Here is a 141,948-nt window from a genome sequence, read left to right as displayed (position 1 = left end):
TATACCTGACAATGCTTCAACAGTTGGTTTTGTGTTGTGTGTGTGTGTGAGTGTGTGCACATGGAGGCCAGGGGTAAACCTCAGCTGTCAATCTCAGGGGTTTTTGAGACAGAGTCTCTCTATATAGACCTGGCTGTCTTGGAACTCACTCTGTAGACCAGACTGGCCTTGAACTCACAGAGACCTGCCTGCCTCTACCTCCCGAGTGCTGAGATTAAAGGCGTGAGTTATCATGCTTGGGTCCCCGGGTTTTTGTTTGTTTGTTTGTTTTTTGAGATAGGATAGCTCACTGAGATCGGAAGCTCATGGATTAGGTTAGACTGCCACCCACAGGGATCCCTGTCTCGGTCTCCTCAATGCCACTGGGATTATCAGCACAATCTACACGCCCAGCTTTTATGTGGATGCTGGGGGTTTACCTCAGGCTGTCATGCTTGCATGGAGAACATTTTACTAACGGGACTGTCTTCTCAGCCCCCACTTTCCAGTTTCCTTTTCATTTCTTGTTACTAACCCTGAGGGTTGTATTACTGGATTGAACTCAGGGCACTGCAATAAGCTATACAAGTATGTTCTTGCTGAGCCACACCCCCAGCCCCTCACTGGGTGAATTCTAGGCAGGGGCTCTACCTCTGAGCCACGCCCCAGCCCCTCACTGGGGTATTCTAGGCAGGAGCTCTACCATTGAGCCACGCCCCCAGCCCCTCACTAGGGTATTCTAGGCAGGGGCTCCACCACTGAGCCACGCCCCCAGCCCCTCACTGGGGAATTCTAGGCAGGGGCTCTACCACTGAGCCACGCCCCAGCCCCTCACTGGGGTATTCTAGGCAGGAGCTCTACCATGAGCCACGCCCCCAGCCCCTCACTGGGGTATTCTAGGCAGGGGCTCTACCACTGAGCCACGCCCCCAGCCCCTCACTGGGGAATTCTAGGCAGGGGCTCTACCACTGAGCCACGCCCCAGCCCCTCACTGGGGTATTCTAGGCAGGAGCTCTACCATTGAGCCACGCCCCCAGCCCCTCACTGGGGTATTCTAGGCAGGGGCTCTACCACTGAGTCACACCCCAGCCCATCACTGGGGGATTCTAGGCAGGAGCTCTACCACTGAGCCACACCCCTCAGATCCTCACTGGGGGATTCTAGGCAGGAGCTCTACCACTGAGCTACATCCACTACCCTCGTTTTATTTTGATTTTGAGACAGGCTCTCACTAAGTTGCCCAGGCAGGCATTGAACTTGAATCCTGCCTCAGCCTTCTGAGTAGATGGGATAACAGACCTAAGCTACCAGGCAGGGTTCTCTTTGCTGATGGTTGTGCTCCTAGACAGCTGTGTGGGTAGAAGAATGGATGGCTGCGCCCAGGTCCTCAATCTCCCAATTCAATGGCTGTGTGGTAGAGGGTGTTTCAGGAGCACTTTAGTGCTAACATTTATTTCTTCCGAGATTTTTTTATTCAGGTGTAAATCCTTCCTCAGGACCTGCCTCAGCCCCAGGTACGCTTAACCGTTTGGTCACTGGTCTCCCACGGATGTCTCCCTCCCCACCAGCTCCCCCTCCCCCTCCCCGAGGACACCTGCCAGCCTCTCCGCACCTCCAGACATCGCTGCTTTTGGAGAAGAGGGAGAGGCGGATGACCTCGGGAGCCATCCAGGCGTAGGTCCCCGCGGCACTCATTTTGGTGGTCTTGTGCCACTCTCGGGCAAGGCCGAAGTCTGTGATCTTGAGCACCGTATCAGCGAGGTTATGGTTCTCAATGGCCTCCAAGATTAAGACTGTGGGTTGGAAGAAGGGTAAGTCACCAAGACCTGCCAGGCGGTGGGTGTCCCAGTCCCCTGCCTTCCTCTTTCCCTTCAATAGCTTATGGGTCCCCACTCCACCCAGTCCCTTCCTGCCCTGGACACCAGAAGCGACTCCTTGTTTCTAATCCCCAGGGGGCCTCTTGCAGCCACAGTCAGTGCTAGTCCCAGACGGTCACATGCCTGCTTTCTTTACTAACCAGGCAGACTGTATCACCCTATGCTTTAACTCTGACATGTTCATACTACTTATGCTGGCCAAGAAAAAGAGGGGATGGAGTGGGGGCTCAGCCATTGTGAGTGTGCACTGCTTTTGCAGAGCCCTGAACTGGATTCCCATCACTTTCACCAGTTTACAAGCACACACACACGCTCGCGCATGAAGGAAAAGGAAGACACAGTGACACAGTTGGGCATGGTGGCACATGCCTATAGATCCTGAGGCAGGAGGATAATATGTTGGAGGATAACCTGGACTATACAGCAAGACTTTGTTTTAAAATACCAAAAGAGCCGGGTGGTGGTGTGTTGGTGGTAGCCCGTGCTTTTAATCCCAGCACCCGGGAGGCAGAGGCAGGCGGATCTCTGAGTGTTCGAGACCAGCCTGGTCTACAAGAGCTAGTTCCAGGACAGCCTCCAAAGCCACAGAGAAACCCTGTCTCGAAAAACAAAACCAAACAGAAACCCCAAAAGAATGAAAAGAACATGACAGGCCAGTTCCAAGCCTGCAAGAAACCTCTGGTACAACCCTGGCCTTCTACCACCACCAGGATAACATGCTGTAAGTAGCCTACTGGTCCAAAGGAGATGGGAAACACTTGGGAGTAGAATCCTTCAACCCAAGGCCTGCTAAATCATTTTGTTCCCCGTCTAGTTATAAGAACACAGACAGTAACAAGCAGCTGTTTTTACGCACTTGAATTTTGGGGGTGGTTTGTTATGCAGCATCACTGTGATCAAGACTGACTGATACAAAAAACCAAGCATTATATACTATACAGAATACTGGAGCTGACTGGAGGCAGTGGGTCATCTAACAATGATGATAGCTATGGTTAGTGTCTCCACTGGGGCTAAATCCTTTCTAAGAATGGACTCGTAGCTCTTTATGTGCAATGGTCTTTTGCCTGCACGAGGGTGTTGGGTACCCTGGAACTGGAGTTACAGTTGTGAGCCTCCAAGTGGGTGCTGGGAATTGAACCTGGGTCCCCCAAAAGAACAGCCAGTGCTCTTAACTGCTGAGTCATCTCTCCAGCCCCTCATAACTCATTTTTATTGCCTAGCATACGAAATCTTAGAAAAGTACTTGGCCAAAAGCAAATGGCTGTTTAGACACCACTGCAAAGACTTGAACTTAGTGTTGCCATCCGTGCCCCATGTCTTAATGCTGGGATAGTTTTTGCTTTCCATGTTTGTGCATGTGTGAGGGATAAGTTCTAAACCCAAGGCCTCTTGCATCTGAGGCAAGCACTATAAGACCATGCTACAGTATCAGCTTCATATATTTTTAAGTTTTTTTTATGTATACATTTGTGTGGATGTTTATATGTCCAACGCGTGCGTGCCCTCCAGTGCCTGAAGAGACCCCAAGAGTACTGAAGCCCCTGGACCTGGAGACACTCATGTTTGTGAGGCACCATGTGGGTGCTGGGAACTGAAGCCCTGGAATCCAGATGCTCTGCAAGAAAAGCCTCTGCTTTAAACTTAACGACTGAGCCGTCTCTCCAGCCTCCAGCCTGGGTTTTGCTGTTTTGAGAGGTCCCACTGTAGCACAGTCTAGCCCCAAATCTACAGCAGTCCCCACGCTGCAGCCTCCCAAGTACTGGGGCTCTAGGCCAGTTTTACTATTTCTCCACAGAGTCGCTCTCTTCCCACCTCCTATTTGCCCTACTTTCCCCATCTTTCTTTGTAAGGTTGAGTCCTTTTTGCTCAGTTCTCCCCCAGACATTTGTCTTTCCTGACCATCAAATCTGGAGATCACCTGTCTCACCCTGAATTCACTGCAATTCTCTCGGAGACGCTGTAACTTTCTGAAAATCTGGTATCAATCTCCCTTTTTTCCCTCTCTTTCTATCCTTCTATCCTTCTATCTATGGACTGTATGTATGCATGCATGTATGTATGTATCTATCATCCCCATATCTATAGGTGGACTGATCAATCAATTAATTTTCTTGTTTACTAGAATATAAATTTCATATTGAGAAGGAGCAGGATTTTCCTCCTCTTTTTTTTTTTTTTTTTTTTTTTTTGTTGAGACAGTATCATTAGGTAGTCCTGGCTGTCCTGGAACTCACTCTGAAGACCAGGCTGGCCTTGAATAAAAAGAGATCTGCCTTCCTGTGTCTCCTGAGAACTGGGATTAAAGGCTTGGGATAGCATACTTGACTTTTCTTTTCCTTTAAAAAAAAAATATCTTTACCTATCTATGTGTATAAACTGTTCCACCCATGTGTGTCCCAGGGATTAAACTCTAGTTGCCAGGTTTGATACCAAGTGTCTTTGCCTGGCTAGTCATTATGCTGACCCCTGATGGATCGATGGATCTATCTATCTATCTATCTATCTATCTATCTATCTATCTATCTATCTATCCAAGGTCTTACACTGTAGTCCAAATTAGCCTGGAACTCACTATATAGCTCAGACTGGTCTCACACTTACGGCAATCCTCTTGCCCCAGCCTCCTAATACTAGGATTGCAGGCATGTGCCACTCACTATACCCAGCTGTCCCTAGTCTCTTCCATAAGCCTAGAGCCAAGGATAAAGCACAGTGGATGCTTAAGAATACCTAAACTAAGTTAGGCTAGGTGGTACACATTTGTAACTCCAGTACTTAGAAGATGGAGGTAGTGGGTTTGCAAGTTCAAAGCCTGGGCTACAAAGACCCTATCTCAAAAACCAAACCAAACACCAAAACCGAAACAACCGTCCAATCAAGATGGCTGAGCAGGTAAAGGTAGTTGCCACCAAGATTGATGATCTGAGTCCCATCCCCAGAGCCCTCACTGATGGAAGGAGAGAAGTGACTCTGGCAAGATGTCATCTGACTTCCACACATGCCTGGTGATGTGTATACCTGTCCCCCAATAATAAACAAATAAAGCGATTCAAACAAACAAACGAATGAATTATGGAAGCAAAGGACAAATGACATCAGATGAGGAACTTCTTGGGGAAGGCTGCAGGGACACTGTTGCAGGAGCCCATGTCCTTTACTGCCCAGAAGAAGCCCTGGCCTCCAGAGCCCAGCCACCTTGCCCAGGTTGTATTAGAGGTGGACTGTGGATTCTCTGACTGAGGAAGGGTCAAGGATCCCAGCTTGTACAAAGAGCATGCCAGTGGCCCTATCACCAGTCACCCCGCATTTTAGAAGCACTAGAATATGAGCATCCATGCAGGCAGAGACCGCCTGCATCTATTTTGCTGAGTCTCCCAGACTGGTACATGGTACATGGTCACTCTCTCTGTGGAATGTACGAATGCCAGGCATAGAAGATGGAGACCGCTCAGCCCTCTCTTCTAGGGCCTTAAGGTTGTAGTTGGTAACGTGGCAACAAGCAGTTGAGTGGATTCAAAGAAATATGAAAACATAAACCAACAGGTCAAAAGGAATTGCCCAGGAGTGAGGGTTAAAGGCAAAGGGAGGACTGTCACATTCCAGGTGTAAGTGTGACCCACTTGAGGGCAGGGGACATACTGGCCTCACTTGCAGTGGAAACCTCCTGCACATGCTCTGGCCTTGCAAATACCAAATGCATTAACAAGGCCATTGACTTATAAAATAAAAATGAAGGGGTGTGGAACAGGGCTCAGCAAGAGCGGGAGAGCTAGGGAGGAGCATCTAGCATCCAGCACACCAGAATGATCTAGAATGAATGAAAGTAATGTCTCATCTATGGGGACTTTCTGGGAAAGAAACCATAATGTTTTGGTGCTTGGAGTGAGTCTAACCTACTAGAGGCTCCATTAATATTTGCTGATGCCTTGTGATGCTTTTTTTTGGTCTAGATATGACTTCTAGGGACCCTTCCTCTCTACTTGGCCCACTGTCATTCAACCAACCAATCAGCTTTGAAGACCTCTTTGATTGGCAGGGCAGCCTGGTAGCATTTATATCAGCCACACTCTTCATCGTGGCCAGTTTGTCTCGGAGAACCAGTAGCATTTCAACAGTGGTTTTTCAGTTGGGGTGACTTGCCCCACTCCATCCCATCTCCAGGGGACATAAGGCAGTGTTTGGAGACAGTTTGGGTTTTGATAGCTGGGAGCAGGTCCCAATGAGCTCTTGTGGATAGAGGCCTAAGACGTGACTAAACAATGTAAAATGCACAGGGCAGTCCTCCCACCAGTGACATACCACAAATGCTAACAGTGACAGGCTTGCGAAACCCTGGCCCCAACTAAGCTAGGTTCTGCTTATTTCTGTCTGGTAGACTCTGGGGCCATGATCGGGTGGTGGGTATCGTGAAGACAGGCTGTGCACAGGGGTGTGAGCACAGGGACTGCCATAGTGTCATGGATACACAATCATTGGTGCACTGCGACTATAGCCCGAGAGACAGTCTACCTTTCAACCTTTCTAAGCATCCTTTTTTCTTCTTAATAGAGCCAAAGCCCCCCACCACCAGGCAGTTTACCGCTGTCCCTCCTTGCCCCATGCACAATGCCATCTGGTGTCCTTTGCGGTTTCCAGCCACCTGGTCTTGGCTTCACAAGCCTCAGCGGAAGAGAGTTTTGGGGAGAGAGGATACCACTTACTGTTGATGGACTTGAGGTCCCGGTGAATGATGGGGACAGGGGCATCGTTGTGTAGATAGTTCATGCCCCGAGCCACCTGCACGGCCCAGTTGACCAGCACGTGAGGGGGCACTCGGCGACCGGCCAGGACCCTGCTCAAGGCACCTCCCCGAGCGTACTCCATCACCAGGCAGAGGTTTGGGGGGCTGAGGCAGGCGCCCCTCAGGGCGATGATGTTGGGGTGCTGAAGGGCTCCGAAGAGCCGGGCCTCCTGGCGCACCTGCTCGGCTGTCACCGCGGGGTCCCGCTCAGGGTCCAGCCTGGCGGCCTTGACGGCCACCTCCTCGCCGCGCCACAGGGCCCGGTAGACCTTGCCGAAGCCCCCGACCCCGATGATCTCCTCCAGCTGCAGCTCATGGAAGGCGATCTCCCGGGGCAGCCGGAGGCCCGTCGGGGCGGCGGGGGCGGCGGGGGCCACGTAGTTGCTGGGGAAGACGCCCACGCGGCCGCCGGGCAGCTGCCCCGTCCACCAGCCCTCATCGCCGGACACGGCCCAGTCCTGGGACAGCACCCGGACGCGGTCGCCTCTCCGCAGGGTCAGCTCCTCGTCTCCCACCGCCTCGTAGTCGAACACGGCGGTCCACACGGGCCCCGCGGGGGTGGCGCCCCACTCTCTGGCCGCCCCCTCCTCCTCCTCCTCCTCCATGGGGCAGGGGCGAGCGCTGCGGGCGGCCGCTTCTCACGCAGGCTGCCCGGGGGATGCTGCTGAGCGCGGGCCGGGGAGGCCGGGGTGGGAGGCAGCCCCTGCAGACCCCGGGGGGCTCCTGGGGACCATGGCTGGGGTGTGTGTGTGGATGGGGGGGGTGGGATCTCCGCTGGAACCAGGGGGAGGGGAAATAAAAATAATTAAAAAAAAATAATAATAGCAAAACAACAAGAACCTTTTTCCAAAGCACGGGACCGTCTCCTCGGAGGTCAGGGCCGGGGTGATCGGGGCCCGCCGGCGGAGGCCGAGGCCGAGGGCAGCGAGCGGCCGCCCCTCCCCGCGCCTCTCACCCCGTGCAGCTCCACCGGCGGCCCCCGGCTCCGCATCCCCAGCCACGACCGCAGGGCCGGCCGGGCGGGGATGGCGAGCGCCCCGGGGCGGCCGCCCCGGGATGGGGTGGCTCGCCCCTCGCCTCTTCACGCGAGGACCCGCCGGGCGGCCCCCATCCTCTTTAGCCGGCTCGCGGTCGAGCCACCCCAGCCCCCCCCACCCCCAGGCTCCCGCTTCCCCCCTCCTCCCCCGGGGCTCTTGGCGGTGGTGCCAGGGACGCCGCAATGCCTCCTGGGAGATGTAGTCCGCAGCTGCGAGGCCTCGGGGTCGTCCCGAGCCGCACGGTCCCGAGGCTTTAGGCTCTGTCTCAGGCACCGACGCTTCCCACAGACCCTCCAGGAGCCCCGGCTCGGGTTGTGGTTGACGGTAACTGACACGTTTAGCCAATATAGGAGCTGAATGAATGGGGATTACGGCCCGGAACTCGTGAAGCGGTTCCGACGAGGTTCGCGGGACGCATAATCTCCTGGGGCCCTCACTGGCAGAGGATGCTGGGAAATGTAGTCCGTGTTTGGACCATTACGCGGCATGAAACCACATTATGCTGCATGAAACCACAGGGAGCTGGAGGTGACTGATGCAGTCAGGGTGCCTGGCGTGTCCGGTTCCTCTGTGGGCAAAGAGAGGCTGGCCGGTGAAGGATTTCACAGCCGCATCCGCTTGCCTCACTGGCTCTTGGATCACCTGCCTCTGCTGTCAGAACTTGTCCAGACTCCCCTGTCTCCTATAAAGGAGCTTCAGTATGGGGGGTTGCGCCAAAGGTTTTGCTCAAATGATTTCGTGAAATCTTCACGAAGAGCCTCGTTTACGGGCGACCCAGAGAAACGAAGTCACTTGTCCGAGATTGTTAAATTATGAATGGCAAAGCAAGTAAAAAAAAAAAACTATAAAAAAAAGCAATCCAAATTGCCACTGATATTTTTAATTTGTGTGTGTGTGTGTGTGTGTGTGTGTGGTATTTTTGTGTGTGTGTCTGTGTGTGTGTGTGGTATTTTTGTGTGTGTGGTATTTGTGTGGTGTGTGTGTGTGTGTGTGTGTGTGTCTCTGTGTGTGTATTTGTGTGTGTGTGGTATTTGTGTGTGTGTGTATGGTATCTGTGTGTGTGTGTGTGTGTGTGTGTGGTATTTGTGTGTGTGTGTGTGATGTGTGTGTGGTATTTGTGTGTGTGGGGGGTGTGTATTTTTGTGTGTGTGTGTCTGTGTGTGTGTGGTATTTGTGTGTGTGTGTGTATGGTATCTGTGTGTGTGTGTGTCTCTCTGTGTGTGTATTTGTGTGTGTGTGATGTGTATGTGTGTGGTATTTGTGTGTGGTGTGTGCGGTGTGTGTGGTATTTGTGTGTGTGTCTGTGTGTGTGTCTGTGTGTGTGTGGTATTTCTGTGTGTGTGATGTGTGTGTGGTATTTGTGTGTGTGTGTATGGTATCTGTGTGTGTGTGTGTGATATGTGTGTGGTATTTGTGTGTGTGTGGTGTGTGTATTTGTGTGTGTGTGTGGTATTTGTGTGTGTGTGATGTGTGTGTGGTATTTGTGTGTGTGTGGTGTGTGTATTTGTGTGTGTGTCTGTGTGTGTGTCTGTGTGTGTGGTATTTGTGTGTGTGATGTGTGTGTGTGGTGTGTGTGTGTGGTGTGTGTATTTGTGTGTGTGTCTGTGTGTGTGTCTGTGTGTGTGTGGTATTTCTGTGTGTGTGATGTGTGTGTGGTATTTGTGTGTGTGTGTGTATGGTATCTGTGTGTGTGTGTGTGTGTGTGTGTGATGTGTGTGTGGTATTTGTGTGTGTGATGTGTGTGTGGTATTTGTGTGTGTGTGGTGTGTGTATTTGTGTGTGTGTGATGTGTGTGTGGTATTTGTGTGTGTGTGATGTGTGTGTGGTATTTGTGTGTGTGTGTGGTGTGTATTTGTGTGTGTGTGTGTGTGTGTGTGGTATTTGTGTGTGTGTGATGTGTGTGTGGTATTTGTGTGTATACTTGTACGTGCTCAAAGAGGGCATGGGCTCTCCCAGACCTTCAGTCCCAGTCAGCTGTGAATCGCCTCCTGTGGGTGCTGGGAACCCAAATTCAGGTTATCTGCAAAAGCAGTACTCGTTCTTCAGCGCCGATCCATCTTTGCAGCCCCTGCATTAGTACCTGAGATTCTGGTGTTAGCCGAGTTTGTTTGTTGAACAGGCAAAGAATTGACTGTCTGAGGGAGACGTGTGGGGAGGGGCTTCACTGAGGCAGGCTGGCATATCTCTGAGTTGGGAGTCTGGCAAAGCTTTTTATGAGGCCGCTGGGTCCACCTGTCTTATCATCTTGCCTAGTTATTTGTCCCTGAGCGGGTCATTTCCTTCTAGCCTTCCTCACAAGAAAGGAAGCAACCCTGGCAAGAAGCCCATCTCAGCTTTCTCTACCTGCCTGTATATTTTTTCTAACTTTCCCTTTGCACCACTTTTCTACGTATAGAATGTACAGAGTTGTGTGAAATGTCAATGGCTTGTTCAACAACCATGAACATTACAGGGCAGAATTTTGGTTCTTTCCAGTTTGCTATTCCTAAAAGGTCTGGGGCTCTGGAGAGAGGAGGGAAGGTAAGAATTTTAATGAGTTAATTAATTAATTAATTAACTTTAATTAGCCCCGAGGCTGGATTCTGAGATACTGCTGCTGAATGATCACTGAACATGATCCAACTCCTGTAGTTGGCTGACAAGTCTCCTAGTTGTCACTTATTGCCTGGTGAGATGGCCAAGCCAGAGTTTGACCCCAGAACTCACATGGTGGAAGGAGAGAACTACAACTTCTCCATTTGTATCTTGGTTGGCATTGAGTGCATAGGCACATGTGTGCAGGCTCGCACGCGTGCGCGCGCGTGCACACACACACACACACACACACACACACACTTGTGCCCATGTGTGCACATACACACAGATTTTTTTTTTTTTTTGAGACAGGGTCTCTCTGTAGCCCTGGCTGTCCTGGAAATTTCTGTGTAGACCAGGCTGCCCTCAGACTCAATAGATATGCCTGTTTCTGTCTTCTGAGTGCCGGAATTGAAGGCTTGGCCACCATGCCCAGTTACAAATCTTTTATTACTAAGACTTTCCCTTTAACTAAGAGCTCCTTGTCCACGATGCCTTAAGATATTAACTTTACACTGAAAATTGTGCAATAACCAGCATGCTTGGGTTAGGCTGACGTCGTTAGTCTGCTTACTAACCCCTTAGGGGTGATTCAATGTCAATGAAACGTGGGTGGTTGGAACAGGCAGTCTCCAAGCAGGGGCCTATCCTTGAGTGAGGAAAGGAAACTTGCTGGGTTTTAGGTCTTAGTGGATTCTTTCATGGTTAGGGATGGAATTTGTCAATTCCCTAGCTCTCCTTTGCTCTATCACTGACCCAACTCTTAGCCCCTCTCTGGTGGGTTCTACACAAGTGTTTTATTGCTTATCCACACCCCCAGGTCCTCTGGGGGATTCTAGGCAGGGGCTCTACAGCTGAGCCACGCCCCCCAGCCCCTCACTGGGGAATTCTAGGCAGGGGCTCTACAGCTGAGCCACGCCCCCCAACCCCTCACGGGGGGGGGGATTCTAGGCAGGGGCTCTACAGCTGAGCCACGCCCCCCAGCCCCTCACTGGGATATTCTAGGCAGGGACTCTACTGCTGAGCCACGCCCCCCAACCCCTCACGGGGGGGATTCTAGGCAGGGGCTCTACCGCTGAGCCACGTTACCAGCCACTCCCTCCCTTTTTTCTTTTTCTTTTTCTCTTCCTTTCTTCCTTTCCTTTCTTCCTTTCTTCCTTTCTTCCTTTCTTCCTTTCTTCCTTCCTTCCTTCCTTCCTTCCTTCCTTTCTTTTTTTCTTTCTTTCTGGAGTCAGGCTTCTCTGTGTAGCCCTGGCTGTCCTAGAACTCACTCTGTAGACCAAGCTAGCCTCAAACTCAGAGATATGTCTACTTCTGCCTCCTGAGTGTGGAGATTGAAGACATGCACCACCACTGTCAGGCTTACAGTTGGATCTCATGGAAGCATTTTCTCACTTGAGGTTCCCTTCCTGCAGATAAATTTAGCTAATCTAACAACTCTAGGGTCAAGTCGACATAACCCCAGCAGCACAAAGATGTTAAGCTTTGTTACATGCTTTTAGACCCGTTATTTCTGGGTTTGATGGCTTCAGATCTGTTGAGACTGAACCAGCCTCCTCCCCAGCACCACTGGATTAGATGTCATGATATCTTATTCAGTAGTGTTTTGCACGTTTTATTTTTGTTCTATGTGTATGAGTTTTTTCGTGTGTGTGTTTTGCATGTGTGTCTGGTGTCCGTGGAGGTCAGAAGAGGATGTCAGATCTCTTGGAACCGGAGTTACAGGTGGTTGGTAGTTAGTTGCCTGATATGGTGCTGGGAACCAGACCTAGGCCCTCGACAAGAGCAGCAAATGCTCTGACCCATACATACCTTCCAGTAACTGGATTTGGCCCATGATTTTCTCTTCTGAATAGCCTGACTAGGCTTCATGCCTAGTTATGTTTTTATTTAAAAAAAGGAAAAGAGAAAGATTCGGGATAGGGCATATTGACTAGTTTATTATATGGGCCCCGCAGAGTAGAGAGACCAAGAGAGAAGAGGAACAGGGGTAATGGCTGACCGCCATGGCCAGCGCCATAGAGGCAGAGAGAGCGCATAGGTGAGAGAGAGCCAAGAAGAAACAGAGAAGGAGAGTAGAGAGGAAGCAGAGAGAGAAATTGGAGCTGAGGTTTCACGCATGTCCGCATGTCCGGAGTCGGTGACATGGCGATGACATAGCACGTTTTCTTGCACATGCCCTGAGTATTGTCAGGGGGCTGAAACTCTGAGCCCAGGCTTCTGGCCCTCCAGCTCAAGTTGCTGCAGTGAGAGATCAAAAATAAGCAATTTCTCAAACTGGGTATGGGTGCACATGCCGGAGTTTTGACTTGGGAGAGATGGGATCTCAATGTGTTTAAATTTGCATTTCCCACATGGCTAGGAATGTTGAACTTTTTTTTTTTTTCGAGACAGGGTTTCTCTGTATTGCTTTGGAGGTTGTCTTAGCTCTGTAGACCAGGCTGGTCTCCAACTCACAGAGATCCGCCTGTCTCTTCCTCCCAAGTGCTGGGATTAAAGGCATGCACCAACAACGCCCAGTGGGAATGTTGAACATTTAAGAAAACATTTATTGGTCATTTGTGTTTCTTCACTTGACAATTGTCTGTTCATTTTAGCGGCCCATTAATTTATTGGCAGTTTTGTGATTTTGTGGCTGAGTGGTGGCACACGCTTTTAATCCCAGCACTCAGGGGGCAGAGGCAGGCAGATCTCTGTGAACTTGAAGCCAGCCTGCTCTACAGAGTGAGTTCCAGGACAGTCAGGACTACAAAGAGAAACCTTGTTTTGAAGATTAAAAACAAAACCAAAACCAAAAACCAACCAAAAAACCCCCGAAAACAAAAAACATTGCAGTTCTTTATATATCCATACATTTATCTGTGCCTGGTTTACACACACACACATACATGGTACATACACACACACACACACACACACACACACACACACACACACCACACACACACACACATACATGGTACCTGCACATACACCACACACACACCCACAACACACCCCACACCCCATCCCACATACAAATACCTGCACACACCACACACACACACACACACACACACACACACTTTTTTTTTATCCATTATTTGAGACTGGGTTTCACTGTGTAGCCCTGTCTGTCCTGGAATTCACTCTGTAGAAAAGGCTGGTCTCAGAGATTGACCTGCCTCTGCCTCCCAGTGCTAGGATTAAAGGTGAACACCACCATGCCAAGCTATATTTATTTATCATTATATGAATACATTGAACATAGATACTAATATAAATGCAGGTGCTTGTGTAACATCCCCTGAAGGTCTAGTATCTTGTTTGCTTTCCAAAAGAGCAGACCAAAAGCAACTGAGTTCACTTCTGACTGCTTTTTGTGGTACCAAGGATTGAAGTAAGAGCCTTGTGCAAGGTCTTGTGCTCTGTCACTGAGTTACATCTAGAGCCCTTTAAAGCATAAAACAAGGCAGGGTATTGGTGGCCCACGCCTTTAACCCCAGCACTCGGGAGGCAGAGGCAGGCAGATCTCTGTGAGTTCAAGGCCAGCCTGGTCTCCAGAGCGAGTGCCGGGATAGGTTCCAAAGCTACACAGAGAAACCCTGTCTTGAAAAACAAAAAACAAAAAAACATAAAACAATTTGAAATGGTCTTACTAATAGCCAGGGCTAACCTTGAACTCTAGACTACATAGCCAAGGCTTGCCTAGACTCTGGGTTTGACCCAGCATCATTAAAAAAAGAAATAAAAACAGAGACATATGAGAGATGTCAATATACAGGCCAGAGACTGTCCACGGAAATGGTGACAAAGTCATCTGAACCCTCAGGTTAGAAGCTATAGGAGCAGCCACACCTGAGGACCCTTGATGGTGAGAACGCCATCCAGTCTGTGTGGCAGCAGCAGAGCAGAGGGCAGACAAGCACAGCCTCCGAGGCTGTAACTTCAGACACTAATTTAACCTGGAGCTATGGTTTGACTCAGGGACTGTGGGGAGTCTTTCCAACTCTGTCCACCTCACACCGGAATCGCCACCTAGTCTGACAGGGATTTGGGAAGCCCAGGCCTTGGCTGCATCTCAGCGGAGGGTTCCGTCTTTCTCTTTGCACTGTGTTCACTCTGAGGGTGGCTTGCCTTTGGTTTGCAGGTGCCAGGGACGGCTTTGGGCATTCAGGGAAAGTGCCTGTGCCCAAAGCCACACCCCCAGCCTTGGTTTCACCGACTTCCACTTAAGAATGAGTCTGAGGACAGCCAGCAGCCTGTGGAAACTCTAGACTTTCTGAGACACCTCGGCGGCGTAATGTGGTGGGTTAACACCCAGGGGCTGCTGAGGAGGAAGACAGGAAGGGGTGAGAACAGCAGGTGTCAGGGTGGGCAGGAGGGGGAGGGGTATTCTCTGGTGTGAAAGTAGCTTTTCCCAGGTGTCATGGGGGGTCTCAGCACTCCCTGGGGTGGAGGCAGGAGGATCAGAAGTTTGAAGTCATCCTTGGCTACATAGTCAGCTTGGTGCTTGTCTGGGACACATGAGACCTTACCAAAAGAGAGTTAGGGCAGAGAAGGGGGCCTATGGAGAGAGAGAGAGAGAGAGAGAGAGAGAGAGAGAGAGAGAAGAGAGAGAGAGAGAGAGAGAGAGAGACTGCAGATGGCCTAGCAGTTAAATGCCTGGGCAAGTGTGAGGACCTGAGTTCATTTCCCCAGAAACCAATATCAATGCTCTCTCTCTCTCTCTCTCTCTCTCTCTCTCTCTCTCTCTCTCTCTCGCACACACACATGCACAACATATATATACACACATGCATAGCACAGAGGCAACTGTAAAAAGAAAAGAGTAACGGCTGGGCATGGTGGTACATGTCTTCAGAGGCAGGTGGATCTTGGTGAGTCTGAGGCCAGCCTGGTCTACACAGCGGGTTCCAAGACACCCAGGGTCAGTGTACATAGGGAGACCATGTCTCAAAAAAAAAAAAAAAAGGAAGAAGGAAGGAAGGGAGGAAGGAAGAGAGAGCAACAAATGCTGAAATTAGAACTACCATATACTCCATAACACACCCAGGTACATTACAGGGGCAAGAGGGGGCACACATGTACAGTACTATTCCTGAAACTAAATTATGGAGTCAGCTGGCATGCCTGTCATAGGTGGAATAAGGAAACTGTGAAATATATACATCGCAGCATTTTATTCAGGCACAAAGAAGAAAAGAAATCATGCCATTTGGGGGAAAGGCAATGTCAGAAGGCAACCAAGAGGAAACGTGGCTTCATTCAGACCCACATTGCAGCCTGGAGAGATGGCTTGCCAGCGAGCAGTAGAAATCCTTCTACTCTATTAGAAACTGGTTTCAAATAGTAAAATCCTTCAGGTAGGTGTGGTGGCTCACACCTGTAATCCCAACACTTGCCATGCTGAGGCAGGAGATTTGCTGCAACTTGGAGGCCAGCCCGGACTACATAGTAAGTTCCAGGTTAGCCCGTGCTGGTGTATGAGATCCTAACTCAGGGGACAAAAACCTTCCTCTTAAAAACAAAAACAAAAACAAAAACAAGTCAATGGACTGGAGAGATGGCTCAGTGGGTAAGAGCACTGGCTGCTCTTCCCAGGGATATGGGTTCAATTCTCAGCACCCCACATGGCAGCTCATACTGTCTGTAACTCTGGTTCCAGAGGACCTGCCACCCTCACACAGACATTCATATAGGGAAAGTACAAATTCACATAGAATAAAATTTAGAATAAATTATAAAAAAGATAAAACTAAAAAGCCAAGTTTTTCTTTGTTAAAGCAAATCCAGCAAGTTCTTAAAATAGGAATTCTTGAAATTCGGCATAAAATCAAATGGTGTTATTTTAAGGTGAACCACTTAGAACCATGACCAAACCAAAAATAGAATTTGCCTGCCACCCAGACATTCTTCCCTGTTAGCTCACTCAGTCTCAACTCTTCTCTCCACAAAAATTAACTAAGGACTGACTTCCCTCATAGTAACCTTCAGACCCCTCTTCTCAAAAGTATTTGTACAGGGGGTGATACTCAGGGCCTTGTTCTTGTCAGGGCTCCAGCTGCTCCCTGTAGGATTCTAGGCAGGGGCTCTACCACTGAGCCACGCCCCCAGCCCCTCACTGGGGGATTCTAGGCAGGGGCTCTACCACTGAGCCACGCCCCCAGCCCCTCACTGGGGGATTCTAGGCAGGGGCTCTACCACTGAGCCACACCCTAGCCCCTCACTGGGGGATTCTAGGCAGGGGCTCTACCACTGAGCCATGCTCATAGTCCTCACTGATAGATTCTAGACTTGTGCTCCACTGCCGAGACCCATACCCCCAACCACAGTGTGACATTTCAATACATATGCACAGCATGTCATGAGTAAATCATGCTAATTGGCACACCCATCACCTCAGGCATATATGGTTTTCTTTAACTCTGTGGAGGCAGAGAGGAAGGGATGCAGAGTCCCTTCCCCATGACTTTGCCAGCAGTGTCATCCAACATTAGAATTTTTGATGGGCTCAGGTGACAAGGCAATTGGAACCTCAGAGAATTTTTTTTTTTTTTTTTTTTTTTTTGGTTTTCCGAGACAGGGTTTCTCTGTAGCTTTGGAGCCTATCCTGGCACTCGCTCTTATAGACCAGGCTGGTCTCGAACTCACAGAGATCCACCTACCTCTGCCTCCCGAGAGCTGGGATTAAAGGCGTGTGCCACCACTGCCCGGCCTGACAAATCTTTACCTTCTTCCCTTCCTTCTCTCTCTGTTTTTAAATTTTAAGATTTATTTATGTATATGAGTGCTCTATTGTCATGGATGAATGTATGACAGAAGAGGGCATCAGATCCCATCGTGAGCCACCATGTGGTTGCTGGGCATTGAACCCAGGTCCTCTGGAAGAGCAGTCAGTGCTCTTAACCACTGAGCCATGTCTCTAGCCACCCCCGTTTTTTTTATTCTTTTGAGACAGGGACTCACTACGTAGCCCTGGCTGGCCTGGAACTCTTTCTGTGGAGTAGATTGACCTTGAACTCACAAAGATCTGCTTAGGATTTAAAGGCTGACACCACCCCGACCCACACCTGCCTCCCTCCTTTAGGAAATCTTTGGTTTCATTTCTTGATTATGCGTATGTGTGTTTATGTGTGTTGGGGGGGTCCCTGCACCTGAGTGCTTACAGATTCCAGAAGATAACACCAGATTTCTAGGAGGCGAAGTGACAAGCAGTTGTGTGTGCTAAGGACCCAAACTGGGGTCCTCTGTAAGAGCAGGTGTGCACTCTTTAATGCTGAGCCATCTCCCTGGCCCCACTCATCTTTCTTCCTTTTTATTTCTTATTTTCCTTTTTGTGACAAGTCTCATCCTGTAGCTCAGGCCGGCCCTGAACTTTTTCGCCTTCTGCCTCCATCTTCCCAGCCCTGGGCTCCTGGGATTGCAGGCATTTCTATACCCAGCTGTATTGTGCTTCTTTCATTAGGCATCAGTATGTATTCACACAGAATGTTACATACCTGTGTGTGAATTCTCATGCATTATGTCCACTTACAAGAGGTTGTTTCATGCTTTTCAATAGTTCTACTTTAAATTTGTTATTATTATTGTTATTATTATTACATGACGTTTTTGGAGACAAGGTGTACTTAGCCCAGGCTTGGCTCAAACTCCTGGTTCTCTTGCCTTATTCCTCTGATTGCTGAGATTACAAGTGGGTGTGTAACACCATGTCTGGCTCCTCTTTTGAGAAGCAGGTATTTCTGCTGCCGTCCCCCACCCCGTGTGTGTGTGTGTGTGTGTGTGTGTGTGTGTGTGTGTGTGTGTGTGTGCATCTGTGTGCCTCATCCCATGTGTGGAGGTCAGGGAACAACTTCCTGGATTGTGCTTTCTCCTCTCCCGTGTGGGTGCCAGGGATGGGGCTCAGGCTGTCAGGCTTGGCTAAAAGCTCCTTTGTCTGCTGAGCCATCTCACTGTATTGAGCCCCATTTGTATTGCTTTTGATATCTGGCAGAGCTACCTTGTTTGTTGCCTTTTACTTTTCTTTCTTTTTTAATATTTTATTTATTTATTATGTATACAACATTCTGCTTCCATGTGTATCTGCACACCAGAAGAGGGCACCAGATTTCATAACGGATGGTTGTAAGCCACCATGTGGTTGCTGGGAACTGAACTCAGGACCTCTGGAAGAGCTGTCGGTGCTCTTAACCTCTGAGCCATCTCTCCAGCCCCGCCTTTTACTTTTCTTCATCCCCCACCCCCCGCCATGATTTGTCATGATTCACCTAAACATGAACTTCCTGGCCATGTTGTCTGGTTGTCGGAAATACAAACCCCTGATCACCGCCATCCCCGCTTTCTTTCTTCTCTCTTGCCGGGGGTGGCGCGACCTTGACCGTCTCCTCCTCTTCCTCCTTCCCTCCTCATTTCCTTTTGTTTTCGTCCATGATACCTGTAATGGCATAGAGATGAGTTTGTGAACAACTGAGGGGCCAGGACCACTTTTCTCATTGCTTTAATCCTTGGACTCCTGTTGCCACCTGGTGACCATTTTATGCAAAAGCAGATTTCTAGAATTCGAGAAATTCCCATGGCTCCAAGCAGTAAACATGTATCACATGCATTTTTTAAAAAGTGGGTCAAGTATTCACAAGTAGCTTACTTGGGTTATTTTGATTGAAAGACACTGTCCAGATCTCCAGGCATTAGATAGCTTGACTGGTTCTAAAAGATCCCCACGTGAGGGTCTCAGTCCCACCCCTGGATGACAGTACTGGCTCTCCTCTGCCAGAGACCAATGTAAGATGGTTGGTTATTTGTTTCCACGGCCTCAATTCGTGAGCCTTAGTTGAGTTCGTATTGCTGTGAAGAGACACCATGGCCATGGCAACTCTCATAAAGAAAAGCATTTAATTGGGGCTGGCGTGCAGTTTCAGAGGAGTGGTCCATGGTCATTACGGCAGGAGGCACAGTGGCATGCAGGCAGACATGGTGCTGGAGCAGGAACTTAGAGCTCTGCATCTGGTTTCCCAGCAACAGGAAGAGACCATGCATGAGCCACTGGCCAGGCCTGAGCATCAGAGACCTCAAAGCCTACCTTCAGTGACACCCTCTCTCCAACAGCAAGGCCATAGCTCCTAATGGTGCCACCCCCTATGGGCCTATGGGAGTATTTTCTTCTAAACCATAATACCATGTCTTCTAAGAAGAGAGAATACGTGAGGATGAGGGGCAGGTTCCCAGGATTGGTACTGCAGTCTGAGAGAGGATGGCTACACCCATTACCTCAGCCAATGACACTATCCCTCAGGGACTGGTGACCGTGCCTGCCTCCAGCATCTGGAGACAAAGAGAGGGACATGTAAGTTTCTCTGGATCATAAGAAATAGAATTGTTGCCGGGTGTTGGTGGCGCACGCCTTTAATCCCAGCACTCGGGAGGCAGAGGCAGGCGGATCTCTGTGAGTTCGAGACCAGCCTGGTCTCCAGAGTGAGTTTCAGGATAGGCTCCAAAGCTACACAGAGAAACCCTGTCTCAAAAAAAACCAAAAAATAAATAAATAAAATAAAATAGTTGTATGTGTATGGGTGTTTTGCCTGCATGTATGTCTGTGGGCCACCAGCATGCCTTGTGCCTATGGAGGCCAGAAGAAGCTTTGGATTTCCTGAACTGGAGTTACAGTTGGTTGTGAGCCATCATGTGGGTTCTGGGAATTGAACTCGGCTCCTCTGGAAGAGCAGTCAGTATTCTCAACTGTTGATGTATCTCTCCAACACACACACACACACACACACACACACACACACACACACACACACACACACCCCACACACACTCACACACATACAAATATAATAAAAAAGATACAAATATTCTGTGCACCAGCCCTACAATTCTTCCTACTTTGTGTTGAGTTAGTCTTGGTTAGATGACTTAAGAGTGTCTAAGAACAAATCAAAGAATTCAGAGGCAACTAAAGCAGGGAAGGAATCAAGGAGACACCGCAGGTGACTCGCTAAGAGACTCTGCCATGACGGAGAACTTCCCGAAGCATCAGGGCCAGGCGCCACTGGGAATCCCTCAGAGCCTTGTGAGATGCACTGTGGTCAGCACACTGTGCGGACGCTCATCTCTAGGTGCCCGTCCATTCCCTTTCCAGACTGTTCCTCTGTCAGGGTGTATACGGTTTTTTGTTTGGTTAGTTTCTTTTTGAGACAGGGTTTCTCTGTGTGGCTTTGGAGCCTATCCTGGCACTCACTCTGTAGACCAGGCTGGCCTCGAACCTCACTCTGCCTTTGTTCCAGCAGCAGCAGCAACAGAGCCCCGAGGGGCCTAAAGTCTAGAAGAAATGTCCTGGATGCCTACAATTCAAACGACTCCTTTTTTTTTCTTTTTGAGACAGGGTTTCTCTGTGGCTTTTTGAGACAGGCTGTCCTGGCACTCGCTCTTGTACCAGGCTGGTCTCGAACTCACAGAGAGATCAGCCTGCCTCTGCCTCCCCAGTGCTAGGATTAAAAGCATGCGCCACCACTGCCCGGCCGACTCCTTTCTTCTAAGGTTTGAATCTAGGCATGGTGGCTTTTGTCTATAATTCCAGAATTCGAGAGGTTGAGGCAGGAGAATTGCCTCCTGCGTTACACATAAGGACTTCTAGGCTAGGCTGGGAAAGAAAACTAAGCAGATAAAACCACAAGACACCCTCCAGGCTCAGGGAGCTATGCAGGAGAGGAGGCAGAAAGACTGTAAGAGCCAGGAGGGATGCGTAACAAGGAAACTCTCTTCCAGACACAACAGGACTGAGGCACAAATGAACTTCAGAGTCCATTGCGGCATGACAGGGCCTTCACAGGTTCAAGCAAGACATGCCTCCACATGGAGAAGGGAAGTGAACTAGCCAATGAACTGTCTGTCATTGATACCTGCTGCCAAAGGAAAAGTCAGTCTTCTCCAATGGCGTCTCACTGGGTATACCCATCGTACCCGAGGGCGGGCCACACGCCCAGCTGAGCTGGCCAAAGCAAAGTGAATTCAGTGGTATTTTTTGTGAACTTTAGTTTTATTTTGCAATGTTCTGGGATATATTTTTTTTGTCTGGTTCACATCATGTGCACATTGACCACTCCCCACACACATGCAAACACGTGCACTACACACACATGAAAATGAAAAAAAAAAAGGGGGGGGGTGAACCGCACTTACTCTTTTTTTGCTTTTTTTTTTAAAAGATTTTATTTATTTATTATGTATACAACATTCTGCTTCCATGTCTATCTGCACACCAGAAGAGGGCGCCAGATCTCATAACGGATGGTCGTGAGCCACCATGTGGTTTCTGGGAATTGAACTCAGGACCTCTGAAAGAGCAGTCAGTGCTCTTAACCTCTGAGCCATCTCTCCAGCCCCCAAACTGTACTCACTCAATAAATGCCATTGTCACAGGTCACTCAGAACTTCATGGGATCCAAAGAGAGTTCAGCATTGACGGTGAGCAACAGGATCCTCTCAGGCTCATTAATTACAGTAGATATACTTAATATTCGTTAGATTGATGTCTGACATTATTTAAAACATCAATCCAGCCAGGCGGTGGTGGCGCAGGTCTTTAGTCCCAGAACTCGGGAGGCAGAGGCAGGCGGATCCCTGTGAGTTCGGAGACCAGCCTGGTCTACAGAGAGAGTGCCAGGATAGACTCCAAAGACACAGAGAAACCCTGTCTTGAAAAACCAACCAACCAAACAAACAAACAAAAAACCATAAATCTAAATGAGTGGTGATGGTGGACGCCTTTAATCCCAGTACTGACGAGGCAAAGGCAGCAGATGTTTGAATTTTGGGCCCCAGTTTCACTATATATAGTGGTAGCCGCACTCCTCCTAACTCAATCTCACAGACACCTGCTTGGCTTTGCCTCTCCTTTGGATGGATTAAAAGGCTTGTGCTACCATGCCCAGCCAAGTTTATTTTCACTTGAGAAATTGCCCTCTTTCTCACCATGGGCAATGTTCTTGGTCTCCGATGACCTACCTCTGTTTTAAAATCGACATGAGTCTTCTTTTGACCATTGTGAAGAGGGTCACTTTGAATCTGCTAGAGTACTTATCTTTAACGCGTTTTCTGTAATTAACACATAGTTTGGTCTGACTTATTTTCAAATCTGGCAATCTATACTTTAGGCATTTAGTCCATTTATAATTCATTATAATTCAAGACTAGTGGTCCTGTTAGGAAACGTGTATTGAAATTTGTTTCCTATCACGTTTGAGGATGGAAAAAAAAATTGTGTAAATACGAAACAACAAAAAGTGACTCTGAGGAGCTGGAGAGATGGCTCAGAGGTTAAGAGCACCGGCTGCTCTTCCAGAGGTCCTGAGTTCAATTCCCAGCAACCACATGGTGGCTCACAGCCATCCGTTATGAGATCTGGTGCCCTCTTCTGGTGTGCAGATATACATGGAGGCAGAATGTTGTATACAGAATAAATAAATAAATAAAATCGTTAAAAAAAAGTGACTTTGAGGTGTTACCACAAAAGTAGGTTTTTCCTTCAAAAAGGAAGCCTTCTTTTGTATTTGTTTTTGGTGCCTTCGTGTGCTAATCATTAGATAAGGGCTCTGTGAAATCTCTGATGTTACTACACTAGTTTAAAACCAACCGAGTCTGTGGTTCAGTGTTTTCGGGTGCATCGCAGTCGCTCCCATGCTCGCACAGCGAGGAGGAACCTGCTGCAGGGGTCTCGGGCAAAGCGTGAGCAGAGCAGCGATGTCCCCATCTGATGTCACCCCGGTTCTGCACCCTGAACTAAAGCTCGCCTGCGCGCTCCACGGGGGAGACGACAAACCGCCCGCAGGGCCCGGGAGAGCCTTTGCATCCCCCAGGGAGCCTCCGGTTTCAGCTCGCGCCCCTGCGGGGGCTCCCACAAGCCCCTGGGGCAGATCCCGGACGGGCTGGCCCGCGTTGCATGCTGGGATCTCGCTGACCCGTCTCCACTCCTCGAGTGCTCGCCTTCCTCGGGTTCCGGGCACCGGGACTACATTTCCCAGGAGCCACCGCGCAGGCCGTAAACTATCAACTTCCGGTGTCCTGGCGGCGCCACTGAAGACGGTCAGAGCTCTCTGGTAGGAGGAAGTCTGTGCTCCGGTTCTTCACGGAGTAAGGCTGGAGCCTGCGGGCCGGGCGTGGACGGTGGGGTGGGGTGTGTGGGTGGTGGTGTAATGCGAGTGTGTGTGTGAGTGTGTGTGTGTGAGTGTGAGTGTGCGTGAGAGTGTGTGAGTGTGTGTGAGTGTGTGTGTGTGTGAGTGTGTGTGTGTGTGTGAGTGTGTGTGTGTGTGTGCGTGTGTGTGTGCGCGTGTGTGTGTGTGTGTGAGTGTGTGTGAGTGTGTGTGTGCACGTGTATGACTGAGTGTGCACTGTGTGAGTGTGTGCGCACTGTGTGACTGAGTGCACTGTGTGAGTGTGCAATGTGTGACTGTGAGTGTGCACGTGTGTGAGTGTGAGTGTGCACGTGTGTGACTGAGTGTGCACGTGTGTGACTGAGTGTGAGTGTGCACTGTGTGAGTGTGAGTGTGCACTGTGTGACTGAGTGTGCACGTGTGTGACTGAGTGTGAGTGTGCACTGTGTGAGTGTGACTGTGTGTGACTGTGAGTGTGCACTGTGTGACTGGCTTTGAGTGTGCATGTGTGTGATTGAGTGTGACTGTGAGTGCACTGTGTGACTGTGAGTGTGCACTGTGTGAGTGTGACTGTGTGTGACTGTGAGTGTGCACTGTGTGAGTGTGACTGTGTGTGACTGTGAGTGTGCACTGTGTGAGTGTGTGTGCACACCTGATCTCTCTGTGGGCGTCGCTGTGCCAGCCGCCGTCCACCCCGCTGTCTGTCTCTCTCTCTCTCTCTGTCTCTCTCTCTCTCTCTGTCTCTCTCTCTCTGTCTCTGTCTCTCTGTCTCTGTCTCTGTCTGTCTCTCTCTCTCTCCCTCTCTCTGTCTCTGTCTCTCTGTCTCTCTCTGTCTCTCTCTCTCTGTCTCTGTCTGTCTCTCTCTCTCTGTCTCTCTCTCTCTCTCTCTGTCCCTCTGTCTCTCTCTCTCTCTCTCTCTCTCTGTCTCTCTGTCTCTGTCTCTCTGTCTCTCTCTCTGTCTCTCTCTCTGTCTCTCTGTCTCTCTCTCTGTCTCTCTCTCTGTCTCTCTGTCTCTGTCTCTGTCTCTCTGTCTCTCTCTCTGTCTCTCTCTGTCTCTGTCTGTCTCTCTCTGTGTGTCTCTCTGTCTCTCTCCCCCCCATTCCCTCCCCACGACACTAGTGAAGGGGAGGGGAGTGGCGGGGCGCTCACCAGGGCGCGGGGTCTGCGCTCTCAGGTTCACAAGGACAAGGACGGCCTGGAGCCGAGTGCGAGCGTCACCGCCGCGCACCTCAGACTCAAGAGTGAGTTTGCTCTTCCCTCCTGTCTGAGAGACGAGGCTGTGGTGCTGAGTAGAGAGTCGTCAGGAAGTGAGGACGGAGTGTGCAGTTGGCGCCTCCACCACTGTGGCCTCACATCGTCCCCTCCTTTCCACTCAGTGTCCCCGCGATCGTTGCAGAGACCCTGACGTCTCTCTCTGCAGTCACTCCCTGTCCCAGGACGTTACAGACGGGGAGGACCAGAGGTTAGAGTTATGATAAAGCGTGAGGGGCCTGAGGAGCCTTGGTGGATTCCACGGCGGGGGTCACATTTTTGTAGCGCGTGCACTCGGTATCTCCCGAGTCTTTTCAAAGCCGTTAGTCTTCGTCACCGTGTTGCTTGATGTATCCGGAAGTGGTGTTGTGTGGCTGGAATTTTGTAGCCCTAGATGAGCGTCCTCCCAAGTCCCTTAGGATCCACATCCCCCACTCTCAACCACCGTGCTGCTGACCCAGCGCCAGCCACTGACTGTCACCCCCACCACCCACCGTGTCACTTGTTCCTGTGAGGTAACATTTTCAGGTTCAGCATGGAGATCGTGGGTGTTTGTCTTTTGGTTTAAAGACTGATTGTTTTTATCCTAAATTCTGTGGGTGTGGTTCTGTGAACAAGAGCACTGGAGCCCTCAGAGACCAGATGCAGAGGATCTGCTGGAATTACAGGCACTGTGAGCTGTCGGGGAACTGAACTCTTTTTTTTTTTTAATTTATTTATTTATTGTGTATACAACATTCTGCTTCCGTGTCTATCTGCACACCAGAAGAGGGCACCGGATTTCATAATGGATGGTTGTGAGCCACCATGTGGTTGCTGGGAATTGAACTCAGGACCCGTGGAAGAGCAGCCAGTGCTCTTTACCTCTGAGCCATCTCTCCAGCCCCAACATTTGTCTTTTTAGCTTATTTTACTTGTTTTCCTCCATTGGATATCGTTGCACTGTGTCTATGAATCTCAATCTAGATTTGCTTTGTCTAGTTATCTCTTGGTAGAGTTTCATGTCACAGTTATGTAAATAATGCTGGAAGAAATGCAGGTGTGTAAACGTCTTTTTGAGGTACTGATTTTATTTCCTGTGCGTGTCTGCTCAGTAGTGTCATTCACGGACCATTTGTAAGTTTTATTTGTAATTCTTTTAGCCTGCAGCATGCTGTTTTCTACAATGACTGTATTAATTTACATTTCCTCCAGTAATGTGCTTTTTCTTCCTCGTTGTACTCATTATGCTTTCTTGCTGATACTGGTCACTTTAAATGTGGGCCATGTTCATGCCAGGGTGTTCAAGTCTCTGAAATTGGAGTTAGGGATGGTTGTGAGCCACCATGTGGGTGCTGGGAATTGAACCCACATCCTCTGCAGGACTGTGAAATACTCTAAACCACTGGGCCATCTGTCTCCAGCCCCCTGGTAATTGACACTCTTATCAGGCAGTAGGAGGCCTCTCATTGTGGTTTTATTTATTTATTCATCTTTTTGGTATTTTCGAGACAGGGTTTCTCTGGCTTTGGAGGCTGTCCTGGCACTCCCTCTTGTAGATCAGGCTGGCCTCAAACTCACAGAGATCCCCCTGCCTCTGCCTCCCGAGTGCTGGGATTAAAGGCATGTGCCGTCACAGCCCGGCTTCATTGTGATTTTAATATGTATCTATCTGATGCTTATTTTTTATGTACCTCTAATAGTTCACCTTGCTGTTCCCTGTGTGGAATGTCTGTTTCTTTGTTTGCCTGTCTCCTAATTAGCATGTGTCCTTGTCACTGAATTGTCTACATTCCTTGCTGTGCTGGAGTTCAGATGTTAGCTCTGTGTCAGATGTGTAGTTTGCAAATATTCTCTCCCATTCTCCAGACTCTCCCTCTACGCTTGTTTCCTCTGCTGTGTAAAGGTTGTAGTTTGATGTGAATCCCATTTGTCCACTGTGGCTTGTGTTTTTAATATCCCAAGCCTCCAGTGTCATGGAGGCTTTCCTGGATATTTTTTTTCTAGTAGTATCAGTTGCAGTCCTTAATTTTTAATCTGTTTTGAGTTGACTTTCGCATGAGGTGTGACTGAGGGTCCAGTGTCATTCTACTGCATGTTAAAATTGAGTTTTCCCAGCACCATTGACAAGAGAGGCTGTCCTGGAACCCAGGGTGGCCTGGGGCTTTGGACAAGCCTCATGCCTCTGCGTCTCCAGCACTGGCAATGGAGAGCTGTGGTGATATCTTTTTTTTTTTTTTTAAGGTTTATTTATTATGTCTACAGTGTTCTGCCTACATGTATGCCTGCACATCAGAAGAGGGCACCAGATCTCATTGCAGATGGTTGTGAGCCACCATGTGGTTGCTGGGAATTGAACTCAGGACCTCTGGAAGAGCAGCCAGTGCACTTCACCTCTGAGCCATCTCTCCAGCCCGAGCCGTGGTGATATCTTGTTTGTACAAATAATGCGTGTGTGAAGAGATCAGAGGGTGGAGCTTGCTGCTGGCTAACCTTAGAGGTCTGTACAGACAGATGGGAAGTGAGACTGCTGGGCAGAGAAACGGGAACTCACTCTTTCCCACTGGGAAGCTGGTGAGGTAAAGGTGGCTGTGGCTTACCCCTTCTCCTCTCTGGTCTCTCAGCATTTCCTCTATATCTGACTCCAGGATTTATTATTGAGACCTATTAGAACTCATGCTCTATAGAGCCATGCTACCACATCCAGCAGGACTCCTGCACTTTTGTTTATGGCCTTCATGATCACAGACTTCATGAAAGCCAGTCATACATGTCATGAGGTCACACACTGAACTACCACGGCGATGTAGAAACGTGGGTACAGTGTTTGCCAGCATGAAACTGCAGTGCCAGATGCAGCCGTGCCTGTCTCTAATCCCAGCCCTCCTACTGCAGGATTGGAGATGGGAATCCCTGAAAGGTTAGCTAGCCTGGTGTATGCAGGGGCAGGAGGGAAGGAAGGAATGAAAGAAAGAGAGAAAGAAGGAATATTTGCGTGTGAATTTTGTGGGGAGACAAAATGTGTAATTTTAGAAGATTATGAAATGTGTACTATAGAGTTGGGCATGGTGCTGCATGGCTGTAATCTCAGCATGGGAGTTGGCAGAAAGAGCATTAAGAGTTCAGGATCAGAGCTGGGCGGTGGTGGCATTGCACGCCTTTAATCCCAGCACTCGGGAGGCAGAGGCAGGCGGATCTCTGTGAGTTCGAGACCAGCCTGGTCTACAAGAGCTAGTTCCAGAACAACCTCCAAAGCCACAGAGAAACCCTGTCTCGAAAAACCAAAAAAATAAAAAATAAAAAGAAGAGTTCAGGACCAGTCGAATATTCTACACTCGCCCAAAAATTAAACAAACAATCCCAAAGTGTATGGAACAAGGCTTAGCTTAGACCTGTTGCCTAGAGTGCTGGTCCCCCGTTGGGTGATGGCTGCTCCACAGAATAATGTCTCAGGGAGTCCTGAGATGTGTGTGCTACTCAGATCTTGCGAGTAGAGGTTGGATGCTGCTGGCTGTTGTCCAGAGCACAGGAGAGTCCATCCACACAGCCTAACACAGAGTAATCAGGTCAGTGTCCTGAGGTAGAGAAACCCAGTTCTAGAGTTTCCAGACTTATGACACCTTGAATTTCTTTTGCGTGTGCAAAATATCTCATATTGTTAAAAGTGGGGAACAAATCCCATTCACCTACTCTGACACCATAAAAAAAAAAATCATGGTTTAATTGATACAGTGGAAGCCATGATCATAAATGGGTCAAAGTAGTCAGGGGAGTGTCCCATGGTGTATGATTCCATTTACTAAAAGTGGGTGCAGAACGCTGCACACTGCCTGAGGATTGCAGCTGCAGACCCTGCAGCTTTGCGGTGCCTCACTGATCCCTGAGGGTTCAGAGGGGTTACAGTTCAGTGGCTGTAACCCTGTCATCCCTGAGGGTGGGGTTCCAGTAGGAAGCTCTGCTTACAGTCTAGGCCTAGCTGCATCTCAGGAAGGAAGATGGGATCCCTTCTGCTGGCGTCTTCTGCAGGAACTTCAAGGCAGACATGGTTATGCTCTGCATGTCCTCATTGAGCCCTTGTCAGTGGGTTGTCTGGGGTTAGGACAGGATCGGCTCTCTGTGGACTCCTGTCTGCCTCAATTTGTGTGTGGGAAGCTGTGAGCCGTGGAGAGGAGTGCGTGAGTACGGACGCTGGAGAAATGAAGTAGTCAGTGACGTCAGGCTGACCTAAGTCAGTCTGGGAACCTCACGTGACATCCAATGAAAGGCTTTCTTTTTGTCCCCAGGGGAGGATCCTGAAGAAGAATGGCCAGCTCTGGTTCTCAAGACACGGCCTGTGTAAGTTACGTTCTCTCTTTACATGGGGTGACTTTCAGTTAGGTGCCTCTTTGCTGTCTTTCTCTTGTGAAGCTTCCCCAGGACCCCAAGTCCTCCAGCCCAGGCTGCCCCGTCCATCACAGTGAGGGTTGAAGGTCAGAGCACTTGCTGTCTGTGCCTCTCTCCTGCTGCTTCTGGAGTTTTCTCTGGATGCATCTGCTCTCTGCTTGGTCTGTGGTCAGGGGGAGCTGTCCTTGCAGAGGAGGCCACAGTCCCACAGGGAAGCAGGGCCTTTGGGGGTTTCAGAATGTTGAGGCCATGGTGTCCTTTGAATCCTGATTGACATCTTTGGTGTTTTCAGGCTGGTGACACGGGGTTTGAGAGTGAACGGCCTGGGTGCATGTGTGTGACGAGATGACCTGCCTGAGGGGCTTTAAGAGAGAGTTCAGTGATGAGAGGGACAGGACATCCAGGCTGTGACTGGAGGGGACGTCAGTCTCCAGAGCTCAGGAAGACTTAAGACACACACATCATCTTGAAGGCAGTCAGGCGCCTTGAACATTTCCATGGCTCCTTTCCCATTCTTGAGTCCTTTCCCTTGTTTCTCCATCTTTTTGTTTTGTTTTGTTTTGTTTTCTAGACAGGGTTTCTCTGTGGCTCTGGAGGCTGTCCTGGAACTAGCTCTTGTAGACCAGGCTGGTCTTGAACTCACAGAGATCCACCTGCTTCTGCCTCCCTAGTGCTTGGATTAAAGGCATGTGCCATCACCACCCAGCTGTTTCTCCAACTTGAATGCTTTCCCAATTTCACTCTGCTGTGTCTGTGGTTTCAGGGCGCAGTGACATTTGGGGATGTGGCTGTTGACTTCTCTGAGGAGGAATGGGCCTGCCTGGATTCTGCTCAGAGGGCCTTCTACAGGGACCTGATGTTGGAGACCTACAGCAACCTGGTCACAGTGGGTAAGGCCATCTGTCCCCAGGAGTGGGGGACGTGTCCTCTACACTGTTGGCTTTCCTCACTCTGAGTGTAAAGACAGGGCCATCTTTCCTGTGGTAGCTGAAGCTGGGCTTGGCTCATGCCTGTCATTCTTCACTCGGAAGGCTGAGGCAGGATGATTGCTGTGAACTCAAGGTCACCCTCAGATACATAGTGAGTTCCAGGGTAGCCTTGTCTACAAGGTGAGGCCATGTTTCAAACAAAACAGAGAAATAAAATGAAATAAATAGGTATATAAAGGACAGGTGTTGGCGGCACACACCTTTAATCCTAGCACTTGGGAGGCAGAGGCAGGAGGATCTGTGTGAGTTCGAGGCCAGTCTGGTCTACAGAGCGAGTGCCAGGACAGGCTCCAAAGCTACACAGAGAAACCCTGTCTCGAAAAACCAAAAAAAAAAGTATATAAATCAACAAATATAATTGGTGTTAGAGAGATAGCTTGGCTGTTAAAAGGACTAGTTGCTCTTACAGAAGGACTGGGTTTATTCCCACCAGGATAAGGTGGCTCAAAACCATCTCTAACTCCATGTCCCGTGGATTCGATGCTCTCTTCTGTCCTTCATGGTCTCTGTGCATGTATGTGGTGCTTAAATATACAGTTACGTGTGCATAAAATAAAATGAATTAAAATTGATAGAATTTTAAAGACGTAGCTGAGTTCCTCCTTCTTTAAAGGAATAATATGGGGTTTCCTTGATTGAAAGCAGGAGCTTCATGAAGCACCTACCTTTTGTGTACACCTTGGAGATCCTCTCAGTGAGCTCTGGGTCCAGAGAGAGACCCTGTCTCAAAAACCAAAGTGGAGAGCAATCAAAGATGACACCTCACACTGCTCTCTGGCGTGTATACAACACACACACACACACACACACACACACACACACACACACACACACACGCATGTATGCCTACATACACTTGTTCATAAAAGATACATACACTCTACATGCATGCATACACAACTAAATGAAAGAACCTTTATGTTCCACTTAGTAATGAATCAGTAGAATTGATTCAAAACAGAAGTGGACCCATTCTGTTTCCCTCAAGAAACACTTCCTTTACCTGTTTACCTGCTTGGTTGTGGCCATCTCAGGCTGTGAATTTGTCTTTTTCATTGAGAAAATCTGTAAGAATGAGGTGTAAATGTGAAAGAAATCAACTGAAATAACAGTAATGCTCACACTTTTCATGACTGGGGACCTAAGTCAGCGGTAGAGCACTGTCCAGCATGCTCAAACCCTCCGTCCATCCGTAGCATACTACACACATAAATAGGAATTAAAAAAAAAAATGGTTTTGTGTTACTATAGGTCTGACAGTGTTCAGAGTATTTGAATATAGTATTTCATCTCAGTATCAACCCTATCTAATAGATGCCATCAACTCAATCTAAATTACCATTTCTCATGTAGCCTGTGGGGGCTTTGGACTTGCTAAGAAACTTAGCTGGCCTTTAACTTCTTGTCTGCCACCATGCCCAGGTTTTTGTTTGTTTGTTTGTTTGTTTTTGAGATAGGGTTTCTGTGTGTAACAACCCTGGTTCTCCTGGAACTTTGATTTGTAGGCCAGGTTAGCCTGGAAACCGTAGACGTCTGTCTGCCTGTTAGTCTTGAGTGCTGGGTATAAGACATGTGTCAGCACGTCCAACTCCATACACAGTTTTTAAGGTAGGAAAACTGAACATAGAATCTTATGGGACTTGCCAAAATAAACAACATTATTAGTGAGCTGCAGAGGTGGGGTTTACACTAGACAGTGTAGCCTAAGGGTTCATGTTCTCACCATTATGTGTACATTTCCCTTATGTGACAAGCCCTGATCTATATTTCAGTGAGATTGAAACCCTTTTCTGAAACAGCTGATTTTTTTTTTTTTTTTTTTTTTTATGTATACAACATTCTGCCTCCACATATGCCTGTTGCCAGAAGAGGGCACCAGATCTCATTACAGATGGTTGTGAGACACCATGTGGTTGCTGGGAATTGAACTCAGGACCTCTGGAAGAGCAGCCAGTGCTCTTCACCTCTAAGCCATCTCACCAGAACAACAGCTGATTTCTTACCCAGGTGTCTTCTTCTTATCTGATGTCTCTCCTCAGTATTATGGGGGCTTTTTTTTTTTTTTTTTTTTTTTTTTTGGTCTTTCGAGACAGGGTTTCTCTGTGTCTTTGGAGGCTGTCCTGGAACTAGCTCTTGTAGACCAGGCTGGTCTCGAACTCTCAGAGATTCACCTGCCTCTGCCTCCCGAGTGCTGGGATTAAAGGCGTGCGCTACCAAGGCCCGGCTATGGGGCTTTTTAATATGGGTTTTCATCTGTTACTGCAATGTAAGGGGCTTGCTAGGCATCGCACACTGCCCTGGTTCATTCCCCCAGCTGCTGGGCTTACAGGCATGATCCACCATGCCAAGCTGTGTGTAGACCTTTATAATAAATAAGTCTGTATTTTAAAAATCTGCACAGGCAACACAGGGTGGCACAGACCTTTAAATCCCAGCATTTGGGAGGCAGAGGGCAGAGGCAGGTAGATCAAGTAAGTTCAAAGCCAGCCTCTGGTTACATATCAAGTTCCAGGACATCCAGGGATAACAAGAGAGAGTGGGTCTCAAAAACAAACAAACAAAAAACAAAGCCACCCAGAAATGTCTACATCATGTGTCCCTTTTTTCTTTTAAGTGGGAAGTCCCATTTCCAAACCACATCTGATCACCTTATTAGAGCAGGAGAGAGAGCCCTGGATGGTGGTGAAGGAAGAAACAGACAGGCCCAGCCCAGGTGAGTAGGAGGAAGGCGTGGCTCCAGCATGGGCAGACACAGCATGTGGTCAGAGAGTCACCTCATGCCTGGCACTGGGTTGACACACTTCCTTCAGAGTGCCGAGACCTGTTGAAGAACATGGCTGAGACCTGGGAGGGACGTCACGCTCACAGCAAAAGCTGTCACAGGGCCTTGGAGTTCATGAGTCAGCAAGGTGTTCTCATCTTCCTCCCTCTTACTGGAGCAGTTACCTTCTTTCTATCATTTTAAATGTATTTTATTATTGGTTGTGTGTGTGCACATGTGTGCAGGTTCCCAAAGAGAGTGTTAGCTCCCCTGAGGCTGCATTTACAGGTAGCTTCGGATACTTGAACTCAGGTCCTCTGGGAGAACAGTCATTGCTCTTAACTGCTGATCCAATGATAAGATACTTTGACACCAGTGAATGCAGTAACACATTTTAATTGTAAGTCTTCATAGTCACTCTATGAAAGTGTATAGACTGCAGCACTGGGGAGTTGGAAAAGGCAGATCCCTTGTCTGGCTAACTGCTCAGCCTACTTTACTTGGCAGGCAAATGAGAGACTGTTGCTGCCTCGGGGGCGGACAGGGAAATCCACAGCATCAGCACATAATAAGACTTTTTTACCTGATGGTTTCCTTCTATTCTGTGTTCTTCTCTGTGTTCTTTCTACCGTATACTTTTTTCTTCTAGCTTATCTATCCAAAGCCTTTCAGGCAATATAGGAATTACAATGTGGTTGCATTTTGTTTTTCAAGCGAATGATCACAATGAATTCCAAACAAACAGTAATAACAGTGTGTTTTCCATATCCCTTACATGACTAAACATTTTATGTATTATAAGTGAAAAACAAATTATCCCAAGAATTCATGTACACAGGCAACTTGTAGATGATATGTGTGGGCAAGCAAGCTATTCTTTTACTGGTAGGCTGAACTTTGCAGTTACAAAGAAAGGGCCAATTACTTTATTACTTGTCTTGAAAGGTAATCTTATAAGGAATCCCGAAGGAATCACAAACCTAAACTTTAGGGTGCAAACCCACTCATCAATAGTTTTTCATATCAGGAGATTGAGGGCAGAAATGGTGTAAGGAATTAATCATCACTTTGGTCATCAACCAATCTTAGCAAGACAGGTGCATCAGCCAACGATAATTGCCTGCTTTGTTCCTTTTCCCTGACCTTAATGAGTTCCCAATTGGACTTTGTGCCTTTCTAAAACTTAAGATTATCTTCTTGGGTCTTTTACCTCAAAGCTATTTGACAAAAACATCTTAATCTAACTTTATTTTCAAAGCCCTGTTTCAGCTATGCACCCAGAAATCTGTAAGCACATCTCCCAACGTTAAGACTAAAAGAATTTAAGCTAGCTGGGCTACTGGGACTCCGTTGTTTTTCTTAACCATTAACCTAAGCCACAGTCTACGCAGCTCCTCAATAGAAACTCATGTGTTCTAGCCACGTGACACTTCCTTGTTTGTGTTTCTAATGATCAGAACTCTGTGTAAACTAACATTATTATCATACAGTTCATTTAAGATGAAAACACCTTCATAATAACCCACAGGTAAAGATGCCCAGTAGAACGGGAAGTTTCCATAAGATAAACACTCCACATTTCAGCCAGTGGGGATTGCCCCACACCCATTCACACCGTGCCTTGTCATGCCATGGGTGTTGGGTTCACGAGGGTCTGAGGAAAGAAAACTCAGAGGCACCTTAAGAACGACTGTGGCCTTTCTCAGCTGCAGGGGATCCAACCTCTAAAGTACTGCCTCTCTCCTCACCCAGGGCTTCCTTTATTGTCTTCTGGTTTTATACCTTAGCAAGTTGATTTCCACATCCTCAAAACATCCCGAGGAAGCTTCCAAAGGCACAAGGCAAGTGCAAGCTCTCCATTCAGGAGGGACCCACAGTTTTCTGGGTTTCCTCCCCAGCCAAGTTTTGCATAGGCTTTTTGTATCCTTGGGAAACTCCCAGACAAGATTCACAAAAAGGGCAGCAAGGGAAGCAAAAGGTACCACTAAACAGAGGATGGATTAGGCGTAGGTACTCTGGAGCCAGACAGGTGTAGCCTAGCAGGAATGCTGCCACAGGGCCAGACACCAGAAAAAGATGGCAGCAGCAAACATGTAAAGGCGCAGCAGAAGCAAAAGCCATTCTGGGATCTGTGGTGTTGGGGCCTTGCCTATTCGAGACTCACCAATCAGGGAGTTGCCTCATGGCGGGCTGACATCTTAAACTTCAGTTGCCACCTGTTGTTGCCACTGACAAGAGACCCTGACTCAAAAAGAATAGGTGGACAAGACACCGAAACAACCCGTGAGCACACACAGCACAGCCTAACGCCTGGCGTGGCATGGGGGCTGTGAGGGCTTTTCTTGACTGACATCTTGACTATATCTGGAACTGAATAAAACCCACGCTGCTGGGTACACCTGTGAAAGATTTTTCTTTTTTCTTTTCTTTTTTTTGGTTTTTCGAGACAGGGTTCAGGGTTTCTCTGTGGCTTTGGAGGCTGTCCTGGAACTAGCGCTTGTAGACCAGGCTGGTCTCGAACTCACAGAGACTCTCCTGCCTCTGCCTCCTGAGTGCTGGGACTAAAGGTGTACGCCACCACCGCCTGGGCGAAAGATTTTTCTTAATTAAATCATTTGAATCGAGAAGACCCACCTTAAATCTGGGCCGCGCCTTCTGGTGGCCGCCTGTGCAAAGGGTGTGAGAGAAGGAAGGCCTTGCCTTTTGTCTGCTTCCCTCACTCTGCTGGCAAGTCCATTCCTTCACTGACAGGAGAGCCTGCCTCTTCAGAGTCCAGCATGTACCTCAGGCCTGTGGAGACATCCAGCCTCAAGGCGTGAACAGAGTGAACAACCACTGGATTCTCGCACTTTGTGTTGTTAGTCAGGCAGTGTTGGACTTGCTGGACCACAGCCTGTAAGCCACTCTCATAAGTCCATATATATAGAATGAAGACTTCTGTTCCTCTAGAGAACCCTGACTAACAAGGGCACTTATCTGTAATGCCAGGGTTTGGGAGGTGGAAGCAGGAAGATGAGAACTTCAAAGTTATCCTCAGCTGCGTACTGAGCTTGAGGCCAGCCTAGGTGACACGTATAGCTGAATGTTTTTCTCTGTCACGTTGGTCCTCCTGGACTGGTTTCTCTCCACTCTCTGGTCCCTGTAGCTGTTTATGAAATAATCACTCAGAAGCTAATATTAAATATAATTGTTTGGCCTGAGGCTTATTACTAGCTAGCTCCCTCTTGTAAATTATTAACCCATTTTTAATAATCTGTGTATAACCATGTGGCTGTGGCTTACCGGTAATGTTCTGGCTTCTTACCCCTTCTGCGGCTACATGGTGTCTCCCTGACTCTGCCTTCTTTCTCTATCTCTGTTTGGCTTTCTTGCCTACTTGTGTTCTGCTTGGCCATTGGCCAAATCAGCTTTATTTATCAACCAATAAAAGCAAGACACTTTCGGGGGCTGGAGAGATGGCTCAGAGGTTAAGAGCACCAGCTGTTCTTCCAGAGGTCCTGAGTTCAATTCCCAGCAACCACATGGTGACTCACAACCATCCATTATGAGATCTGTGCCCTCTTCTGGTGTGCAGATGTACATGGAAGCAGAATGTTGTATACATAATAAATAAGTAAAATCTTTAAAAAAAAAAAAAAGCACCACATTTTCACAGCATACAGAAGGACATCCCATATCAGACATGAGACCATCTGCAAACAGAGGGGCTGGGGAGGCAGTCCAGTCATTTAGAGCACTTGCTGCTCTTACAGAGGACCGAGGGTTCACTTCCAATATCCACTTGGTTTCTCACAGCTATATGGAGGCTTGCAACTGCCTATAACTCCAATTTCAAAGGACCTGATGCACTCTTAGTCTCCTTGGCCCTAGGTATGCATGTTGTTGTGTATATATGTGTACAATATATATACACGTTATATAATATACAGATACATGTATACACACACACACACACACACATATATATATATGTATGCAAGCATTCATAGAAACATAAAAAATAAAGGAGTCATTAACAACAAAACCTGAACAAATTACAACAGCAACAATAACCCCCCAAATAAAACAGCTGAGAAAAACAGTTGCTACCTAAATGTACTCATTGTGCTACCTAAATGTACTAATTGGTAACATTTTGCCTCATATGCTGTGTTTATAGCTACACTAGATGTTTAAACACTCTTTGTCAAACTGTTTGATTTTAAGTCACTAATTTGACACTTGTGTGGTTCTGATAGGTCTGCCTTTATATGTTACTTGGCCTTTTTCCTTTGCTGCTCTTAATATTTTCTCTTTATTCTGTAGATTTGGTGTTTTGATTATTATATGTCGGGGGGATTTCTTTTTGTGGTCCAGTCTGTTTGGTGTCCTGTAGGCTTCTTGTACTTTCATAGGCCTATCCTTCTGTAGGTTGGGGAAGTTTTCTTATATGATTTTGTTGAATATGTTTTCTGTACCTTTGAGCAGTGTTTCTTCACCTTCTTCTATACCTATTAGTCTTAGGTTTGGTCTTTTCACGGTGTCCCATATTTCCTGGATATTTTGTGTTAGGGATTTGTTGGACTTAAGATTTTCTTTGGTTGATGAATGTATATCCTCTAGCAAGTCTTCAATAACTGAGATTCTCTTGTCCATCTCTTGAATTCTATTAGTTATACTGACATCTTTAGTTCCTGATCGTTTATCTAGCCTTTCCATTTCCAGCGTCGCCTCATTCTGTGTTTTCTTTATTATTATTATCTTTATTATTATTATTATTTCTTTATTTCTTTATTCTATTTCAGCTTTCATGCTTTGAACTATTTTGAGTGCTTCCTTCACTTGTTTGGTTGTTTTTTTCTTGGGTTTCTTTAGATTCTTTAAGAGATTTGTTTATTTCTTGAATTTTTTGGTTTGTCTTTTCCTCCATTTCATGTAATTTTTTGCTTGCTTTTTCTTCTATTTCTTTAAGGGATTTTCTTGTTTCCTCTTTAAAGGTCTCTATCATCTTCCCGAGATAAATTTTGAGATCCATCTCTTCTTCATCTTTTGTGTCAAGATTTTCAGATCTTGCTGGTGTGGAGTCCCTAGATTCTGGTAGTGTCATATTGGTCTTTGTGTTGTTGAGTGAGTTCTTATTCTGTCTTCTTCCCATATCTTCTTCCAGTGGGTGCAGATGGGGTCTCTGTATCTCCTCTTGTGACCTCAGTATGGGACAGGTCGGCGAAGCAGGACCCAAGAGTTGGGTGTTTCCAGACTCAGGGAGCGCCTCCCTGGCCAGGCAGGTCTACTCTGAGCAGGCGCAGGCCCAGAGAGATCGGGGTGGATGGGGCTTTGGACAGGAGTTGGGCAAGAGCAGAGGGTCACTCACCTTGGTATGGGACAGGTCGGCGGAGCGGGAAAATTGTTGGTATTTCTTCCTGTCATCTCTAATTTTCTTCCTTTGTATCTTCTTTTAGTTACTTTGGTTAAGGGTTTGTCAGTCTTACTGGTTTTCTCAAAGAACCGTTTTATTGATTCCTTTGTAATTTCTTTGTTATTGTCTCTATTTTACTAACTTCAGTCCTTAATTTAATTATTTCTTGCTATCTATCCTTTTGAATGTAATTTTGTTTTAGAGCTTTCAGGTAAGCTGATGGTACGAGATCGCTCTCATTTCTTTGCAGTGGTACGTACTGCCATGAAATTTGTGCTGGAATATTTTTAACTTTGCCATATTCTTTCATGGAGGTACCCACTGCTTCTGTCGTGTCTTCAGTGTCTGAGATTCCCATCTCTTGATTTCTGTTGGTGAGACTTGTCTCTGAGCTTCCTGTTTGAGTTCCTAAATCCTCCCAGATATCCTCAGTTCAGGGTTTCCTTCTTGATTCTATTTCTTCTTTCAGGTCTTTAACTGCTTGGTCCATTTCCTTCCACTGTTTGTGTTTTCATAGATTTCTTTAAGAGATTCATTTATTTCCTACTTAGTGGCCTATACTCTATTTATAAAGGGTATTTTAATGGCTTTTTTCTTGTGCTTTAGCTATGTTGTAGTATTCAGGTCCTGCTGTGGTAGGGTTGCTGGCCTCCATTGTTTTTATGCTGGCATTTAGCTGTCTGCTTTTGGGAAGATTGTAATTCTAGGTGCTGGTATCTGGTCTTGCCTTTGTTGGGTGAGTGTCTTTTATTCTTTGGCTTCTGTTACCCTCTCTGGTTCTTAGGAGAGTGTGGGAGCTGTGTGTTGCCTGGTAGGAAATTCTTCTGGGATCCTGACAGGTGTGGCCATGGGGGCTCCAGGTAAAATGTGTTTCTAGGTATTGGAAGCTGACACAGGAATGGGGTTGGGCTAGGTGGGTGTTGTTGAGGGGGTCCACAGGAGGAAGGAAAATAAGTGTTCCACTAGGATCTGTTTAGTGCCCTGGGAATGGAGGCAGAGGGTCTGCTACTGAGCAGGGGGGGGAGAGGGAATGGGGAATAAGACTGGGGATTGGACGTGGAGGAGAGGAGGGAGAGGCGAGGATCTGCAGGTAGCTCACCCTTTTCCCTGGCTGGAGATCCTTAGTGACTGTAAACATTGTAATCAATCCACTGGAGATCCTTAGTAACTGTAAACATCGTAATCAATTCACTGGAGATCCTTAGTGACTGTAAATATCGGAATCAATTCACTGGCCCTGTCTGTCTTTCTTTCTTCCTTCCTTTCTTTCTTTCTTTCTTTCTTTCTTTCTTTCTTTCTTTCTTTCTTTCTTTCTTTCTTTCTTTCTTTCTTTAAGATTTTATTTATTTATTTATTTACTTGTTTATTTATTGTGTATACAACATTCTGCTTCCATGTATATCTGCACACTAGAAGAGGGCACCAGATCTCATAATGGATGGTTGTGAGCCACCATGTGGTTGCTGGGAATTGAACTCAGGACCTCTGGAAGAGCAGTCAGTGCTCTTAACCTCTGAGCCATCTCTCCAGTCCGCCCTGTTTTTCTTTTAGGTTTTTTTTTTTGTTTGTTTTTGTTTTTCCTCAGACGTCTCACTATCTAGTCCAAGCTGGCCTGGAGTTCATGACCCCGTTACCCATGGCTCCCTGTTGCTGGGATTACCTGTTGTTGTGTATGTACCAGCACCAGCACAGATTATAACCCCCTTTAATTTCTAAGAATCCCAAGCCCAGAGCAGGAGATGGTGGCACATGCCTTTAATCCCAGCTCTCAGGAGGCAGAAGAAGGTGGCTCTCTGAGTTCCAGTACAGCCTGATCTACACAGCAAGTTCCAAGACAGCCCTGGCTACACAGAGAAACCCTGTCTCAAAAAAAAACAAAACAAAAAAAGAATTCCAAGTCCAAACCAGTTTTCTTAAGTCATGAAAGATAATCCGTATTTTTTTTTTTTTTTTGGTGGTATACTTTCCCCCCCTTGATTTGGTTTATTGTGGCAATCAAATCCATTGAGAAAGACCAAAGACTTGAGTCAATTCAAATTTAAATTAAATGAATTTATTCCTACTAGAGCAGAAGGCCAGCAGTGTTGGAGGGCAGCAGCATGCTGTACACAAGGGGTGGTGAGGTGTGTTTTTAAACATCAGAAAAGTGCACATTGCAACTACCCATGAAATGCACAGCTGGGCGGGAAACGTTGATTCCCACGATCAGCCTGCATGGCTGCCTGGCTGGAATTTTAGAGTTAATCGTGCTCGTGCTCGCCAGCCGCTCTGGTGTTCCTGCACCAGAAGAGGCAGTCTCTACCCTTCTGATGGTCTCCGAGACCCAAGCAAGAGTGTGCCACCCTTCCCATTTCTAGCTTCCAGCAGTCCTGTCTGCTCCTGGAACCCCGCCCAAAGGGGTGTGGCCACTAACACAAATTCACTGGCGAGGGGAGATGTTACTGCATTTTTGTTTCCTGCTATATAGTAAAAATAAATCATTTCATCCTATCTCATAGTGATAAGCAAGTCTTTTGTTTCTTTGTTGTTGTTGGTTGTTTGTTTTCTGAGAGGTAAGCAAATTTTACTGAAGCAAAAGCAGGTCCTGGCCCATTTTCCTGTTATTACACATGCAGGTCATTAGGATCTCCCAAGTATTCCAGCGCAAAAGGTCAGTGGTCCTTAAGGGATGCCTGTCTCCATATTAAGTTTCTTTAGCCATCACAGGGAACCTGTGTAAATCATTACTCAGATCTGAGCACTAATGACTGGGATACAACAGTTCGTTTGGGAAGACATTAATAACACAGTGCCATCAGATTAGGCTTGGCTTTTATGTCCTCTCACTTCCAAAAACCTTCACTGAAGGGTGTGAGTTTTGTAAAGAAGCATGTAAAATTATTTCAGTATAGTTAGTTATAATCTTGTTAAAGCAAACACGCCTTCCTATTTCTAACCTGTCCAACTTTCATTACTGCTGCTCTCCTTGCTCCTGTTTAGCTTCTCAGAAACTATGTTATAGTCTGGCCATTCATGTAAGGGATTTGTGTGCGTGTGTGTGTGTGTGTGTGTGTGTGTGTGTGTGTGTGTGTGTGTTACAGAAAAATAATGTATTCTTGCTTTCTCCTTTTCTTTCAGAATCGGAGTCATGTTATGAAGCTGAAAATATATCTCCAGAAAATCATATGTATAGTATAGATTTACCCAAACAGACCATAAAGCAATTAAGTAAAACTTTTTATCTCCATGGCTCCAGTTTTAGTAATGGCCCCAACTCTAGTACATTCAAGGAACTACAGAGTTGTCAAGGAGATGCTGATCAAAAGATTAGTAACAAGGAAAAAATGCCTACTTCCACCTGCAAAGCTCTGACTCACAACACAGAAAAGGTGTATGAATGTAAAGAATGTGGGAAGTGCTTTCGTTGTAGTTCAAACCTTATTCAGCATCAGACTATTCACACTGGTGTGAAGCCCTATGAATGTCAGGAATGTGGGAAAGCCTTCCGACTCCACCAACAACTTACAAGACATCAGAAATCGCACAGTGGTGAGAGACCTTTTGAATGTGAGGAGTGTGGAAAGACCTTTCATCTTCCCAATCTGCTTAAATACCATAAAACCATTCATTCAGGTACCAAGCCATTTGCTTGTGAGGAATGTGGGAAGTCCTTCAACCGAGTCTCTACTCTTTTTCAACATAGGATCATTCATGCTGGTGTGAGACCCTATGAATGTAGCGAGTGTGGGAAAGCCTTTAATCGGCGCTCGAACCTCATGCAGCATCAGAAAATTCATTCTGGAGAGAGACCCTTTCAGTGCAAGCATTGTGGGAAGGCCTTCACTGTTCTGGCACAGCTCACTCGGCACCAGAACATTCATACTGGAGAGAAGTCTTTTGAGTGTGAGCAGTGTGGGAAGATTTTCAGTAGTGGCTCGTACCTTGCACGACACCAGAGTATTCATACTAGTGAGAAACCCTTTGAGTGTAATGTGTGTGGGAAGGCTTTTCGGCTTCACCTGTATCTTTCTGAACACATGAAAACTCACACTGATGAGAAACCTTTCAAGTGTAAGCTGTGTGGGTCAGCCTTCAGACGTAAGTACCAGCTCAGTGAACATCAGAGAATCCATACTGACGTGAAACCCTATCAGTGCAAGGAATGTGGGAAAAACTTCCGTCGACGTTCGAATTTTACTGAACATCAGAGTATCCACACTGGAAAGAAACCGTTTGAATGCAAAGAATGTGGGAAAGTCTTCAGACTCAATATCCATCTCATTCGCCATCAGAGATTTCACAGTGGTGAGAGGCCTTTTGAATGTAAAGAGTGTGGAAAGGCTTTTCATTTTTCCAGCCAGCTTAATTACCATAAAACCATTCATACAGGCCAAACACCTTTTGAATGTGAGGAATGTGGGAAGTCCTTCAAGAGAGCCTCCAGCCTTGTTGAACATAGGATCATTCATGCTGGTGTGAAGCCCTATGAATGTAACGAGTGTGGGAAAGCCTTTAATCGGCGCTCAAACCTCATGCAGCATCAGAAAATTCACTCTGGAGAGAGACCCTTTCAGTGTAAGGAGTGTGGGAAGGCCTTCACTGTTCTGGCACAGCTCACTCGGCACCAGAGCATTCATACTGGGGAGAAGTCTTTTGAGTGTGAGCAGTGTGGGTCAGCTTTCAGACTTCAGTACCAACTTACTCAGCATCAGAGAATTCATACTGATGTTAAACCCTTTCAGTGCAAGGTGTGTGGGAAAGGCTTTATTCGTGGTACAGGCCTTCGAATTCACGAGAGAATCCACACTGGTGAGAAGCCCTTTCAATGTAAGGAATGTGGGGAGGCCTTTCAATATCATTACCAATTTCTTGGGCATTTTAGAATTCACACTGGCAAGAATCCTTATGAATGTACACAATGTGGGGAGTACTTTACTCGAGGTGCAGATCTTAAAGTACATCAAAGAATTCACACTGATGAGAAGAAACCTTACCAATGTTAAGAATGTTCGAAGCCCGTTAGTCGAAAGTCAAGCTTGGTTTGACATGCTTATATTCATATTGATAAGCCTTAGGATGTAAGGATTGTGTAAAGACCTTCAGGAATTCTAAGATAGCCTTATATTACAGAATTCATTACAGTGAGAAACCCTATGAATGTAAGAATTGGAGAAAATGTTTATATTTTTTTTCAGCCTTTATTGCACAGTGGAGAATTCATACTGGTATGGAACTTATCTGTGTGAAGAATGTGGAAAGACCTTCAATTCGAGCTCAGGCCTTCTTCAATCTAAAAGAATCCATGCTGGTGTGAAACCCTACCAATGCAAGGATAAATGTAGGAACATTATGGAATTAGCTCCTAAACCTCTTCAGAGAGGTCTGAAACCCTGTGAATGTAAAGAATGTGGGAAAGCCTTTATTGTAAATGATGAGCCTGTACAACCTCAGAAAATCCTCCTCCTCAGGAGTCCTGTGCATGTAAGGAAGGCAAGCACATCTTTGTGTGGACATTTTACTGAACATCAGAGGATTCCTTGGCACGATTGTGATGGAAAAGCATGTGGGAAGAAGTATAATTTGCCCTAGGATTTGGTCAACATCAGAGCGTTCATATACTCTCGATGCTGAGAGACCCTTAGAGGATGAGAACGTGGGAAAGCTGTTGTTCAGAGGTGACACTCTGTTGAGATGTTTTTGAATGTCAGAAGTGTAAGACGGCCATCATGCTCTTGATTCACTCTCATCTTGTTAATTCTATAAATTTAATTCAAGCAGTGCTCAACCAACATAGGGAGAGCAGTTATTGCAACTAGGGTTATGAATATCCCATGGCTCCTGTGATATTAGGTGCAATGTTTACTTTCTATCTAATTTGTTAATGACAATCACAGTACTAGACAAAGTTGTGGAAACAGTACAACAGATATAAAACCCTTGAAAGAATATTTGGCTTATGCCCATGTTCTGTAAAGTGGCTTTTACAGTGTTCTTGCTTTTATTGCCATTCCTGTAACTGATAGGAAATCGAATTGTATTGCAGGTGGTTTAGAGAAGCCTCATGCATTCCCATCCTATACCATTCAATTTTAAGTATCTTCATTCTGGGAAAAAAGATCTGATGGAAATGTGTATGAAAGGATTTTTATTGAGAATCCATTCCTTAAGTATTTGTGTAGAAAATTAAAAACATAGCTGTTAATGAAAAAGTACTTTCAAAGGGGGTTCAATACTTAAAAATTTCAAAGGGTAAAACTATAATTTATGTTCTCTGTGCATCGTTAAGATAAATATACATTTGTGACATGGCAGGATAGTACAGGGTCTCCTCTATTGCATAGTCTTGCTGAAGCCATTTTAGGGGTGAGTATAATTTGACTTCTGATGGAGAATCTCATGGAAAATTACTGAACTCTGATGTCAGAACTAGAGGTCAAGATTCCCCAGTTAATTTATCTTGGCTTCTGTCAAACTGCCTGCCTGTGCAAACTTCCCTCTGCAGCTAACTGCTTATTTTGGCTTCTGTTAAACTGCCTGCTTGGGCAAAACCTCTCCCTGCATCTGCTGAACAAGATAGCAGGATTTTTTTTTAAGCTCCCTCCTCTAGACACTTGAGGCTACACTTGGGTCCCCACTACCAGACTGTAGTCCCAGCTGGCTGGAATAAAGACTTTCAGTTGGCTGTAGACTCTTGAGTGGTCTTTTCTGGTGACATCCCCATAAAGCATTAACAAAATAGCCAAAACTGGCTTGGTGGTGGTGGTGCAAACCTTAATCCCAGCATTTGGGAGTCAGAGGCAGGTGGAGTTTAAGCCCAGGCTGATTTGATTTTTTGTTTTGTTTGTTTTGTTTTGTTTTTGTGGTCTTTGGTCTATCAAGGGCCCACCACCCAGCTCCCAAATAAATACATGCAGTCTTATTCTTACTTATTAATGTACATTCTTAGCTTGGCTTGTTTCTTGTCAGCTTTTCCTAACTGAAATTATCCCATCTACCTTTTGCCTCTGGGCTTTTACATTTCTCTATTTCTGTTTATCTATACTTCTTACTTCATGGCTTGCTGTGTGGCTGGGTGGATGTACTCCTCTCCTTTATTTATTAATTTATTGTTATTTTGTTCCCTAATCTCAGCTTTCTTCTATTTATCTCTGCGTGCCAGCCCTGCCGACCTAGCTATTTTTCTTGCCTAGCTATTGGCCATTCAGCTCTTTATTAGACCAATAAGGCAAAGGGTCACAGCTTCACAGAGTTAAACAAATTCAGCATAAAATAATGCACACAACTTTGCATCATTAGACAAATATTACACAGCATAAATGAATGTAATTCATCTTAACATTCCACAACAGACTACCAAGTGAGTTCTGGAACTGGCAGGGCTGTTGCATAGAGAAAGCCTGACTTGAAAAACAAAAAACAAACAAAATGTGTGTCTTCCGGCTTGGAGAGATGGCTCAGAGGTTAAGAGCACTGACTGCTCTACCAGAGGTCCCGAGTTCAATTCCCAGCAACCTCATGGTGGCTAACAACCATCCGTTATGAGATCTGGCGCCCTCTTCTGGTGTGCAGATAGACATGGAAGCAGAATGTTGTATACATAATAAATAAAATAAAAAAAATGTGTGTCTTCCTAAGATTTGGACTAGACGTGGATTCACCCACTTCCAGCAGACAATGTGCTCTCTATTTTGGGATTGTCATGGCACTTACAACTTAAGAGAGAATAATTCAGTCAAGGTTCCTGCTTGCTAAGATGGAGCCATTGAATGGCAGGTGCTGTCAGAAAGCTGATATTCCATACAATTCAGAGTAACCGACAGCCAGCCCAGCTGTTCTCCATATGTGCTCATTAGGTTCGGGGTGTGAGGGACCTGTGTTTTTCATTCTCAGGACCACATTCCATACCAGTGACTTTTGTACCAGTTATGGGTGGTCTCTAGGTTTCTGTTGTAGTTAGTTACCATCAATCAAAGTGAAAACATCTCCTTGGTTCCCAGTGAATACTATTATTTTCCCAGGAAGACCCCACCCCCATATTCAATACACTCTGCTTACATAGTTACAGAAACAGTAATATTTATCAATTGGCCATGACTATCTGGAACTGATGAAATTTATCTAATGTTTTGCTGGACACAGCTACCCAGATGGGAAGTATTTTGGCCATTCTGAACCCTTTCTTTAAAATGGCTTAGTATTTCTAAAATTTGTCTTAAAGGTGTTTAAAAAAAAAACTTCAAATTTTTTTTTATAAGTTTAGAGTACTCATTTTGTCATCAGCAGGAAGTTAACACTCCAACTCTGCCAGTAGCCAGAGGAGTCCATTCATCATAGGGACCACCAAATATAGTTGAATTCTTGTTTACACCACAGGTTTTAAGGATGAGCTAGAATAAGGCAAGGTAGTTTATTAAGTTAGGGGCTTGGGCACAATGGCTATATATTTACATTCCTCAAAGGGCACTGTACAACAAAGTTTAGAGTGAAACATTTAAATAAAGGGAGAAATGGAAAACATTAGGTGGTTTACTGATTTAAGATCCATCTTTGTTTTGGTGATGTGTACTTGTGTATCTGTGTGAGGGTATGTGCCTATGATTGCAGGTGCCTTACAGATTAGAAGAGGTTGTTAGACACCTAGGAGCTTGAGTTCCAAGCAGTTGTGAATCATTTGATGTAGGTTCTAAGAAACGAACTCAGGTCTGCCTCAAGAATAGCATGTTCTCTTTATCATGGGGCCACCCCAGCCACTGGTTTCATAATGAACACTGCAGGGTGGCGTTAGTTGCATTGTGTAGATATGGGTTGAAAGGAAGAGGAGAGTTGATAAAGTTAGATGCAAGGCCACAAACATTCTAGCCCTTGATTAGGACACTTGATTTAACAGTCTTGAGTTGTCTTAGGGAGACAAGCACTTTCACTGGAGGCAGCTCAGTTTTACCAACTGTGTTGAATGTGGGGAGTGGAGGAAGCCTTGATTGGGTGTGTAAAGAGTGGATGCAGTCAAGAATGAAGGCCAACTCCCATCAGACTCGAGCATGGGCATGGGTACTTCAAGGAGCCCAGTGCCCTCAGATCTATGGGAGTGCCAGTGCCTTGTCTGGGTCAGGCTGTGGGAAATGCCTTTCCCTGGTCCATGTGTGGATGCTGACAGTGTGTGCAGAAAACCTCAGCTTCCTGGATGTTCACAGCCTGAGCCTGTTCCCCAGCAGAGACCAGTGTCTGAGATTTGCTGAATCTACTCCCTTATTCAGCTGTTTACAACAAGCAAGTCTTCACTAAGATATAGAAAGAACAAAAAGAAAATCAAAACCCAAACTCCCTAGGTTATTGTTGTAAAAGGCCCCCGCAGACTTTAGCACGACCGTCTTCATGATGGAAGTAGATCTATACAAAATGCTTTCAATATACAGCATATAGAAAGCAGTATTAGCCAACGCAAAAAACAAAGACCTGATCCATCGAAGACCATTGTTCTGGGAAAGTCTCTAAATGTTCTAACCTTGCTTTTGGGGTTTTGTAGTTCTACCTGGAGAACTGTTCATGTGAACTCAAGTATCTCAACCCAGGATATTGTTTTGGTGCTTAAAAGCTCACCCGGAAAAAAGGCTTGGGCATGGATACATTGGGATCCAGAATACCTGTGTAGTTACTGGCCAGCTACTAAAGACGTTCTACTGGCTTAAACCCACCTCTGAGTATTCTTCTATGATGGACAGTCACAGCATTTCTGGCAACCCTACTCAGTTCTGTGGACACCAAACCTCAAGGCACTAGGGACCTCAGAGACCTTCAGAGCAGGCCAGAGGTTTAGTACATGGGGGTGTACAATGTGAAGACTTACCAGGTCCCCAGGGCAGTCACTGCGTAAGACTTGGGAAGAGTCTGACACTTCCATCTAAAAGGAAACAAATGAGAAGGTCTCCAGGTCTGTCCCCTCTGGAGGTGAGTCTGGTTAAGTTAGAAGGTCTCCAGGTCTGTCCCCTCTGGAGGTGAGTCTGGTTAAGTTAGAAAGTCTCCAGGTCTGTCCCCTCTGGAGGTAAGTCTGGTTAAGGCGCCTTCTGTTCAAGACACAAAGGAAAGTCTGAATGTGGCTTCTGATCCAGTGTCTGTGAGTCAAGCATTAAAAAACAAAATAAAAAACCAGCTGTTCTGTTCAGATGTATGAATGTGTGGTGGCCACGCCTGGTTGTCTTCACTGTGTGTGTCTCTGTGTGTGTCCCTCTGTGTGCTTCTCTCAGTGATTGGAGAAACAGATCTAAAATGAAAGAGGGGATGATTCTTCCTGGGACGGTACCCAGAAGCTGCCTCCCTGGGATGACGTTCCTCAGTCTCGCATGCAGGGTTGTACCCTGGTCCCCCTTTCACACAGTGACTGGGTGTACCAGTGGCTATTGCTATAGCAATGGTGGCCACTATGGCCCAAATGAGTGTTTTGCAGATGAGGACAGATATGATGTCTTTTGTTTCTTGCACAGAAAAGGTCTGGACATTCTGTGAAATAAATTGGCATCATTTGGAGTCAAGTGGCCCAGTGATTGCTCAGGCCTTCTGAAATATGAAGCCCCATTCATCCCCACCAGGTTCCTTGTCGTGACTAGTGGCTTTCTCTGGAGTGGAAGAGATTCCCCCTCCCAGCTGAATATCTGTGCCCTCTTCTTGAGGACTCAAACTCTTTTGGCTCCACCAGTTCTCACAGAATAACAAAAATCCTATTGTCAGGTCTTTGGCTCCTATAGCACTTGCTTGTTTCATTGTGTGACTCCATCTCTTGGTCCTGATTGGTCCTGTTTTCTGTATGGAGGCAGGGAAGGGCCCCTGCCACCTAACCGGAATGCACACAGAGAGGGAGGAATAGCCTCTCCTTAATGCTGCTCTAAGCAACCTGTTGCACCCAATAGATGGAGAAAGGCAAAAAAAAAAAATTCCCTCTTTCCTTTTTTATGGATTATGCTTTCTTTTCAACCAGTAACTAATATAATTGGAAAACTCAAAACCTACCATTGGTGGTGCACACCTTTAATCCCAGCACTCGGGAGGCAGAGGCAGGCGGATCTCTGAGTTTGAGGCCAGCCTGGTCTCCAGAGCGAGTGCCAGGATAGGCTCCAAAGCTACACAGAGAAACCCTGTCTCAAAAAACCAACCCCCCCTCCAAAAAAAAAAAAAAAACTACCGTTCTCCGAGGAGTAGATAAACCACACCCAGCGGAGTGGAAGGCTCACTGCTGGACAATGCAGCCAGGAGAGAACGGATTTTCCCTTCTATCTAATGCTGACCAAGTAGGCAATTTTCTCTAGACCCTTTAAGAAGATGAGAAACAGCTGCTAAAAAGATTCCTTTTTCACTTAGTCAACCCCAGATATTAGAAAAAAAAAGGTTATAAAAGTAGATGGATGAGAAGGGAGGAAGAGGAGGGATGCAGAGGTCATGAGGGAGCAGAAAGCTTGAGTCAGGGGAAGAATAGAAGAAAGGGTATGGAATAGGTAGGGTTTTAGTTGGGGGGGGTGGTAGGGGAGGACGGGAGTGAGAAGGAACTGGGATTGTCATGTAAAACAATCTTGTTTCTAATTCAAATAAAAAAATGATTTTTAAAAAAGACATAAATAAGTCCCAGCTCATGGAGGTAGCTCAAAAGTTATTTAACAACAAAAACTGATCCAGAAACAAGACCACCATCACTTTCTCTATATATAAGACACAGACTATAGATAGCCAAAAATATTTTCACGTCTTGCCTTCTCTCAGAAGAATGTCTCCCAGCTGAAAGTCTTGCTCCCATCAAAAGATATAGTCTGGACTGTCTTTCAGATCGACAACAATGATTCCTGGAGGTGAGGGCAGAAACCAACTCCCCAGGACAGACCCAACCCCTGGCCAGATTAAACAATACCAATGAACCTGGAAACAAAAAGTGAGATGGCAGTTCATATTTCCTGGCTGACAGAGATGGATTTGGAATATGCCTGTCCTGTCTGTGAAGAAACCTGGGATCTCATCCAACATTGAAGGAAAATGAATAAGAGAGCATAGAAACCACCCACCCCATGGACCCAAACCCACACACACCCATGATTCTGATTCCTCCAGAGAAATAGGTGTTCACTGTCTTGGACCTGAAAGATGCAGTCGAAGCTGAAATAGATCATAAAAGGTCCACCGAGGGACTGTGAGAGTTCTAGAGCAGGGGCTACGATGTCACCACAGAAAGCCCTTTTCATACATCACAGGGTACTGCCTGCCTCTGTCTCCCGAGTGCTGGGATTAAAGGCCCACCAATGCCCGGCAAGATGCAGGGGGTTATTGCTTTTTATTTATTTATTTTATTTTATTTTTTTTGCAGCTGTTGAGATTTTTGATTTTTATAGTTTTTTTTTTTTTTTTTTTTTTTTCGAGACAGGGTTTCTCTGTGGCTTTGGAGGCTGTCCTGGAACTCGCTCTGTAGACCAGGCTGGTTGAGATTGGTTTTGTGATCAAGTATGTGGTCAATTTTAGAGAAGGTTCCATGACGTGCTGAGAAGAAGGTATATTCTTTTGTGTTTGGGTGGAATGTTTTGTAGATGTCTGTTAAGTCTGTTTGTGTCAGAACATCTGTTAGTGCCTGCTGATGTTTTTGGGGATGGTTGGCTAGGGGGAGGATTATAGGTGAAGTTGATTTGGGTGGCAGAGTGGGTCTTGTAGGTTACAGAGTCCAATGGGTGGCAGTGGTGGTGAACTGGCCTGTCCATAGTTCTCACCTGCTCGCAGGCTGCAGGAGCTGAGTTTTTTTTTTTTTAAACCAATTGTATAGCTTTATAGGCACATTCTTATTAATATATAGTAACCACATATAATAATGGATATCATTCTGGCATTTTCTTTTTTTCCCTGCAAACATTTTATCTAAGGCTTTATTCCCATGAAAATTTCTCTAGAAGAAGAAATACTTTCAGTCATCATCAGTTATTTTTCCATAGAGCAAATTAATTTTTCTTTTTTTTCTTTTAAATTCTCTCATATATGACATCGTGGCTGCAGTTTCTGGCCTCCCTCCTCCTGCCAGTCCCCCCCACACACCTTCCCTCTCCCCTAGATCCAACCCATTTGCCTTCCCTGAGCCAAGAGTAAGACTCCTAGGGACATCCATCAAACACAGCATAGGCAGCTACAAAAGAGCAGGCATACACCATCACATCAAAGCTGGATGAGGCAACCCAGGAGGAGAAAAAGGGTCACACAAGTAGACAAAAGAGTCAGCGATTGCCCTCACTCCTACTGTTAGGAATCCCACAAGAACAGCAAGCTACTTAGCTGTAACATATGCAGAGGACCCAAGTCAGACCCTGACAGGCTCCCTGATTTCTGGGAGTCCTCATGACAGTTTATTCTGTGGGCCATGTTCTCATGGTTTTCCTGACCCCTCTGGTTACCCCAACCCCTCCCCTCCCTCCTCTGCAGGACTCCCTGAGTTTGGCTTGGGAGCTCTGCATCTGCTCCTAACAGTCGCTGGATGAAGCCTCTCTGGTCTCTTTGATGAGGATTCCACTGGGCTTGGTCCCAGAGCCCTCTTCTTGCAGTACAAACTGTAGGCTGAAGGTGTTGTGGCTAGGTTGTTGTTCCAATTCTCCACTTGAGGCCTTGCCTGGTTACAGATGATGGCTGGTTCAGGTTCTGTGTCTCCTATTACTAGGAGTCTTTGCTAGGATTAGTCTCATATTGCCACGGAATTTCCAGTGCACTAGGTATCCACCCTGACTTTGAAATGCCCCTCCGATTTCAGTCATTTCTCCCAGTATCCCCCCCCCCCGCCACACACACACCAGATCACTCCTGTTCCCACCCCCATCTACCCCCAGTCTACCAGTGAGGTCTATTCTATTTTCCCCTCCCAGGGAGATTCTTGTTCCCTGCTTAGTCCCTTCTTGTTTCTTATCTTTTACTTTACACCTAATGTCCACTTTGTCTGAGCCCTTACCAGGTCATGACCTGGGAGGAATGACAAACTCAGCGAGTTGGCTTTGAGTATATAAGTTTTACTTCACACTTTACACTTATGTCAAAGCAACACACACAAGCATAAGCAAACAATCCTATGAACCACAGACAATAGGCTCACAGTAGGGGTGTGCCTCTCCTGCAGCGGCCCGCAGGTTCGGGCTCGGGACTTCTGCTCCTCTGGATTCAGGCAGGTGAGTCTCCTGAGGGCCTGGTGTCGAGGAGTCAGGCTCAGAATGGGCGGCGCTCAGCTTGATGGACTGGTTGTCAGGTTAGCAGAGGAGAGCTCCAGGACATAGAGTCATGGTCCACTCTAAAATTCCCAGTTCTGAGCTGGACCTTAAATAGTTCGCTAAATCATGCTAATCACACTTTGCCACACTCCACACATTTTCACCCTTATCTACAACGGCTGGGCTGCGGGCTGCGTAGTGGGCCTATGCTCCCTTTCCTTTAATCTTTCTTCAGCTAGGCCTTTGCCTGCCTGGTTACAAGGCTCCTTACACACTTACAAGAGAGTAATACCGTGTTTGTCTTTCTGGGTCTGGGTTACCTCACTTAGCATGATATTTTTTCTAGTTCCATCCATCTGCCTTCAGATTTCCTGGTGTCATTGCTTTTAACAGCTGAGTAATACTCTATTGTGTAAATGACCAAGTATGTGGTCAATTCTGGAGAATGTTCTATGAGGTGCTGATAAAAAAGCATATATATATATATATTTTTTTCCTTCCAGACAGGGTTTCTCTGTAGTTTTGGAGCCTGTCCTGGAACTCACTCTGCAGACCAGGCTGGCCTCGAACTCACAGAGATCCGCCTGCCTCTGCCTACAGAGTGATTAAAGGCGTGCACCATCAATGCCCGGCTGAAAAAAGTATATTCTTTTAAATGTTCTGTAGATATGTGTTGGGTCCATTCGATCCATAAAGTCTGTTAGCTCCATTATTTGTTTGGTCTTCGTCTGGATTATCTGTCCTTTGATGAGAGCTGAGTACTGCAGTCTCCCACTCTCTGAAATCTCTCCTGTAACCAGACATTTCCACGATCGAAACCAACCGAGTCTGTGGTTCAGTGTTTTCGGGTGCATCGCAGTCGCTCCCATGCTCGCACAGCGAGGAGGAACCTAGTGCAGGGGTCTCGGGCAAAGCGTGAGCAGAGCAGCGATGTCCCCATCTGATGTCACCCCGGTTCTGCACCCTGAACTAAAGCTCAGCCGGGCGTTGGTGGCATTGCACACGCCTTTAATCCCCGGCAGAGGCGGGGGGGGGGGGGGTTGTCTCAGTGAGTTCAAAGCCAGCCTGGTCTCCAGAGAGAGTTCCTGGACAAACAGGGCTACACAGAGAAACCCTGTCTGGAAAAAGCAAAACAACAACAAAGCAAAGCCCCAAACCCTTAGGCTCGCCCACAGGAGAGAAAATACAGGACGAGGAGCCCGGAAGTCCGTTTGCAGCACACCTGGGAGCCTCCCCTTTGAGCGCGCAACCCTTTGGGAACTTGCTCAAGCCTCAGATTCTCTGGCTTGCTTCTGCAGGCGACGACTACATTTCCCGGAGGCCACCGCGCCGGGAGTAAACGATCACTTCCGGTGTCTGGCGCCGCTGCTGCGGAAGGTCAGAGCCGGCTAGTTGGGAGAAGTTGGCATAATTCTCCATTGAGAAAGGCGGGAGCCGCGGGCTGCGTGCGGCGTGGACGGCGGTGCGGGTGAGTGTGTGGGGGCCGCGTGTGGGTGTGCGCGGGGCTGTGTGCGCGCGTGTGTGTGTGCATGTGCGTGCCTGTGTGACTGTGCGAGCGCCTGTGTGACTGTGCGAGCGCCTGTGTGACTGTGTGAGTGCCTGTGTGACTGTGCGAGCGCCTGTGTGACTGTGCGAGCGCCTGTGTGACTGTGTGAGCGCCTGTGTGACTGTGCGAGCGCCTGTGTGACTGTGTGACTGTGCGAGCGCCTGTGTGACTGTGAGCGCCTGTGTGACTGTGCGAGCGCCTGTGTGACTGTGTGCGTGTGTGACTGTGAGCGCCTGTGTGACTGTGCGAGCACCTGTGTGACTGTGAGCGCCTGTGTGACTGTGCGAGCGCCTGTGTGACTGTGCGAGCGCCTGTGTGACTGTGTGACTGTGTGAGCGCCTGTGTGACTGTGTGAGTGCCTGTGTGACTGTGCGAGCGCCTGTGTGACTGTGCGAGCGCCTGTGTGACTGTGTGAGCGCCTGTGTGACTGTGTGAGTGCCTGTGTGACTGTGTGAGCGCCTGTGTGACTGTGTGAGCGCCTGTGTGACTGTGCGAGCGCCTGTGTGACTGTGCGAGCGCCTGTGTGACTGTGTGAGCGCCTGTGTGACTGTGCGAGCGCCTGTGTGACTGTGCGAGCGCCTGTGTGACTGTGTGAGCGCCTGTGTGACTGTGTGAGCGCCTGTGTGACTGTGTGAGCGCCTGTGTGACTGTGTGAGCGCCTGTGTGACTGTGTGAGCGCCTGTGTGACTGTGCGAGCGCCTGTGTGACTGTGTGAGCGCCTGTGTGACTGTGCGAGCGCCTGTGTGACTGTGTGACTGTGCGAGCGCCTGTGTGACTGTGAGCGCCTGTGTGACTGTGCGAGCGCCTGTGTGACTGTGTGCACTCTCGTGTGTGACTGTGAGCGCCTGTGTGACTGTGCGAGCACCTGTGTGACTGTGAGCGCCTGTGTGACTGTGCGAGCGCCTGTGTGACTGTGTGAGCGCCTGTGTGACTGTGTGAGCGCCTGTGTGACTGTGTGAGCGCCTGTGTGACTGTGTGAGCGCCTGTGTGACTGTGTGAGCGCCTGTGTGACTGTGCGAGCGCCTGTGTGACTGTGCGAGCGCCTGTGTGACTGTGTGAGTGCCTGTGTGACTGTGCGAGCGCCTGTGTGACTGTGCGAGCGCCTGTGTGACTGTGTGAGCGCCTGTGTGACTGTGAGTGCCTGTGTGACTGTGTGACTGTGTGACTGTGTGAGCGCCTGTGTGACTGTGCGAGCGCCTGTGTGACTGTGCGAGCGCCTGTGTGACTGTGTGAGCGCCTGTGTGACTGTGCGAGCGCCTGTGTGACTGTGCGAGCGCCTGTGTGACTGTGTGAGCGCCTGTGTGACTGTGCGAGCGCCTGTGTGACTGTGTGACTGTGCGAGCGCCTGTGTGACTGTGTGAGCGCCTGTGTGACTGTGCGAGCGCCTGTGTGACTGTGTGACTGTGCGAGCGCCTGTGTGACTGTGAGCGCCTGTGTGACTGTGCGAGCGCCTGTGTGACTGTGTGCACTCTCGTGTGTGACTGTGAGCGCCTGTGTGACTGTGCGAGCACCTGTGTGACTGTGAGCGCCTGTGTGACTGTGCGAGCGCCTGTGTGACTGTGTGAGCGCCTGTGTGACTGTGTGAGCGCCTGTGTGACTGTGTGCGCGCCTGTGTGACTGTGTGAGCGCCTGTGTGACTGTGTGAGCGCCTGTGTGACTGTGAGCACCTGTGTGACCGTGTGCATGACTATGTGACTGTGCGAGCGCCTGTGTGACTGTGTGAGCGCCCGTGTGACTGTGTGAGCGCCCGTGTGACTGTGTGAGTGTGAGCGCCTGTGTGACTGTGTGAGCGCCTGTGTGACTGTGTGAGCGCCTGTGTGACTGTGTGAGCGCCTGTGTGACTGTGTGAGCGCCTGTGTGACTGTGTGAGCGCCTGTGTGACTGTGTGAGCGCCTGTGTGACTGTGTGAGCGCCTGTGTGACTGTGTGAGCGCCTGTGTGACTGTGTGTGTGACTGTGTGAGCGTGTGACTGTGTGAGCGCCTGTGTGACTGTGTGACTGTGTGAGCGCCTGTGTGACTGTGCGAGCGCCTGTGTGACTGCGAGCGCCTGTGTGACTGTGTGAGCGCCTGTGTGACTGTGTGAGCGCCTGTGTGACTGTGTGAGCGCCTGTGTGACTGTGTGAGCGCCTGTGTGACTGTGTGAGCGCCTGTGTGACTGTGTGAGCGCCTGTGTGACTGTGAGCGCCTGTGTGACTGTGTGCGCGCCTGTGTGACTGTGTGAGCGCCTGTGTGACTGTGCGAGCGCCTGTGTGACTGTGTGCGCTCTCGTGTGTGACTGTGAGCGCCTGTGTGACTGTGTGAGCGCCTGTGTGACTGTGTGAGCGCCTGTGTGACTGTGTGTGCGCCTGTGTGACTGTGTGAGCGCCTGTGTGACTGTGCGAGCGCCTGTGTGACTGTGTGAGCGCCTGTGTGACTGTGTGAGCGCCTGTGTGACTGTGTGAGCGCCTGTGTGACTGTGTGAGCGCCTGTGTGACTGTGTGAGCGCCTGTGTGACTGTGTGAGCGCCTGTGTGACTGTGTGAGCGCCTGTGTGACTGTGTGTGTGACTGTGTGAGCGCCTGTGTGACTGTGTGAGCGCCTGTGTGACTGTGTGAGCGCCTGTGTGACTGTGTGAGCGCCTGTGTGACTGTGCGAGCGCCTGTGTGACTGTGTGAGCGCCTGTGTGACTGTGTGAGCGCCTGTGTGACTGTGTGAGCGCCTGTGTGACTGTGTGAGCGCCTGTGTGACTGTGTGAGCGCCTGTGTGACTGTGTGAGCGCCTGTGTGACTGTGTGAGCGCCTGTGTGACTGTGTGAGCGCCTGTGTGACTGTGTGAGCGCCTGTGTGACTGTGTGAGCGCCTGTGTGACTGTGTGAGCGCCTGTGTGACTGTGTGAGCGCCTGTGTGACTGTGTGAGCGCCTGTGTGACTGTGTGAGCGCCTGTGTGACTGTGTGAGCGCCTGTGTGACTGTGTGAGCGCCTGTGTGACTGTGTGAGCGCCTGTGTGACTGTGTGAGCGCCTGTGTGACTGTGTGAGCGCCTGTGTGACTGTGTGAGCGCCTGTGTGACTGTGTGAGCGCCTGTGTGACTGTGTGAGCGCCTGTGTGACTGTGTGATGTGTGACGCGCCTGTGTGACTGTGTGAGCGCCTGTGTGACTGTGCGAGCCCCTGTGTGACTGTGTGAGCCCCTGTGTGACTGTGTGAGCGCCTGTGTGACTGTGTGAGCGCCTGTGTGACTGTGCGAGCGCCTGTGTGACTGTGCGAGCGCCTGTGTGACTGTGTGACTGTGTGCGCCCCTGTGTGACTGTGTGAGCGCCTGTGTGACTGTGTGACAGTGTGCGCCCCTGTGTGACTGTGTGAGCGCCTGTGTGACTGTGTGAGCGCCTGTGTGACTGTGTGAGCGCCTGTGTGACTGTGTGAGCGCCTGTGTGACTGTGTGAGCGCCTGTGTGACTGTGTGAGCGCCTGTGTGACTGTGTGTGTGACTGTGTGAGCGTGTGACTGTGCGAGCGCCTGTGTGACTGTGCGAGCGCCTGTGTGACTGTGCGAGCGCCTGTGTGACTGTGAGCACCTGTGTGACCGTGTGCATGACTATGTGACTGTGCGAGCGCCTGTGTGACTGTGTGAGCGCCCGTGTGACTGTGTGAGCGCCCGTGTGACTGTGTGAGCGTCTGAGCGCCTGTGTGACTGTGTGAGCGCCTGTGTGACTGTGTGCGCGCCTGTGTGACTGTGTGAGCGCCTGTGTGACTGTGTGAGCGCCTGTGTGACTGTGTGAGCGCCTGTGTGACTGTGTGTGTGTGACTGTGTGAGCGCCTGTGTGACTGTGCGAGCGCCTGTGTGACTGTGTGAGCGCCTGTGTGACTGTGTGAGCGCCTGTGTGACTGTGTGAGCGCCTGTGTGACTGTGTGAGCGCCTGTGTGACTGTGTGAGCGCCTGTGTGACTGTGTGAGCGCCTGTGTGACTGTGCGAGCCCCTGTGTGACTGTGTGAGCCCCTGTGTGACTGTGTGAGCGCCTGTGTGACTGTGCGAGCTCCTGTGTGACTGTGTGAGCGCCTGTGTGACTGTGCGAGCGCCTGTGTGACTGTGCGAGCGCCTGTGTGACTGTGTGACTGTGTGTGTGAGCGCCTGTGTGACTGTGTGACTGTGTGCGCCCCTGTGTGACTGTGTGAGCGCCTGTGTGACTGTGTGCGCCTCTGTGACTGTGTGTGCCCGCGTGTGTGTGGTGGGAAGGAAAGGGAAAGGGGTGGGGCGCTCACCAGGGCGCGGGGTCTGCGCTCTCTCGGGTTCACAAGGACAAGGACGGCCTGGAGCCGAGTGCGAGCGTCACCGCCGCGCACCTCAGACTCAAGAGTGAGTTTGCTCTTCCCTCCTGTCTGAGAGACGAGGCTGTGGTGCTGAGTAGAGAGTCGTCAGGAAGTGAGGACGGAGTGTGCAGTTGGCGCCTCCACCACTGTGTCCTCACATCGTCCCCTCCTTTCCACTCAGTGTCCCTGCGATCGTTTCAGAGACCCTGACGTCTCTCTGCAGTCACTCCCTGTCCCCAGGACGTTACAGACGGGGAGGACCAGAGAGCTCACCCTCAGCGCTTCCAAGCTGTGATTTGCTAAATCGATGACTGTTTCTTTGGCTCCACACAGCCTTTGATCTTTCAGGGCCTCTTCCTGTCAGAGCAGGGGAAGCACGGAGGTGGGAGACGATCTCTGTTCCCGCTCGAGGGTTTCTGGAGCGGGAAAGTCACAGCGCAGAGTTTGGCGCCTTTGAGAGCTACTGCTTTTCAGGTGTCTGCGTGTGGATGGCTCGTGCTGCCCGGATCCGGATGGGCCACGCTGAGGGTGAAGGTGGGGTGTGGCTCTGTGGTGTCTGGTTTGCAGTCTTGGTTCCGTCCCGTCTGGCTCCGCGTAGCCTTTTTCCCCTTGCTCCTCCAGCGGCGCCATGTGAGCCACCGGCAAGAGAGGGTGCCAGCGAAAGGCATCCTCTGTAAGATAAGTCTTATAAAATATATAGACTTATGATAGTTAAGGCTGAGCTAACAGAAGAGAATCCTAGTCATTGGCCAAGCAGCTTGAACCTAGTACAAGTTTCTGTGTATTCATTTGGGCCTAACTTGGGTGGGCGGCTGGCGTAAAGCCCACACTTGGTGGTGGGGCTCAGGCGGCTTTTGGAGGAAAGATTTATCGTAACAGGGTGTAGCAGCCTTCTCATGACTTTGGTCACAAGAAGCCTCTGGCACCTCTGAGACTCTTGGATTATTGTGAACTACAAATGGATAACAAGTAAAGTCATGAGGACATGAGACGCTCTCCTTTAGAGAGACAGGTTAGATTAGGGATCTTGGTAAGAGGAAATACTTTACCCAAAAAGCAACTTTGTGTAACAATCGATAACTATGCCTTTGTACAGATTCAGGGTTCAGCTCATCAGAGGCTGGACCTTCCTGCTGCCACACAGGCCTTAAAATTTCATCTTGGAGTGACCTCCTTTTTGACCAACCCACACAACACAGAGCACTCCTGACAGGTATTCTTTTCTTCAGGATTCCGTGTGTGTGGTTCTGTGAGCACGGGCACTGGTGCCCTCAGAGACCAGGCGTAGAGGATCTACTGGGGCTGCAGTTAGGGGCATTGTGAGCTGTCGGGGAACTGCACCCCTGGCCTCTGGAAAAGCCATCCCGGCCCTCAGCCTCCGAGCCATCTCTCCAGCCCCAGCGTTGGTCTGTTTGTCTTCAGCTTAGTCCCCTTGTTATTCTCCATGTTTACTGTATTTTAGTATATGGCTGGATATCATTGCACTGTGTTCGAGAACCTCAGTCTAGATTTGCTTTGTCCGTTCACCTCACCACAGCTATGTCAACTGTGCTGGACTAATCGTGGGAGTGTAAATGTCCCTTGGAGATACTGACTTTATTTCCTTCTCGTGTCTCTACTCAGCAGTGTGGGATTGCTGCATCTTGTACCAGTTCTTGTTGTAGTAGAGAGCTCTCCGTATTGTTTTCTACAAAGACTGTATTAATTTACATTCCCTCCAGTAATGTACTTTCTCCACGTTAGTTTTCCTTTCTGAAAATGGACACCTTTTAAATATTAACTATTTACGTATATAATATATAACGAAATACACACATTACAGTTGTAATTGTTTTGGCTGCATATCTGTGTGTGTACCATGTGGGGGCCGGGGAATCAAAGCCCATCCTCTCCAAGAGTAGCATGAACTCTAGCCCCTGGCTTATCCCTCCAGCCATCTGGTAATGGGCACTCTCAACAGGCGTGAGGAGGCCTGTCTTTGTGACGCTAACCTCTATCGCACTGTGCTTATTTTTTATGTACCTGTTATCGGCTACACTGACGTTCCATGTGGAGAAATGTGAATTTCCTTGTTTGCCTGTCTCTTCAATAGCCTGTGTCCTTGTCACTGTATTTTCTTCATCCCCTCGCTGTGCAGGAGTTTAGATGTAAACTCCTTGTCAGTTGTGTAATTTGCAAATATTCCTCCCATTCTCCAGGCTATCCCTCTACTCTGTAAATTATTTCCTCCATTCTATAAAGGTTTTTAGTTTGATTATAAATGCCATTTGTCCATTTAGCTTCTGTTGCTTGTTTTTTTAGAGCAATGCCACAAATGTCCAGTGTCATGGAGGCTTTCCTGTATATTTTTTTTTCCTAGTAGTGTCAGTTTCAGTTCTTAAATTTTCATCTGTTCTGAGTTGACTTTTGCATGAGGTGTGACGGAGGGTCCAATGTCATTCTACTGCTTGTTAAAAATGAGTTGGGCCACCACCACGTATTGTAAAAGCTAGCCTGGAACCCACATCGACCAGGAGCAACTGGATTTTGAGCAGGTCTCCTGCCTCTGCCTCCCAGTGTTACAATTGTAGACCCATGCTACCAGAAGCAGCAGGACATCCTGTGCTTTTTTCTATGGTTTTGGAACCACAAACTTCATGAAACCCAGTCATACACGTCATGAGGTCACACACTGAACTATCACAGCGATGTGGAAACGTGGGCTGGGTGATGGCTCAGTGGGTAGAGTGTTTGCCAGCACGAAACTGTGCAGAGCCAGATGCAGCCATGCCTGTCTCTAATCCCAGCCCTCCTATTGCAGGATGGGGGGTGGAGAGGAGAATTTCTGGAGGGCTAGCTAGCCTGGTGTGTGCAGAGGCAGGGGGGAGGAAGGATAAAGAAACAAAGAAATTTTGTATCTGAATTTTGTAGGGAGACAAAAATGTATAATTTTACAAGATGTGCACTTGAGAGTTGGGCCTGGCGGTGCATGGCTGGAATGTCAGCCTGGGCAATGGAAGAAGCAGCATTAGGAGTTCAGGGACATCCTGGTATGCACTAGACTCTGACTCAAAAGCCAATTAACAATTTCAAAGTGTATAGAACCAAGGCTTAGCTTAGACCTGCTGGGTTAGAGCATTGGTTCCTCATTTGGTGATGGCTGCTCCCCAGGACAATGTCACGGAGCTGAGGGTGTGTGTGCTTCCAGAGCTTGAGTACAGGTTGGATGCGGCTGAATGTTGTAGGTAGTCTTCCCACACACCACAACACAGAATGATTCTGTCAGCACACTGAGCTTGAGAAAGCCAGTTCTAACAACAAACGTCTTAGGACACCTGACATCAGTTTACAATTGTTTTGTGAAAAATAGTCCATAAAATGGAAAGAGCGAATCAAATCTCACTCACCTATGGTGACACCATGTTTTACAGCTAATTATCTTCATCAAGACTCATGATTAATTGATACAACCTGATAAATAATCATAAATGCGTCAAAGAGGTCAGGACATGGTGTATGATTCCATTTACTAAAAGTGGGTACGGAACTCGGCACGCTGACTGAGGATTGCAGCTGCAGACCCTCCAGCCTTTCAATGCCTCGCTGAGCCCTGAGGGTTCAGAGGGGTTACAGTTCAGTGGCTGTAACCCTGTCGTCCCTGAGGGTGGGGTTCCAGTAGGAAGCTCTGCTTACAGTCTAGGCCTAGCTGCATCTCAGGAAGGAAGATGGGATCCCTTCTGCTGGCGTCTTCTGCAGGAACTTCAAGGCAGACATGCTTGTGCTCTGCATGTCCTCATTGAGCCCTTGTCAGTGGGTTGTCTGGGGTTAGGACAGGATCGGCTCTCTGTGGACTCCTGTCTGCCTCTATTTGTGTGTAGGAGGCTGTGGCTGTGGAGAGGAGTGTGTGAGTGCAGATGCTGGAGAAATAAAGTGGTCAGTGATGTCATGCTGACCCAAGTCAGTCAGGGAACATCACGTGACATCCAATGAAAGGCTTTCTTTTTGTCCCCAGGGGAGGATCCTGAGGAAGAATGGCCAGCTCTGGTTCTCAAGACATGGCCTGTGTAAGTTACGTTCTCTCTTTACATGGGGTGACTTTCAGTTAGGTGCCTCTTTGCTGTCTTTCTCTTGTGAAGCTTCCCCAGGACCCGAAGTCCTCCAGCCCAGGCTGCCCCATCTGTCACAGTGAGGGTTGAAGGTCAGAGCACTTGCTGTCTGTGCCTCTCTCCTGCTGCTTCTGGAGTTTTCTCTGGATGCCTTCCTGCACATCTGCTGTCTGCTTGGTCTGTGGTCAGGGGGAGCTGTCCTTGCAGAGGAGGCCACAGTCCCACAGGGAAGCAGGGCCTTTGGGGGTTTCAGAATGTTGAGGCCATGGTGTCCTTTGAATCCTGATTGACATCTTTGGTGTTTTCAGGCTGGTGACACGGGGTTTGAGAGTGAACGGCCTGGGTGCATGTGTGTGACGAGATATCCTGCCTGAGGGACTTTAATTCAAGGCAGAGTTCAGTGATGAGAGGGACAGGACATCCAGGCTGTGATAGGAGGGGACGGCGGTCTCCAGAGCTCAGGAAGGCCTGAGACACATGTGCCATCTGGTTTTTTCGGTTTTTGTTTTTGAAGAGGGCAAAGAATAAGGATCTTACATAGTTTACAAAAATCTTTTTGGTGACAACAACTTTACGGTGTCATCTGAGACCATAATAAACTCAAGGAATCACACTATTTCTTAGGTGTTTTACACTGGACCCAGGTGACAGTTCTCTTGTGGGGCTAACTTGAAGGATGAGGATGGAAAGGAAATGCACATTTTTGGATGTGTAGGGTGGGGACCATCGTCCTTTCCTGGGGGAGCTCGTGCAGTCAGGCGCCGTGAGCATTTCCATGGCTCCTTTCCCACTCTGGAGTCCCCTTCTGTCTGTCCATCTTGAACCCTTCCCCATTTCACTCAACTTGTGTCTGTGGTTTCAGGGCGCAGTGACATTTGGGGATGTGGCTGTTGACTTCTCTGAGGAGGAATGGGCCTGCCTGGATGCTGCTCAGAGGGCCTTCTACAGGGACCTGATGCTGGAGACCTACAGCAACCTGGTCACAGTGGGTAAGGCCATCTGTCCCCAGGAGTGGGGGACGTGTCCTCTACACTGTTGGCTTTCCTCACTCTGAGTGTAAAGACAGGGCCATCTTTCCTGTGGTAGCTGAAGCTGGGCTTGGCGGCTCATTCCTGTCATTCCTCACTCAGAAGGCTGAGGCAGAAAGATGATTGTCAGTTCAAAGTCACCTTCAGGTACCTTGTGAGTTCCAAGGTAGCCTTCTGTACAAAACCAAACAAAATACGTAAACAAACTAAATGAAATAAATAAGGAAACAAATCAATAAATAGCATTCAGGTCTACAGAGATGATTGTAGTTTAAGAGAACTGGCTGCTCTTGGAGTGGGAACCGGACTAAGTTAGCTCCCAGCCATCTGTGACTCCAGTTGCAGGATCTGATGGTCTCTTCTCCATGGGAATCAAGCATGCATGTGGTACTCAGATGTACATGTAGACAGACACATGTGCATAAAATAAAACGAATTAAAATCAATAGACTTTTTAAGAGATAGCTGGGTTCCTCCTTCTTCCCAAAGGAATAATGTGGGGTTTCCTTGGGTGAAAGCAGGAGCTTCATGAAGCGCCTGCCTTTTGTCCACACCTTGGAGATCTTCTCAGTGAGCTCTGGGTTCAGAGAGACACCCTGTCACAAAAACCGAAGTGGGAAGCATTGAAAAGGTCAGTTCACACTGCTCCCTGGGCTATACACACATGCAGGCATGCCTACACACACTGTGCATACACCCCCATAGAAACATACATACTCTACATGCATGCATACACACCTAAATAAAAGAGCCTTTTTATCTTTCACTTCATAATGAATCAATAGAATTGAATCAAAAGAGAAAGGAGCATATTCTATTTTCCTCAGTGAACACCTCCTTTACAGGCTTTGCAGGGAAATTTCAGTCTGTGAATTTGTCCTTTTCATTGAGCAAATCTGTAAGAATGGGGTGTAAACGTGAACAAGCCCAGGGAAGTAACTCAACGGTAGAGCAGTTGTCCAGCATGCGCAAACCCTAGTCCCATCCCCAGCATTGCTATGTAGAAAAGTGGAAATTAGGTACTGAGAGACCACTCAGAGGTTAAGAGCACTGGCTGCTCTTCCAGAGGTCCTGAGTTCAATTCCCAGCAACCACATGGTGGCTCACAACCATCCGTTATGAGATCTGTTGCCCTCTTCTGGTGTGCAGATAGACATGGAAGCAGAATGATGTATACACAATAAATAAATAAAATCTTTAAAAAAAAAGAAAAGAGAAGTGGAAATTAAAAAAAAAAAAACTTGTGTTAGTATAGTTCACACAGTGTTCAAAGTATCTGAATATAATATTTGATCTTCGTGTCAACCCTATCTAGTAGATACCATCAACTCAATCTAAATTATTGTTATTATTATTATTATTATTGATTTTTTTTTTGAGGCCAGGTCTCATATAGCTCAGGCTGTCTGTGAACCTGCCATGAAACTAATGCCACCCATGAACTTCTCATCTGCCTGTTTCCATTCCTCAGTTGTTGTGGTTACTTGTGTGTGCCACCATTTCCAGTTTTTAGATGAAAAACATGAGCATAGAATCTTACGGACTTGCCTACATAAATGACATTATCAGTGAGCTACAGAGATGGGGTTTACACTAGACAGTGCAGCCTAAGGGTTCAAGTAAGTGCAAGGCCAGCCTGGTCTACATATCAAGTTCCAGGACATCCCGTGATAATTAGAAGGGTCAAGTCTTACAAAGAAAAGTCTACACATGTGTCCTGGTTTTTTTTTTTTTTTTTCTTTTAAGTGGGAAGCTCCATTTCCAAACCACATCTGATCACCTTATTAGAGCAGGAGAGAGAGCCCTGGATGGTGGTGAAGGAAGAAACAGACAGGCCCAGCATGGGTGAGTAAGAGGAAGGCGGGGCTCCAGCATGGCCGGACACAGCATGTGGTCAGAGAGTCACCTCATGCCTGACAGTGGGTTGACACATTTCCTTCAGAGTGCCAAGACCTGTTGAAGAACACGGCTGAGACCTGGGAAGGACGTCACGGTCATAGCAAAAGCTGTCACAGGGGCTTTGAGTTCATGAGTCAGAAAGTTGTTCTCATCTTCCTCCCTCTTACTGGAGCAGTTACCTCTTTCTGTCATTTTAAATGTGTTTTATCGTTGGTTGTGTGTGCCCACATGTGTGCAGGTTCCCGAAGAGGCCATAAGAGAGTGTCACATCCCCTCGAAGTGCAGTTATATTTATCTGCCGATACTCAAACCCAGTTTCCTCTGGAAGAACAGTCAGTGCTCTTAACCACTGTTCCAGAGATACTTTGAACCCCAGGAATGCAGTAACACAGTGAGACATAGCAAATATTTTAATTCTGTGTCTTCAAAATCACTCTAATCAAGGTGTGATGGTGTAGCCTGTGCTTCTCACTGCAGCCCTGGGGAGGCGGGAGAGGCAGATCTCTTGTGTTGCTAACACTCAGCCTAGTTTACCTGTCAAGCTCCAGGCAAATGAGAGACCCTGACTCAAAAGGAGGAGACGGACAGGCCAATGGGACAGCATGTGAGTGCACTCTCAACCCAGCCTTCTGCCCAGCTTCGCATGGGGCCTGTGGTGATGCCTCCTCTCGGTTGTCAATGAGACTTCATCCGGAACTAAAACCCAAGCAGCTGGCTATACCTGTAGAGATTTTCTTAAGTCATTTGAAGTGGGAAGATCCACCTTTAATCCCTTTCCTTTTGAGGTGGCACGGTCCACCCCAATTCTGAGCCCCGCCTTCTAGTGCCAGCCTGTGCAAAGGGTGTGAGAGAAGGAAGCTCTTGCCTTTTGTCTGCTTCCCTCACTCTGCTGGCAAGTCCATTCCTTCACTGACAGGAGAGCCTGCCTCTTCAGAGTCCAGCATGTACCTCAGGCCTGTGGAGACATCCAGCCTCACGGCGTGAACAGAGTGAACAACCACTGGATTCTCGCACTTTGTGTTGTTAGTCAGGCAGTGTTGGACTTGCTGGACCACAGCCTGTAAGCCACTCTCATAAGTCCATATATATAGAATGATCACTTCTGTTCCTCTAGAGAACCCTGACTAACAAGGGCACTTATCTGTAATGCCAGGGTTGGGGAGGTGGAAGCAGGAAGATGAGAACTTCAACGTTACCTCAGCTGCGTACTGAGTTTGAGGCCAGCCTAGGTGACATGAGACCATCTCAAAACATAGATGGGCTGGAGAGCTGGTACAGTGGTTAAGAGCACTTGCTGCTCTTATCGGGGATCAAGGTTTCACTCCCAATGGTGCCGTAAATTGCAAGTGGAGGCTTGCAATTGCCTACAACTCCCAAGTCCAAAGCATCTGATGGTCTCTTTTGTCTTCCTTTGGCACCAGGCATGCAAATGGTACACACACACACACACACACACACACACACACACACACACACACACACACACACACACACACGTACTCACAGAAACACAGAAAATGAAAATAAATGAATCATTAAAAATAAACCAATAAAAACAACAGCAACAACCAAACCTTCCCAAATAAATAATTAGAAAGAACTACTGTCATCTAAATATACTGATTGGGAACTTCTGGCCACATGAGCTGTGTTTATGCCTACAACTACATTTTAAACATTTTCTGTTGAACTGTTTGATCGTATGTCACTAATATGACACTTGATGCTAAGCATTTCATGAATCTAGATAATAGTAGGATATTATCCACAACAGCCTTCCATCAACCCTAGTTAGTGTCAACAATCTGTTACTATCATACTTAGAAAATTATCAGCTCAGGAAAGTACAGTTTTCTTTATGGGTTTCCCCATTTTGATGGACATTTTTGCTTTCATTTTTGTGGACATTTCAGCCTCAGACTTATTGAATGTATTTATTATTTGGTTTCCTTAGTCATCTTCCCTCCTCCTTTTAATGAGAATAGATTTGTTTTCATCCAGTATTGTATCCTGACTCTGGCTTCCCTTCCTATCCCTTCCCAATTTCTCCTTGATCTCCTTCTGTTGTCTTATTGCTCTAGCTAGAACTTCAAGGACAATATTGAAGAGTTAGGGAGAGAGTGGACAGCCTTGTCTTGTTCCTGATTTTAGAGGAATCTCGTTGACTTTCTCTCTATTTAGTTTGATGTTGGCTGTTGGTTTGCTGTATATTGCTTTTATTATGTTAAGGTAAGATCCTGTTATCCCTGATTTCTCCAAGACCTTTATCATGAAGGGTTGTTGGAGTTTGTCAAAGGATTTTTCAGCATCTAGTGAGATGATCATGTGGTTTTTCTTTCTCAGACTATTTACCTGGTGGATTACATTGATGGATTTTCATATATTGAACCATCCTTGCATCCCTGGGATGAAGCCTACTTGATCATGGTGGATGATTTTTCTGATGTGTTCTTGGATACGATTTGCCAATATTTTATTGAGAATTTTTGCATCAATGTTCATGAGGGATATTGGTCTGTAGTTCTCTTTCTTAGTTGTGTCTTTGTGTGGCTTGGGTATCAAGATTATTGAAGCCTCGTAAAAAGAGTTTGGCAATGACCCTTCTGCTTCTATTGTGTGGAATACTTTGAGGAAAATTCGCATTAGCTGTTCCTTGAATTTCTGGCAGAATTCTGCACTGAAGCCGTCTGGCCCCAGGCTTTTTTCGGTTGGGAGACTTTTGATGACTGCTTGTATTTCATTAGGGGTTATAGGTCGATTTAAGTTGCTTATCTGTTCTTGATTTAATTTTGGTAAGTGATACCTATCCAGAAAATTGTCCATTTCCTTTAGATTTTCGAATTTTGTGTAGTACAGGTTTTCAAAGTATGATCTCATAATTCTCTGGATTTTCTCAGTGTCTGTTGTTATGTCCCCCTTTTCATTTCTGATTTTGTTAATTTGCATGTTCTCTGTCTGCCTTTTGGTTAGTTTGGATAAAGGTTTGTCTATCTTGTTGATTTTCTCAGAGAACCAACTCTTCTTTACATTGATTCTTTGTATTGTTTTCCTAGTTTCTGCTTTATTGATTTCAGCTCTTAATTTGATTATTTCCTGGTGTCTATTCCTCCTGGGTGGTTTTGCTTCTTTTTGTTCTAGAGCTTTCAATTGTGCTGTTAATTCTCTAGTGTGACTTTTCTCCAGTTTCTTCATGTGGGCACTTAGTGCTATGAACATTCCACTTAGCACTGCTTTCAAAGTGTCCCATAAGTTTGGGTATGTTGTGTCTTCATTTTCATTGAATTCTAGCAAGTCTTTAATTTCTTTTTCTATTCCTTTTTTTATTTCTTCCTTGACTCAGGAATTAAACAATTATACATTGTTTAATTTCCATGAGTTTGTAGGTTTTCTGCGGTTTGTGTTGTTGATTTCTAACTTTAAAGCATGGTGGTTTGATAAGATTCGGGGGGGTTGGGGGCTGGAGAGATGGCTCAGAGGTTAAGAGTGCTGACTGCTCTTCCAGAGGTCCTGAGTTCAATTCCCAGCAACCACACGGTGGCTTACAACCATCCGTTATGAGATCTCATGCCCTCTTCTGGTGTGCAGATATACATGGAAGTAGAATGTTGTATACATAATAAATAAATAAATAAATAAATATCTTTAAAAAAAAAGATACAGAGGGTTATTCCAGTTTTTTTGTACCTGTTGAGGTTTGCTATGTTGCCAAGTTGCCAAGTATGTGATCAATTTTAGAGAAGGTTCCATGTGGCACTAAGAAGATATATATATATATATATATATATATATATATATATATATATATATATATTATCCCCTTTTGTATTTGATTGGAATGTTCTATAGATGTCTGTTAATCCCATCTGGGTCATAACTTCTATTCTTTTGTTTCTTTGTTAAGGTTCTGTCTGGTGGTCCTGTCTAGAGGTGAGAGTGGGGTGTTGAAGTCTCCCACTATATGTGTGTGAGGTTTTATGTGTTATTTGAGTTTTAGTAATGCTTCTTTTACGAATGTGGATGTCTTTGTATTTGGGGCATAGATGTTCAGAATTGAGACTTCATCTTGATGGATTTCTCCTGTGATGAATATGAAATCACCTCCTTCATCTCTTTTAATGGATTTTAGTTTGAAGTCTAATTTGTTAGATATTAGGATCTAATATCTACATCTGCTTGTTTCTTTGGTCCATTTTACTGGAAAATCTTTTCCCAATCCTTAACTCTGAAGTAATGACTATCTTTGAAATTGAGATGTGTTTCTTGTATGCAGCAGAAGGATGGATTCTGTCTTCGTATCCATTCTGTTAGCCTGTGTCTTTTTATAGGCAAGTTAAGACCATTAATATTGAGGGATATTAATGACCATTGATTGTTCATTCTTCTTTTGAGTTTGGTGGTGGTGGTGGTGGTGGTGGTGGTATTGTGTGTGGATTTCCACCCTTTTTTCTTTTGGCTGTTGATAAAATGGGAGTATCTATTGCCTATGTTTTGTGGGTGTAGTTAACTTCTTTGGGTTGGAGTTTTCCTTCCAGAACTTTCTGTAGGAACTGGATTAGTGGATATGTATTGTTTAAATCTGGTTTTGTCATGGAACATTTTGTTTTCTTCATCTTTAGTGATTGAAAGCTTTGCTGGTATAGTAGTCTGGGCTGGCATCCATGGTCTCTTAGTGTTCTTAGAATATCTATCCAGAACCTTCTGGCTTTCAAAGTTTCTATGGAGAAGTCAGGTGTAATCCTTATAGGTTTGCCTTTATATGTTACTTGGCCTTTTTCCTTTGTGGCTCTTAATATTCTTTATTCTGTATGTTTGGGGTTTTGATTATTAAGTGGAGAGGGAATTTTTTTGTGGTCCACTCTATTTGGTGTTCTGAAAGCTTCTTGTACTCTCATGGGCATGTCTTTCTTTAGTTTGGGAAAGTTTTCTTCTATGATTTTGTTGAATATGTTTTCTGTACCTTTGATGTAGGTTTCTTCACCTTCTATACCTGTTATTCTTAGGTTTGGCCTTTTCATGGTGTCCCATATTTCCTGGATAGTTTGTGTTAGGGATTTGTTGGACTTTAGATTTTCTTTGATCGATGAATTTATCAAACTGAATCAAACCAAATTAAGAATTAAAAGTCCAGGTTTAATGAGTAAAATGCTCCTGAGTGATTTTTTTGGCCTCCAGAGAGTTAACAGGGATAAGAGGCTGAGAAACCACATGGCAATTCTCTCAAGGCAGTTTAAATATCATGTAAATGTGGCCTTGAGTGTCTATGGAGTAGGAGCCACCTTTTGGTGGGTTTTCTGAGTCTGGGCAGGGTTCTGAGACAGAGAGATGGAGGACAGGCAGCTGAGGTAAAGCTTCCTCCAGAACATTGAGATCTGCCTGCCTCTGCCTCCTGAGTGCTGGGATTAAAGGTGTGCACACCATGCCTGGCCAGGCCGGTTTTTTAAAAGGATGACAGATAGATTATGTATTTGTGTGGAATAGATTTTTTTCTCACGATTTGGTTAAAAACCTTTCACCATAGGGTGTGTATTTCATGTCCTATGTAAAGAAGCACATAAGATTTTTTTCAGTATAGTTTGTGTCAATCTCTTTAAGCAGACATGCCTTTCCATTTCCACCCTGTTCTACTGTAAAGAGTATTGTCTTCCTTAAACTTTCATTATTGCTGCTCTCCTTGCTTCTGTTCAGCTTCTCAGAAAATACTTTAGAATCTGGCCTCTGGCCATGCATTTAATGGAGTGTGTGTGTGTGTGTGTGTGTGTGTGTGTGTGTGTGTGGGTGTGGGTGTGTGGGTGTGTAAAATAAAATAGTCTTGCTTTCTTCTTTTCTTTCAGATTTGGAGTCAGATTATGAAGCTCAAAAAATATCTCCAGACAATCATATTTATAATGTAAATTTACACAAACAGAGCATAAAGCATGTAAGTAAAGCTTGTGACCTCAAGAGCTCCAGTTTTAGTGATGGCCCCAACTCGAGAACATTCAAGAGACTACAGGACTATCAAGATGGAGATGCAGATCAAAAGATTAATAACAAGGGAAAAATGCCTACTTACACCAGCCAGAGTCTGACTCACAACACAGAAAAGGCGTATGAATGTAAAGAATGTGGGAAGCCCTTTAGTTGTAGTTCAACTCTTATTCAGCATCAGAGTGTTCATACTGAAGAGAGACCCAATGAATGTCAGGAATGTGGGAAAACCTTCAGACTCCACCAACAACTTACAAGACATCAGAAATCGCACAGTGGTGAGAGACCTTTTGAATGTGAGGAATGTGGGAAAGCCTTTAGACTGCAACAACAACTTATAAGACATCAGACATCTCATAGTGGTGAGAGACATTTTGAATGTGAGGAGTGTGGAAAGACCTTTCATCGTCCCAGCCTCCTTAAGTACCATAAAACCATTCATTCAGGTACTAAACCATTTGCTTGTGAGGAATGTGGGAAGTCCTTCAGGCGTGTCTTCCAGCTTGTCCAACACAGCAGTGTTCACACTGGTGTGAAACCCCATGAATGTCAGGAATGTGGGAAAGCCTTCCGACTCCACCAACAACTTACAAGACACCAGAAGTCTCACAGTGGTGAGAGACCTTTTGAATGTGATGAGTGTGGGAAAGCCTTTCATCATCCCAATGTGCTTAAATACCATAAAACCATTCATTCAGGCACCAAGCCATTTGCTTGTGAGGAATGTGGGAAGTCCTTCAAGCGTGCCTACTACCTTGTTTTACACAGGAGTATTCATGCCAGTGTGAGACCGTATGAATGCAAGGAGTGTGGGAAAGCCTTTAAACGCCGCTCATATTTTAGGCAGCACCAGAAGATTCATTCTGGAGAGAGACCCTTTCAGTGTAAGGAGTGTGGGAAGGCCTTCACTCTTCTGTTTCAGCTCACTCAGCATCAGAACGTTCACAGCGGAGAGAAATCGCTTGAATGTGAGCAGTGTGGGAAGATTTTCAGTCACAGTTCACTCCTTGTTCGGCACCAGAGTATTCATACCGGGGAGAAACCCTTTGAGTGTAATGTGTGTGGGAAGGCGTTTAGACTTCAGTCATACCTTTCTCTGCATCAGAAAACTCACAGTGAGGAGAAACCTTTCAAGTGCAAGCTGTGTGGGTCAGCCTTCAGACAGATGTACCTACTCAATCAACACCAGAAAATTCATACCAATGGGAAACCCTTTCAGTGCAACGTATGTGGAAAGGGCTTTCTTCGTAGTACATTCCTTAAAATCCACCAGAGAATCCACACTGGTGAGAAGCCCTTTCAATGTAAGGAATGTGGGGAAGCCTTTCAATATCGTTACCAATTTCTTCGACATTTCAGCATTCACACTGGCAAGCATCCTTATGAATGTGAAGACTGCAGGAAGTGTTTTACTTGTGATAGAGACCTTACAGTACATCAAAGAATTCACATTGGTGAGAAACTTTGCCAGCGTTAAGAATGTGGGAAGACCTTCAGTCTAAAGCAAACTTGGTCTGACACACTGAAACTCATACTGGAAAGAAGCCTTATGGAGGTAAGAGATGTACAAAGTTCTTTGTTAATACTGCTAAGCTAGGTGTGTATCAGAGAATTTGTACTGGTGAGAAACCATACTGAATGTAAGAAATGTGGGGGAATTTGTTTAGATTTACCGCAGTCTTCACTGAGTAACAGAGAATTCATTCTGGTATGGCATCCTCTCAGTGTAAAGAACGAGAAAATAACCTTCAGTTTGAGCTCAGGCCTTGTTCAGCATAAAGGAATCCATGCTTGGGTAAAACCCTATGAGTGCAGGGAATTGGGAACACTTTGATAATTACCTCAGCTCTGAAAGCTTTTCAGGGTCCATATGGGTCTGAAACCCTAGGAACGTAAAGAATGTGTGGAAGCCTTTAGTGTAAGTGGTGAGCTAGTACAACATCAGAAAATCCGTCACCATCTGGAGTCCTGTGCATGTAAGGCAAGTGGATCAGCCTTTGCAGAGAACTCATTTTGGGAAGTCTGTGGCTGAAAATAATTATGGAAAAACTTTAATCTGCTCTAGTATTTGGTCATCATCAGAGTAGTCATAATTCATACACTCTTCATGCCAAGAAACCCTTTGTCTTAGTTGGGGCTTCTGTTCCTGCAATTAAACATGAAGACCCCCCCCCCCAAAAAAAAAAAACAAGTTGGGAAGGAAAGGGTTTATTTGGCTCACACTTCCTTATTGCTGTTCATGTCTCAAGGGAGTCATGACAGGAACAGGTCAGGATCCTGAAGCTAGGAGCTGATGCAGAGGCCATGGAGGCATGCTGCTTACTGGATTGCTTCCCATGGCTTGCTCAGCCTGCTTTTTTATAGAACCCCAACCACCCACCATGGGCTAGGCCCTGTATCAGGCTGTCTTTTGCACCACCAGCCAGCTCCCAAATAACACGGAGACTTACTATTTTGAATCCTAGCCCTTAGCTTAGAACTCTTTTCGTTCTATCTCTTATATCTTTGCCCGTTTCTCTTCAACTATGTTTTACCTTGGGGTTTTTTACCTTTTTAACTTTCTTTATATCTTCCTTTCCTCCTGTCTGTGTTTCTGGCTGGCTGGGGGCCACCTGACCTCTAGCTGCAGGCATCTACCTTGTTCTCTCCTCTCTTTCGCTTGTTCCTCTCTTCTCTGGAGCCTTATTTCTCCTCTGTATGCTAGCCCCACCTATCCCTCTCCTGTGTAGCTATTGGCTACTTGGCTTTTTATTAGCCCAATCAGGTGCCTTAAGCAGGCAAGGTGAAACAGATGGGACACACACCATAACACATAACACACACCCTAACATTGTTAAATCAATGCAGCACAAACAAATGTAACACAACTTTACACAGTTAAAAGTAATATTCCCAGTATAAACATACGTAACATGTTTTTGCCTGGTTATAATGATATTCCACAGCAGGGCTGATGGGGGCTGTCCTTCTTTATATATGTTCCTCTTATTGGTTGATGAATAAAACACTGTTTGGCCAATAGAGGCAGGAAGATAGGCAGGACTAGGAGATGAGAGAATTCTGGGAAAAGTAGGCAGAGAGAGAGAGAGAGAGACCTTGAGAAGACACCATGTAGCTAAGGAAGGAGTAAGAGTCTGGACCCTTCTCCGGTAAGATAAGACCACATGGAAATACTTAGATTAATAGAGATGGGTTAATAATTAAGAGAGCTAGCCAAAAAGAAGCCTTAGACTTTGGCCAACAGTTTAATAATATAGTGTCCCTATGTGTTCATTTGGGGACCTGTCGGGACAAGAACTCCAGCAACACAATGGTACCCAACGCACAAATGCCCACAAAAAACCGGATAAAAGCTTAAAAGGGATTCTAAAAACAAAAGAACAGAGACAAGCACAGCTTCTTGGTAGCATCGTTTTCTCGGGTGGGCTCTGTTTGCTAGAGACAAGCAGAGGCTTCCTACCTCACAATTAGCAGCAGGAACTGTACGACTCTTTTAAGAGGCCCTGCTACCAAACAGGTAAACGGTGTGTACTATCAGCTAGTGGCAGCAGTGACTGCATCTCCAAGCTGCACAGCATGCTGCATAGAAGATTTAGCTTTTACTCACACAGACAAAAAAGGTTTAGGAATCAAGGTGGTGATCACAGCTCCCATTTCTGGTGGTAAACCTACCCGCCCATGTTGGAAAGGCAGCAGCTAAAATGCCCTCATTAATCCTAGCAATGCTGTTTAGCAGCTAAAAGTCTCATGGCCAGAAAAGGTGTTATACAGTAAAGACAGGTTCAGATGAAGAAAAACGTCTAAAGGGTTTACAATATGTTTGACAATATAAATAGGCTTGGGAGAGAAAAGAAAAAGGATAATGTGGTTAAAAAGGAAATAGATTGGTGGGTGTGGCACATGCCTTTAGTCCCAGCACTTGGGAGGCAGAGGTAGGCAAATCTCTGTGATTTCAAGGCCAGTGAGGTCTACAGAGTGAATTCCAGGACAGGCAAACATACACAGAGAAACATATATACAGAAGGACATCCCCCATCACAGGGATGATCACTAATGGAGAGCATGCCTTCCAGCTGGATCTCAAGGAGGCATTTCCTCAACTGAGGTTACTTACTCTCTGATGACTCCAGCTTGTGTCAAGTGGACATGCAAAAGCAGGCATTACTATCTTTTGAGAACGAGAATGTGAGAAGTTTTGTTCATGGTGAAACTGTTGAGAATGTGCAAATCATGTTCTTGATTTGGTTCTATAAACCTAATTCTTCCAACATTACTCACTCAGAACAGTCATCTTAGGGAGAGCAGTTACCGGAACCAGAAACCTTCCTTTTACCATTTTCATTCCATGGATCCTGTGACAGTAGACTGTTTACTTTTTCTTTTTGGATAATTTTTTAATCACCAGCACAATACAAGCCAAAGTTGTGGGAACAGGGTTATAATAGATAATAAAGTCCTTGAGAGTATTTGGTCCATCCATGCCTGGTTCTTTAAAATATCTTTGATATTGTTTTCTCTTTTATTAACATTACTGTAACCAATGTGAATAGCAAATTGTATTGCAGATAGTTTGGGGAGGCCTCATGCATCCATCCACTATTAAATTTTAAATAACTTCGTTCTGGATACAATCAGATGAGAAGTACTTGAAAGTATTGTCATTAAAAATCCATTCCTTAAGTTTTTGTGTGATGTTAAAAATTCACATTTATGACAGGGCAAGACAGTACAAACTCCCCTCCATCTTCTTTTTGCTAGAATTTGACTTCTGATAAAGAACCTTGTGGAAAATTACCCAACTCTAATCTAGGAACCTGAGGTCAAGATGTCCCTGATAATTTAACTTGGCTCCAGTTGAACTGGCTTTGTACAAACATCTGCCTCTACCTGACTGCTTATCTTGGCTTCTGTTAAACTGCCTGCTTGAGCAAAAGCTCTCCCTGCAGCTGCTGAGCAAGATAACTGGTTTTTTCTTTTCTTTTTTTTTTTCTCCTTTCAATAGCCCTTTGCTCTAAATGCTTGGCGCTACACTTGGTCCTGAATACTTGACTGTAGTCCCAGCCAACTGGAGTAAGGACTTTAAGTTGGTTATAAAGTGTGTCTAAATGGTATCCTCTGGTGAGTTCAGCATAACACATTAAAAGTAGCCACATTGAAGCCACTGCTAAAAATACATTGGTGAAATTTCTCACGCATATGAAAAAGTTGGAAGAGCCAGCAACACACTTCTGTATCCTCATCTAGCTTCAAGATGATTAACAATTTACAATGTTGATCCACTCTTAATGTATACATGGGTATTTGGAGTATGCCACTAAGAATAGGTTTCAGTGCTGGAAGTGGTACTACATGAATGAATCCCAGTAATTGGAAGGCTGAGACAGGAGGATCAGGAGATGGAGAGAAGCCTGTAAGACCCTTGGAAAGCTCAGGCTTCCAGAATCTTAGCCCAGGACCTCGGCCACCCCAATCACCAGGCAGATTCGAGAGCTTGCTGCAAACTGCACGAGGCTTTATTGTAATTTAACGAGCTAACCCCATGTTAGCTCAGGTCTTTCACCCACCCGCCATGGCAGATGGCTAGAAAAAGACAGCTCCTAGGGCCTCCCAAGAGATCTTATAGGACAGCGTAAGGGGAGTGTCTAGGGGTACGCACAGGCTCAGGATTGGTGTGCCTCCAGGCTTGGAGGGCTTGCCCTGTGTTGATTGGCCAATTGGTTGTTATGGCCCATAGGCCCTCCCAGGGTGGTTGCTATGCTCTGCGCATCATTGCTGTGCGCTTGTCCGTAAAGCACACCCAGGGTCGTTAAAGCATAGCGCCACCAGCTAACTTCTGATTGGTTCCTTGTCACAAGGCAGGCATCTGACCTCTAAGTGACCAAGGCAAGTTTATGGCAAGCACGTGTTCGGCTGTTATGGCTGCCGAAAGGGGAGCTGGTCCCTTCAGCCAATCTACATAGTGACTTTGAAAGACCCCGAAGTGGCACTTTCGTAGAGGGAGACCCACACACCCAGGAATCAGCGAGGCCACAAACTGGATGTAAAAAACAAGAGGCTTTATTGGAGACGCGGGTACCCGGGGCGACTTAGCTTTTCTGAGGCCAAGCGCCCCGAGCCAAGGGAAAGGGGTCCTTATATAGGGAAAAAGGCGCAAGCTAGGAGCAGGGATTCTATTTGATGGTTCAAATGAGGCACAGAGCCATTCCAGATCAGCATATTCTCAAGGTCTGGTGTCTGGTACAACAGACTTGATTCCTCCCTCCGCGCCCAGGTGGCTGACCTTGGGGGCGGAGACCTTGGGACGGAGTGTTTCTCAACGGGGGGGGGGCGTGGGGGCGAGGGGTGCCCTTTCCCTGCTCGGCCCCAGCCCCGGCGCGGTGCCAGGGCAGCCCCGCCTGGGTGAACCGGCTTGGGAGGGAAAACGGCAGCCGGGGGAAGTGGAGGCCGGCGGGGGCAGGGACAGGCAGGATAAAGGGGAAGCAGGGCGGCTCTGCGGCAGCTCGCCCGCGCTGCACTCTCCAGCCCCTGGCGGTATCCTGGCTCTGCCCTGCTCCAGAGAGAACACCCAGCATCAGCATAGGCGGGGGGAGACAGAGAGGCAGCGGGCCTTTCAACTTCAAGTCCAGCTTTGGCTGTGCAGAGACCCTTTATTTCAAAAGCTGTAGATAAGACATTTTATACCTTACTACGTCAGCCAAGGTGGACTCTCATCTATCCACAGTACCATAATTATTCTTGAAGAAATGATGCAGAATTTTATAACTCTGAGAAATTTGTCGTTGGCCTTCAAACTGTCCTTTTTACAAAAGTGTATGTATATCCTAAGGAAGCGCCAATATAGATGACTCAACCTTGCTCTCTCCTTTATTAAATGTTTAGTGCTGGTTGATCCCAGAGTCCTTTGTGTGGTGCTCAAGCACCAAGCTCTTAGGCACTGGATCTTCTAAGAGAAGACAGGTTCAGAGGAAACATTTTGGGTAAGAACACATTGCAGATTGTGTGTCTTGTTGCAACATTTCCAGAAACACTTAGGTGTTAGCTATCATGTTATTGATTTGGTCATTTGGGTAAGATTATGGCTTCCAGAACTTCACTAAATGGTTTAGTTTGTTGTGGATAAGTAGCCTAGTGGAGAAACTGTTGTGGCCCAGCATGTCTCAGCCCCAAACCACGGTAGACATGAGGAGCTTGGACTTGGAAACTGCTAGCAACCCAGTGGTGACAAAGACCAAACACAGGCGCCTTGTCATCTTTAGAGAGCTTTCAGTTCCATGCTGCAAAACTGGAGTCTCTTCTTTATTCAGCATCTTCCTGGCTGTTTCCTAACCGTGCTTCCCTGACCCTGAGGCCATTTCTTTCTCCTCCAGTCGACCCCTTCGCCTGGTCACTCCTAACTCTGTGTGTCCTCACTTGTCCCATACACCTAGCCCTCTGCCCCAGTGCAGGGGTATTCAAATGCTTAGTTCTGTAGAGTTGCAAACTAGGAGGCATTCTCCTCTGAGGCTATGCTATTCAATAGCAGATTAGGTAGCATCTACAATACAATTGTAGACTTGAGCTCCCAGTTACTGGAACCAGAGGTTTGGACCACCAGAAATCCTCTAATGGAAATTTCCTGGCTCCCCGACAAGAAACTATTACTTCTAAATATTTATAGATAAGGATATTTTAATCCTGGGTAAAATATAAGCAAGAATTGAAATCGATCTCTGAGTGAATAACATAATAATAGTAACACAATTCAGGTTGTGTGGTATGACTCCTGCTGGACTCAGTACAAAATTGCTACCATACATTTTAAGCAGGAAGCCAGGATTTGACGGTAACCTTGTTTATGTTGGCACTATAGTCCCAAGTATGTGTGCCTCTCCCTAACACAAAGTTGGAAAAAGATAAGTGTTCAAGTAAAGATCTTACACAAGAAACGAGATAAAACCTAAACCAATATAAAGATGCCATCAAGAGTAAATGGAGATCAATAGGAATTAGATTCATGTTTTTAGACTTTTTACATGTATGTGTGACTTGCATGCATATAGGTAAGTGCACTTCTGTGTCTGCTGCCCAAGGAGCCCAGAAGGTGCTGAAGGGACCAGCTCCCCATTTCGGCAGCCAAAACAGCCTAGCACGTGCTTGCCTGACCTTGTCTTGTTCACTGGGAGGTCAGATGCCTGCCTCGTGGCAAGGAACCAATCAGAAGTTAGCTGGTGGTGCTATGCTTTATGGCTCTGGGTGTGCTTTATGGACAAGTGCACAGAAATGACAAGCAGAGCATAGCAACCACCCTGGGAGGGCCTATGGGCCATAACAACCAGTTGACCAATCAACACAGGGCAAACCCTCCAAGCCTGGAGGCACACCAGTCCTGAGCCTGTGAGTACCTCTAGACACTGTCCCTTATGCTGCCCTATAAGATCTCTATGCAGACGCTTCGGGCCGTCTTTCTAGCCATCCGCCATGGCAGGTGGATGAAAGACCCGAGCTAACATGGGGTTAGCTTGTTAAACAACTACAATAAAGCCTCTTGCAGTTTGCATCAAGCTTTTGACTCCTGCCTGGTGATTGGGGTGACTGTGGTCCTGGGCTGAGATCCTGGGGGGCCTGAGCCTCCAGGGGTCTTTCATTGTCATATCCCCTGGAACTGGAGTTAAGACAGTTGTGAGCCACCCAGATGATCGAGACTGAACATGGGTTCTCTGCAAGAAAATACAGAAAGTGTTCTTACTTCCTGAGCCATCACTGCAGTCCCGGTGATGATAATTAATGTGAAAACAAGTTTTTTCAAGATCATAAATTTATATTGATTTTTCTCCATTTATGTTTCTATTATTGTTTGAATTTGGTATTTTGCCAGATTCTAAAGTACATTGTAAGGGCCTCATCTGGAAAATTCACCTCCTATTTCATAACACCTATCTGGAATGATACTTTCATGTGAATGATCCCTTTGGGACAATTTGCTGTGTTCCAAGTTCATCATAGTGAAGATATTCGTCTAGTACAAAATTCAGTAATGGGTGAATTTCTCTGTTGATGAGACAAAGGTGATAGATACCCAACAATATTTTCATGTCTTGTCCTCTCTCAGAAGAATGTCTCCCAGCTGAAAATCTTGCTCCCATCAAAAGATACAGTCTGGACTGTCTTTCAGATTGACAACAATGATTCCTGGAGGTGCGGTCAGAAACCAACTCCCCAGGACAGACCCAACCCCAGGCCAGATTAAACAATACCAATAAAACTGGAAAAAAAAAAGTGAGATTGCAATTCGTATTTCCTGGCTGACAGAGATGGACTTGGAATATGCCTGTCCTGTCTTGAAGAAATGCAGGATCTCATCCAACATTGGAGGAAAATGAATAAGAGAGCATAGAAACCACCCACCCCATGGACCCAAACCCACACTCCCATGAGTCTGATTCCTCCAGAGAGACAAGTGTTCACTGTCTTGGACCTGAAAGATGCGTTCTTCAGCTGCCCATTGGCAGGGGTGAGTAAACCCATATTTGTTTTTAAATGGAGGGATCCAAGGGAGGTTACAGATGACAACTTACCTGGACTAGGTTGACCCAAGGATTTAAAAATTTTTTTCAATCCTGTTTGTTGAGACACTCTTGCCCCCCATCACAGGTTTCCTGGGACCATACTCCTAGCCTCCTCCTAGCTTCTCAACTAAAATAGATCATAAAAGGTCCACCGAGGGACTAAGAGAGCTCTAGACCAGGAGCTACAATGTCACCACAGAAAGCCCTTTTGTACATCAGAGGGTACCTGATGAAGAGAGGCCAAAGGAGCTTGTCTCAGAGTAGGATTGCTGCCATCCTTCACATCCCGACTCCAGAGACTAATAGACAGGTTCAAGTGTTACCAGGTGTGGCTAGGTATTGGTGCCTCTTGGATTCCAGGGCTTGGGGAAATAGCAAGTCCTCTATACACAAATAAAAAGGGGAAACTGAGCACCTAATATGGACTGAGTGTAAACAAAGAATGTTTGAGAATTTAAAAACAGCTCTGAGTTTGGTTCTAGCCCAAGTGATTCCAGCCAGGTCAAAACCTTTTCATCTGTTTGTGTGTGAAAAGAAAAATATTGCAAAAGGTACTTCAACCCAAACTGAGGGGCCACAAAAATGTCTGGTGACAAAGCTGTCCTGTAGTGACAGGATGACTCACCTATGTGAGACCTGTCGTAGATTCTGTCCGTCTAATAAAAAAACAAAAAACAAAAACCAAATAAGTTAACTCTGGGTCAGGATCTTACACTCACAGTATCCTGAGCAGTGGAGACCCTCCTGAGGAACACCAGAATGCTGGCAATCTAATGCCTGCATGACCAGTTCTAGGCCCTACTCCTGGATCACCCTCATGTCATGTTTGAGAAGCCCATGGCCATAAATCGTGCTACCCTCTTGGCTGAGGTGCTGTAGGTGCTCATCCATGACTGCCTTGAGATGACACACCCTTGAAGATTTCAATGCAGTGCCTTACCCAGATGGGAGCAGTTTCATTAAAGATGAAAACAGTTATGTGGGGCTGCAATAGTTACTTCAGTTGAAATAATTAGGGCCCAAGGCTCTGGGAGAGATACCTCAGCCCAGAGAGCAGAACAGTTCAATCTTATCTAGACTCTCAGATGGGGAAAAGGAAAGCCCACCAACAACTAGACAGACAGCCCCTATACTCTTACTACAATCCATATCCATGGTGCTATCTATAAAGAAAGAGTGTTGTAGGATAATTGATCACACTGAGAACCCTGAGTGAACCCTGAGATCGTGTTATTTCCTGGAACAATCTGTTTGGAGTTATGGTGCAGCTCAGCACTAGCACACACCTTTAACCCAAGAACTTTCTGCTTATTGTAAACAGGATTAAATAAAAAACATTTCCTAGGTCAAGGGGCAGAACAAGCAACCAATTGACAGGAAGTAACCATAGAGAGTAAGAGGGAGTCAAGAGAATGGATAGAGAGATTCAGAAGTAGAAGAGGGGAACATTGGGTTGGAGGAGTTTTGTAGAGATGGTATAGTTTGAGAAAGCCCTTTCTGGGACATTGGCAGAGGAGGAAGGTCAGCCTGGTGCTTTCTTTGCCTCTGTGAGCTAGCAGGTTTTCACCCCAGCATCTGGCTATCATGTCTGTGCTGGTAAAAATCAAATGATTGAGATTTGTTAAAAACAACAAAAAGGGTTTCTCATTGATGGGGGAAAAGGAAAGCAAAGTGGAAATTTAGCCATCCTAGAGGTTATTTGGTGTCCCCTATGAGTTGCGAGCCTCCACTGCCAACAACACCACATTTAGAGAGGGGGTATTTTGGTCCCATGCAGGCTCCCCAGCTGTCAGCCCGCTGGCCATGAGCTCCCTCTAGCTGGGGCCAGCTGTCTCTGTGGTTTTTCCCCATCGTGGTCTTGACCCTCCTTGTTCATATGATCCCTCCTCCCTCTTCAACTCAACTCCAGGGGCTCAGCCCGGTGACTTGGTCTGTTGGGGCCCTGTCAGTGGCACCAGGACCTATCTCAGAGGCATGAACTGGCTTTTTTTGGAGGCCACTCCCTATGGTGGAATACATTGCTCATCCTTGATACAAGAAGCAAGGGCTTGGTCCTGCCTCAACTTGGTATGACTGACTTTATTTTTATTGACTCCCTTTATCCCCTCTGAGGACTGGATGGGAGTAGGAAGGGTTGGAGGTGGGGGCTGGAGAAGGGGAGGGAGGAGGACCTGGGCTTGGTATGTAAAATGAAAAATAATGTTCTTAAATTAAAAAAAAATCTAGTTATTCTCAATAAAACTGTCACAGCCTTGGTCTTACTGTGGCTCCTCCAACTGGCCTAGTTTAATTCCTAATGGCTATCCTAGGTCCAGTAAGTAAGCATGGCACTTACAGTCCTCTAATGTTGATTTGGGCTGTAAAGTCACAATGATTTTTGTCAGCCAAGAGACTGACAGTCCAGTTAGTTGCTATCCCCGTGTGTTATGGGGACTGGGGGGCTGTTTCCGGTTAGGATTTCTATTGCTGTGAAGAGACACGATGGCCACAGCAATTCTTCTAAAGGGAAACATTTAATTGGGGTGGCTCACTACAGTTTCAGAAATTCAGTCCATTAGCAGCATGTCAGGGAGAACGGCGGTGTACAGGCAGACATGGAACTGCAGGAGTAGCTGAGAGTCCTACATTTTTCTGGCAATAGGAAGTCAACTGAGACACTGGGCGGTATCCCGAGCATAGGAAACCTCAAAGCCACCCCACCGTGGCATACTTGCTCCGACAAGGCCATACCCAATCCAACAAAGCCGCACCTCCTAATAGTGTCACTCCTTGTGAGATTATGGGGGACAGTTACATTCAAACTAGCAATAGGGGTCTAAGCATGACAAGCAATCCTGACTGATTTGTGGCTGGGAATAAGTAACGAAATGCCAGATCTTGCCAAGAGTAGAAAACAGGCATGAGGATCCTGCAGATTCCTGGAGAATGGGAATCAGGACTGTGACTTGGAATGTATGAAGTGAGGTAGTTTCTTTTCTTTCTTTTTTTTTTTTCTTTCTTTTTTTGGTTTCTCAAGACAGGGTTTCTCTGTGTAGCTTTGGAGCCTATCCTGACACTCACTCTGGAGAACTCACAGAGATCCTCCTGCCTCTGCCTCCCAAGTGCTGGGATTAAAGGTGTGTGCCAACGCCCGGCTGAGGTAGTTTCTTTAAAGGGGAGAGTTGGTTGGGACTTTAGTATGGTAGGCTGATGGGCATCTAGGTTGTTTCCAGGTTCTGGCTCTTACAAATAATGCTGCTATGAACATAGCTGAGCAAATAAACATCCTTGTGGTATGAGTGTGCACCTTTTAGGTATATGCGGAAGAGCGCTATGCTGGGCCTTGAGGTAGATTGATTCCCAATTTTCTGAGAATCTCCCATACTGATTTCCAAAGTGATTGGACAAGTTTGCACTCCCACCAGAATGGAGAAGTGTCCCTGTAGATGGATTACAAGGACTGGACTTGTCTAATATCCAAAACCTTTAACCTAGGCACCTCCCTTGTTCTGCTGCCTGCTGATCATCTGGACAACAGCAATGTCACTGAGCCCCTGCCACTAATGGCGGGCACATACTAACTAATGGTAGGACTCTTCGGCTACTTTCCAAACTGAGAAACCCCTTTGTGCATCACAGCACAGCTATGCCACACATATTCCTGTGTAATGGGGAAGAAGGGAAAAGATGTTTTAATATGGACCCTGGACCACAAAGGATAAATGTTGCAGCGCTGGTGTTGGGTTCACATGGATCCGTGGAAAGAAAACTCAGAGGCACCTTAAGAATGACTTTGGGGGGGCTGGAGAGATGGCTCAGTGGTTAAGAGCACTGACTGCTCTTCCAGAGATCTTGAGTTCAATTCCCAGCAACCACATGGTGGCTCACAACCATCTATAATGAGATCTGGTGCCCTCTTCTGGTGTGCAGATAGACATGGAAGCAGAATGTTGTATACATGATAAATAAAAATCTTTAAAAAAAAAAAAGAATAGCAGAGGTCTTTTTTTTTTTTTTTTAATGACTTTGGCCAGCTGGGCGTTGATGGTGCACGCCTTTAATCCCAGCACTTGGGAGGCAGAGGCAGGCGGATCTCTGTGAGTTTGAGGCCAGCCTGGTCTCCAGAGCGAGTGCCAGGATAGGCTCCAAAGCTACACAGAGAAACCTTGTCTCGAAGAACCCAAAAGAAGACGAAGACGAAGAAGACGAAGAAGACGAAGAAGACGAAGAAGAAGAAGAAGAAGAAGAAGAAGAAGAAGAAGAAGAAGAAGAAGAAGAAGAAGAAGAAGAAGAAGAAGAAGAAGACGACGACGACGACGACGACGACGACGACGACGACGACGACGACGACGAAGAAGAAGAAGAAGAAGAAGAAGAAGAAGGACTTTAGCCTTATTAGGCCGCAGGGGGATCCAGCCTCTAAGGACGGAACCACTTTCCCTTTGCCCGGGGCTACTTTAATTGTGAGTGGGGGATGGTCTCCCCTCAGGATATAGCAAACTTCTCTCCTAGTGAGAGCAGAGAGACCTGAGCTCTGCCCCCGCCCCGCCCTTTCAGGGTTCCATTCTGCTGGGAAGAAGATGTTACCTCTTCAGCTTCACTCTGCTGAAGAGAAGCCCCCACAGAAGTGCAGCATCCTTTGGCTCTGAGAAATGTTACTTTTTTTTTTTTTAATGGCTCAGCCCCTCTCAGGGAACATCGCTGCCAGGTTTTTTTTTGCTCAGTTCCCTAATGACATCTCAGCAAGATTCTTCTATTCTGCACCGGTGAATGAAGATCTTTACCCACGACCCATTTGGCAGATTTATTTGGGAAGGAGTCCAGGAGAGTGGTTGCCTCTGCCAGGGTGGGAAAGCACTGCCAGCCACTGAACGGGCAAGGGGCTCATGGAGGGCTTCTCAGGGGCGGGGTTTTCCCAGGGAGAAATTTTCTGCTCAGGGATTGGTTATTTTAGTTGGTCATGGGCAGAATTGGCTCTGGTTTCAGGGCCAAACTACTTCCTTTTTAGCTTTTTGGCTCTATTTTCAGGGCCTAGGGATATTTGTTTCACTGACTCTGGTTCTAGAGCCAAAGTGTGTTTCTTTGGCTCTGTTTTCAGAGTCAGGATGTTTTCTTTGGTTCTGTGTCCAGGGATAAAGTGTTTCTTTCACTGGCTCTGATTTCAGAATCAGGTTGCCCAGGGATTGGTTGGTTTTCTGGCTTGGGGATTGGTTGGGTTCCTGCTCAGGGATTGGTTGGTTTTCCTGCTTAGGCATTGGTTGGGTTCCTGTTTTACTTGGTCAGGAGCAGAGTTGGGTCTGGTTTGAGGCTCAAACTGTGTTCCTTTCACTGGCCTAGTTTAGCTTTTTGGCTATAGTTTTGGGGCCAGGGCACATTTCTTTCACTAGTTCTGGTTCAAGGGCCAAAGTGTGTTTCTTTGGCTCTGGTTTCAAAGTCAGGGTGTTTTTCTTGGGTTCTGGGTTCAGAGATAAAATGTTTCTTTCACTGGCCCAGGTTTCAGATCAGGGTGTGTTTCTTTCCCTGGCTCTGGGTTCAGGGCCAGGGTGCTATATTTTGTGCTCAGGGATTGCTTAGTTTCTTTGCCTGGGCCTTTTACCCTACAATCCACCTGGCTGCGCCTCTCCATTGCTGGGAATGAAAGTCTTGTGTAACCATGCCCAGCCAAGTTTGTTTCCACTGGCAACGTTCTTCGTCCCCATCTGCTTCGAATTTTAAGAAGACTTAGGTCAACTGACTGTGGTGAAAATGGTCACTAATCAGCTAGAGTACTTACCTTTTGCATATTTTCTGTATTAACACACACATGGTTGGGTTTGCTTAATTTCGAATCTAACCTGACAATCTATATGCTTCATACTTTAGGTTTAAATCATTTAATACGATTAGTGCTGTTTACCAGGATCGTCTATTATCTTGACATCAGTTTTCTACCCGGTTCTGAATTAAAAAGAAGTCTTGTGTAAATACACGAGACGAAAAAAGTGATTTTGAATTTCAGCCGAACCCTGCTTGCATCAGAACAGAAATCTCTCCTGTAACCAGCCCTTGCTCTCCACGATCGAAACCAACCGAGTCTGTGGTTCAGTGTTTTCGGGTTCATCGCAGTCGCTCCCATGCTCGCACAGCGAGGAGGAACCTGCTGCAGGGGTCTCGGGCAAAGCGTGAGCAGAGCAGCGCTGTCCCCATCTGATGTCACCCCGGTTCTGCACCCTGAACTAAAGCTCGTCTGCGCGCTCCACGGGGGAGTCGACAAACCGCCCGCAGGGCCGGGGAGAGCCTTTGGATCCCCCAGGGAGCCTCCCCTTTCAGCGCGCGCCCCTGCGGGGGCTCCCACAAGCCCCTGGGGCAGATCCCGGACGGGCTGGCCCGCGTTGCATGCTGCGATTTCTTTGACTGGCAGAGCTGTAGGCTACCTGGAGTTTTACACACCGGGACTACATTTCCCAGGGGCCACTGCGCCGAAAGCCAGCAACCAGTTCCGGCAGCCCGGGCCGCTCATGTGGAAGTTCATCTTTCTGGTTGGAAGAAGAAATCTCTGTTTGGCGTAATTCTCCACTGAGGGAGGCTGGAGCCACAGTGCTGAGTGCGGGTGTGGACGGTGGTCGTGTCTGTGCATGCGCGTGCGTGGCTGTGAGTGTGCACGTGTGCGCGCGTGTGTGTGTGCACACCTGATCTCTGTCGGCGTCGCTGGGCCAGCCGCCGTCCGCCCCGCTGTCTCTCTCTGACTCTCTGTGTGTCTCTCTGTCTCTGTCTTTGTCTCTCTGTCTGTCTGTCTCTCCTCTCTTTTCTCTATTTCTCTCTCTGTCTCTATTTCTCTCTGTGTGTCTCTCTCTATTTCTCTGTGTGTCCCTATTTCTCTCTCTATTTCTCTCTCTGTCTCTCTCTGCCTCTCTCTGTGTGTCTCTCTCTATTTCTCTGTCTCTCTGTCTCTCTCTATTTCTCTCTCTGTCTCTCTCTATTTCTCTCTGTCTCTCTGTCTCTGTCTCTGTGTTTCTCTCTCTGTCTCTCTGTCTCTCTGTCTCTCTGTGTGTGTGTCTCTCTCTGTCTCTCTCCTCTCTCTCTGTCTCTCTCTCTCTGTCTCTCTCCTCTCTCTGTCTCTCTCTGTGTGTGTCTCTCTCTGTCTCTCTCCTCTCTCTGTCTCTCTCTCTGTCTCTCTCTCCTCTCTCTCCTCTCTCTGTCTCTCTGTCTCTCTCTGTCTCTCTCTCTCCTCTCTCTCCTCTCTCTGTCTCTCTGTCTCTCTCTCTCTGTCTCTCTGTCTCTCTGTCTCTCTCCTCTCTCTGTCTCTGTCTGTCTCTCCCTCTCTGTCTCTCTCTCTCTCTGTCTCTCTCTGTCTCTGTCTCTCTCTGTCTCTCTCTCTGTCTCTGTTTCTCTGTGTGTTTCTCTGTCTCTGTCTCTCTCCTCTCTCTGTCTCTGTCTCTCTCTGTCTCTCTCTCTGTCTCTCTCCTCTCACTGTCTCTGTCTGTCTCTCTCTGTCTCTCTCCCCCCATTCCCTCCCCACGACACTAGTGAAGGGGAGGGGAGTGGCGGGGCGCTCACCAGGGCGCGGGGTCTGCGCTCTCTCGGGTTCACAAGGACAAGGACGGCCTGGAGCCGAGTGCGAGCGTCACCGCCGCGCACCTCAGACTCAAGAGTGAGTTTGCTCTTCCCTCCTGTCTGAGAGACGAGGCTGTGGTGCTGAGTAGAGAGTCGTCAGGAAGTGAGGACGGAGTGTGCAGTTGGCGCCTCCACCACTGTGTCCTCACATCGTCCCCTCCTTTCCACTCAGTGTCCACGCGATCGTTTCAGAGACCCTGACGTCTCTCTCTGCAGTCACTCCCTGTCCCCAGGACGTTACAGACGGGGAGGACCAGAGAGCTCACCCTCAGCGCTTCCGAGCTGTGATTTGCTAAATCGATGACTGTTTCTTTGGCTCCACACAGCCTTTGATCTTTCAGGGCCTCTTCCTGTCAGAGCAGGGGAAGCACGGAGGTGGGAGACGATCTCTGTTCCCGCTCGAGGGTTTCTGGAGCGGGAAAGTCACAGCGCAGGGTTTGGCGCCTTTGAGAGCTACTGCTTTTCAGGTGTCTGCGTGTGGATGGCTCGTGCTGCCCGGATCCGGATGGGCCACGCTGAGGGTGAAGGTGGGGTGTGGCTCTGTGGTGTCTGGTTTGCAGTCTTGGTTCCGTCCCCGTCTGGCTCTATAGCCTTGTCACGAACCTTAGAACGACGGCTGTAAAGCCTGTCAGTGCAGTGCCAGCCATGTGATAGCGGCCTGATGGGTTTTAGCTGTGGCTTTGTGTGGTCATTTGGGGTGCATTCAGTTTCTCGTAGTACAAGGGAGGGTTAAAAATAATGTTACCGGTTGTGTTTTTAAGACAAGGACTTTAAAAGGGTGGGTTTATCCTGTGCATTTTGATATCAGCACCAGGAGGCAGATAGAGAAAGATTTCTGTATGCTCATGGTGACTTTAGTCCACACGGTGAGTTCCAGGCTATCTCGGCTACACAGTGAGACCCCATCTCAAAAACAGTAACAAGGAAAAGACAATGCGCTAATGTAGAGCGGGGCTGGCTATTTTGTTATTGCTAAGTTTTAGATGAGTTTTTTTTTTTTTGTATTGTTTACAGCATGATAAATTGGAGTCTTTGTGTCCTTTGGGATGACTAAATCTACCTGTCACATTTTTTGTAGTGAGCACTCTTAATTTCTACTCTCCCAGTCTTTTCAAAGCCATAAGTCATCATCACCGAGTTGCTTGATGTATCCGGAAGTGGTGTTGTGTGGCTGGAATTTTGTAGCCCTAGATCTTCGTCCTCCCAAGTCCCTTAGGATCCACATCCCCCACTCTCAACCACCGTGCTGCTGACCCAGCGCCAGCCACTGACTGTCACCCCCACCCACCACCATGTCACTTGTTCCTGTGAGATAACATTTTCAGATTCTGCAAGAGTGAGATGGGAGTGTCGGTCTTTTTCTTTAAAGGCTGATTGTTTTTCTTCAGGATTCCGTGTGTGTGTGTGGGTCTGTGAGCACGGGCACTGGTGCCCTCAGGGACCAGGCGTAGAGGATCTACTGGGGCTGCAGTTAGCGGCATTGTGAGCTGTCGGGGAGAGCCATCTCTCCAGCCCCAGCGTTGGTCTGTCTGTTTGTCTTCAGCTTATCTCCCTTATTTTTCTACACGTTCATCCGTATATTATTAGTACTTGGTTGGATATCATTGCACTGTGTTTCGGACCTCATTCTAGATTTGCTTTGTCCGTTCATCTCTTGTTGGGGTTACATGTCTCAGCTCTGTAAATAATGGAATAAATGTGGAGTTTAAGTGTCCCTGGGAGGCACTGATTTTCTTTCCTTTGTGTCTCTTCCCAGGAGTGGGATCTGTGGATCATGTGACAGTTCTCTTTGCATTGTTTCCAACAATGACTGTGTTAATTTACATTTCCTCCAGCGGTGTTCTTTTTCCTCTATGTTCTCTATGCTATGTTTCCTTTCTGAAAGACACATTTTAAGAAGATTCATTTCAAGCTGGGTGTTAGTGCCGCATGCTTTTAATCCCAGCACTCGGGAGGCAGAGGCAGGCGGATCTCTGTGAGTTCAAGGCTAGCCTGGTCTCCAGAGTGAGTGCCAGGATAGGCTCCAAAGCTGGACAGAGAAACCCTGTCTCGAAAAACCAAAAAAAAAAAAAAAAAAAAAAAGATTCATTTCATTTTATTTATTTATTTTTTTATATTTGCTAGTGTTTGGCTCACATGAATATATTTGTACCTTGTGCATGCCTGGTGCCTGAGGAACCCAGAAGAGGGTGTGAAATTCCCTAATACTGAAGTTAGGAATGCTTGTGAGCCACCCTGTGGGTACTGGGCATCGATCCTGGGTCCTCCACAAGAGCATCAGGTATCTAAAAATACTGGGCTATCTTTCCAGCTCCCCTGCTAACTGACAATCTTATGAGGCATGGGGAGTCCTCCCATTGTGATTTTAATGTGTATCTCTCTCATGCTTATTTTCCATGTACCTCTAATAGGTCCTAGTGATGTTCCATGTGTGGAAACGTCTATTTCTGTCTTTGCCTGCTTCTTAATTACCATGTGTCCTTGTCACTGAATTTTCTTTATTCCTTATAAAGTCACGGTGCTGGAGAATAGATGTTAACTACTTGTCAGACGTGTAGTTTGCAAATATCTGTCCCGTTGTCTAGACTCTCCCTTTACTCCTGTTTCCTCTGCTGTGTAAAGGTTTTAGTTGGATGTAAATCCCATTTGTCCACTGTTGCTTGTGTTTTTACAGAAATGCCCCAAATGCCAGTGTCATGGAGGCTTTCCTGTTTTAGTTTTCTATTAGTATCAGTTTAAGCCTTTAAATTTTCATCTGTTTTGAGCTGACTTTTGCATGTGGTGTGATTGAAGAGCTAGTGTCATTCCTTTGGATGTTAAAATTGAATTTGGCCAGCACCACTGATTGCAGAGGCTAGTGTGGAACCCATGTGGGCCAGGCTGGCCTGGGACTTTGAAGAACCCTCTTGCTGCTGTCTACCCAGTGCTGGCAATGTCAACCTACACTCCCACATCTGGAAGACTTTCTGCATTTTATCCATGATGTCTGGCATCATAAACTTCATGAAGTAAAGGCAGTCATACACGTCATGAGGTCACACACTGAACTATCACAGCGATGTAGAAACGTGGGCTGGGTACAGTGTTTGCCAGCACGAAACTGCAGTGCCAGACGCAGCCGTGCCTGTCTCTAATCCCAGCCCTCCTATGCAGGATGGGAGGTGGAGATGGGAACCCCTGAAAGGCTAGCTAGCCTGGTGTATGCAGAGGTAGGAGGGAAGGAAAGATAAAGAAACAAAAGAAAGTTTATATATAATTTTGTGAGGAGACAAAAATGTATAATTTCATAGGATTATCAGATGTGTACTTGAGAGTTGAGCATGGTGGTGCCTGACTGTAATCTCTGCATGAGAGATGGAGGAAGGACCATTAGGACATCAGGGCCAGTCTAATACATGTAAGACTCTAGCAAAAACCAATTAAACAAACAAACCCAAAGTGTATGGAACAAGGCTTAGCTTAGACCTGTTAGCTCTAGCACTGGTCCCCCGTTTGTGATGACTGCTCCACAGGATACTGTCTCAGGGAGTTCTGAGATGTGTGTGCTACTCAGATCTTTTGAGTAGAGGTTGGATACTGCTGGATGTTGTCCAGAGCACAGGAGAGTCCAGCCACACAGCCCAACACAGAGTAATCACGTCAGTGTCCTGAGGTAGAGAAACCCAGTTCTAGACTCAAAGCTTAGGACACACGGAGTGAAGGTGACATTGTAATATACAAAATATTTGTATATTTTGGAAATCATGGAAAGAGGGAAATAGATTATACCTCCTGTGACAGCATGTTTTGTAACTAATTATAAAGGATCATAATTTAGAGGCAGGGGAAGGCGGATCTCTGAGTTCCAGGCCAGACTGGTCTATGGTGTGCATTCTAGGACAGTCAGGACTACACAGAGAAACCCTGTCTCAATAAACAAAGCAAAATAAAAAATTCATTGTTTAATAAATACAGCATGAGCAATTATCATGCATGAGTCAGGAAATTGTCCCATAGTGTATGATTCCATTTACTAAAAGTGGATACAGAACGCTGAACCCTGACAGCATAGCAGCTGCAGGCCCTCCAGCTGGGCCATGTGTAAACCAAGGCAGACTTTTTTTGTCCTGACCCCCAGGTCCCAAATACACACACAAATTCAGGCAGATGTACACAAAGAAGTTTATGCTGAATACATAACCTTTAGCTTATAGCTCAGGCTTAATATTAAGTAGCTCTTACAACGTGAGTTAACTCATTTCTATTGGATCTGTATTTTGTCACCTGGCTCATGGCTTTTACCTGTCCTCTGGCATCTGTTTCCCTGGTGGCTGGCTCATCTCTGTCCCTCACTCTCTAACTCCACCCTTCTTTCTCTTTGTGTGCTCATTTTGGCTCTCCCATTTAGCCTTATTCTGCCATCCATGTTATTATCATCCAACCAGAGTAAAACATATTCTCAGGGTACAGAAGGATAATCCCACAGCAGGTGTGCATTGCTCAGCCCTGAGTGTTCACAGGTGTTACAGTTGGTGTAATGCCTGTCGTCCCTGAGGGTGGGGTTCCAGTAGGAACCTCTGCTTACAGTATAGGCCTAGCTGCATCTCAGGAAGGAAGATGGGATCCCTTCTGCTGGCATCTTCTGCAGGAACTTCAAGGCAGACATGGTTATGCTCTGCATGTCCTCATTGAGCCCTTGTCGGTGGGTTGTCTGGGGTTAGGACAGGATCGGCTCTCTGTGGACTCCTGTCTGCCTCTATTTGTGTGTGGGAGGCTGTGAGCCATGGAGAGGAGTGCGTGAGAGCGGATGCTGGAGAAACAAAGTAGTCAGTGACGTCACACAGACCCCAGTCAGTCTGGGAACATCAAGTGACATCCAATGAAAGGCTTTCTTTTTGTCCCCAGGGGAGGATCCTGAAGAAGAATGGCCAGCACTGTTTCTCAAGACATGGCCTGTGTAAGTTACACTCTCTCTCTTTCCATGGGGTGACTTTCAGTTAGGTGCCTCTTTGCTGTCTTTCTCTTGTGAAGCTTCCCCAGGACCCCAAGTCCTCCAGCCCAGGCTGCCCCGTCCATCACAGTGAGGGTTGAAGGTCAGAGCACTTGCTGTCTGTGCCTCTCTCCTGCTGCTTCTGGAGTTTTCTCTGGATGCCTTCCTGCACATATGCTGTCTGCTTGGTCTGTGGTCAGGGGGAGCTGTCCTTGCAGAGGAGGCCACAGTCCCACAGGGAAGCAGGGCCTTTGGGGGTTTCAGAATGTTGAGGCCATGGTGTCCTTTGAATCCTGATTGACATCTTTGGTGTTTTCAGGCTGGTGACACGGGGTTTGAGAGTGAACGGCCTGGGTGCATGTGTGTGACGAGATGACCTGCTTGAGGGACTTTAATTCAAGGCAGAGTTCAGTGATGAGAGGGACAGGACATCCAGGCTGTGATTGGAGGGGACGGCGGTCTCCAGAGCTCAGGAAGGCCTGAGACACATGTGCCATCTGGTTTTTTCGGTTTTTGTTTTTGAAGAGGGCAAAGAATAAGGATCTTACATAGTTTAAAAAAATCTTTTTGGTGACAACAACTTTACAGTGTCATCTGAGACCATAATAAACTCAAGGAATCACACTATTTCTTAGGTGTTTTACACTGGACCCAGGTGACAGTTCTCTTGTGGGGCTAACTTGAAGGATGAGGATGGAAAGGAAATGCACATTTTTGGATGTGTAGGGTGGGGACCATCGTCCTTTCCTGGGGGAGCTCGTGCAGTCAGGCGCCGTGAGCATTTCCATGGCTCCTTTCCCACTCTGGAGTCCTCTCCCTTCTGTCTGTCCATCTTGAACCCTTTCCCATTTCACTCAACTTGTGTCTGTGGTTTCAGGGCGCAGTGACATTTGGGGATGTGGCTGTTGACTTCTCTGAGGAGGAATGGGCCTGCCTGGATGCTGCTCAGAGGGCCTTCTACAGGGACCTGATGCTGGAGACCTACAGCAACCTGGTCACAGTGGGTAAGGCCATCTGTCCCCAGGAGTGGGGGACGTGTCCTCTACACTGTTGGCTTTCCTCACTCTGAGTGTAAAGACAGGGCCATCTTTCCTGTGGTAGCTGAAGCTGGGCTTGGCGGCTCATTCCTGTCATTCCTCACTCAGAAGGCTGAGGCAGAAAGATGATTGTCAGTTCAAAGTCACCTTCAGGTACCTTGTGAGTTCCAAGGTAGCCTTCTGTACAAAACCAAACAAAATACATAAACACACTAAATGAAATAAATAAGGAAACAAATCAATAAATAGCATTCAGGTCTACAGAGATGATTGTAGTTTAAGAGAACTGGCTGCTCTTGCAATGGAACTGGACTAAGTTAGTTCACAGCCATCTGTGATTCCAGTTGCAGGGATCTGAAGCTCTCTTCTGGTCTCCATGGGAATCAAGCATGCATGTGGTACTCAGATGTACATGTAGACAGACACATGTGCATAAAATAAAACAAATTAAAATCAATAGACTTTTTATGACGTAGCTGAGTTCTGCCTTCTTCCCAAAGGAATAATGTGGGGTTTCCTTGGGTGAAAGCAGGAGCTTCATGAAGCGCCTGCCTTTTGTCCACACCTTGGAGATCTTCTCATTGAGCTCTGGGTTCAGAGAGACCTTCTCTGTCTCTCTCTCTCTCTCTCTCTCTCTCTCTCTCTCTCTCTCTCTCTCTGCCTCTCTCTCTCTCTCTTTCTCTCTTTGGTTTTTTGAGACAGGGTTTCTCTGTATTGTTTTGGAAGCTGACCTGGAACTCACTCTGTAGACCAGGCTGGTCTCAAACTCACAGAGATCCACCTGCCTCTGCCTCCAGAGTGCTGAGATTAAAGTCGTGCGCCACCAACGCCTGGAAGACCCTGTCTCAAAAACTAAAGTGGAGCCTGGCCTATACACACATGCAGGCATGCCTACACACACTTGTGCATATACCCCCATAGAAACATACATACTCTACATGCATGCATACACACCTAAATAAAAGAGCCTTTATCTTTCACTTCATAATAAATCAATAGAATCGAATCAAAAGAGAAAGGAACACATTCTGTTTTCCTCAGTGAACACTTCCTTTACAGGCTTTGCAGGGAAATTTCAGTCTGTGAATTTGTCCTTTTCACTGAGCAAATCTGTAAGAATGAGGTGTAAACGTGAACAAGCCAAGGGAAGTAACTCAACGGTAGAGCAGTTGTCCAGCATGCGCAAACCCTAGTCCCATCCCCAGCATTGCAACATAGAAAAATAGAAATTAAAAAAAAATAGCAATTGTGTGTTAGCATAGGTCATACAGTATTCTAAGTATCTGAATATAATATTTGATCTTAGTGTGAAACCTATCTAGTAGATGCCATCAAATCAATCTAAATTATTGTTATTATTATTATTATCATTATTATTGATTTTTTTTTTTTTGAGGCCAGGTCTCATGTAGCTCAGGCTGGCTGTGAACCTGCCATGAAACTAATGCCAGCCTTGAACTTCTCATCTGCCTGTTTCCACTCCTCAGGTGTTCTGGTTACGTGTGTGTGCCACCATTTCCAGTTTTTAGATGAAAAAAAAAAATGAGCATAGAACCTTACATACTTGCCTACATAAAAGATATTATCAGTGAGCTACAGAGATGGGGTTTACACTAGACAGTGTAGCCTAAGGGTTCATGTTCTCACCCAGTATGTGTACTTTCCCCTAATGTGACAAACCCTGACCTGTATTTAAATGAGATTAGCACCCTCCCACTTTTTTCTGAGATAAGGGTCTTGCTATGCAGTGCACACTGCCCTGGTTCATTTCCCCACCTGCTGGGCTTACAGGCATGATCCACCATGCCAAGTGTGTGGACATTTATGATAAATAAGTCTGTATTTTAAAAATCTGCACAGGCAGCTCATGGTGACAGACACCTTTAATTCCAGCATTTGGGAGACAGAGGCAGGTAGATCAAGTAAGTGCAAGCCAGCCTGGTCTGCATATCAAGTTCTAGGACATCCCGTGATAATTAGAAGGGTCAAGTCTTACAAAAAAATAGTCAACACATGTGTCCTTTCTTTTTTTTTTTTTCCTTTCTTTTAAGTGGGAAGCTCCATTTCCAAACCACATCTGATCACCTTATTAGAGCAAGAGAGAGAGCCCTGGATGGTGGTGAAGGAAGAAACAGACAGGCCCAGCCCAGGTGAGTAAGAGGAAGGCGGGGCTCCAGCATGGCCGGACACAGCATGTGGTCAGAGAGTCACCTCATGCCTGACACTGGGTTGACACATTTCCTTCAGAGTGCCAAGACCTGTTGAAGAACACGGCTGAGACCTGGGAAGGACGTCACGGTCATAGCAAAAGCTGTCACAGGGGCTTTGAGTTCATGAGTCAGAAACTTGTTCTCATCTTCCTCCCTCTTACTGGAGCAGTTACCTCTTTCTGTCATTTTAAATGTGTTTTATTGTGGTTGTGTGTGCCCACATGTGTGCAGGTACCCAAAGAGTCTATAAGAGAGTGTCAAGATTCCCTCAGTTATATTTAGCTGCTGGTACTCAAACCCAGTTTCCTCTGGGAGAACAGTCAGTGCTCTTAACCACTGATCCAATGATACTTTGAACCCCAGGAATGCAGTAACACAGTGAGACATAGCAAATATTTTAATTCTGTGTCTTCAAAGTCACCCTAATCAAGGTGTGATGGTGTAGCCTGTGCTTCTCACTGCAGATATGTGTCCTGTGTTAGTCTGGGTTCTTAGAGGAACACAGGGCACATATCTATAATGCCAGATTTTGGGAGGTGGAAGCAGGAAGATCAGAACTGCAAAGTTATCCTCAGCTTCGTACTGAGTTTGAGGCCAGCTTAGGCTACATGAGACCATCTCAAAACATAGAGGGGCTGGAGAGATGGTGCAGTGGTTAAGAGCACATCTTGTTCTTACAGAGGATCCAGGTTTCACTCCCAATGGTGCAGTGGTTTTCCAATACCCACAGGGAGACTTGCAGTCGCCTACAACTCCAAAGTCCAATGGATCTGATGGTCTCTTTTGTCTTCCTTTGGCTCTAGGCCTGCAAATGGTAGACACATATACATACATATATACAGGCACTCATAAGAACACAGAAAATGAAAATAAATGAATCATTAAACGTAAGCCAAGGCCTTTAATCCCAGCACTTGGGAGGCAGAGGCAGGTGGATCTCTGTGAGTTCAAGGCCAGTCTGGACTTCAGAGCAAGTGCCAGGATAGGCTCCAAAGCTACACAGAGAAACCCTATCTGGAAAAACCAAAAAAGAAAAAAAAGTAAGCCAAGAAAATGCAGACAAATAACAACAGCAACAACCAAACCTTCCCAAATAGATAATCAGAAAGAACTACAGTCATCTAAATATACTAATTGGAAACTTCTGGCCTCATGAGCTGTGTTTATGCCTGCAACTACATTTTAAACATTTTATGTTGAACTGTTTGATCGTATGTTGCTAATATGACACTTGATGCCAGGCATTTCATGCATCCAATAGCAGGATATTATCCATTAACAACCTTCTATCAACCCTAGTTAGGGTAAACAATCTGTTACTATCATACTACGAAAATTATCACCTCAGGAGGATCCACAGAAGTACAGTTTTCTTTATGGGTTTTCCCATTTTGATGGGCATTTTTGTTTTGAATTTGGTTTTGTGGACATTTTCAGGACCAGACTTTTTGAATGTATTTATTATTAGGTTTCCTTAGTTGTCTTCCCTTCTCCTTTTAATGAGAATAGATTTGTTTTCATTCAATAGTGTATCCTGACTCTGGCTTCCCCTCCTATACCTTCCCAATTTTCTCCATGTCCTCCCTTGTCTAGATCTATTTGCTTTCTTTCTCTTTTAGAAAACAAACAGGCTTCTAAGGGATAATACTAATAGAAAATATACTACAATAAAATAATTTGAAACTAAACTCCCACATTCGAACTGGACAAAACAAACAAGTGAAATTGCCCAAGAAAAAGCACAAGAAATAGAAACCCACTTGGCTGCACTCATGAATCCCATACAAACACTAAACTGGAGGCCATATCAGTGAGTGCACAGAGGACCTGGTTGGGCGGTGCCAGCCCTGGGCATTGCTGTCTCAGGCCCTGTGATATCATAGAGCTTTGATCATGTTGATTTAGAGCCCTTGTTCTCTTGGTGTTTTCCTTCTCTCTGGCTTCTACACTGTTTCTCCCCACCTTCTCTTCCACGGGGTTCCCTGAGTCGTGATGAGAGGGATTTGATGGAAACATCCCTTTAGGGCCGAGTGTCCCAAGATCTCTCATTCTCTGTATACCATTTGGCTGTGGGTCTCTGTATTTGTTCCCAGCTGCTGCAGAAGGAAGCTTCTCTGATGGTGGCTGAGTAAGGTCTATTAAGTATGACAGAATATCATTAGGACCCATTTTATTGCTTAGTTTTTCTTTTTGAGATTTAGAACAATAGTATTTGGTTTTGCCCTAGATCCCTGGGCTGTGTAGTCTCAGGTTCTTGGTCACTCATTCATCATCAGTGATGGCTTTTATCTCATGGAATGACCCTTCAGTCAAAGCTTATGATTACTGCCACAAGCTTTTTGCCGCCATGGCCCTAGCATATCTTGCTGGGGAAGACCAGCAAAGGTTTTTGCTGGCTTAGTTCCAAGGGTTTGTGTGTAGTTTGGTGTTTATGTTTCTCTTTTGGTAGTGTGTAGAGTACCTTCCTTTACTAAAGACACTGGTACATAGGGGTGAAGGCTCAGTGTCAGCCACCGCTTGTCGTCAGTTTTTGGAGAACAAGGTATAGTCCTAGCAACTGCCTTGTTTGTTTTGGGGCTTCCATGACACACTTAGGCCAACAACTTAATTAAATGTAATTCAGTCTCAGGACTGGAAGTTTCATTTGTTGTCAAAAGATACTCAATTAGAGAGCTGTCTCCTCCGTTATTTGGCAATTTGTTAAATCGCCTACATGCATGTCTGTACTTTACAAAGCTTCTACTATATCGGGTTGCCATACTGCCCCTCAAATTCCCCTTAGTTTTAGCTATTTCCATATTTCCTCCCTAGTGTCCCCTTCCCCTCCCCTGCTCAACTTAAATGCCTATTCTAGTCTCCCTATCCAACTATAACTATCCTGTTTCTCTTTCCTAATAAGATCTATGTGTCCCCCTAGTCTCTTACTTTATACCTAAGCTCTGTAGTTCTGCAGATTGTAGGTTGTCGTTGATTAAACAGCTACTATCTTTATATATCTGATTGCATATCATATTTGTCTTTATGAGTCTAACTTTCTAGTTCCATCATTTACCTACAAGTTTCATGACTTCAAATTATTTTTTTAACAGCTGAGTAATACTCCGTTGTAGGGAGAGATCTTATTAGGTACCTGTAGCGCTGACCATGCCCCTTTGGCCGTGGCCACAGATGCTTATGGGGCGTATGGGATATAGGCCTAGGGAGAGGAGCGTGGCTCTCTCTCTTGGGGTTCCGGCCAGGTCTTGGAGAGCAGCTGAGACTGGATGCTTGGAGCGCTGACCCCGGGTTATCGGTTTCTCGAGAAATGTAAGTGATTTCTCTTCAATAAAATTAACCTATGACATCCTATCCTGTGTATGGCAATCTTCCTTTACAAATGGGTGTGGCCAGCACTAGGGGTACCTAGTAAGATCTCTCCCTACACTCCATTGTATAAATGTACCGCGTTTCCGTAATGCATTCTTCTGTTAAGGGACTTCTATGTTGTTTCCAATTCCTGGCTATTATGACTAGAACATCAATGAATATGTTTGAGCAAGTATTACTGGTAGGATGAGACATCCCCTGGTTTTACATTGGGGATGGTAATACCTCCTGAACTTCTAAGAGGCAAATTTATAGCACTAAGCACATATATACACAAAAAAAAAAAAAAAAAGGAGAGAGCTCATGCTAGCAATGCAATGAATGCCACAACTGAAAGCTCTAGAACCAGAAAAAGAAAAACAGAAAAGAAAAAATGTTTCACCAGAAAGGAGCAGATAACGAGAGATAATTAAACTCCGGTCTAAAAATCAATAAAATAGGAACAACAAAGGAAACAAATATTGTTTCTTTGAGAAAAATCAGTAAGATTTACAAGGCCTTAGCCAAAGTAACTTAGGGGCAATGAGGGAAGATCCAAATTAACAAAGTTAGAGATAGAGAGGAGGACATAGCAAAAGACACCCAGGAATCCCAGGGAATTTTCTTTTCCAGGTTTCCCTCAGTTTGGGTTTCTTTATTGATTCTGTTTCTACTTCCAGGTCTTGAACTGTTATATTCATTTCCTTCCATGATTTGTTTGTGTCTTCATAGATTTCTTTAAGGTATTTATTCATTTCCTCTTTAATAGCATGTATCATATACATATAGGCTATTGCAATGGCCTTTCAGCTTTGTGGCAATGCTCTGGACCTGCTGCGGTAGGGTTGCTGAGCTCCTGTGCAGACTGCCCTGGCTGTTACTGTGTTTTCACACTGGCACATAGGCATCTGGGTTTGGGAAGATTGTAATTCTAGGTGCTGATATCTGGTGTTGTCTTAGTTGGGTGAGAGTTTTGTTCCTTGGTTTCTGTTGCCCTCTCTGGCTCTTAGGAGAGTGTGGTGGTTGTGTATTGTTAGTAGTTGGGTTTTGTGATTTTTTTTTTTTTTTTTCATTTTTCAAGACGGGGCTTCTCTGTAGCTTTGGAGGCTGTCCTGGAACTCACTCAGGAGACCAGGTTGGCCTTGAACTCATAGGAAACTGCCTGTCTCTGATTCTGGAGTGCTGGGATTAAAGGCGTGCGCTACCACCACCACCACCACCACCACCACCACCACCACCACCACCTGGCTGTTAGTAGGGAATTCTTGTTGGATCCCGATAGGTGTAGCCACTGGACATCCAGGTTAAATGTGTTTCTAGGTCTTGGGAGCTGACACCTGGGGGGCTTGAGGGGCCCACAGTAAATGAAAAAAAATAAAAATAAAAACGAAAGGAATGTGACTAGTTCCCATATGTGGTAGAGGAGAAAATGTAGATATGTGGGAGAGCATAGCCAGAGGCAGGCACCTGGGAAAGCCCAGAGTGGATACGAACTCGAGCCATGTGAAGAGAGGGGAGAGGCAAAGGGAGACTGGAGGGGTGGGGAAACCAGGTACAGCAGCAAGGAGTCCAAAAAGAGAGTAGGTGAAAGGGGTTGGCAGAGCTAAAATTGCTGGATTATATAGCAAAGGGCCGCAACCTTTGTGGGGAGGGCAACCCAAACCCTGGGCTGGAGAACTTTAGTGTAGCAGGCAGAGCAAGCCAGCCATACCCTGTAACTGGTAGGGACTAAGGGAGGCAGGGGGAACCTGGTGGCCAGAACTGCTTTGATATGTTAAATAGGCATGGCAGCCTTTTGTCTGAAACCTAACACACAGGAGAAAAGAAAGCAGGCCTTCCACTAGGATCTGCTTAGTCCCCTAGGAATGAGGTCAGAGAGCTGAACGATGCCACAGGAAGTTGTGCTGGGGGTGGGACTGGGGATTGGACCTGCAGTCGGCTCCACTGGACCGAGTGGCCTCCAGGTTTCCAGGGATCTCTGTTGGAGTTGTGGGTTAGTGTGAAGCAGTGACTGGGGGGAAGGAGGTCTGGATCTGAGTGACCAGCTGGAGATGGGGACAGGGATGAAGGGCAGGCTGCAGCTTGCAGGTGGTCTGCGCAGACCTGAGACTAGAAGACTGGATTTGGAGGAGATGGGGAATAAGTGATGATCTTCAATTATCATATCTAGTTCCCTGGCCAGAGATCCTTAGTTTTCTTTGAAATTCGAATGTATCATCTCCCCCTTTCTTTCTGTTTCCATTTTTTGCTTGTTCTTGTTTTTTTCTTTTTTCCCCAGACAGAGTCTCACTGACTTGCCGGGACTAGTTGTTACCTCTGGCTCTTTGTTTCTGGGATTACATTTGTGTACCGTTATTACCAAAGATTTTGTGCCCTGTAACAATAGGTCTTTCCGCCAGGCCGCCCAAGTTCTTCTGCCTGCTGTCATGTTATGGTCCCAAGTAATACACAGAGATTTATATTGTTAGACCTCCCGGAAAACTCAAGTACCCGGGGTCCCAGGCCACGTTCTCGGTCACCCCAATCACCAGGTGGATTCAAGAGCTTGCTGCAAACTGCACGAGGCTTTATTGTAATTTAACGAGCTAACCCCATGTTAGCTCGGGTCTTTCACCCACCCGCCATGGCGGATGGCTAGAAAAGACAGCTCCTAGGGGCTCCCGAGAGATCTTATAGGGCAGCGTAAGGGGAGTGTCTAGGGGTACGCACAGGCTCAGGATTGGTGTGCCTCCAGGCTTGGGGGGCTTGCCCTGTGTTGATTGGTCAACTGGTTGTTATGGCCCATAGGCCCTCCCAGGGTGGTTGCTATGCTCTGTGCGTCATTGCTGTGTGTTTGTCCGTAAAGCAAAGTGCCACCAGCTAACTTCTGATTGGTTCCTTGTCATGAGGCAGGCATCTGACTTTCTAGTGACTAAGGTTCCTTGTCACGAGACAGGCATCTGACTTTCTAGTGTCTAGGACAAGGTCATAGAAGCACGTGTTCTGCCGTTATGGCTGCCAAAAGGGAAGCTGGTCCCTTCAATATTAGTTACAAATGCTGCTTGGCCAACTGACTAGGATTTCTTACTTGCTAGCTCAGTCTTAATTATCATCCATAATCATAAGACTTATCTTATAGAGGATGCCTTCCGCTGGCGTCCTCTGCCCGGGTCACATGGCCACTGCAGAGCAGAGAGCAGGAGGAAGAGAGAAAGGGACGACTTCCTTCTTTATGAGTCTGCCTGCTATGTCACTTCCTGCCTGGGTCACAACACTCCTTTACTACATTTCCCAGAATCCTCCTTGACTCCTAGTCCTGCCTAACTTGCTTCTTCATTGGCCAATAGTGCTTTATTCAACAACCAATAAGATAAACATACACAAAAGAACCTCGCTCATCAGTGCCCCTCTCACTTTTTTTTTTTTTTAATCAGAATTCCAAATCCAGGCCAGTTTTCTTTTGTTTTTCTTTTGCAGACAGGATTTCTCAGTGCAACTCTGGCTGTTCTGGAACTCATTCTATAGACCAGGCTTTCCTCAAACTTAGATGAAAGGTTCTGCACCCCGATAATAAGTCTCTCCACTGATGTGCTAATCCAAATCAAACTGAAACAAATCAAATTAAGAATTAAAATGCTCCTGAATGGTTTTTTAGCCCCCAGAGGGGAGACAGGAGAAGAGGCCAAAAAAACCACATGGTCGTTCTCTCGAAGGCAGCTTAAGTATCCTGTAGGTGTGGTTAAGCATCTGTGGGGGAGGAGCCACCTTTTGGTGGGTTTTCTGAGTCTGGGCAGGGTTCCGAGGCAGAGAGATGGGGGACGGGCAGCTGAGGTGAAGCTTCCTCCAGAACATTGAGATCAGCCTGCCTCTGCCTCCCGAGTGCTGGGATTAAAGGCGTGCCCACCAACGCCTGGCCAGGCCGTTTTTTTAAAAGGATGACAGGTAGATTATGTATTTGTGTGGAATAGATTTTTTCTCACAATTTGGTTAAAAACCTTTCACCATAGGGTGTGTATTTCATGTCCTATGTAAAGAAGCACATAAGATTGTTTTCAGTATAGTTTGTGTCAATCTCTTTAAGCAGACATGCCTTTCCATTTCCACCCTGTTCTACTGTAAAGAGTATTGTCTTCCTTAAACTTTCATTATTGCTGCTCTCCTTGCTCCTGTTCAGCTTCTCAGAAAATACTTTAGAATCTGGCCATGCATTTAATGGAGTGTGTGTGTGTGTGTGTGTGTGTGTGTGTGTGTGTGTGTGTAAAATAAAATAGTCTTGCTTTCTCCTTTTCTTTCAGATTTGGAGTCAGATTATGAAGCTCAAAAAATATCTCCAGACAATCATATTTATAATGTAAATTTACACAAACAGAGCATAAAGCATGTAAGTAAAGCTTGTGACCTCAAGAGCTCCAGTTTTAGTAGTGGCCCCAACTCTAGAACATTCAAGAGACTACAGGACTATCAAGATGGAGATGCAGATCAAAAGATTACTAACAAGGGAAAAATGCCTACTTACACCAGCCAGAGTCTGACTCACAACACAGAAAAGGCGTATGAATGTAAAGAATGTGGGAAGCCCTTTAGTTGTAGTTCAAATCTTATTCAGCATCTTACTGTTCATACTGGAGAGAAACCCCATGAATGTCAGGAATGTGGGAAAACCTTCAGACTCCACCAACAACTTACAAGACATCAGAAGTCTCACAGTGGTGAGAGACCTTTTGAATGTGAGGAGTGTGGGAAAACCTTCAGACTCCCCTACCTACTTATAAAACATCAGAAATCTCACAGTGCTGAGAGACCTTTTGAATGTGAGGAATGTGGGAAGTCCTTCAAGCGATTCTCCCATCTTGTTGAACATAGGATCATTCATGCTGGTGTGAAACCGTATGAATGTAACGAGTGTGGGAAAGCCTTTAAACGTCCCTCAAACTTCTTGCAGCATCAGAAAATTCATTCTGGTAAGAGACCCTTTCAGTGTAAGGAGTGTGGGAAGGCCTTCACTGTTCTGGCACAGCTCACTCGGCACCAGAACATTCGTACCGGAGAGAAGTCTTTTGAGTGTGAGCAGTGTGGGAAGATTTTCAGTTGTGGCTCATTCCTTGTGCAACACCAGAGTATTCATACTGGAGAGAAACCCCTTGAGTGTAATGTGTGTGGGAAGGCTTTTCGGCTTCAGGTATACCTTTCTGAGCATCAGAAAACTCACACTGTTGAGAAACCTTTCAAGTGCAAGCTGTGTGGGTCAGCCTTCGGACATAAGGACCAACTTAGTGAACATCAGAGGATCCATACTGACGAGAAAACATATCAGTGCAAGGAGTGTGGGAAATACTTTCGTCGGCGTTCAAATTTAACTGGGCATCAGAGTATCCACACTGGAAAGAAACCCTTTGAGTGTAAGGAATGTGGGAAAGTCTTCAGACTTAATATGTATCTCATCCGACATCAGAGATTTCATAGTGGTGAGAGACCTTATGAATGTAAAGAATGTGGAAAGGCTTTTCATCTTCCCAGCCAGCTTAATTACCATAAAAGCATGCTTCATACAAGTGAAAAAAAGATTTAAACTTGAGCAATGTTGCAAGTCCTTCAAGCGAGTCTCCAGCCTTGTGGAACATAGGATCATTCATGCTGGTGTGAAACCGTATAAATGTAACGAGTGTGGGAAAGCCTTTAATTGTTGCGCAAACCTCATGCAACACCAGAAAATTCATTCTGGTGAGGGCCCCTTTCAGTGTAAGCAGTGTTGGAAGGCCTTCACTGTTCTGGTACAGCTCACTCGGCACCAGGACATTCGTATTGGAGAGAAATCATTTTGGTGTGTGCAGTGTGGGTCAGCTTTCAGACCTCCCTACCAGCTTACTCACCATCAGGGAATTCATACTTGTGAGTGTAGGTCCCAGGGCGACTTGGAACACCCCTGCCGAGTCACTACACTGTTGCCATGCCAAGGCTCAAGGAGGTCCGAGTTTTTGGTTTACCCTAAAGCAACACCTGACTCTAGGAAAAGACACAAACTGAGCCCACCCAGGAATGGACCATCCAAGGGAAAAGTACCAAAGGTAATTGCGAAGGCTCCAACCATTGTAGATAGGCTCACCTGATGTCCCTTAGCCGGGAACACATCCATCCCTTTCACCAAGACACCCCTAGACAAATGACAACCTATCACCTTCTTGAACCCCAAAAGTCACCTCACCCTCAACCTCTGCTGTGATAAAACAAAACAAAACAAAGCCCTACCCTGTCTGGGCTGAGCACTCTGCTCTCAACCATTTGTGTTGGAAAGATGGAGAGTCCAAGTTTGAGCTTAAATAGAGGCTCTTCTTTGCTTTTACATATGTGATTTGGTCTCCTCTTTGGTTTTTGTGGGACTCCACAATCTGTGTGTAACAGTGAGAAGTACTTTTAATACGAGGAATGTGGGGAAGCCTTCTGGTGTTATTACCAATTTCATACTGGCAAAAACCCTTATAAATAAAGAATGTGAAAAGTACCATTCTTGTGTCAGATACCTTAAAGCACATCAAAGAATTTACACTAGTGAGGAGAAACTACCAGTGTTAAGAATTTGATGGAAGCCCTTTAGTCAAAAATCAAACTTCATTTGACATGCTGAAATTCATGTTGGAAATTAGCTTTAGAATTACAATGATCGTGGAAAGGCCTTTAGAATTAACCTTAAGCTACCTGTATATAATTCACACTGGTTAGAAACCCTATGGATGTTATAAATATGGGAAAGTGTTTAGATTTAGTTCAGTCTTCCTGCACAGTGGAGAAGTCACGTGGGCTCGAAACCCTATCACTGTAAAGAATGGAAAGACCTTCAATTTGAGCTCAGGCCTTCTTCAACATAAAGGATTCCGTGCTGGTGTGAAATCCAGTGAATGCAAGGAATGTGGCAACATCCATACAATTAACTGAGCTCATCTTAAAGCTCATCAGAGAGGCCATATAGGGCCTGAAACCCTGTGAAAGCAAAGGATGTGCAAAAACCTGTGTTGTAAAGCTTACACAACAGCAGAAAATCCGTAACCACCGGAACTCCTCAGCATGTAAGGAGGGTGGACAAGCTTTCGTATGGAAATTTTACTGACCATCAGAGGATTCACTGGCAAGACTGTGATTGAAAAGATTGTGTAAAGAACCTTATTCTGCCCTAGGATTAGGTCAACATCAGAGTGTTCATATACTCTTGATACCAAGAATCAAGTGTGGACAGAATTTATAGAATCAAAATGTGGACAGCCTGTTGTTCAGAGGAGGAGTTCTGTTGAGATGTCTTTGAATGTCACAGATGATAGGGAAGCCATCATGTACTTGACTTACTTTCATCTTGTTAGTTTTACAAACCTAATACATCAAATACTTCTCAGCCAACTTAGAGGGAGCAGTTATTGGAACTAGGTTTATCCGTGGCACCTTCCTTGTCCTAGTGAACATGGCCTGGCTCCTGCTAATGGCCAGCCAGCTCAATACCTGCCAAAGTTGTGGGGATAGTGTTTTAATCTATATAAAAATCCTTGAAAAGTGTTTGGTTCATGCTCTCGTTCTGTAAAGTAGCTTTTACAATGTTCTCCCTTTTGTTGGCATTACTATAACTGCTATGAAAGGCAAATTATACTGCAGATAGCTTAGAAAAGCCTCATGGGTCCCTCCACTCTAAATTTTAAATAACTTCACTGTGTATGCATCTAATGCATGAAAAAGTACGTGAAAGGGTTTTCATTGCAAATCCATTGTTTAAGTATTTGTGTAGAGATGTTGAAAACACAGCCGTGGATGAATAAATACTTCTTAAGAGTTTAAACAGAAAAATTTCAAAAGGTAAAACCCTATTTATGTTCTCTGTCCATCATTAAGATAAACTATACATTTGTGAGTGACAGGGCAAGACAGTGTATAGACTCCTCCATCTCATATTCTTGCTGAGGCCACTGAAGGTTTGAACAGAATTGGACTTCTGATGGAGAACCTTGTGGAAAATTCACCAACTCTGGTCTAGGAGCCAGAGGTCATGATACCCCATATTCTGGCTTCTGTTAAACTGCCTGTATGTGCAAACCTCCCCTTGCAGCTAACTGCTTATTTTGGCTTCCGTTAAACTGCCTGCTTGGGCAAAAGCTCCCTCTCCAGCTGCGGAGCAAGATTACAGGATGTGGTTTTTGTTTTTAATAACCCCTTGCTCTGAATGCTTGGGGCTACACTTGGGTCCTAAATACCTGAGTGATGGCTATAAACTGTCTGAGTAGTCTTCTCTGGTGACTTCCCCATAAAACATTAATGAAAAATAGTCAAAATTGAAACCCCTTATAAAAACGTGTTTTAAAAATTTACATATATGGAAAAGTTGGAAGAATCAATACCAGACATCTGTGTCCTCACCTAGATTCAAAATTGTCAACAATGTACTGGGTTATTTTAGTTTTCTGTATGTATTAGTATTATTGGGCTGTACCATTAAGAATACCTTTTAGAGCCTGGTAATAGTGGTACACACCTTTAATCTAACCATCACTCGGAAACAGAGACAGGTGGATCTCTGTAAGTTTGAGGCCAGCCTAGTAACACAACTAGTTTCAAGACCACCAGCATGGGTTCACAGAGAAACTCTGTATCTAAAAAAACAAACAAAAAAATGGAAGAAATAAAACAAAAGAATATGTTTTTGGAGTTGGGTAGGTGTGTGGTAGTGCATTTCTGAATCCCAGTACTTGGAATGCTGAGGCAGAATGATCAAGAGTTGAAGGCAAGTTTAGCTACATAGTGACATCAAGTTCAACTTTGGCTGTCTAGAAACCCTTTCTCAAAAGAAAAAAAGTTGTAGACATGGCATTTCATCCCTTAACCAAAACAGCTAAGATGGAATGCCATCTATACTAAAGAACCACATTAATATTTTTAAAAATATCTTTAGTTTATGTGAATTGGTGTTCTGCCTGCATGCATGTCTGTGTGAGGGTGTCAGATCTTGGAGTTACAGAAGTTAGCTGGTGGTGCCATGCTTTATGGCTCTGGTCTACAAGAGCTAGTTCCAGGACAACCCCCACAGCCACAGAGAAACCCTGTCTCGAAAAACAAACACAAACAAACAAACTAAAAAAGAAAGGCAAGGATTTGTAGGGGTGAAGTGGGAAGGTCAGACTGTTGCTATGAAACACCCTTGGCTACAAGAAGCAATGACAAAATGACAGCAATCTCTAGTTCAAGAGACACGTAACCAACAGATGTTCTCACAGAACTATCTTTTGCGTGTAAGGTCCTAGTGGGACTTTTGTACTTCTCTGGTCTTTAAAGGAGTATAGGAACCATTTCTGCCATAGTTGTGTGTACATGAAAGCCCTCCCTGTTATGTTTTTATTTAAAAAGAGGAAAAGAGATGGATGAGACATATTAACTAGTTTATTATAGGCCCGGCAGAGTAGGGAGACTGAGAGAGAAGAGGAACAGGGGTAATGGCTGACCACCATGGCCGGACACCATAGAGAGGCAGAGAGAGAGCATAGGTGGGAGAAGAGAAGAGCAGAGAAGGAGTGAGCAGAGAGAGAGCGGCGTAACGAGAGGAAGCAGAGACAGAGTGAAGCATGAAAGTTGGAGCTTTTAAAGGGAAGACTACGCATGAGCACTGAGGTTCCACGCATGCCCAGAGTCCTCATGCATGGTGGGTGACGTGGTGATGACGTAGCACGTTTTTCTTGTGCGTGCCCTGACTGTTGTCAGGGGGTAGGGTCTGTCTCTTAAAGAGGTAGAGACAATCAGCATCAAAGCCTGAACCTTTCACTCCCTTCAAGCTCCCTGGTTCCATTACAGTCTAACTGTCTAAGTTGTACTATTTATTCTCTGTGGCTTTTCTGGTTTGTTCTATCAATTATTGAGATCGTGGGTGTGGCTGTCGTCCCTTATTAGTAGAGCAGGTATAAACAGCCCCCCTTCATACTTTGAAGCTGTACTATTAGTATACTATGGGATTATTTTAATGTCTAGACAGGATCTCACTATATAGTCCTAGCTGGCCTCAAACTAGCTGGTCTCCATCTCACAGGCATCCCACTGTCTCTGCCTCGTCATTGCTGGGAATAAAGGCATTTGCTACCACAACCACGCTCCCCCCGGCCCATTAGATGGATTTCCCTGTTTATTTTCACTGGCAATGTTCTTTGTCCCCCATCTGCCTAAATTTTAAAATCGACTTAAGTCTTCTTTTGACTATTGAGAAGATGTTCACTTTAATCTGCCAGAGAACCTATCCTTAAAACATATTTTCTGTAGTTAACACATGGTTGGATCTGCTTGTTTTCAAATCGATCTATGCTTTATACTTTAGGGTTAGATCATTTATAATACAGTTAATATGGTTAGTGCTATCACTAGCATCGTCCAGTACCTTGACATGGGCTTTCTATCGCGTCCGGGAAAAGTTTTGTGTAAATATATGAAACACCAGAAGTGATTTTTTTCAATTTCAAGAGTGTCATGTCACAACAAAAGCAGGCTTTTGCTACAAAAGGGGGAGCAAATGCCTGTGTTTGTTGGGGATCCATCCACGTGTCGTCATTCCTCCGTCAACACGCAGTTCTGTCCACACAGATCCGCGTGGCCTCAGTCACACTCTCCTGTCCAGACGACAGGGGCAGCGAACCCTGGAAGCGTCCAGCACGTCTGCCCTCTGAAATCTCTCCTGTAACCAGACATCTCCACGATCGAAACCAACCGAGTCTGTGGTTCAGTGTTTTCGGGTTCATCGCAGTCGCTCCCATGCTCGCACAGCGAGGAGGAACCTGCTGCAGGGGTCTCGGGCAAAGCGTGAGCAGAGCAGCGCTGTCCCCATCTGATGTCACCCCGGTTCTGCACCCTGAACTAAAGCTCGCCTGCGCGCTCCACGGGGGAGACGACAAACCGCCCGCAGGGCCCGGGAGAGCCTTTGCATCCCCCAGGGAGCCTCCGGTTTAAGCTCGCGCCCCTGCGGGGGCTCCCACAAGCCCCTGGGGCAGATCCGGGACGGGCTGGCCCGCGTTGCATGCTGGGATCTCGCTGGCTCGCAGTTCCTCGGGTTCTGGGCACCGGGACTACATTTCCCGGGAGCCACCGCGCTGGATTAAAACATCAACTTCCGGTGTCCTGGAGGCGCTCCCGCGGACGGTCAGAGCTCTCTGGTGGGAGTAAGAAATCGCTAATTGGCGTAGTTGCTCATCGAGTCGGGCCCGGTGCGGACGGTGCTGCGTCTGGGTGTGTAGCGACGGCCGTGTGCGCGCGTGTGCACATGTGCGTGTGCGTGCGTGTGTGCACACCTCGATCTCTCCGATCATCGGCGTCGCTGTGCCAGCCGCCGTCCGCCCCGCTGTGTGTGTGTGTGTCTGTCTGTCTGTCTCTGTCTCTCGGTGGCCGTCGCCAGTGTCATGGGGAGGGGAGGGGCGGGGCGGGGCGCTCACCAGGGCGCGGGGTCTGCGCTCTCAGGTTCACAAGGACAAGGACGGCCTGGAGCCGAGTGCGAGCGTCACCGCCGCGCACCTCAGACTCAAGAGTGAGTTTGCTCTTCCCTCCTGTCTGAGAGACGAGGCTGTGGTGCTGGATAGAGAGTCGTCAGGAAGTGAGGACGGAGTGTGCAGTTGGCGCCTCCACCACTGTGTCCTCACATCGTCCCCTCCTTTCCACTCAGTGTCCCTGCGATCGTTTCAGAGACCCTGACGTCTCTCTCTGCAGTCACTCCCTGTCCCCAGGACGTTACAGACGGGGAGGACCAGAGAGGTCACCCTCAGCGCTTCCGAGCTGTGATTTGCTAAATCGATGACTGTTTCTTTGGCTCCACACAGCCTTTGATCTTTCAGGGCCTCTTCCTGTCAGAGCAGGGGAAGCACGGAGGTGGGAGACGATCTCTGTTCCCGCTCGAGGGTTTCTGGAGCGGGAAAGTCACAGCGCAGGGTTTGGCGCCTTTGAGAGCTACTGCTTTTCAGGTGTCTGCGTGTGCATGGCTCGTGCTGCCCGGATCCAGATGCGCCACGCTGAGAGTGAAGGTGGGGTGTGGCTCTGTGGTATCTGGTTTGCAGTCTTGGTTCCGTCCCCGTCTGGCTCCGTGGCCTTGTCACGAACCTTAGAACGACGGCTGTAAAGCCTGTCAGTGCAGTGCCAGCCATGTGACAGCGGCCTGATGTGTTTTAGCTGTTGCTTTGTGCGGTCATTTGGGGTGCATTCAGTTTTTGCAGTACAAGTGCGAGCGGGCATGTTAGAGATAACGTGATCACGGGCTGCATTTTTAAGAAAATGACTCAACAAGAAGGTAGGATTTATGGTATACACTTTAATGTCAGCACTTGAGAGACAAAAGCAGGCAGATTTCTGTATGTTCATGGTCAGCTTAGTTCACATAGTTCCAGGCTAGCTGGGGAACACAGTGAGACCCCCATCTCAAAACAACAGAATGAAAATGAATGTAGTAAGGCAGAACAGATTTTCTTTAATGTTGACACGGAACTTCTTGTATTATATACAACATAGTACTTTGGAGTCTTTATGTCCTTTGGGATGACTAAATCTACCTGTCACATTTTTTGTAGTGAGCACACTTAATGTCTACTCTCTGAATCTTTTCAAAACCATTAATCATCGTCACTGAGTTGCTTGATGCATCCGGAAGTGGTGTTGTGTGGCTGGAATTTTGTAGCCCTTGATCTGTGTCCTCCCAAGTCCCTTAGGATCCACATCCCCCACTCTCAACCACCGTGCTGCTGACCCAGTGCCAGCCACTGACTGTCACCCCCACCACCCACCATGTCACTTGTTCCTGTGAGATAACATTTTCAGGTTCAGCATGAATGAAATCATGAGTGTGTATCTTTTGGTTTAAAGATTATTTCATTCAAAATTATGTGTGGGTGTTTATGGCTCCAGTGACTATAGGTAAATGATCTACAGGAGCTGCAGGTACATGCCATGTGAGCTGTCGGGGAACTGCCCCCTGACCGCTGGAAAAGCCATCCCAACTTTCAGCCCCTCAGCCCTCTCTCCAGCCCCAGCATCTGTCTTTTTGTTTTGAGGTTATTTCCCTGGTCCTTCTCCATGCTCATCTATATTGTAATAAATGGTTGCTTAGTTTCTCCACTGTGTCCATGAAGTTCATTCTAGATTTGCTTGGTCCATTTATGTTATGGTGGGGTTACATATCACACCTACGTAAATAATGCCTGGACTAAATGCGGGAGTGTAATTGTCTCTTGGAGATACTGACTTTATTTCCTTTGTGTGTTTCTACTCAGTAGTGGGATTGCTGGATTGTGTGACCATTATATGTTTAATTGTTGAGAGTCCACATGTACCCTCACTTAGATTTGACTCCAGGAGCTTGGCCCAATGCTTAGTTGTGGTTCTCTGCATCTGTTTCCATCTGTTTCTGGAAGAGGGTGCTGTCTTCTCTAGGGTTGTAGATTGTAGGCTTGGAATCTTTTGTTTTATGTCTGGTATCCATTTATTACTGAGTAATACTATATTTGTCTTTCTGGGTCTGGGTTGCCTCACTCAGGATGTTTTTTCTTTTCTTTTCTTTCTTTCTTTTTTTTTTTTTTTTTTTTTTTTTTTTTTTGGTTTTTCGAGACAGGGTTTCTCTGTGGCTTTGGAGGCTGTCCTGGAACTAGCTCTTGTAGTCCAGGCTGGTCTCGAACTCACAGAGATCCCCCTGCCTCTGCCTCCCAAGTGCTGGGATTAAAGGCATGCGCTACCAACACCCGGCTAGGATGTTTTTTCTAGTTACATCCATTTGCCTGCAAATTTCAAGATGTCATTGTTTTTTTACTGCTGAATAGCATTCCATGTGTAAATGTGCCATATTTCCTTTATCCATTCTTTGCTTGAGGGACACCTAGATTGTTTCCAAGTTCTGGCTACTATGAATAAAGGTTGCCATGAACATAGTTGAGCAAATGTCCTTGTGGTGTGAGTGTGTCTTCTTTGGGTACATGCCCAAAATAGGTATTGCAGAGTGTGTGTTCCCCTTACTCCACTTGTTCTCAGTGTTTTTGATCTTGGCCATTCTGATTGGTGTAAGATGGGATCTCTGTTGAGCATTTCCATAAGTGTCTTTGTGCCATTTTCGATTGTTCTTTTGAGAATTCTCTGTACCCCATTTTTAATTGGACTATTTGGTAGTTTGGTGTTTAGTTTCTTGAGTTCATTTTGGAGCTCAGCCCCCTGTCAGATGTGGGGTTGGTGAAGATCTTTTCCCATTCTGTAGGGAGCTTTTTTGTCTTGCTGACCGTGTCCTTTGCTTTACTGAAGCTTGTCAGTTTCAGGAGGTCCCATTTATTAATTGTTGCCCTCAGTGTCTGGGCTACTGGTGTTATATTTAGGAAGTGGTCTCCTGTGCCGATGTGCTTGAGGCTATTTCCCACGTTCTCTTGTGTGAGTTTCAGTGAGGATGGATTTATATTGAGGTCTTTGATCCATTTGGACTTGAGTTTTGTGTATGGAGATAGATATGGATTTATTTGCTTTCTTCTACATGTTGACATCCAGTTATGCCAGTACCATTTGTTGAAGATGCTTTCTTTTTCCCATTTTATATTTTTAGCTTATTTGTCAAAAAGTGTTCATAGGGGTGTGGATTTGTGTCAGGGTCTTCGATTTGATTCCTTCCACCTGTCTGTTTTTTGTGCCAATACCAAGCTGTTTTCATTACTATAGCTCTATAGTAGAGCTTGAAGTCAGAGATGGTGATGCCCCCAGATGATCCTTCATTGTGCAGCGTTGTTTTGGCTATCATGGATTTTTTTATTTTTCCATATAAAGTTGAGTATTGTTTTTCAAGGTCTGTGAAGACCCTGGCATCTCTCTCTGCAGTCACTCCCTGTCCCCAAGACATTATAGACGGGATCTCCAGAGGTTAGAGTTATGATAAAGCTTGAGGGAGAATTTGCGTGAGGAGCCTTGGTGGATTCCATGGCGAGGGTCACATTTTTGTAGCGCGTGCACTCAGTATCTCCCGAGTCTTTTCAAAGCCATTAGTCATCGTCACTGTGTTGCTTGATGTATCTGGAAGTGGTGTTGTGTGGCTGGAATTTTGTAGCCCTAGATCAGCGTCTTCCCAAGTCCCTTGGGGTCCACATCCCCCACTCTCAACCACCGTGCTGCTGACCCAGTGCCAGCCACTGACTGTCACCCCCACCACCCACCATGTCACTTGTTCCTGTGAGGTAACATTTTCAGGTTCAGCATGGAGATCGTGGGTGTTTGTCTACGCATCTCTTCCTCTAACCAGTGTAGGTGGAGCTGGTGCTTCAGGGGGGGCCTCTCTTTCTCCAATTAGTATAGTTGGGGGCTGTGGCTCCGTTGACTGTTCCTTCAGGTGCAAGCGGAGCAGAGCCTCGGGCGATCGCTCCAGATGGAAGTGGGTCCAAGGCTCAGGTAGTCACTCCTTGAGGTGCAGGTGGGGTACAGCTTAGGTGGACGCTCTTCCCATTGGAGTTGGGGCCATGGCTCTGGTGTTGCCCCTCTGGCTATAGATGGCACTGAGGTTCCAGTGGTTGCTGGAGTAGCGGGTTATCTCAGTACCAAGCAATGGCCGTGGATGTTGCCTGGGCACAGGTGCTCTTTGCCAGAGGAACTTCTTGAGATAGGTTCTGGAAGCTGCTGCTGTTGTCGCTCCCGGCAGTTGCTCCCGTTCCTGGGCGAGTGGCTTCGGCCTCCCTCTGACACTGCTCCCCCGGGCCTGAGGTTCAGACCCCCCTCTGATACTGCTCCCAAGCAGATAGCTCGGGTCTCACTCTGATGCCGCTCTGGGGTTTCCTAGTCTACTTTCTAATGATTCTCCCTTTAAGTTCAAGCAGCCAACCAAGGCCCACTGGCAAATGAGCTGATAATGGATACTTAAAAAACAAACAAACAAACAAAAACCTACTTCATTTTTTTATGAGTGTTTTGTCTGTATGCACACCGTTTGCATTCCTGGTGCCTGAGGAGGATAGACGAGCGTGTCAAATCCTCTGAAATTGGAGCTAGAGATGGCTGGGCATCACCATGTTGGTGTTTAGAATTGCCAGCTGCAACCTGACCCTCCAGCCCTGGGCCTCACTCAGCCCTGAGTTTTCAGTTCAGTTGCTGTAACCCTGTCGTCCCTGAGGGTGGGGTTCCAGTAGGAAGCTCTGCTTACAGTCTAGGCCTAGTGGCATCTCAGGAAGGAAGATGGGATCCCTTCTGCTGGCATCTTCTGCAGGAACTTCAAGCCAGACATGCTTGTGCTCTGCATGTCCTCATTGAGCCCTTGTCAGTGGGTTGTCTGGGGTGAGGACAGGATCGGCTCTCTGTGGACTCCTGTCTGCTTCTAATTGTGTGTGGGAGGCTGTGAGCCATGGAGAGGAGTGTGTGAGAGTGGACGATGGAGAAATAAAGTGGTCAGTGACGTCATGCTGACCCAAGTCAGTCTGGGAATATCACGTGACATCCAATGAAAGGCTTTCTTTTTGTCCCCAGGGGAGGATCCTGAAGAAGAATGGCCAGCTCTGGTTCTCAAGACATGGCCTGTGTAAGTTACACGCTCTCTCTTTCCATGGGGTGACTTTCAGTTAGGTGCCTCTTTGCTGTCTTTCTCTTGTGAAGCTTCCCCAGGACCCCAAGTCCTCCAGCCCAGGCTGCCCCGTCCGTCACAGTGAGGGTTGGAGGTCAGAGCACTTGCTGTCTGTGCCTCTCTCCTGCTACTTCTGGAGTTTTCTCTGGATGCCTTCCTGCACATATGCTGTCTGCTTGGTCTGTGGTCAGGGGGAGCTGTCCTTGCAGAGGAGGCCACAGTCCCACAGGGAAGCAGGGCCTTTGGGGGTTTCAGAATGTTGAGGTGATGGTGTCCTTTGAATCCTGATTGACATCTTTGGTGTTTTCAGGCTGGTGACACGGGGTTTGAGAGTGAACGGCCTGGGTGCATGTGTGTGATGAGATGACCTGCCTGAGGGGCTTTAAGAGAGAGTTCAGTGATGAGAGGGACAGGACATCCAGGCTGTGATTGGAGGGGACGGCAGTCTCCAGAGTTTAGAAAGACCTGAGACACACTGACCACCTTGAAAGTTTTTTTTTTTTAGGGCAAAACCTCTTAAACCTAATATGACAGTAATATGGACTCCTACATTTTATGGGCACTACATAGTTTATTAATGACAAAAAATGTTTATGATAACATCTGAGACCATAATAAACTCAAAACCTCACATTATTTCTTGGGTATTTTACACGGAACCCGGGTGACAGTTCTCTTGTGGGGCTAACTTGAAGGATGAGGATGGAAAGGAAATGCACATTTATTGGATGTGTAGGGTGGGGACCATCGTCCTTTCCTGGGGGAGCTCGTGCAGTCAGGCGCCTTGAGCATTTCCATAGCTCCTTTCCCACTCTGGAGTCCTCTCCCTTCTGTCTGTCCATCTTGAACCCTTCCCCATTTCACTCTGCTGTGTCTGTGGTTTCAGGGCGCAGTGACATTTGGGGATGTGGCTGTTGACTTCTCTGAGGAGGAATGGGCCTGCCTGGATTCTGCTCAGAGGGCCTTCTACAGGGACCTGATGTTGGAGACCTACAGCAACCTGGTCACAGTGGGTAAGGCCATCTGTCCCCAGGAGTGGGGGACGTGTCCTCTACACTGTTGGCTTTCCTCACTCTGAATGAACAGACAGGGCCATCTTTCCTGTGGTAGCTGAAGCTGGGCTTGGTGGCTCATTCCTGTCATTCCTTCACTCGGAAGGCTGAGGCAGTATGATTGCTGTGAGCTCAAGCATGAACTTGGTGCCTCTAGTCACACATGCTATGAACTCAGATACATAGTGAGTGCCAGGGTAGCCTTGTCTACAAGCCCTATTTCAAACAAAAGAAAAGAAAGAGAGAAAGAAAGAAAATGAAATAAGTAAGGAGATAACTCACTAAATAGAATTAGTGGCTAGTGAGATCGCTTGTTTGTTAAGGGAACTGACTTCTCTTGCAGAGCACCAGGTGCCATCCCCAGCTCCATAATGTGACCTCCAACCATCTCCTGTAAGTCCGGGTCCAGGGGACTGATGCTCTCTTCCTGCCTCCATGATCATCTTGCGTGCCTGTGGTACTCAGATGTGCATGCGTACAGACACACGTGCATAAAAGAAAGTAGGCTTGAGTCAATAGAATTCATAACGGGAGGTTTCTTCTGTTGAAAACAGGAGCTTCATGAAGCGCCTGCCTTTTGTCCACACCTTGGAGATCCTCTCAGTGAGCTCTGAGTTCAGAGAGACACCCTGTCACAAAAACCAAAGTGGGGAGCCATCAAAGATGACACCTCACACTGCTCTACACCTACACATACACAACAGATTTACTTGGTAATGAATCAGTTGAATCGATTCAAAAGAGAAGCAGACACATTCTGTCTCCTTGTATGAACACTTCCTTCACCGGCTTTAGTTTTAGGGTGTGATGTTTGTCTTTTTCATTGTGCCGATTGTCAGAATGAGGTGTAAATGTGACAGGAAGAGGTATAAGTTAACAATAATGATGACCGTTTTCATGGCCGGGGGATGTAACTCAGTGGTAGAGCCTTTGCCCAGCACGCTCAAGGTTCTGGTTCCCTCTCCAGCATTACTACATCAATAAATGAAATGAAATAAATAATAATCTCGTGTTACCATAGGTTAGACAGTATTCCAGTAGTCTTTAATCTTAGTAGTGTCCATATCCAGTCAATACCATCCACGCAATCTGAATTGTTGTCATTATTACTTTTGAGGTGAGATCAGGTCTCACGTAGGTCAGGCTGGCTTTGGACTTGCTGTGAAACTAAGGCCGACCTTGAGCAACTCATCTCTCCTTCCATTCCTCAAGTGTTGTGATTCCACGTGCGTGCCACCGTGCCCGGGTTTCAGATGGGAACATTGCACATAGAATCGAATGGGACTTGCCTACATAAATGTCCTTATTATTGAGCTGCAGAGGTGGGGTTTACACTAGACAGTGCAGCCTCTGCGTTCTTGTTCTCACCACTATGTATACGTTTCCCTTATGTGACAAGCCCCTATCTGTGTTTAAATAAGATTAAAACCCTTTTCTGAAACAGCTGGATTCTCATCCAGGTTGTTCCTCCCTCTTCTTTGAAGTCTTTCCTCAACATTATTTGGGCTCTTTAATCTGTTTCTTATCCAGTTTTCCAAGGCAGGGGTCTTGCCATGCAGGGAAGACTGGCCTGGCTCATTCCCCCAGCTCTTGGTCTTACCAGCATGATCCATGCCAAGCTGTATAGACCTTCATAATAAATAGGTCTGTATTTTTAGAGATCTGCACAGGCAGCTCATGGTGGCTCCGCCTTTAATGCCAGCATTTGGGAGGCAGAGGGCAGACAGAGGCAGGCAGATCAAGTAAGTTCAAAGCCAGCCTGTTTTACATATCAAGTTCCAGGACATCCAGGGATAACTAGAGGCACCAAGTCTTAAAAAAAAAAAAAAAAAAAAGAAAAAAAAAAAAAAAACCCTCTACAAGTGTCATTTCTTTCTTTTTTTAAGTGGGAAGCTCCATTTCCAAACCTGATCTGATCACCTTATTAGAGGAGGAGAGAGAGCCCTGGATGGTGGTGAAGGAAGAAACAGACAGACCCAGCCAAGGTGAGTAAGAGGAAGGCGGGGCTCCAGCATGGCCGGACACAGCATGTGGTCAGAGAGTCACCTCATGCCTGACACTGGGTTGACACATTTCCTTCAGAGTGCCAAGACCTGTTGAAGAACACGGCTGAGACCTGGGAAGGACGTCACGGTCATAGCAAAAGCTGTCACAGGGGCTTTGAGTTCATGAGTCAGCAACTTGTTCTCATCTTCCTCCCTCTTACTGGAGCAGTTACCCTCTTTCTGTCATTTTAAATGTATTTTATTATTGGTTGTGTGTGTGCACATGTGTGCAGGTTCCCAAAGAGGCCATAAGAGAGTGTTAGATACAAGAGTTGTGATTTCAAGTATGTACCACCATGCCCGGGTTTCAGATGGGAACATTGCACGTAGAATCTTACAGGACTTGCCTAAATAAGTGGCCTTACTAGTGAACTGCAGAGATGGGCTTTACACTAGACAGTGTAGCCTAAGGGTTCATGTTCTCACCCACTATGTGTATTTTTCCTCTTGAGTGACAAGCCCTGATCTGTGTTTACATGAGATTGGAACCCTTTTCTGAAGCACCTGGCTTCTCATCCAGTTTCTTTTCCTTTTTCTCTGAAGTCTCCTCAGCATTATTTGGGCTTCTGTTTTTAAATCTGTCTTACCAAGCTGGGTCTTTGCTGTGTAGCACAGACTGGCTGGCTCATTCCCCCAGCTGTGGGCTTCCAGGCATGATCCACCATGCCAAGTGGTATAGACCTTTATAATAGATACTGTCTGTATCTTTAAAAATCTGCTCAGGCAGCTCATGGTGGCACACACCTTTAATCCCTGCATTGGGGAGGCAGAGATAGGCAAATCAGGTAAGTTCCAGGACATACTGAGTTCCAGGACATCCTGGGATAAAAAGGGAGACTAAGTCTCAAAAAAAAAAAAAAAAAAAGTCTCTACATGTGTCCCTTATTTTCTTTCTTTTAAGTGGGAAGTTCCATTTCCAAACCTGATCTGATCACCTCATTAGAGCAGGAGAGAGAGCCCTGGATGGTGGTGAAGGAAGAAACAGACAGACCCAGCCCAGGTGAGTAAGAGGAAGGCGGAGCTCCAGCATGGCCGGGCACAGCATGTGGTCAGAGAGTCACCTCATGCCTGACACTGGGTTGACACATTTCCTTCAGAGTGTCAAGACCTGTTGAAGAACATGGCTGAGACCTGGGAGGGACGTCACAGGGGCTTCGAGTTCATGAGTCAGCAAGTTGTTCTCATCTTCCTCCCTCTTACTGGAGCAGTTACCCTCTTTCTGTCATTTTAAATGTATTTCATTATTGGTTGTGTGTGTGCACATGTGTGCAGGTACCCTAAGAGGCCATAAGAGAGTGTCAGATCCCCTGGGGCTGGAGTTACAGGTGGCTACTGAGACTCAACTCAGGTCCTCTGGAAGAGCAGTTAGTGCTCTTAACCTCCGATAAGACGATTTGAACACCTGTACAAACATAAGCACAGTGAGGCATAGCCCATAATTTTAATTGTGTGTCTTCATAATCACTCTAAACAAGGCATGATGGGAAAAGACGATCACCTGAGCTTACCGGCAAGTCAGCCTAGGTTACCTGTCAAGCTCCAGGCAAATGAGAGACCCTGACTCAAAAGGAATAGGTGTACAAGCCAATGAAATATCACGTGAGCACTCCATCTCTTTGGGTTCGGGGGCTGTTGCTGATATGCAGCTCCCGTTGGGTTCAGGTGCCAAAGAGGAGGTTAGAGCCAGTGCGGAAGGAGACTGGCATCGGGTCAATCAGGTTGGCTGCCTGTTTATTGAAAAGAGGCTACACCTTACATACTCTATAATTGCATTGCAGTTTAACCACAAGCAGTATTGAAAGCAGACTTAATTCTGGGGTGAAAGTGGCTATCCACATCATTATAACATTTTTCTTAAGCAAAAAGCAGTAAGTTTAGCAAGAATCTAATTGCCTCCTGTCCTCTTAAGGTTCCGTAGCCATGCCGGGTGCCCGCCTACACTTCCTCCCACTCAGCCTCTGTGGTCAGGAGGTGTCAGATGTGAGTCCTGAGAAAGAAACCCATAAGAGCAATTTGCAGTCTTCAACGGCCGTGGCGCAGTGTCTCTACCATGTATCCCAACAAGCATTGAGCTCTCTCTGAATTGCGTTCCTTTGTGCCTTAGTCTTATAATATGGGCCTATTCCCCTTGCAAGCTCTCGAAGGGGAAGGTCTTGATTGTTACACTTTTTCCATGAGACTGTACCATTCTGATTCCTTCAGTATATGTTCCTGTATATGGAGAGGGGGATCCAGCCGGTCTAACTGCTCAACAGGCGCTGGCTGTTGACAGGGTCCAGAGAGGAGGTAAGGGATAGGTGAGGGAAGGAGTGAACCAGGCCATGGCGATGAGGAGAATGCAGTGTGACCGAGTGACAGTCGGGGTGCTTCTTTATTTATACAGCAGTCAGGAAACTGGGAGAGGTCCAGGTGTTCTGAAATGTAGGTCACATCATTTCTGGACATAATGTTTAACGTTTACTCTGCGAATCTGGGGTCGTAAGTTTATTTATCATTGACGAACTGTGACAGAACACGGTTATCTTCTATAATCATTTCCCCTCAGGGTTAGTCATCCTTGCTAAACAGAGTTACCTTTTATAGCCATTTTTACTCATCAACCCCGTATCCCAAGTTTTAAGAATCTAGAGGTATATATATATGACAGCCTTTTCTCAGCTGGTAGTTCTTGTGGCTCCAAGGACACTAGGCAGAAAAAAGTCTTCAAGCCAGCCCAGGCAGATGGCCATGTCCCAAGCAGTATATTATTGTCAGAGTGCTCAAAGAAAATTTCTCAGGCCAGAGCCGCTGTAGTTATTATTCAGTTTCTGGCATAATACAATGTTTACATTTTGTATCTTTTAGAATTTGTTTATATGTCTAATCCTAGTATTTTTCTGTTCCTTGCTCATGTGGCATGAGCTAATTTTCTAAGAAAGGGAGGTCCTGACACGTCCCTCTTTTATCATCTTTCTACATCATTCTTTTTTTTTTGATTTTTATTTATTTATTATGTATACCCCATTCTGCTTCCATGTACATCTGCACACCAGAAGAGGGCACCAGATCTCTTAATGGATGGTTGCAAGCCACCATGTAGTTGCTGGGAATTGAACTCAGGACCTCTGGAGGAGCACTTGGTGATCTTAACCTCTGAGCCATCTCTCCAGCCCTCTACATCATTCTTAACCCATCAGTGGATGTCCCTGTATAGGGCAGAGGTCACTGCAGCTAATCTACCTTTGTTGCTATACATGCCACACAATCGCCCGAGTGCGCGTGGAGGCAAAATCTGTGGCCAAATCTTTTGGCCCTTTAAGTTTATTCATTTATTTGTTTTTGACTATCTTGTTGCTGACTGAGTAAGTGTAGGCGCATATCTTTTAAGAATGTCTCATAGCCTCATAAAGAGACCTCTGGCTTTCTATGTGCAGCACAATCTCCAAGGCAGAAAGAAAGCCCTTCAAGTAGATAAGGATATCTCCCTGAAAGTGGGAGAGTGGTGTGTTCAGGGGAAGCTTAGAAGCAGTACTCCTTCTAGGAGTACTGAAGGAGTACTCCTAGGAGAAGGCGTAAATGAGTCTTAAGAAATTTCCCGTCAACCCACCATCACTAAGTTGTACGATATTAAAAGCTGCCCCCCCCTTGTGCCTCCCAAGCATGCAGCCATCGGAGATCAAAACCAAAAGTGGCACAATGACCGTCGTGTGGCTCGGCTTTGCTGGATCTTTGTCAGCAGCTGTGCCGGCTTTATGACTTTTGCCCTGCCCATCTTAGATACAGCTGTGCCACCGTGGGGCATATCAGATCTTGTCATTTACCCAGTAAGCCACTCAGCGTGAGCATCATTCTATACTTCTTAACTCAACTCTTGCCCTTAATGGCCTCAGGTACTGAGTCTAGACCATTATTTTTCTTTCTTTGTTTGTTTCTTTCTTTTTTTTGGGGGGGGTGGGTTTGAGACAGGGTTTCTCTGTGTAGCTTTTAGCGCCTGTCCTGGAACTCGCTCTGTAGATCAGGCTGGTCTCGAACTCACAGAGATCGCCTGCCTCTGCCTCCCAAGTGCTGGGATTAAAGGCGTGCGCCACCAACGCTTGGCTCATTGTTTTTCTTGATCGATTTTCACCCCTGGGACTAGGTATGCCCACTTAGTAAATCTTTAAATAAAATAAAATCCGCTGGGACATTGGAATTGGACAAAATAAACACAAGGAAAAGAGCCCAAGAGAAGGCGTAAGGGATGGAAACCGACTCGTTTGCACACTCATGAATCCCATACAAACACTAAACTGGAGGCCATATCAGTGAGTGCACAGAGGACCTGGTTGGGCGGTGCCAGCCCTGGGCATTGCTGTCTCAGGCCCTGTGATATCATAAGAGCTTTGATCATGTTGATTTAGAGCCCTTGTTCTCTTGGTGTCTTCCTTCTCTCTGGCTTCTACACTGTTTCTCCCCACCTTCTCTTCTACGGGGTTCCCTGAGTCATGATGGGAGGGATTTGATGGAAACATCCCTTTAGGACTGATTGTCCCAAGAGCTCTCATTCTCTGCATAGCATCTGGCTGTGTCTCTGGATTTGTTCCCAGCTGCTGTAGGAGCAAGCTTCTCTGATGATGGCTGAGCAAGGCCCTTTGTTTGAGTAAAACAGGAGTATTTGCTTCTATTCCAGATTCCTGAGATCTCTAGTCCCAGGTTCTTGTCTACTCAGTCAGCGTCAGGTATGGGCTGTATCTTGTTGAAGGGGACTTAAGCCAAGTTATACATTGATTAGTTTGTGCCACCATTGATGTAGCATTTTTTGCAGGCCGGACACCATTGTGGAGCCAAGGTTTTGTGTCTGGCTTGGTGTTTATGTTTCCGTTTTTTTTTTTTTTTTTTTTTTTTTTTTTTTTTTTTTTTTGCAGAGTTCCTTCATGTACCCAAGGCTCTGAAGCATAGAGATGAAGGCTCTAAGTAGGCTTCAGCTTAATGCCTTCATGGCCAATGAGTTGTACGCCTTGTCTTCAGCAATGTGGCCTTGCTCTGAGTTTGTGGACAACAAAGTTCTTGTCTTGGCAACAGACTGGGTTGTTTGGGGGTTCCCGAGGTTCCCCTTTGGCCCACAACTAAATTAGATGTAATCTAACTCTGGAACTGGAAACTTCATTTGGAGACAAGATATAGTCAGGTGTAGCTTTGATTCCCCCATTATGTGGTAATTTCATATATATATATATATATATATATATATATATATATATATTGTGTGTGTGTGTGTACATATACATCTATTTGGAAAGCTTCCACTGCATTAGGTTTCCATACTAACCTTTATATGAACCCAATTTTAGCTGTCTCTCCCCATATATGTCCCTTGTCCCCCTCTCCTTTCCCTCTGCCCCCTGGATCTTCCCATTCCTGTCCCCACCCACTCATAACTATCTGCTCTGTTTCCCTTTTCTAACGAGAAATATGTCTTCCTCTAGTCCCTTACTCTATACCTACCCTCTGTGGCTCTATAGATTGTACCTTGGTTATCATTGCTTTTTCAGCTAATATTCTTATATAAGTGAATGTGTACCACATTTGTCTTTCCGAGGTATGTGGTGGTATCTTGCTTAAACTAATAAACTTGTCTGGGGAGTCAGAGAATGGAGGTTGCAACCAGCTAACCATAGAGGTCTGGAGGTCTATACAGACAGACAGGAAGTGAGGTAGCTGGGCAGAAACAGGATATAATCAGGGAGAAACAGGAAATCGCTCTCTTGTCTACTGAGACGCTAAGGAGGTAAGGTGTGCTGTGGCTTCTCCTTCTCTCTGATCTCTTAGCATTTCCCTCTATATCTGACTCCAGCTTTTTATTAGACCATTAAAGAACTCCATTTACAGAGATATCATAGGTTACCTCAACTGAGGATTATTTATTTCAGGATTATTCATTTGCCCTCAAATTTAATGGTGTCATTGTTTTTGATAGCTGAATAATAGCCCATCGTATAAATGTATCTCATTTTCATTTTTTATTTTTTTTAAGGGCATGTAGGTTGTTTCCAATTTCTGACTATTATAAATAGAGCAGCAGTGAGCATGTTTGAACAAGTGTCTCTGTGATTGGATGAAGCATCCTTTGGGTATATGCTCAAGTGGTATAGTTGGAGCTTTTTCTTTTTTTAAGTTTTATTTTTTAATTGTACTATATGTTTTTCCCCACTTCCCTTCCCTCCCCTCTTCTTTCCACCCTACCCCTACCCTCATTCTCCCAATTTACTCGGGAGATCTTGTCTTTTCTTTTTCTTAGGTGGATCCATGTATCTCTCTTATAGTCCTCTTTGTTCCCTAGGTTCTCTAGGGTTGTGGCCTGTAGTCTGGTTGTCCTTTGCTTTATGTCTAATATTTACTTATGAGTGAGTACATATTACATTTGTCTTTCTGGATCTGAGTTACCTCACTCAGGATGGTTCCATCCATTTGCTTTCAAATTTAAGATGTCATTGTTTTTTACCACTGAGTAGTAAGTACTCCATTGTATAAATGTACCACATTTTCCTTATCCATTCTTCGGTTGAAGAGCATCTAGGTTAATTCCAGCTCTGGCTATTACAAATAATGTTGCTATGAACAAAGCTGAGCAAATGTCCTTGTGATGTGAGTGTGTGTCCTTTGAGCATATGCTCAAAAGTGGTATTACTGGGTCTTGAGGTAGATTGATCTCTAATTTTCTGAGAAACCAGTATACTGCTTTCCACAATGACTGTAAAAGTTTACACTCCCAACAGAAATAGAGGAGTGTTCCCCTTACTCCACATCCTCTCCAGCATAAGCTGTCATCAGAGTTTTTGATCTTGGCCATTCTGGTAGGTGTAAGATGGTACCTCAGATAGCTGGATCTTGAAGTAGATTGATTCCAACCTTCTGATGACCCACAACACGATTTCCACAGTAGCTATACAATTTTACACTCCTCGGCAGTGGACACCTGTTCCCCTTATTTTATACCCTCGGCAACTCAAGTGGTCACTTGTTTTATTGATCTTAGCCATTCTGATGGGTATAAGAGGAAAGCTCAGAGTAGTTTTGATTTGCATTTCCCTAAAGTCTAAGGATGTTGAACTAAAATTTAAGTGTGTCCATTTTAGTTTTCTCTTTTATAATTCTCTGTTTAGACCTGGACCCCATTATTTATTGGATTATTTGTTTTCTTGATATCTAGTTTTTTGAGTTTATATATTTTGGGTATTAAACCTCAATTGGTAAATTGGAAAAATCTTTTCCCACTCTGTAGGCTGCACTTTGTCTGAATGACAGTATCCTATGATGTTCAGAAGCTTTTAGTTTCATTTATTTCTTGCTTATTACTTTTTGTTCTTCATGCCTGTGCTGATGGTGTTCTTTTCAGAAAGTCTTTTCCTGTGCCAATGGGTTCCAGGCCACAGACACTTTCTTCTCTTCTGTCAGCTTTGGTGTATCTAGTTTCATGTTACGGTGTTTGATTCATTTGGGGTTGAGTTTTGTCCAGTGTGATAAGCATGGGTCTCTTTGTAGTCTTGTTCACACACCATTTGTTGAAGATGCTTTCTTTTTTTCTAGTGTGTATTTCTGGCTTCTTATCAACAGTCCTTAGGTGTGTGGATTTATGTCTGGGTCTTCAGTTTGATCCCCTTGACCAATGTGTCTGTTTTTCTGCCAGTATCATGCTGCTTTATGACTTTATGACTCTGTAGTACAGCTTGGAATTAGGGATGGTGATACCTCCTGCAGTTCTGTTATTTCTCAATATTGTTTTAGTTATTTTTTTTAAATGTGTCTGTGTTTGCATGTGAAGATGAAAATTGGCCTTTTCAAGATCTGTGAAGAATTGTGTTGGAATTTTGATGGAAATTGCAATGAATTAGATTGTTCTTGGTAGGATGGGCATGTTTACTATATGCTCTGTTTGACCTGAGATAGCGTTCCAATCCCTAGGAATTGAATGTTTACCTCCTGAAGAGGCCAATTTGGATGCCAAGATTCTTGAGTTGTAATGGTGATGTCTGCCCCAGTGTTCAGCAAACCTTCAAATGTAACTATTTATCTGTACTCTTAGTTTTGGTCTTTGGTCATTTATAGAAGTCTGCCAAAATATACGTTTTTGTTTTTTGGGTTTTTTTGTTGTTGTTGTTCCCTCCATGAGTGTTTGATTCATCCTCCAAAGCTAATCTACCATGTAGAGCAATCTGATTTGTTTTTACAATAGTCACTGGATTTCCTAATTGTTCTGGGAGGATTGTCCTCCACAGTAACTGGGAATGACTGGACCATGTTCGACATGGGGGACTTCGAGAGGTCCCCCAAGGAGTTTCCCGATGGTTAAGGGTTTCCTTGCTTCTCTATTGCCAATCTACATTCATTGGTCCAGTGTTAGCCTTTGTCACATCTTCTACATAATCCATAAGGTTGAGGTTTTCTGTTTGAATTATTCCTAGAAGAAGCATTATTTCCAGGAATGCCTTGTCTACAGTTTCTTCTCAGATGTCCTATTGTACCACAATTTATACATTTGATATTTTAATGTCTTTTCATACCTTTGGAGATTGCTTCTGCTACCCAAGCCCCAGTGTTATAATCAAATGTCTCAATATTGGCTGTGTGCAGGATCCATTCATCCAGTGGTGCTGATCTGACCTTTAAGGGCCCAAGCACCTTTTTGCATTCTAAATTCACATTTTCAAAAGCCAGAGATTCAATGAGTACTCAGCTAGCTTCTGGATCTGCTACCCTTATTTGTACCTCTTTAGTCAATCTTTGCAAAAATTCACTAAAAGGTTCTTTTGGGGCCTTGTATAATCTTAGTATATGACTCAGTTCTTTTCCCTGGTTCTTGAATATTGTCCCAAGCATTCAAGGCTGCTGTGCAGCATAGGGACAAGATGTGTTCATCATATGTAGCTTGAGTATCAGCATCAGCGTGAAGGCCCTCACTGGCCAGCTGTTGGTGGCTGACACCCTTAATCCCAGCACTCGGGAGGCAGAGGCAGGAAGAGCTCTGTGAGTTCGAGACCAGCCTGGTCTACAGAGCAAGTTCCAGAACAGGCTCCAAAGCAATACAGAGCAACCCTGTCTCGAAAAACAACAACCACAAAAAAATGAAATAAAAAAAATAAAGTCCCTCACCAAGAATTTTATCTTGGGGAGTCGTATAACCTTTCTTTTTGCTGTGATGTTCAAGGGCTTTGGCCTCTTCTCTGCATAATGATTGCCGCTTCATCTGTGGACCAATTTCTAGGACAGCTGAAACTAATTGGCTCCAGTCATTTGGGGGTTAGTCTATATGTTGTAACCCATGCATGACTCTACTAACCGTCTCACATATGCTGAATGCATGCCGTAAGAAGCTGCTGCTTCCTGAATACTCTTCAAATCTTTCATACGTATTGGCTGCCAATGACATTCCACAAATCCCTCTGGATGTTACTTATTTTCTCGTTTTTCGGTAATAGTAACAGGATAGACCAAAGCAGGTGATAATGTTATGACCGTTGGTAAGTCATCTCTGACTCTGAAAGGTGCTGGTGATGTTACAACTCTTTCATTCTCCTTCCTTTGTACCTCAGCTCCTGTTGTATCAGTTTTAAGGTTTTTTATGGCTTGTAATCTATTCACCATTGTTCCTCGGAGTGTTTGAATTTCCTGGACAGTATAAACTTCCAATGATTTCATTATCTGGATGGCATGTAGATTGTCTTCCAAAAACAATGTTATCTGCTAGCTTCTTTTATTCATCAGCCAATAAGAGAAATATATATACAAAAGGACTTTCCCCATCATGAGACTAGGGAATTGGATTAGGACAGTAGGATAGATAAAGAACTGCAGTTAGCCTAGCTACTTTCCTGACTGGAGGTTCTTAGTATTCTTTAAAATTATAAATGAATTCTACCCCCCCTTTCTTTCTGCTTTTTTTTTTTTTTTTTTAGCTTGTTTTTGTTTTTCTCAGGCAGAGTCTTACTATCTAGACAATGCTGGCCTGGAACTCATGCTGCTGCTGGTACTACTGGAGCCTTTCTGCTGGGGTTACAACTGTGCGACCACCACCAGCACAGAGTTTTACCTCCTTTTTAAGAATTCCAAGTCATGCTAGTTTCCTTATGTATTTGTGTGCTATCTTTTTTTTTTTTTGCCTTACCAAAGGGTGTTTATTTCAAGTAGTATACAAAGCACATAAGATTATTTCATATTCGTTTGTTATAATCTCATTAACCAGACATTTCTTACCCGTTTCTGACCTGTTTTTACTGTAAAGAGTATTGTCTCACATAAACTTTATTATTGCTGCTCTGTTTGCTCCTGTTCATCTTCTCTGACATTACTTTAGAATCTGGCCTTTCATTTAATAGACTTTTATGTTCCAGGAAAATGTGTTTGTGTTACAGGAAAATAACATAGCCTTTCTCCTTTTCTTTCAGATTTGGAGTCATGTTATGAAGCTGAAAATACATCTCAAGAAAATCATATTTATAATAGAAATTTATTCAAACAAGGCATAAAGAAATTAAGCAAAACATTTGGCCTCAAGGCATCTAGTTTTAATAATGGCCCCAACTATACTACATCCAACGAACTACCAAGTTATCAAGGAGATGGTTATCAAAAGATTAGTAACAAGGAAAAGCTACTTCCTAACACCTTCCAGACTCTTGCTCACAATATAGAAAAAACATATGAGTGCAAAGAATGTGGGAAATACTTTAGTTGTAGTTCAAATCTTATTCAGCATCATAGTATTCATACTGGAGAGAAACCCTATGAATGTAAGGAATGTGGGAAAGCCTTCCGACTTCCCCAACATTTTGCAAGACATCAGAAGTCTCACAGTGGTAAGAGACCTTTTGAATGTGATGAGTGTGGAAAGGGTTTTCAACTTCCTAGTGTGCTTAAGTATCATAAAACCATTCATACAGGTATAAAACCATTTGAATGTGAGGAGTGTGGGAAGTCCTTCAAGCGATTCTCCCACCTTGTTGAACATAGGATCATTCATGCTGATGTGAAACCATTTGAATGTAACGAGTGTGGGAAAGCCTTTAATCGTCGCTCAAACCTCATGCAGCATCAGAAAATTCATTCTGGAGAGAGACCCTTTCAGTGTAAGGAGTGTGGGAAGGCCTTCACTGTTCTGGCACACCTCACTCGACACCAGAACATTCATACTGGAGAGAAGTCTTTTGAGTGTGAGCAGTGTGGGAAGATTTTCAGTTGTGGCTCATTCCTTGTGCAACACCAGAGTATTCATACTGGAGAGAAACCCTTTGAGTGTAATGTGTGTGGGAAGGCTTTTCGGCTTCAGGTATACCTTTCTGAGCATCAGAAAACTCACACTGATGAGAAACCTTTCAAGTGCATGCTCTGTGGGTCAGCCTTCAGACGTAAGTACCAGCTTAACGAACATCAGAAAATCCATACTGATGAGAAACCCTATCAGTGCAAGGAATGTGGCAAACTCTTTCGTCATCATTCAAATTTGATTGACCATGAGAGTATCCACACTGGAAAGAAACCCTTTGAGTGTAAAGAATGTGGAAAAGTCTTTAGACTTAATATCCACCTCATCCGACATCAGAGGTTGCATAGTGGTGAGAGACCTTTTGAATGTAAAGAGTGTGGAAGGGCTTTCCATCTGCCCAGCCAGCTTAATTACCATAAAATTGTTCATACAAGTATAAAACCTTTTGAATGCAAGGTATGTGGGAAGTCCTTCAAGCACGTCTCCACCCTTGTTCAACATAGGATCATTCATGCTGATGTGAAACCATTTGAATGTAACGAGTGTGGGAAAGCCTTTAATCGTCGCTCAAACCTCATGCAGCATCAGAAAATTCATTCTGGAGAGAGACCCTTTCAGTGTAAGGAGTGTGGGAAGGCCTTCACTGTTCTGGCACTGCTCACTCGACACCAGAACATTCACAGTGGAGAGAAATCTTTTGAATGTAAGGAATGTGGGAAGATTTTCAGCTGTGGCTCATTCCTTGTGCAACACCAGAGTATTCATACTGGAGAGAAACCCTTTGAGTGTAATGTGTGTGGGAAGGCTTTTCGGCTTCAGGTATACCTTTCTGAGCATCAGAAAACTCACACTGGTGAGAAACCTTTCAAGTGCATGCTCTGTGGGTCAGCCTTCAGACGTAAGTACCAACTTAACGAACATCAGAGAATTCATACTGATGAGAAACCCTATCAGTGCAACGAATGTGGGAAATACTTTCGTCGACGTTCAAATTTTACTGAACATCAGAGTATCCACACTGGAAAGAAACCCTTTGATTGTAAGGAATGTGGGAAAGTCTTCAGACTTAATATCCATCTCATTCGACATCAGAGGTGTCATAGTGGTGAGAGACCTTTTGGATGTGATGAGTGTGGAAGGACTTTTCATCTTCCCAGCCAGCTTAATTACCATAAAAGCATTCTTCATACAGGTCAAAAAATATTTGAATGTGAGGAATGTGGGAAGTCCTTCAAGCGTGTTTCTAGCCTCGTTGAACATAGGATCATTCATGCTGGTGTGAAACCCTATGAATGTAACGAGTGTGGGAAAGCCTTTAGTCGTCGCTCGAACCTCATGCAACATCAGAAAATTCATTCTGGTGAGAGACCCTTTCAGTGCAAGGAATGTGGAAAGGGCTTCACTCTTCTAGCACAGCTCACTCGGCACCAGAACATTCATACTGGAGAGAAATCTTTTGAGTGTGAGCAGTGTGGGTTAGCTTTCAGACTTAAGTCCCAACTCAGTCAACATCAGAGAATTCATACTGATGTTAAACTCTTTCAGTGCAAGGAGTGTGGAAAGGACTTTATTCATAGCACGGGCCTTCGAATTCACCAGAGAATCCACACTGGTGAGAAGCCCTTTCAATGTAAGGAATGTGGGGAAGCCTTTCAATATCATTACCAATTTCTTGCACACTTTAGAATTCATACTGGCAAGAATCCTTACGAATGTACACAATGTGGGAAGTACTTTACTTGTGATAGAGACCTTAAATTACACCAAAGAATTCATACTGTTGAGAAACTTTACCAGTGTTAGGAATGCGGGGGGAAGGCCTTTAGTTGAAAATCCTGCTTGGTTTGAAATGGTAAGTTTCATATTGGTAAGAAGTCAATGTAGAAAGGCCTTTAGCAATAATTCTACTGTAGCAGTATATCCGAGAATTCATACTGGTGAGAAACCCTATGAATCTAAGAAATGTGGGGAAATGTTTAGATTTAGTGTCAGCCTTCACTGCACAGTGGAGAAGTCATACTGGCATGAACCCCTATCACTGTGAAGAATGTGGAAAAACCTTTCATTTGAGCCCTTCTTCAACATAAAGGAATCCATGTTGGTTTGAAACCCTATGAATTGAAATAATGCAGAAACATTTATAAAATTAGCTCAGCTCTCAAATCTCCTCCAAGAGTCCATACAGTTCCTCACCCCTGTGAATGTGAAGAATGTGGGGACGCCCTCTTTGTAAATGGTGAGCCTCCACAGCATCAGAAAATCCAGCATTTTCAGGAGTCCTGTGCTTTTACTGAAGAAGGACACGCCTTTGTATGAAAATTTTCCTGAACATCAGAGAACTCATATTGACAAGACTGTGAGGGAAAAGGATGTGAGAAGAACTTTATTCTGCCCTAGGATTTGGTCAGCATCAGAGTGTTCATATACTATTGATAATGAGAATCCCGTGGAGAATAAGAACGTGGGAAGTCTGTTGTTCAGAGGTGACACTCTGTTGATATTTCAGACAGCGGTGGCCATCGTGTTCTTCATTTACTTTCTTCTCGTTCTATAAACTTAACTTGTCAAACGCTGTTCACCCAGGTCGGTCAACTTAGGGAAAACAGTTATTGGAACTAGGTTTATCTGAGGCTCCTTCCTTGTCACCATTAACGTTCTACGGCTCCCATCATGCTAACATAAATATCCTGGATATTTAGTTTCCTTCTGTATAATTTGTTGATGGCCAGCCCAGTACCAAAGTTGTGAGAACATGGTTATAATAGGTGGTAAGATTTTTCAAGCGTATTTGGTTAATGTCTGTGTTGTGTAAAATAGCTTTTACGTTTTATTCCCATGGCATTACTGTAACTGACATCGCAGGCTGTTTGTTCTTTACGTAGTTTAGAAACCCCTCATGTATTCATCTACTAGAAAGTTTTAAACAACCTCATTCTATATACATCTAATGCACGAAAGAAATAGGAAAGGATTTGAATTGTAAATCCATTAAGTATTTGTGTGGAGTTGTTTTTAAAAAACACAGCTATTGATGAAGAAGTACTTTCTAAAGGGGTCGAACCCATAAAAATTTCAAAAGGTAAAATTCTATAATTTATGCACTTCTCCCACACAGTAAGATAAAATACGTTTGTAACAGGGCAAGAAAGTCCACAGGATCATCCATCTCTTATTCTTACTTGGGCATTTCAGGTTTAGGTAGAATTTGATTTCCTTGATGGGGAAATCTCATGGAAAATTACCCAAGTCTATTCAGGGAACCTGAGATCAAATTGCCCCTGCTAATTTACCCAGCTTCTTTAAAGAGCCTGTGTGTGCAAACCTTCCCCTGCAGCTACTGCTTATCTTGGCTACTGTTAAACTGTCTACTTGGGCAAAAGCTCCCCCTGCAGCTGCAGAGCAAGATTAGAGGAGGTGGGATTTGCTTTAAATGCTTGTGACTACACTTAGGTCCTGAGTACCTGAGTGTAGTCTCAGCTGGCTGGAATAAATACTTGTAGTTGGATATAAACTGTCTGAGTGGTCTTCCCTGGTGGGGTCCCCATAACTTATTAACAAAAATAGCCAAAGTGAAACCATTTATAAAAATAAATTTGTGAACCAGGCAGTTGTGGCACACAGCTTTAATCCCAGCACTTGGGAGGTAGAGGCAGGTGGATTTCTATGAATTCGAGGCCAGCCTGATCTACTGAGTGAGTTCTGGGACAGCCAGGGCTGCACAGAGAAATCCTGTCTCAACCGCCCCCCAAAAAAATGTCTGAAAATTTTCATACATATGGAAAAGTTTGACTAGTCAACAACACACTTCTGGATCATCATCTAGATTGAAAATTGTTATCAATTTTCTGTGTTGATGCTTTTTTCTGTACATATGGGTATTTGGGGTATAACATTAAGAATGGTTTATACTTGGGTATACTAGTGCATGTCTGAATCCTAGTAATTGGAAAGCTGAGACAGGAGGATTGGGAGTTAGAGGTAAGCCTAGCTACATAATAACTTCAAGTCCAGCTTTGACTGTATAGAGACCCTTTATCAAAAGAAAATATGTTGTAGACATGACGTGTCATCCCTTACTACATCAGCCAAAATAGAATATCATCTATTCCAGGGAGCAATAATTAATACTTAATGATCCAGAATTTTATGACATTCACAAAATTGTCATTGGCCTTCAAACTGTCCATATATATAATTTGGCCTTGCTTTGTCCTTTATTAAATTTTCAGTGCTGATTTAACCCAGTGCCAGGCTCTCTGGCAGGTAGAGCTGAGGGAGCACCTAGTCCCTCCAGTCACTCCCTTGGGACTGAGCTGGATGTTGAGTGTCAATGACCCAGACGCCCTCATCCCCCAGCTACCCAGGAGAAACACACTGAGTCAGGAGATTTGTCAATGCAAGATCTCTTTGTATTGCAACACCAGGAACTTACATAGGGTTGAGGTAGGGGATGGAAATCTTAGGATGGGGTAAGGTGGCATGAGGTGTAAGGACCAATAGTACTCCATCAAGCTGGCAGTTAGCTAGGCAGGGAGCATTCTTACATCAGGCCTTGCTGAGTCACTCGTGTGGAGGTCACAGGCCAAAGACGTCACCAAACTCTAGCCAGGCTCAGGAGGTTACACTGGGCCTCATGTCCAAGCCTTTTTTGGCCCAACATCTCAGGGCCTTGTGGGAGGTAGGAATGTATTCAATCTTCAAGCAATATTCCCAGCCCTTAGTCATTGTATCTTCTATCCAAGGGAAATCATGCTCAGGTGAAGCATTTTGAGCACACAAGAACACATTGTAGATTGTAAACCATGTTGGAACAAGTGCAGACATGTGTCCACTATTATGTTGATGAAATTAAGCTTAGTCATTTTGGTAAGGTGGTGGGTGCAATTAATCTTGGTTAAATATAAATAAAAATTGAAATCAACTTCTACATAGCTTAATAATGTTAACATAATAAAAGTTGTGTGGTGTAATTGAAGCTGTACTCAGTACAAAATTCCCCCTTCTTTTTTCTTGGATTATGTCTTCTTTTCATCAAGTGACCTGTGTAATTGGAAAACTCAAAACCCACCATTCTCTGAAAAGAATAGAGAAACTACTCCCGGAGTGTACTGGGTGAGGGTTGAGGTTCTGAGAGATGCTGATGGATGATGTAGCCAGGAAAGAATGGATTTTCCCTGTTGTCCAACACTGACCAATTTTCTCTAGGCCTTCTTTAGAAGAATTAATGACAGCTGCTAAAAAGATTGCCCTTTTCACCCTGTTGTCCCTATATTTCAGGGATATATATATATATATATATATATATATATATATATATATATGATTCAAAGGTTCCAGTTACTGGAAATGGCTCAAAAGTTATTTAACAATAAGATAACTGATTTGAGAGACAAGACCTTTTACATAAACTGAAAATCACCATCACCTTCTTTGTTGATGAGATTCAGTTAGACTACAGATACCCAGTAAAATGTTGATGTCTGCCCTCTGTCAGAAGAATGTGTCCTAGCTGAAACTCCTACCCCCAGTCAAAGGACTATATTTCAGATTGACAATAAAGTTTCCTGTGGCTGAGGGCAGAAACCAACCCCTCAGGATTGGACTAACACAAAGTTCAACTAACCAGTTGAGCTACCCTGGACCAGATTAAGCAATATCCAGTGACCCTTGAAACAAGAAGGGGAATTGCAGCCTATGTGGCCCAGCTTAGAAAGACAAGCATGGAATACACCTCTCAAGTCTGTGAAGAAACCTGGGATCTCTGATTATAGACTTGTCCAAAATCTGAAAAGATTACCCACCCTGTGGTCCCAAACCAATACACCCCTAAGTCTGACTCTTCCAGAGAATCAAGTCTACACTGTCTTGGACCTGAAAGATGCATTCTTCAGCCTCCCAATGGCAGTGGAGAGTCAACTAATGTTTGCTGTCAAATGGACAGACCCAAGTGAGGTTTCAGAGGGAAACTAACCTGGACCAGGTTGCCCCAAAGATTGAAAACTTCTCCAACCCTGTTTGATGAGACACTAAGTGCTGACCTCTTGCCCTCCATCAGAGGTTTTCTGGGACCACACTCATAATATGTAGATGACCCTGCCTCTACAACTATAATGAGTTATAAACAGCCCCCAAGGGACTGTAAGAGTTATAGACCAGTGGCTATAATGTCACTCAGAAGGCCCCACTTTACATCAGTGGATACCTGATGAGGAGAGGCAAAAGGAGCCTGTCTCAGAGTAGGGTTGCTGCCGTCCCTCAGATCCCAACACCGAAGACAGGCATCATTCTTTTCCCATGTCCCCTTCATTCCCCCCCCCCCAATTTCATTCTGCCATGAAGAACAGGGAAATCCGTGCTAACTAAATCTAACACATCCGAGAAATGGTTTCTCTGCATAGTATCCTTCATTGGATCACACACATGTTCCTCAGCTTACAAAGAGGCCACCTCCTGATAAATTCTTGATGAGTTGAAAACACCATAAATCAAAAGGATACATTTAGTCCATGTAACCTACTGTCTCAGTCACTGCTTTATCGCTGTGAAGAGACCATGACCAAGGCAACTCTCATAGAAAAACAAAGCATTTATTTGGAAACTTGCTTACAGTTTCTGGGAGTTAGTCCATTATCATCATGGTGAGGAGCGTGGCAGCCAGCTGGCAGGTCTTGGAGCAGTAACTGAGAGGTACATCCTGACTTGTAAGCACACACACACACACACACACACACACACACACACAGACACACACACAGAGACACAGAGACACACACACACAGACAGACAGACACACACACACACAGACAGAGACACACACAGAGACAGAGACAGACAGACAGACACACACACAGACAGGCAGACACACACACACAGAGAGACAGAGATAGAGACAGACAGACAGACACACACACACACAGACACACACACACACAGAGACAGACACACACACACACAGACACACACACAGAGACAGACACACACATACACACACACACACACACACACACACACACAGACACACACACAGACAGACACACACACACACACACACAGAGAGAGAGAGAGAGAGAGAGAGAGAGAGAGAGAGAGAGAGAACCAAGGCCTGGCATGGGCTTTTGAAAAGTCAAAGCCTACAACCAGTGACACACTTCTTCCACCAAGGCCACATCGCCCTAATCCTTATAATCTTTTCAAAGAGTTCCACTTTCTGGTAGACTAAGTATCAAATGTATACGCCTAAGTGGGCCATTGTTATTCAAATCACCACACCTACAAAACACCATAACCAGCAACACAGTGCTAGGGCACTATCCCGTGACTCTGTGTGAGTGTGGCTGCCTAGCAATTATCACTCACTGCCTCTGCACAGACAAGAACTGCATATAACCCTAGCCTACATGTGTTTATACTGGTGCATCAGTGTAGGGAAAAGTGCACATGGGTGCTGGTATTCACAGAGGCTGGAAGAGGGCGTCAGCTTGCTGGGGCTCTAGTTGCAGGTGGTTGTGAGCTGCCCAATGTGAGGCTGGTAAACATTTTATAAATTTAAAGTGTCCTATCGTCCTATAAATGTAAATATTCTAATATAGTTTCTTAATTTAAATTTCTCTGAAACTCCCAAAATTTCCTCTTAAAGAAGTTTAAAACTGGCTGTGTTTGTTGGTGCAGGCCTTTAATCTTCAAAGGTATGAGGAGACATCAAAATACTACATGTTTTAATTGTGGTAGAATAGGCCATCTGAGAAGAAAGTATAGACAAAGTATTTCTAGAAATAATGCTTCTTCTGGGAATAACCAAAATAGAAGGCCCCAACCTTCTAGATTATGTAGAAGATGAGGCAAAGGCCAACATTTGAACAATAAATGTAGATCAAAGAGAGACAAACAAGGCAACCCTTTACCATTGGGAAACTCCTTAGGGGGACTCTCGAAGGACCCCATGTCAAAATTGGTCCAGTCAGTCCCAGTCACTGTGGAAGACAATCTTCCCCAGAACAATTAGGAAATCCAGTGCCTATTGTAAAAAATCATACTGCTCTGGATGGCAGAATAGCTTTGTAGGATGAATCAAAAATTCAAGGAGGAAGCAGAAAACATATTTTGGCAGACTTCTATAAATAATCAAAGACTAAAACTAAGAGCACAAATAAATAATGTTATACTTGAAGGATTACTGGCCACAGGGCGGACATCACTCCAGAATCTTGACATTCAAGTTGGCCTCTTTAAGAGATAGATGTTTGGGGGCTAGAGAGATGGCTCAGAGGTTAAGAGCACTGGCTGCCCTTCCAGAGGTCCTGAGTTCAATTCCCAGCAACCACATGGTGGCTCACAACCATCTCTTATGAGATCTGATGCCCTCTTCTGGTATTCTGATATACTGAAAGCAGAATGTTGTAAACATAATAAATGAATAAAATCTTTTAAAAAGAGAGAGAGATAGATGTTCAATTCTTCAGGATTGGAACCCTGTCTCAGGTAAAAAGATAACACAAGATGGGTTGAATGTATAAGGCCAGAAGGACAAAGAGGAAGGCTGAGGCCATATGTGGTTGATATGGCAATAAATCTATGGGGACAGCAATGGAATGCCCAGATTAACATTCCTCCAGTATCAAAATGACCCATCAACCAACTCACGTTTATGAAAAAAAAAATGTTACAAGGCACTATATAAAACAGACACAGAACATCCAGGCTGTACAAAAACAGAATAAAACAAGTGTTGAACACATAGGGGGAATCAAAAGCCCAACCCTTAAAATGGTTAACTGACAATCCTGTCTGGGTGGGACAATGACCTATGACTTTAGAGAAGCTAGAAGCTCTAGAACAGCTAGTTCAGGAACAGCTAAATGCTGGATATGTCGAATTATCTACAATCCCTTGGAATTCTCCTGTATTTTTTATTAAAAAGAAATCAGTAAAATGGAGAATGCTTGCAGACCTGAGAGACATTAATAAATTAATTCAGCCATTGGGTTCTCTACAACCTGAAATTCTGTTGCCTCCTCTATTACCTACAGAATGGCCTATTATAGTTATTGACTTAAAAGACTGTTTTTTCACTATACCTTTTCAGGAAAAAGATAGGGAAAATTTTTGCTTTCATAGTGCCAACTTACAATAATTATCAACTGCTAAAAGATATCAGTGGAAGGTTCTCCCACAGGGAATGTTAAATAGCCCCACCCCGTGCCAATATTTTGTACAGCAGCCATTGGAGATAATATGTCAGCAATTTCCTCAATCTATAATTTGCCAATACTTGTATGACATTTTACTATCTGGTTCAAATGTAGATAATTTAAAATGTTTGATGAAGCAAAGAAAAATTTGCCTTGTTGGGGATTACAAATTGCTCCTGAACAAAATACAAAGAGGAAATTCATTTAATTATTTAGGCTATTAAATAGGTTTATAAAAAAAAGACCCCAAAAGGTACAAACTAGCAGAGATCAATTACAGACTCTTAATGACTTTCAGAGATTGCTAGGAGATATTTCCCATCTATGGCTCATTATTTGGATAAAACCTGATCATCTGATTCATTTAAACAAAACCTTAGATGGTGCTAAGGACTTAAATAGTTCCAGGGAATTAACAGCTGAAACTGAGAAAGAATTGGCATTGGTGGAAGAATTACAGATTGCACATGTGCATCATGAGGGTCCCAAGCATTCTAGTGCATTCTAGTCATATTACCCTCTAAGCGTTCCCCTACAGGAATTTTTTTAAAAGATTTTATTTATTTATTATGTATGCAACATTCTGCTCCCATGTATATCTGCACACCAGCAGAGGGCGCCAGATCTAACTTCAGATGGCTGTGAGCCACCATGTGGTTGCTGGGAATTGAACTCAGCACCTCTGGAAGAGCAGTCAGTGCCATCTCTCCAGCCCTCCCTCTTACAGGAATTTTAATGCAGAGTGAAGATATTGTCTTAGAATGGATCTTTTTAGCCACATAAACCAAGTAAGAAATTAAAAGCTTATGTGGAAAAGATCTCTGAGTTGATTCTAAAAGGAAAATTGAGACTTCATCAATTAGCAGGAATAGATCCAGCAGAAATTGTAGTACCTTTTACTAATGATGAAGTTGACAAATCATGGGTAGAAAGTGAACCCTGGCAAAGAGCTTGTAGTAATTTTTTGGGAGAGGTCAACCGTAATTATCACAAAAGCAAGAGAATTCAACTTATAAAGAGAACTAACTAGATTCTTCCTCAAATTGTAAGGGAAACACCAATAACCAGAGCCCCTACATTCTCTGCTGATGCAAATAAATCAGGAAAGGCAGGTTACAAATCAGAAAATTTAAGTAAAGTGGATCTAAGTCCTTATAATTCTGTCCAAAAGTCAGAATTATATGCTATTCTCATGGTGTTAATGGGTCATAAAGAACCTTTCAACATAGTGATTCACAATATGCAGAAAGAGTTGTTTTACATATTAAAGTTGCTGAATTTATGCCAGATGATACATAATTGACTTTATTATTTATTCACTTACAAGACATAATCAGGAACAGAAATCATTGCATATGTATAACACACATCCAAACCCATAGGGGTCGGCCAGGCCCTCTAGCATGAAGTAATGATGAGATTGATCAACTATTGATGCCAAATGTGCTGGAAACGTCAGAATTTCATTTAAAACACTATATCAATAACAAAGGGTTGAAAAAAGACTTTTCCATCACTTGGCAACAAGCCAAGGATATTATAAGGAAACGTCCTACTTGTCTTTATACAACCAAATTCCACTACCTGCAGGAAGTAACCCAAAGGGTACTCAAAGGAATGAAATATGGCAGATGGATGTGTTCTGTTTTGTAGAATTTGTAAAATTAAAGATATATCCACCACACCATTGGTACCTACTCAGGTTTTCAATGGGCAACTGCTTTGAGTTCACATTTGCTAGAAGTTATGGCCATCATGGGTATACCTGTACAAATAAAGACAGACAGTGCTCCAGCGTACATCTCTAAGAAAATGAAACCATTTTTTGCTTATTATAATATAAAGCATATTACAGGTATACCACACAATCCTACAGGGCAGGTAGTTGTAGAAAGATCAAATTCTAAACAATATGCTAAATAAACAAAGGGATGCTAAAGAACCCCCAAAATAGATTGCATAGTACTTTATTAACTTTGAATTTTCTGAATGCTAATGAGAAAGGAACAACAGCTGCAGAGACATATTGGATAGTAGAAAAAACTATGGAATTAAAGCAACCAGTGTACTTCAAAGACGTGTTGAACTCCGAATGGAAACCAGG

At 45.8% G+C, this 141,948-nt stretch overlaps 5 protein-coding genes across 20 annotated transcripts in view; 4 read left to right on the top strand and 1 right to left on the bottom strand.

Moving 5' to 3' along the window:
• Map3k10 (mitogen-activated protein kinase kinase kinase 10) overlaps nucleotides 1-7,741 on the bottom strand; it is an 18,760-nt gene extending 11,019 nt beyond the window's left edge. Inside the window, exons 1-2 of the mRNA XM_027430458.2 lie at nucleotides 6,560-7,741; nucleotides 1,592-1,772 (exon numbers count right to left, since the gene is read on the bottom strand). Of these exons, the coding sequence (XP_027286259.1) occupies nucleotides 1,592-1,772; nucleotides 6,560-7,244 (866 nt within the window). The 5' untranslated portion in view covers nucleotides 7,245-7,741. The remainder of the gene's footprint in view (nucleotides 1-1,591; nucleotides 1,773-6,559) is intronic.
• Nucleotides 7,742-23,259: 15,518 nt separating this feature from the next.
• Nucleotides 23,260-44,806, top strand: LOC100767772 (zinc finger protein 60). 6 transcript variants are annotated; one of them, XM_027430474.2, is made up of 5 exons: nucleotides 23,260-23,329; nucleotides 28,897-28,948; nucleotides 29,760-29,886; nucleotides 32,600-32,698; nucleotides 41,259-44,806. In XM_027430474.2, exons 2-5 carry the CDS (start codon nucleotides 28,916-28,918, stop codon nucleotides 43,121-43,123), a joined length of 2,124 nt encoding a protein of 707 aa, XP_027286275.1. In that variant the 5' UTR covers nucleotides 23,260-23,329; nucleotides 28,897-28,915; the 3' UTR covers nucleotides 43,124-44,806. The 6 variants fall into 6 exon arrangements, with proteins under 6 accessions (XP_027286275.1, XP_027286274.1, XP_027286278.1 ...); XM_027430473.2 differs by having other exon boundaries at nucleotides 23,273-23,363; XM_027430475.2 differs by lacking the exon at nucleotides 23,260-23,329 and adding an exon at nucleotides 24,524-24,624.
• Nucleotides 44,807-53,694: 8,888 nt separating this feature from the next.
• LOC100767190 (zinc finger protein 60) lies at nucleotides 53,695-93,178 on the top strand. 7 transcript variants are annotated; one of them, XM_035449237.1, is made up of 6 exons: nucleotides 53,695-53,792; nucleotides 62,142-62,193; nucleotides 63,098-63,224; nucleotides 65,010-65,108; nucleotides 70,994-72,684; nucleotides 93,131-93,178. In XM_035449237.1, the coding sequence occupies exons 2-5, from the start codon at nucleotides 62,161-62,163 to the stop codon at nucleotides 72,604-72,606; spliced, it is 1,872 nt and encodes a 623-aa protein (XP_035305128.1). In that variant the 5' UTR covers nucleotides 53,695-53,792; nucleotides 62,142-62,160; the 3' UTR covers nucleotides 72,607-72,684; nucleotides 93,131-93,178. The 7 variants fall into 7 exon arrangements, with proteins under 7 accessions (XP_035305128.1, XP_035305126.1, XP_035305125.1 ...); XM_035449235.1 differs by lacking the exon at nucleotides 93,131-93,178 and adding an exon at nucleotides 80,453-80,570; XM_035449234.1 differs by lacking the exon at nucleotides 93,131-93,178 and adding an exon at nucleotides 80,418-80,549.
• Nucleotides 80,487-107,325, top strand: LOC118237742 (zinc finger protein 60-like). Its single transcript, XM_035449230.1, is given in 6 exon segments — nucleotides 80,487-80,619; nucleotides 93,131-93,182; nucleotides 94,093-94,219; nucleotides 96,304-96,402; nucleotides 104,082-105,349; nucleotides 105,351-107,325. Coding segments are annotated over 5 exon segments (2,070 nt in total). The 5' UTR covers nucleotides 80,487-80,619; nucleotides 93,131-93,149; the 3' UTR covers nucleotides 105,894-107,325.
• LOC100767190 (zinc finger protein 60) lies at nucleotides 96,303-132,733 on the top strand. Of its 5 annotated transcripts, none has more exons than XM_027430469.2 (6): nucleotides 96,303-96,402; nucleotides 116,248-116,299; nucleotides 117,228-117,354; nucleotides 119,280-119,378; nucleotides 120,340-120,438; nucleotides 129,839-132,733. In XM_027430469.2, exons 2-6 carry the CDS (start codon nucleotides 116,267-116,269, stop codon nucleotides 132,457-132,459), a joined length of 2,979 nt encoding a protein of 992 aa, XP_027286270.1. In that variant the 5' UTR covers nucleotides 96,303-96,402; nucleotides 116,248-116,266; the 3' UTR covers nucleotides 132,460-132,733. The 5 variants fall into 5 exon arrangements, with proteins under 5 accessions (XP_027286270.1, XP_027286267.1, XP_027286268.1 ...); XM_027430466.2 differs by lacking the exon at nucleotides 96,303-96,402 and adding an exon at nucleotides 110,871-111,018; XM_027430467.2 differs by lacking the exon at nucleotides 96,303-96,402 and adding an exon at nucleotides 110,904-110,951.
• Nucleotides 132,734-141,948: the final 9,215 nt, after the last annotated feature.

This window comes from Cricetulus griseus, chromosome 9, assembly GCF_003668045.3.
Source record: "Cricetulus griseus strain 17A/GY chromosome 9, alternate assembly CriGri-PICRH-1.0, whole genome shotgun sequence".
In the NCBI taxonomy this organism is placed as follows: Eukaryota; Metazoa; Chordata; class Mammalia; order Rodentia; family Cricetidae; genus Cricetulus; species Cricetulus griseus.
This window is presented reverse-complemented; position numbering and strand designations above follow the sequence as displayed.

Bases quoted from the DNA above. Each gene is read 5' to 3' on its own strand.
- LOC100767772 (XM_027430474.2), top strand. From the start codon at position 28,916: ATGGCCAGCTCTGGTTCTCAAGACACGGCCTGT. The intron at 28,949-29,759 runs GTAAGTTACGTT...CTGTGGTTTCAG, and splicing joins GTTCTCAAGACACGGCCTGT to GGCGCAGTGACATTTGGGGA. The intron at 29,887-32,599 runs GTAAGGCCATCT...TTTTCTTTTAAG, and splicing joins CAGCAACCTGGTCACAGTGG to TGGGAAGTCCCATTTCCAAA.
- LOC100767190 (XM_035449237.1), top strand. From the start codon at position 62,161: ATGGCCAGCTCTGGTTCTCAAGACATGGCCTGT. The intron at 62,194-63,097 runs GTAAGTTACGTT...CTGTGGTTTCAG, and splicing joins GTTCTCAAGACATGGCCTGT to GGCGCAGTGACATTTGGGGA. The intron at 65,109-70,993 runs GTGAGTAAGAGG...CTTTTCTTTCAG, and splicing joins AACAGACAGGCCCAGCATGG to ATTTGGAGTCAGATTATGAA.
- LOC100767190 (XM_027430469.2), top strand. From the start codon at position 116,267: ATGGCCAGCTCTGGTTCTCAAGACATGGCCTGT. The intron at 117,355-119,279 runs GTAAGGCCATCT...TCTTTTTTTAAG, and splicing joins CAGCAACCTGGTCACAGTGG to TGGGAAGCTCCATTTCCAAA. The intron at 120,439-129,838 runs GTGAGTAAGAGG...CTTTTCTTTCAG, and splicing joins AACAGACAGACCCAGCCCAG to ATTTGGAGTCATGTTATGAA.